General features: G+C 33.9%; 3 protein-coding genes across 4 annotated transcripts; 1 reads left to right on the top strand and 2 right to left on the bottom strand.

Moving 5' to 3' along the window:
* Positions 1-23,183: 23,183 nt before the first annotated feature.
* Positions 23,184-24,961, bottom strand: LOC140451830 (transmembrane protein 199). The gene is made up of 2 exons (XM_072545727.1): positions 24,406-24,961; positions 23,184-23,527 (listed from the first exon to the last, which is right to left on the bottom strand). The coding sequence occupies exons 1-2, from the start codon at positions 24,959-24,961 to the stop codon at positions 23,271-23,273; spliced, it is 813 nt and encodes a 270-aa protein (XP_072401828.1). The 3' UTR covers positions 23,184-23,270.
* A 13-nt stretch (positions 24,962-24,974) lies between these two features.
* On the bottom strand, positions 24,975-26,370 carry Muted (biogenesis of lysosome-related organelles complex 1 subunit 5). Its single transcript, XM_072545729.1, has 4 exons — positions 26,297-26,370; positions 26,164-26,246; positions 25,477-25,662; positions 24,975-25,136 (listed from the first exon to the last, which is right to left on the bottom strand). Exons 1-4 carry the CDS (start codon positions 26,313-26,315, stop codon positions 24,975-24,977), a joined length of 450 nt encoding a protein of 149 aa, XP_072401830.1. The 5' UTR covers positions 26,316-26,370.
* Positions 26,371-30,545: 4,175 nt separating this feature from the next.
* Asap (ArfGAP domain of ASAP) lies at positions 30,546-135,396 on the top strand. Of its 2 annotated transcripts, none has more exons than XM_072546548.1 (15): positions 30,546-30,981; positions 90,565-90,637; positions 106,913-107,316; positions 107,375-107,460; positions 107,518-107,677; positions 107,753-108,026; positions 108,501-108,728; positions 110,338-110,560; positions 110,613-110,793; positions 111,067-111,366; positions 113,850-113,969; positions 114,161-114,215; positions 118,556-118,747; positions 119,668-119,861; positions 124,542-135,396. In XM_072546548.1, the coding sequence occupies exons 1-15, from the start codon at positions 30,844-30,846 to the stop codon at positions 124,848-124,850; spliced, it is 2,937 nt and encodes a 978-aa protein (XP_072402649.1). In that variant the 5' UTR covers positions 30,546-30,843; the 3' UTR covers positions 124,851-135,396. The 2 variants fall into 2 exon arrangements, with proteins under 2 accessions (XP_072402649.1, XP_072402648.1); XM_072546547.1 differs by having other exon boundaries at positions 114,161-114,341.
* The last annotated feature ends 8,783 nt before the right edge of the window (positions 135,397-144,179 follow it).

Genomic DNA, 144,179 nt, shown 5'->3' with positions numbered 1-144,179 from the left:
CTCTAGAAATCAGTAGTGCCGCAAATTTTCCCAACGATTGCAGAGCCTTTTATGGATACTGGAAGAGCAAGATTTTTTTTGAAATATTTATTTTACAAGTTTACACCGTTTTTTATTTATTACTTATTTTATAAATTTTACTGTAGTTGTAATATTGTAGATAACCAGTATTCACTTTTCAATTTAAATAAAAGTTAAGTTCCAAATGTAGCTACGCGCATTTTATTTCGAAAAACCCTCCCCAGACGAATAATTTAAAGAACTATTTATTATTAATTTATCTAAAGTGTTTGTCAGTATTACTACCTAATATTTTATAGAGAAACAATAATTCGATTTGAAAGACCTGATTTAATCGACAGGGTTAAACTTAAAATTTTGTTAATCGAAAACGACGATTTTGTACTTAGCCACTTTTTTAACCAGGCCATCGAAATACACTTTTAACCACATGTTACGTATAAAACGTGTTTTTAATAATGACATATCGGGTCGACATGAATTGAAACTGTAAAAATACAACAGTAACAGTAAAAAGTTTTGAGAGAATTTTATCCAAGAGTAATTTATTGCTAAACTAAAAAAACCTATAATTTGCTAGTTCAATTTAAAAAGAATAAACAAATTTTTCTACGGTACTGGCAGAATTATAACGTCAAATCGATTTTCCCAACCAATGAATCAGTGTTTAAAAGGCAGTTGAGAGTATAAAAGCAATCAGAAGCACCAGAAATAATCAATTGGGAGCCTAAAAATAAAGTGCGTTGTGTTTCAAGAGTAACAACATCATTTATTGTACACGTCTATTGATATTTACCGATCTGTTCCATCGACAAAGGCTATTGAGCGCGTTTATTTTTTATGACCCACTATAATTACTTGAAAAAATCTACTCGCAACTTCCGGTATTGGAGAGCCTGCTGGCTTGGACTAATGCAATCAATTTTTATACGAATTGAGACGGAAATGCTAGTGAATATGTTACTAATCATCTATTGTTTTCAATTATTTCATTTGGAAGAATAAGTAATATTTGAAATACAGTGTGTGTCACGTAAACTGCACAGATCTCGGAAACGCATGGGATTGGATTCAGCTCTGAATATGAATAATTGATTCAGTTTCAAAGGATCTTTACACGGAAGTAGTTGAAATAAAAAGTGAAAAAACGACGAAAGAAAAATGGAAAGACAACAACTCCTAAAGACATGATAAAAAAGTTGGTTGTTTAAACATTTATTGATGGTCTTTGGGATCATGAAATGCAAAGAACACTGCAATTAGCTCCTTACAAGACGCTGGCCTATTTCTTATCCGCTGCACTCAAATATGAATCAATTAGTTGTAATAGGCAGCACCGGTTCGGGGCCAAAACAGGCCATTTTCCCATGTAAATCTCCGTAAGAAATTTGAAGGTCCATTCTGCTCGTTTTTTGATCTTTTTGTGGTAGATGCGCGACGGCTTATCGGATCGTGACGTACGAGGGCTCGTTGGAACGGGGAGGAGGTAACGAATACGTTAACACAAAAAACAAAGATGGCGGCATTGCCAAAAGGACACTAAGCCTGTAACGTCTAAACGGCTCAACGTATAATAACATGCAAGGTATCGATGGAAAGGGGAGGGGCCATCAAATACGTAGACACAGAAACAAAGACAAAGACATTGCCAGAAAGACACTAAGCTTGTAACGTCTAAACGGCTCAACGTTCAACAATGTGCAAGGTATCAATGGAAAGGGGAGGTGATAACGAATATGTAAGGACAAAAAACAACCGCAACGACAATGCCAAAACGGCACTATATCGTTTCTCTGTTGTTATTAGTCAGATTACAACGTGTAACACGTCAAATGAAAGAGGATGGGATATCGAATATGACAACAGTAAAATCAAACATGGCAACATTGCCAAAACGACACTATATCATATCTTCGTTATTATTTGTTCAATTACTACGTTATACACAGGCGTTATACACATTATATACGTTATACACATCAGTTTTCCCTAAAAACTAACACATTTGGTTGCGTCACATTAAGACCAAGAAATTATATTGTCTAAATTACCCTATCCGCCGGAAAGACGCCTCCTCTGCCCCTAAACGCTATCAAACATACACATGGACATATGGATGAAAACCTATCGCCCTTCAAAATAAACTAGCTAATCAAACATATTCCGAGAGCATCAATATTTGATTTTCTTAATTAATTGACAACTCCCCCATGCGGACACTGTGATTTTAATTACCATAGACGACGACACTGAGTTACCCGTCCAATTTCGGACATACGAGTTAATTGTTTGATCGTTCAGGAGTGGATTTAATCTAAGAGCGTCCAAAGACTATATCGATATGACAGAAAATATTAAGATTTCACTGGCATCATTGGACACTTTCATAATGGTTTGAAATAGTACATCAAAATTAGTATGTATGTGCATTAAATAATTTTTGGATGGTAATACTTCCTCTTTTTCGGGTGCATTCCATTACTGGATCACTACTACTCGTCAAATATCGCTTGTATCGCAAATAAGACTTGATGATTTTGTGATCTGCGTAGAAAATTCAGTAAGAACGTATTCGGAAGAAAAGAGATACGTAATGCGCTAGCTCACGTCACCTCATTGGTACAATCTGTGCAATAGATCTACAGAGTACAGAATTTGTAAAGGAACTTTTTAAATGCAAACAATTTTCTAATTCACACTTTTTATAGATACGATTCTGTATGTTTTATGTTGCTATCATCCAGTAGTTTTAGAACATCTATTTCTATTACATTTTATTCTATGTTTACCTTTTGTGCTGGGAATTAGAGGTCCTTCTATTTCTGTTGCAATTCCGTTATGTGCGCCCGGCGCAGTGATAATACTGAATAATATTAATCTTATTTTTAGTTTAATTGTACTAACCGCGGAAATCTTTCGGTATGACGTAACAAGAAGTCGGGAGACTTCTCTTCGATAGCGAATTAGGTGAACCGCAAATTCAAAGTTGTTTACTGAAGGCTGTTGAACGACGCTAGGAATAACCTTTTACTCCGACGTGCATCTATAGTTCACCCTTGAAAACACTATCTTTTTCACTCATTACATAGAGAAAAGACGTTAAAAATAAAAGTAAAAGTAGTATTTAGCCGTTATAGTGACTGCCTGAGTACGCTAGCAGCGGCATCTATACGGTTACATATAGAGCATATAGAGATTGCGATATCTAGACTGCATTTTTATTTCAGTTTGAACTTCCACAAGTATTCCTGATGAGAAAAAATTGAATAACTGGAAACACGTGAGAACTCTTTGTCGACAATTTTCCATCCACTCCTGAATGTACGTCTCTCCCAATTGCTTCCATCTTTCTCTATCTTGCGCCAATCTAATCCACTGTTTGCCTGCCACTGCTCTTGTGTCATCTACCCATCTTTTTTGAGGTCTTCCTATGCTTCTTGTTGTCGTCCTTGGTCTCCATTCTAGAATTCTCCGTGTCCACCTGTTGTCATTATATAGGGCTACCTAGCGCCATTTCATTTTTGTAATTTCTTCCACAATATCCCTGATCTTCGTTCTACGTCTTATCTCGGTGTTTCTAATCTTGTCTTTCAGTGATATTCCAAGCATGTGTGTAGAAAAATGGTGGAATTTGAATTGAAATGAAATAACAAATGAAATACAACTTTAAAATTAATTACCGCCAATCAATATTTATTTATTTACACGATATAATGCAGTGATAACAAATAATAAAATTATTTATTGTACAAAATTAACAGCGTTATGCTAGTTAGTGTGTCCAATAGTAATTTCTGCTCATTAAAATTCGGCAATATTGAAAATTGTCATGTGTAAGTATAAACAAGTTTAAAGCTAATTTAAATTATTTATATTTTAAACGAACTATATTTAATAAAATAAACAGCCAATAATACAAATATTTTTATTAGTATATTAAATTATTTATAATAATTCATCTTTTTCAATGAAAGAAGTCTGCAATAGTAAGTTTATTTGAGCTGTTATTTGATAGTGTGAGATCGGAATTTTTTGTTGTAGGTTTTCGACTATGTAAAAGGGACGTGCGGGAATTATTTGTCCTTTGTCCAAAAGGGTCATCAATTAGGAAGTAGAATTGTTTAAGCGCATTTTCGGAGTATGTTCTTGACGAGTATCAGAGTAGCTTGAGACATACTTGATCAACAACAGATTACAGGCAAATATTAGAAAAATTCAATGAATTTAATGTCCGCATCTTCCCTCTTTTCATTGATTTTAAATTAGTGTATAAATAGCGTAGCAAGAAGTAAATTGTATGTAGCTATCGAATAATTTAACATCCTCGACAAAGTAATAATTTTTGTGAGGTCTATAATGCACTGCAAAGTGCACGTACGTGGCGTATTTTTCACAAACGTTTGAAACGCATACAGGAGTGTTTCAGGGAGATGCTTTGATGAGATTGCTTTTAACATACTCTTAAAGGACAAAGTGGTAGGAGACATCAAATTAGATAACAGGGGAACCATTTTTAATAAATATTCTCAAATTGCAGACTACTCGGATCATTTAGACTTTGTTAATGTTAACTACTTTTTAACTACTTCAAAAACATAGTGCAAATAAATTACGAAAAATCGAAAATGACGACATCAACAGCTAACAACAGACGGGGAAATATTGCAAATAAAGATACACATATTAATTTTTGTCAGTTTAAATCAGTTTAAAACAAATTTAAGACCTTTTTTAACTTTTGTAACATATACAGGGAATCTATTTGTTAGAATTATAATAAAATTTATAAACAAGGTCATTTAGTTAAACTTTTTTTGTCTGTTATCTGTTTTAAGATGTTCAAAACATCATAAGCGTGTCCGAATCATGCACCCACTACTATACGAGGATATATTGATATTAAACTAGCCTTTGATAGATGGCGCTACTTGATACCGAATTGGTTTCGGTGTCGACATTTGCCATTCATGACATGACGTCTGTCAAAATAGATTTAAAAACAATTAGTTTGGTTTTTACAGCCGTCAAAAGCAAGTAAATTTTTTGTTTTCGGAGAAATGGAAAAAGTCGAGTATCGTTCGGTGATTAAGTTCCTCCACAAAAAGGGTAAAACGAATGTGCAAATCAAAGCCGACCTGGACGAAGTTTATGGTGAGGTTGTACTTTCGTTAGCAACAGTAAAAATTTGGAAAGCTGAATTTGTTCGTGGTCGTACGAGTGTTTTTGATGATGAGCGTCCCGGGAGGCCAAATGAAGTCACCACGCCGGAAATGATCAACCAAGTCCATGACATGATTATGGCAGATCGTCGAATTAAGCTCCGCGAGTTAATAGAGGTCCTAAACATTTCCTACGAACGCGTACACAACATCATTCACCATCATTTGGACATGAAAAAGCTGGGTACAGATGGGTGCCGCGTTTGTTGACAATCGATCAAATGCAAAAACGTGTGACCACTTCGGAGACGCTTTTGGCAATGATACGGCGCGATCCAAAGGATTTTTTTCGCCGATTTATCACCGTTGATTAAACCTGGGTGCATTATTACACACGGGAAACCAAAGAACAGTCAAAACAGTGGCGTAAACGCGGCAAAGGGCCGCCTAAGAAGGCAAAGAGTGCACATTCGGTCGGCAAAGTGATGGCGACTGTTTTCTGGGATGCGAAGGGCATCATCCACATCGACTACTTGGAAAAAAGAAAAACAATAAATGGTGAGTATTACGCAGCATTATTGGATCGATTCGATGCCAAATTGCGTCGAAAATGCCCCGGTTTGGAACGCAAAAAAATGCTCTTTCACCAAGACAATGCACCGGCTCACCGATCGGCCGTCGCCATGCCAAAATTACACGAATTGGGCTATGAATTAGTTGAACACCCACCGTATTCCCCAGATCTTGCCACCAGCGATTTTTTTCTGTTTTCAAACCTAAAAAAATGGCTCGGAGGACGCCGTTTCGCAACAAATGATGAAGTCGTCGCTGAAACTTCGGCCTATTTTGAAGAGCTCGAGCAAAAGTACTATTCGGATGGGATAAAAAAAATTGGAACATGGTCTTACTAAGTATATCGAGCTAAAAGGGGACTATGTTGAGAAATAAATCGATTTAATTCCAAAAAACTTGTTTTTTCTATCAAAGGCTAGTTTTATATCAATCCACCATCGTAGAAACGAGAATTCCATTCATGCCATTGGTGTTTGTCGCGAAGCAGTAAATTTGGAAATGAATTTACTTAAATAATTTCTAATACAGTCTAAATTCATTTTAAATCCAAAAATGAAATTGTTACATGCTGGGGGCATTTATGAGAACACTCTGAACAGAATTACTACAGACTTAATACAGTAGCAGATACAATTACTTTAGAAAGGGTACACAAATATTTTCATCATCTTTTGACCAAAATAGGTTAATGGTATTAGTAATAAAATTGAGAACTTTATGAATGTTTTGATCTCATAATATGAACTACCTACCGTTTCTGAAATCAAGTGCATGAAAAGTCATAGACTGCCTTAAATTCAGCCCTAAAAAATTTAGTAATTATTCATCAAAATAGCATTAATTTCTACCTTTTATATTAAGATATGAATACCAAATTTAAAAACATAATTGCATTCTTAAAGTAACATATTAATATATTTAAAACTAACACATTTGAGTTCAAATTATAAATATGAAGGTGTCCGACCTTTTTTTCAAGCAGTGTATATTTATTTTTAAAGATATTTATTTAATGAAAGCTAGGGTTACTCTTATTAAACATTGATTTTCGAGACCGCGCGTTGGATTATTTATTCACAAATCAATTTAGGATACAACTTAGGAAGCCCATAAAATCTCACTTACTTAACATAATAAATATGACCTAATATGTTTAGGTCTGGTCTAGAACATTTTAAATAACTGAAAGTCCAACTAATTCTAAACTTAAACAGGGTGATATCGACAGAAGAAACAAATCAGTGATTCAAACAGTGAAGTAAAAAAGAAAAAACAGATAGAAAAAAAAAAGCAAAATGGAATAAAACATGACAGATATGAGGAAGAAAATGGACAAATTACAAAAAACAAGTATTGATGGTCAAAGAAAACAAATTGCAATACTAAACAGAGAAAATAGAAAGTTACTACTATTTCAGTAGTCGGTCAGATAGCCAAGCGGGCTGGGCGGCCGGTTCTCATTCGCTTCACTGCGAGTGATTTAGAGGATGTGAGTTCGATCCCCAGCTTGGTGCACAGAAAACAAAAAGGCTAACAGTTTAAAATTCTAAATGAATCTGCGGCTTAGACTAGAATATGCTGGTGTCTGATCGGCTTATGGTGGAGCAGTACGGCAAGAGATAAGGGCTTGCGGCTCGGTGATACTCCTCCATAGATCCCTACCGGAAGGGCGTACCGCCTAAATACCGGTGTATATATATATACTACTATTTAAAGGAAAAGAAAAAGAAATTCTCAAACGAAGAAAACACTGAAGAAATAACTGAAACTGAAGGGGAAATGGACACCTTAGAAAATGAACCCATGACCTGAGAGTCAGGCCATGGGTTCTGTAGTCAACACCCCGAGGTATGAGCGGGAACACAAGGTGTATTAATACTCATATGCTTATGAAACGCACCATAAGGGCCTTCACAAATTACTCTTTATCAACTTGTCTTGAGTGATATATCTTTAATCTTTCCTATCAGCCTCTCTTGGCTAACTCTTCTTTCTTCCGACCCCGAATGGCTATTAGGTTTCCGAGGGCAGACGGATCACTATATTTCCTTCTACCTCATACTCTTCGGTGTGGCGAGTCATTCAGTGTGACGAGTCAGTCACCGAGCAATTGCAGGTATAAGCAATCCCCACTTACTGACCAACGGCTTCGGGCGGATGAGTTGGTAAGTGAAAGGGCACCCTTTTGTCCCGAGGTTGTGAAATCGGCCTCAAAGGCGGATGAACCAAAGATTCGATTAACTGCATAAAGATGGGGAAGCACCAGTAGGGCAAACACTCCATTAAATATGCACAGCGATACGCCCTAGTCAATCAATCATGGCAATGCTTAATACTTAAATAAATTCCGAAGTAAGTCCTCCGATCGGGTCTCCGGAAAGGACAGTTTTGTGTTTACCAAAAGATAATAAATTGAAGTGCAGAAAGATTATCAAGTTCTGCACATAGAATGTCAAAACTTTATACAAAGCAGGAAAAATCCACAATGCAGTATCATATGCAATTCAGAATAATATTAGGAGATGAAGAGAATGCATATTGAAATCATTGGAATAGCAGAAATTAGATGGCCAGATTCTGGAGAAATACAAACAGAAGATCACAAGGTATATTACTCGGGAAAAAGTGATGGATCACATGAATATGGAGTTGGAATAATTGTATCACCCAAGGTTGCCAAATGCGTTACTAACTTTACACCAATATCAGAGAGAGTGATGTTACTACAAGTAGAAGACAACCCTATTAATATAAACATCATCCAAGTCTATGCTCCCACTGCAGACAAAGAGGAGGAAGAAGCAATTGAGTTCTATCAGAACATCAACAATATCATACAGAAAATTCCTCGACAGGAAGTTCTCATCATTATGGGCGATTTTAATGCCAAGCTTGGAGCTGGAGATAAGACACAGTACATTGGAGCACATAGACCTGGAGTGAGAAACGAGACAAGAGACCTCCTAAAAAAATTCGCAGAAGACTCAGAACTAGTTGTCACCGACCCATTCTTCCAATTACCATCTCTCAAGCTGAGAGAGAGATGAGAGTCCAAGCCACGCTAAACGAGCAAGTGACTGCAATTAGAGACGAATCGAACGAAGAACAAACGATCAAACATATTACAGAAATAGTTCAAAAAGTAACGGATAAACACTTAAACACAGATAGATTATTGAAGAAAAAATCATGGATGACAGATGAGATCCTGAAACTAATGGACGAGAGAAGAGGCGACCAAAAAGGCGGATAAAAAGCCCTTTTTATTTAAAATTGTATGTGAGACATTTACCATTGCTAAGGGTTGAAGCTGGAAAACTAAAAATATTAATTGAAAGTACAATTAATCTGTCTTTCCGATTTTTTACATTATTGGCGGGAATGAAGATATAAACGTTGAAAACTTTTCTAATTTTGTATAAATATATTCGGAACTTATACATTCAGTTTAAGCATATAATTATTACAAATTCCCACGCGGATTAAATGAGTTGACCATCCACTATAGATTGTCTGCGTATTTTGTAGTATTCCTTGGAGGAATACATCAATTAATCGAGATAAGTGTGAGCCACCAGGCAACGCCGCTTTCACTTTGTTGCTATTTCATAATTTCGGACCTTGAATAAAAGGAGGCAAATGTCACGAAATTCTAAATTGTTTTGCAGTTTGGAATCTTGTGCCAAAATAAACATATGCTATCAAAATAGTTCCCAACAAATATTTTATTTCTGATATTTATGGTATTCCACTAGGGTTAGAAACGCCGTGAGATTAAAATTGTTCCTAAATAATTTTATTCCCTTTTATTGACTTTCATGTTTTTTGCGAGGACTTTAAAAATATTTGAAGAGAAGTCTGTCTTTTGTAATCAGCAAATGTTTTTTCGTTGCAATATCACACTTAATTTTGTATTATTATCCTAACTGTTTTACTACCTATTTTATTTTTTCTATTATAAACGAAGTACAATTTTATTTCATGTCACCAAATGAAGTGTATACTTCGTTTGAAAATTATTGATAGCATTGACAACCCGTTATAGGTTAGCTCCTATTTATATAATATCACTGAAAATTTTATTTTCGTCCCTTAAAATGTGTTTAAATTTATTTTCCATAGATATTTTAGGCTTTAGTAAACTGAATTATAATTTTTGTTTTGTTTTATTATATTTCCAATGCTGCCTTCTTTTAGATTTACACATTTAGTAATAAAATTTTCATATCGAACCTTTTTATGGATAACTGTATTATTCTTTTTGAGTAATGTTTATTATAAACTATATTCATGAATAAATTTCGAAAATATAAATTGTTGAATAGTCACTATAAATTTTATTTTACTAATCTATAAATAGGCCACTGGTACTTAGCGTTATCAAAATTTGCAACATTTTAGTATTCAGTTGAATGTGAATTATGTGCATAAGTCGTTATGATTGCATAAAGTTTTTTATTTTCTCATATTTAGGCGAAATTATTCCACAGCAACTAATACTTTAATGAATATTATTTTGGATAATAAATATAAAAATATAGTAAATGAAATAATTGTGAAATAATATTGACATAACGCATTGAAGCAATTTATACGTGGAAAGCTTATTCGATTCGGTTACAAATTTTGGCTACGAAATTGTCGAAACTAATAATTCATCCAGCTTATAGTTCATGTACTTAGTTCATGTAGTTACTGTATTTACTGTACAAAAACTATAGTTTATTTTTATGAACGAGAGAGTAATTAGCATAATTTTAACTGGTAGCTCCGACCACTCCATGGGCGTGCTCAAGATTAATTGAAAAATTACTTTGAATAATTGTAAAAAATAAATGAATTATTTCAGTGTTATAAAGTGTTATGTGTATGTAAACAAAAGTGACCTCTTTTATCACACACTATATTAGAACTGACTGGCCTACATTAAAAAGGGTTTTAAAAAATTCACATTTTTTTTAATTTTTAAAAATTACAAAAGAGAAAAAGAGTTTTTAAAACCGTCTAAGGTATGTTAAATAGATGAATAAAAATATTAATATAAAACTTACAGCTACTTGTTACAAATCCAAATCAGATTCAGAAGATGAACTTTCAGAACCAAGATTTATAATAACTGGCTCGATCATTTTATCAGTAATATTGTCCAGCTTCCACATTTTTTCCTCTTCTTTAATAGTGTGATTTACTGCCTTTTCCCAGTTTTCAGGTTTTACATTATTTACGGCCTCCAAAAACAACTGTTTAACATCATGAATTTTAAAAGTGGTATTTTTTCTTGAAACTTCACTCTTTATCTGTGCCCATACCAGTTCAATCGGGTTTAATTCACAATGATATGGTGGGGATCTAAGTACTGTCATTCCACGATTTTTGGCAATTTCATCAATTTCGTATTTTTTAAATTTTTCTTTATGAAGGGCACACAACGAATAAAGTTCCTTTCTTCTAGATCCGGGATGGTACGTAATATTTTTTGAACTCAGCCAATTCTGCAAGTCTTTTTTTAACCACTTGGTTGTGGGCAGTCCTTCTATAAGTCTGGAGTGATAACTTGCATTATCCATTACTATTACACAGTTCTTAGGAAGAAGATCTATCATTTGTTCGAACCATTCTTGAAAGACATCAGCGTTCATGTCTTCATGGTAGTCACCGGTACGAGTTGATTCAAAAGTTAATAAACCACCTTCAACAAAACCGTCTGAACTGCCAATGTGTACTATTATCAGCCTGCGTCTCTTTCCTGATGGTGGGTTTAAACCAGTAGATAAGTTATTTACAAAAGCGTGCCTTTGACTTGTAACAGTTTCATCCTGCCAAAATTTATTTGGTGTATGACCCTCGTTGATCCATGTTTCATCAAGATAAAATATTTTTCTTTTTTGGTTTCTCATTTCCTTTATGGTTCTTAGAAAATGTCTTCTCCATATGACGATATCGCTTCTTTCTAATAAAATAGACTTTCTGGGATTCTTTTTCCAGCGGAAGCCTATTTCTTTTAAAAGTTTCCATAACGTACTTCGACTCATTTCTGGGTAATCCTTATCATCTAGAACTGAGACAAGAACTTTATCCAATGTTGGAAATTCTTGTCTAAAGAAGAATTCATGCACTTTCCGTCGAAGTCCTTCTTTAAAATGATATTCTATTTGAAATTTTGGTTTCCCTGGAGCATTACGTGCCATTTGAAAACTACCACATTTCTCTTCTTTAATAACTCTGTAAATCGTAGATTTCCCAACACCAAGTGTACTGCTAATTAACTCAACGGTCTCATCAACACTTTCACATAAACGTTTGTCTGTAAATGATTTAAAACAATTAAATATTAATGTTTTTTCATTAACTGTTAGAGGACCAATTTTTCGGCGTTTACACGGCACTTCCAAATTTTCCATAACACTAGTATACACAATAAACTGCACCTTGCAACTGAAGTACCTACTTTTAGTGAACTGTTAAGAATTTTGAATACGCCACTTGGACCTTCCTATATACAAAATGGAAAAACCCACTATCACATTTTCTGTGGAATTAGTTTAGAAGGTAATTATCTAGTCAATTACTATCGTAGATTCCTGGAATTAAAGAATTAAATGTTTGATTGTTGAAACCCTTACTTCGTGGAATGCACTCATTTCAGATAAAATAAAACGTTTTATTTTATCTAAAGAATTAAACTTTATTTTGCAAATAGGCAAAGAATTAAACTTTATTTTGCAAATAGATAAAATAAAACGTTTTATTTTATCTAAAGAATTAAACTTTATTTTGCAAATAGGTAGGTACTTATTAAACTTTTATTGGTTATATATAACCAATAAAATAAACATCTTACATTTCTTGCAAATTCATTAGTACCTGTTAACCTCCATCACTCCGACACTGGCAACCTTATTTAGGGATTAGTAACCCTCACAACTATTGTATTCTATTCTGCTCCAACCTTTATACCTGGTGGTCATGCTCAATTTAAAATTGTTTTCCTATATACTTCTGTAAACTTGTTGACAAATATCTGTTTTTCATTGAGTCACCCGTATCAACAGTTTAGGGATTTGCATACATAATTTATTGTTTTATTACTCTCTCATACATAAAAATACACTATAATCGAACGATGTCGAGATGTCAATTGCGACGTATTCACATGTCTAGTCGACTTCAAAAAAGCTTTCGACAAAGTACTGCAGAATACAGAATTAGTGACGAAGACGTGAGAATCATTGCCAATCTATACCGATATCAGAAAGCCATAATATGAATAGACCAACAAAAATCGAAAGAAATACCTATAAATCGTGGAGTAAGACAAGGATGTGTGCTTTCTCCTTTACTTTTTAATATGTATTCAGAAGAATTGTTTAAAGAACCATTAGAAGACGTAAATGAAGGCATATTTATTAACGGAGCACTTCTGAATAATCTTAGATACGCAGATGACACAATACTCCTTGCGGACAGCAGAGAAGGACTACAGATCTTGGTTGATCGCATTACCCAATACTGCGAAAGGTATGGAATGGCACTGAATACAAATAAAACAAAAATCATGGTGGTAAGCAAGAACAAGATTGAGGAAGACAGTGTTTATGCTAAAGGAAAACTTTTAGGCAGGGTGCACAGATATCAGTACTTAGGTTGCGAACTAAATGAAGAATGGGATAGAAGTACGGAAATAAAACGGCGTATTGAGATAGCTAGAAGTGCTTTTAATAAGATGAAAGCAATATTATGCAATGGAAAACTCAACATCGAAATTAGAACTAAAGTATTGAGGTGCTAAGTGTTCTCTGTCCTGTTGTATGGAGTTGAGGCCTGGACGATTACAGAGGCGACAGAGAAAAAACTCATTAACTTTGAAATGTGAGACACTGAAGAATCTGAGACAATGGAGTGGGAAAACGTCAATAGAACTTTTCAGAACGGCTGCAGATAGAGTCAAATGGGCCATGATGATCGCCAATGTCCTTAGGGATGGGTGGACTAAAGACGAAGATAATTAATTGCGGAATGTATTATTTTTCGAGTCTCAACAGATTTCCCAAATAAGTCATTTTTATTGTTTTTATCACAAATAAAATTTTGTCTTTATTGATTCGTTTCACAACTGCTTCAATCGATATTCTTATTATTAAGTTATTTTCAAAATTTGCCGATAATAACCCAACACATTTATCCCATCTCACAGTCTGTAGGGTTCATGCCTGGACCCCATAAAGTAATATTCACCGTATATAACATCTTACAAGTTTTAGTCTTAGCTGCAGGTGGAAATATTAATCGAAAAGAAACCCCCTTAGTTTAATTTGCAATGTTGGTAACAATTGTCAGTGATAATACAAACAAATAATAACTTTAGTAACGACAACCCGTTTCTTATATTTAATTATGGTTGTATCATATGATTTATTTTATTTAGACCGTATTTTGGCACCAAGCGTACCCATTACGATTGTTATTATGTAGAGCAGTGTATTGAGGAACCATCTACATATTTGCATTTAATTACAAGCCAAGGTGGATTGGTTGATATGATTTAAGAGTTCCAAAGAAAGGAGGTTACATTTCTTAGTGACTAATTGTTGTTACCTTCTGTATCTTGCAATCCTAAAAGACAATATTATCTAAAACTATATGTGTATATATATGTATATACATATATATACCTATATATATATATATATATATATATATATATATATATATATATATATATATAAATATATATAATGGTGAACGTAGGTTTCTTTTTATTTCTTTCTATTTTTCGCTGCTTTGGTCCATATTCTTCTCAATCTGTTCAGCGTGTGTGATTTACATTTTTGACCATTCTGAGAAACTAATACCTTACGTTTGCGATACTCCCATCCCGAACCGGTTGCAAATTAATGGTACCCTAATAAGTTTGTCATAGTAGTACTTGTGATTGGAAAGAGTTTGCTTGTATATTGACAACGAAAATAGCGAGACACGTTTTAGATATAAATCATGTAATATTTAATTTAATTTTTTCTAGATGTCCGAGTTATTCTAGTCTGCGTTTTTTCACTACGTATGCTATTGGAGGGTTAGCACACAATTGGTACACTTCTACATTAGTTCTTCTTCTCCAGTCTTCCTCTATTACTTTTCCACCAAACATTCTGAGAAGTATCTTTCTTTCCCATGCTTCCAATCTATTCTGTATGGTTTTGTTCATAGTCCATGTCTCGCCAGCGTATAGCATTGTGGGTCTAATTATAGTTTTGTATAGTTACTCTTATTCTTGTATTACGAGATATACCTATCTTTGGCCTTAATTATTTTGTCCATAGCCCTAGAACATATGTTGCTCTTGGTCAGTCTTAGGTTGATTTTAATTTCTTCCTTATGTCTGATCAATAAAGGTACCTAAGCACATATATTCATCCACCTTCTTGAATTCTACAACCGATTCATCCTCTACCTCTAATTTAAAGGAAAGGATAATTACTTGGAATTATCAATATTAACTTTCAGTCCCATTTTAGAGCTTTCCTGAATCAGTCTTTTTGCTATACTTTCCAGTTCTTTTCCATTTCTTGCAATGAGAACCACATCATCAGCGAACGACGCTAAGCATTGGTACTCTTTGTATAAAAGAATACGGACCTATTCATCCCACTAGCCCTTACAATTTTTCTAGATGTATATTGAATAGCAAAATAGACAACGGGTCACCTTGGGAAACATCTTTTTTCACTTCGAATTCTTCGGAAACTCTACCATTGCAGTTCACAGAACTAAAGATTGCCCCTTTATCATTGTGAATTCAATCCCATTGAACATATTGGGAGTATGAAAAACTTACTACGATAACTAGGTTGAACGTAGCGGTTAAAGTGGCGCAGCAGTTTTGGAAACATGGCAAGAAGCATTGAATACCTACTGCTACTCCTGTAATTTGGGAAAAAAGTGTGCGAAAATGTAAAAAGTTAAAAGAAGAATATTGGTTGCGTGAAAATCGCATCGAAGCAATTAACCCAGTCAACATTTACAATCCAAATAATAGAACTTGTAGTTTTCTTCTATTTTTACACTAATAATTGTATATTTCTCTAAATTAGTGTAAAATACGTATTTTTGCTTGTCTTCGACAGTACTTCAAATATTGTGAGAATTTGCTATTAACTTTCTAGATAGTTTAAAAAGTCTTCAAATTAGTCTCAAATTCGAGAAATGTACCTACTGTATTTGGAGTATGAATGATATTCGAAAAATAATTGGGACAAACTGCCCGAAAAAACGCAGAAGATAGAAAAACATAAAAAAGCTCGATAGAGGTTTCTTTCCAGCAGTGTATTGACGATGGCTGGAATAATATTTCCATGTTTCCATTAACGTTTTTTCCTTTTTGCTATGATTATGTTGCGGCACTGGTACGGTTTCTAGAGAACTTTGGAGGAATGAGCGAGCTACTATTGGCGATACCAACTGTTTACGTGAATCGAAAACTGTTAGATAAGTATAAAAAGATCGGTTTTCGAAGTTCTTTTAGAAATCAAGTATATATCTCCTCTGCACATTGACAGCAACTAACAGTCGCCATACTGGATTGGCCTCGTGACGTCAATGGAAATTTTAAAATGACGTCAATGACCTAATAGGAGCCAGACAACCATCTTGTAAGGGGGCATGGCTTACACCTGGCGGTAATCATAAAAGGATAGCTCAAACGCTGCTGTAACCTTCAATTGTGCTTTCATGCATTTTCAAATAGAGTATAGATATGTAACGAATTTTTGATCCCAATATTTATAAAAAAAAAAATATGCAAATTGTGTATAAAAAAAGTAGTTTACTATAAAACACTCCCACATTGCTTAGAAATAACACCGGAGATGTTGTTAGAGGTATTACTATTATCTGCACCTATATTCAGACTGTTATTTCCTCTGCTTCTTACGCTGTTAACTTCCATTTCTTTTCTAAGATCTTTCAGTTGAAACTTGCTTGCTTCGGCTGTTCCACAGTGAGTCTCGGTTTGACTTAACGTCAAATTTGGGCCCCTTAATATTCTCTCTTGCATTGTCTGGTCTTTAATGTTACTCACTATTTTATCAGGGACAAGTGAATCTTCTAGTATTCCAAAATTACATAGGTAGCTTTGCTAACATTTTAATCTCTGTCAGGAACCTGTCAAATTCTTCATCTTCACTTCTGTTAAAGAACTTATATGTATCATACGTTTCGTTTCGAAGTAGCTGCAATACTCTTCAAACGCCTGTATTACTTTATCATACTTTTCCCCCTCACCACCTACAAACTTTAATGTTCTGAGCGTTCTCGCAGGCTAAATTTAAAAAAATTGCAATTTTAGTTTCGACATTTGTGTTACACAGTCCAGTTGCCGTTAGATAGATTGAGAAACTATTCATAATTTTGACTGGTATACTGATCAAAAACGATGCTTTTTGGTGCCTTGACAGACTCCATTTCATAGGCTCTCTACAACTGGATTCTTATTTTTAGATATCTTATAAACCTGACAGCATGTATGTATGTTTACTGGGAACAATGTACATAAAGACAAACACATAAGTTTTAATATTTTATTTTGTGCTCCTTCTCAACATGTATCTTTTAATCACCTAGTCGACCTGTTGACTGACTGATGGCATCCCTCCTTCACTGCTCGTGCTGCCAACCTAAGCTATATCAGACAGGAACCTTCTTCCGAGGTAATTAAGAAAATCTTTCTATTCTACTTTCTTTCCTAGATAGAAGAACCGTAACGCAAAGGTTTTTTTTAAATAATTTTCTCTCTACTTTACTCCTGAAGAATCTACCCAATCCTTATCCTTTAACTTCCACCACTTTCTGATGTCTTACTTGCATTCCATTCCGCCTCACCTTTATCTCGGTATCCACTATCACCGGTGTGTGTTGACTAGGCTACAGATTCACCCTTTATCAGTTTACAGTTGAGAACCTTGTTTAGCTGACTTCTTCTATACAGCACAAAATCTATCTGACTTTCCCTTTCACCGCTACTATAGGTAACGTACTAGTCTTCAGTCTTCATAAAGAACTTATTAATCACACCCAAATCCCATGCCACTACAGTCAATTACACCATTTCTTATTCCCATCTTACAACCTCCATGAACTCTTTTTATTCCCGTTTTGTCTCTATCAATATGTTCATTCAAATCACCTTTTCGTCTACAGGAATATCGAGCATCTCGCAATTAAGGGCATTCCAAAAGTCTTCCTTTTATCCTCACACCCTACCTGTGGGATGTAAACCATATGATGCTGACGTTGATATCGCCTGTATTCAGTTGGACACTGATTATTCTATCACTTCTGGTTATCCTTATCTTGGTTTCCTTCCAATCGTTGTTCAAAATTATGCCCACTCCATTTCTACCATGACTGGATCCATCTCAAAGATCTCTAGATTTATTACTATTACATCGCTATCAATTACGTGTATTAAAAAGAAATAGGGAACTGAAGACAGGCACTCATATGTATTGTTAATTCCTAATTTGTTCCATAGTTGCTTCCTCAATTTTTATTTTTGTTTTTCCTGGCTGTTTCTTACTATAATAACTTTTGTTAATCTGTATTTTAATGGAAATCCATGTTTCAGAGTTTGTATTTGTTGTTCAATAGATTATTATGGAAAAAGTACACCACAGAGTTTAAAATATGTTTATTAAAGTAATTTTTTCGACAATTTTCGACAAACGTTGATATAAAGTGTAACATTGTTTTTAAACAATTATACAATTTTCAAAAAAAAAAAAATAAAATTAATGCAATTAACTCAAGTTCAATTAATCTTTTAACCCCTAAATGAACAATTATGGAGAACAAATATAAAAATAGTATTTTTACTCTTAAATTCCTGGATAGAAGTTTAAGCCCTACAATATCCAAATTTCCGAAAAGCATTATTCTTATTTCATGTTTTTTCTCAGCATAAACTGTAACAACAGTATTTGTTTTATACTCATATACTTACATTGAGTTATACTAGTTCCCATTCCTATCTTCTCCTTGCATTAAAATCATCATTATGAAAAATTCGCCTAATCCTTGGCCTTAATGTCACTCCTTTTTATAGGAAGAAAAAAAAAAAGAGTATAAAAATATTAACCATTAATTTAAAAACTTATCTGTAAGTAAGTATTTCCCTATTTAATAATAAAATTAATAATACATGATGTTTTTCTTCTTTATATATGTATAAAGTATAATAATTGTATAAATTTATAGAAATTCTCATTAAATATTGCTTTTATCAAGCTTTTTTAGATTAATTGTTTAATAAATATGTACAATATTGACAGTGAATATTTAAAATTGATATTTAGCCATACATTACTTATTGGTATGGAAATATTAATAGAAATATTAAGAAAATTTAGTTGAGTTTACGACCTATATGTCAGCTAAAATTCAATTCTACTCATTAGATTAGATTTGATCAGAGGATATTTAATGATATCAGAAGATAATTAATAAGAACGATGTACACAGCAAAAAGGTCTAGTTGATAAGTTGTAAAGTCACTACCCTATCAACCCGTTTATTGTAAAGATATAACAAAATCCCTCGGGCATGTCGATGTTTTGGATTGTTTTATTATCTAATGGTATAAACGTTTCGGTATTTCGATGAACGACTTCAGGTGATAACCTCACTCAATTTTTCTAAAAGCCGAAGGGGTTCATGTAACATCCTGTGAAAGATAGTAAAAATCCGATCCCAAAAATATATTAAACTAATAAGATATATATACAGAGTGATAAACTTTTGTGACAAACTCCGTTATATCTGTTAACCAAAACAACATAAAAAAAAGTTATTTAAAAAAAAAACAAGTTATTTCACTCGAAAGAGTGCCGAGAGAAGTGAAAATTTTTTAAATTGCGTTGAAATTGTATTAATTTGAGATAAATAAAATTAATAATTTTTTGTGAATACTAATTACATGTAGATATTTATTATTCTTAATTATATGTACTATACGTCTCACGTCGTTTCATTTGATATATCATATACTACGATTAGGCTAGTTGTTTATTTTTTACTCAGTCAGAGGCTTTCTTCAAGTTGATAAATCAAAATTTGTCTTATAGTAAATCTATTATCATTCATAGTGACATCTGATATCTCGTATGTAGCTACACGTTCATTAATAACGAAGATACTATGTAGTGCCCTTGTGGTAGTCGCCTCGTTTGTTTTTTCTTAATTACACGCTCCAATCGGACCAATAACAACGGAGATATGATGTAATGCTCTTTTGGCAATGATATCATGTTTGTTTTTTTTTTCTTCTAACGAGACCTCATACCTCATGATCCGTCGAGCCGTTTTCGAGCTGTGCGACTTTGCGACCAATTTGCGTAGCGGTGACGGTCGCAAAAATCTGTTCACTTCAAAAATAGGATGTACTAGTAAGCTTCGCATTTTAAAATAAAAAAAATTAAATTAATATAAAGTTGTTTTACGTTATACACAGTATTTAATCAGTTATAGTCAAATTCCATGTAAATAGTGTCTCATTTAGTGTTACCTGTATACAAATATGAACCTTACAGCTACCTTCTATTTATGTATATAACTTTTTGAAGCTAAGCTTCTATACTGGCGATGTATTATTTTTTTTTCTTTATAGTATAATGCTGAGGTGAGCTTCAGGAACTAGCGCCACAAGATAGCGTCGTCACAGGTAGCGTCATAGAATAGCGGTTTCTTACATTGATTCACTACTCTAGATCAATTAGTTTCTGGACATCATATTTTTACTCTAAGCAGGATTAAATTAAAAACGGCTTAAAAAATAACTAACAAAATATAGACATTAAATGAAAAGTAAAAAATTAAAATAATAACAAAATTTAATCATCTGTTTAAATTATTATATTAATTCTAGTTATAAAATAATATCATATAAATATAATTATTATTTTTAAATATATTATTTAGTTTATAATAATTAAATTTACTATCAAATGATATTTATTTATATTTTACTAATAATATTTGGTCTGAATTTGACAGGTTTGTCATAAATAAACAACTTATGCTATGATAATACGTTAGCAGGTGGCATTAGGGGCGAAGATAATAATTTATTGAATTTTTTTAAAATATAAAAAATAAATAAATAATAAAATTAGTTTATTTAATTTTAAATGCATTATTTATATTTAAAAAAAAAACAGAAAACTTGGTATCTACAATACCACCTACTGTTCCACTTTTTTAATATAACTTGTTATTTTTAAACATCTTATTTAGTTTATGTTATAATTACATTAACTATCAAATGATATTTATTTATATTTTCACAATTTCATATAAATATAATTTCTATAAATACAATGCGAGATTTTTGCAATTATCACTTCGACTATTGTATTAAAGTGCGATAAAAAGAGTTATTAGTTAAACATTTTCATATTTATACAGTCACAGCAGAAGAGTCTACTTGTGTATGCAACAGAAAACTGACAAGCTTAAAAAAGATACACCAACAAAAACTGCTGCTGAATAGAAATTTGATTGAAAATATTATGAATTTTTAAAGAGAATAGTAAAAATAGCAATTTTGTTGATTAATGAACTCTTTTTTTTTGGTATCTCCTATAATTACAGATTTAACGGACTTTGTCATAAAAATTGTTAAACTGTTTGTTCGGGCTGGTAGGCCATTGTTTTCTGAGATTAGTTCTCGATGTTTCGCCAACACTATGGGTTGGCATCTTCCGGAGATGTTACTGCTTCGCTTGTAAGCTGAAACTGACGCCGCGTTGTACTACTGAGGTCATATTTATATTTTCTACTAGTCTCCCCTCCACTGGTTTCGGCGTGAGGCGCGTGCCATCCTTTGTAGCTTTTCTTTTTTCGTGATTTGCGGGAAGGGTGTTTGTGGACTTTAATATCGGCATCCATGTTTTGTTAATTCTTAGCCCTTCTTCTATCCGATTAAAATTATTTGGATGCTTATATATTTCCATATTTGGGATGATATTAAACAGTCCTTGATTTTCTTTGTTGGCTTGAAAATGGTCTTTACATTGGCTTTTTTAACTATTCGTCCAGTTCTGTCTGTTACCCCCGATATATAGTGTGCCAATTCACTGTAGTGAAGTGACTAGTGAGTGTAGTAGTGTCTGGGGGCTCGGGAGACTGAGACCTCGAAAGCCCTGAAGAAGACATTAGAGAGGATGTCGAAAGCTCGACCAAATGATCGACAACAAACGAGTTGATAGAGGGAGTAAGATTTTATCCTCTCACTGTATGAAACTCGGGTATGAAAAGTGCATAAATCTGTATTTGACGAATATAGGTAAATCGGCGAGTGAAAACGTATAAAAAATGGTACCAACACTGATTATACGCAAACTATGAATATCATAAACAGTCTGAAGCCTTTATGATTAACCTAGGGGTGTAATGATAGATCGCCTCCACGTGGTGCACCCTGGGTGACGCTAAATGGTCTATCAATTTTTGGACGCCAAACTAGCCGCTGAGCTCTCCTGGCAACCAGTGCGATAAAGAAAAATTCCTATGATATACATAGGCAATGGACAACAAGATGGATGCCAACAGTAGAATCGGACTATATTAAGATATCCACCCCAACTCAGGGTTTCATCGGATCAAATCTGCCCCGGTCCACTTGGGCAAGGCTTAATCGTATACGTACCGGATATGGTAAATGTGCTGATTCGCTGTTCAGGTGGGGTCGTGCAGAAAATCGTGCCTACCGTGGAAACCTCCAGGACTTTGCGGAATGTTCCCCAGAAGCAATTGAATGGCTATGTAAATTGGACATTAATATTTAGTGTCATTCATTCTATCTTTAGTGTTTAAATAATATATTTAATATATATGTATATATTATTGTATTTGTATATTTATCGTACTGTGAAAGTCCATACGCTAAATAAATAAATAATGATTAACCTAAAGAAGTGGGCATAATGTAGTCTACAAATGAGTTTTAGAAATTTAGCAAAACCGTTTATCGGACAAATGGGCTTTCTTATGGCTACTGCAACCATTTTTTTAATAATTTATTGATACTGGTTATAGACAAAAAATGCTGAAAAGACGCCAGTTGACATCAAAGAGCAAATTTCGATTTTATGAAGATTTTCAAGGCCATTTTGAACGGTTGAATTATGGACCAAATTTGGTTCCAGTTGGGTGATAATTATCTATGGGTACTATTCAAAAATGTGCTATTGAAGTTGGTGCCCTTTGAAATTGATGATCAGTTGTACAACCATACCTGGTACAACTATATTGTGTAAACAGTAAATATTGAATGCTTTGGGTATTTTAAATAAGTATTCTATCAAAACAGCCCAAAACTTCGAATACTAAGCAAGTAATTGTAAAATTAGCGACCCTAATAATAAAATTAATCCAACATTAACAAGTATTTGCATTCATTGTTCAGAAAATCTGTACATTATCACTTAATTATATAATAGTAAAAATTCAATAAATCGATAATTTCTAATCTAATTTAATTCCCTTCTTATTATGTTGTTCCAAGGAATACTCAAATTGTAGATCCTCGTTGAGTTTTTTTGCTAGGAAATAAAGTTCCGCTAAAGCCACCGTCAACGCACAAATGATGCCTAGCAAAAGCCTGAATCCAAAATCTAAACTTCCAATTATGATCTCCACTCCAATAAAACCAAAAGCGAAGCCAGCAGCAACGGACACAATGAACTGGAAAATGGCTACCAAATGACGATTCATTTGCTTCACTAAAAACATAAAATTCAGGTTTATTTTTTGATTAAACATCATATTACAAACTGTTTTTGATTCTATTTGAAAACAAAGAAAACTCATTGACTCATCAGAAACCACAAGTGTAATCAGTAAAAACTATCACCAGTCATCTAAGATAAAATCAAATACTTGGCCAGTAATGAATGTGTTATCCTTAAGTGTATCGTATACTAACAATTTTAAAGCATTTGATGTTCTGTTTCTTGTAGTTATCAGTTTCTTGGTACAGTTCTTCAAAGTATTTCTCTCATTGCTTTGCTTCCATATCCATTGACTATCCTTCACTGCTTCCACAACTTCAAGAAGATCTTTGTAGTACTTATATTATTTAGTATATATGTATATAAATTTTTATTTTGTTCTTTTTGCATCTTCTGAATGATTTTACTGATAACTAGTTGTTTCTTCTATTACATCATATATTATCAATGACTTTCAGATCTGTTATTATGAAATTGTTTTCTATTTTTGTTTCTTCTCCAGATTCTTGGCCACCCCTTAGTGGTTGAATTGTGCAAAAGAGGGACATTTGCAAAACAGCAAATTTTACACACAGTTTTAAAACAAAATATAATGAAGGTGGCATTATATATCATAAATGATTATGTTATAATCACATAGAGACCAAATTATACAATGGATGAGAGATAACAGAGTAGAAAACATCGAATCAATCCACCTTCCAGGAGATGGTGGTGGAAATTGGATTTATAGATCAACTATGGTGAAAAATAAAACACAAATTCTAAAATAAAGTACAAAAAAGTCACTAGGATATTTTTTCATGGTCGATTATACATACAAACAAAAAACAATGACATCTTAATAAAAGGCTATTAAATTTACTTACATTGGTATCCTATAGTGTCTTCAGGATAAATTTTTCTCCTGCTGTCCACATTTTTTGTCATATTGAAGTAGCTCTGGTTTTCTTGCTCAGCTTTTAGTTGTTTACACCTCTTATCCAGTTCTTCATTCCTTGGTATCTCCTCATTTTTAGGTAGAATGATCTCACATCCTTCCAGTATCTCATGCAGATACACTTTCTTATCTGATGTCTGGTTTTCTTGCAAAATATGTGTGTGGAGACAATGTAAATCTTCCAAACTAAGTAATTTTTCTGTACTACTAACATTAGAAGCTTCGGTTAAAGGCCACTCTGTGAAAACATCCTTTTTACTTCTTTTAGAAATAGATTTAATATAAATTTCATCATCCTCATCTATTAAGTGATATGCTTTTGGTGGTGGCTTATCATTTTTCTCTGTTTTGTTTTTATGTAGATTATTTATTCCTATTGACAAGTGATTACAACTATTCAAGTTTTTAATGTAGGATTTTAATTTTTTAGAAGGTTTGATTCTTATTGCTGGGTTTACAATTGGTGCTGTATTAGTCTGAGTCATTTTCAATAACTAGTCAAATGAGCAGCTTCTTTTCTATATCTTCATAAAATTTCTTTAATTCTTCTTCTCTACTTTCAAATTGGCTGTTTATTTCTGAATATTTTGTAGTGATACCACCCATAAATTTATCCCAAACCAGTTTTCTCTGATTCCTCGACTGTTCCAAAGCAGTGCTCTAAAAAGATACATAAATAGAAAACATACAGTAATCAAATAAACAAATTGTTTTGTTACTAGAAATATGTTCTTTCTGCGAACAAAACTGTTTCATGATTCAACAAAATGCCACTTTACAGTACTTTCTGGTGGCTATGTTTTTACATTCTTGATGAAAAAATAAGCAACAAAAGATGTGATTTATTCCTCGTAGTACATCGATTTAATAATAATTGTTTTACAAATGGCAAAAGTTCCAAAATGATTATTCTGGCAATCTTAAAACATAATACATTTTGAGTAAATTAGATACATATTAAAATTGCGAATGTCAATAAGTGAAAAGAAATGTAACATACCTGTTTGTAAGATTCTTCTAACTCTGAAAATTTATCACAAATTCGAAGTGCTTCCTCTAAATTCCCATTAATTTTATCTGTGAGTTTTTCAGCTTGCTTGAGCTTCTCAATCTCCGTGTCTTTTATCTCTGTTATTTCTTCTATCGCCTTAAATAAATTATCTACTTCTTTATCTTTCCGACGTTGCTAAAATTTTTTCGTAATTTAGTATATATAATGGTTAAAAAAAATGTGAATATGGGAAACAAAATATTCGGAATTATTGAATCAAAAAGGATGAAATGAAAGCACTTATTTGAGACTAGGTATTTAGAAAAAGTAAGCTTGAACGATAAGAAAAATTGGGAGAGTGAAGCAAGCCATTTTAGACAAAACGGAAAAAAGTATATACTTATAGAACGTTCATCAGCTTCATTCATCCAATATGGGTAACAATATTGAAAGTCATTTATTCAATTATTTTCTGTTTCTTGCTATATTCTTCCTCACTAATGTTTTGAGGTCAATCTACCCAAGACAATTGTAGAATAGCTTTCATCCATAAAGTAGAATAGCTTTATATCAAAAATGGTATGCAGACTAAATGTAGTAAAATAAAATGAATAATTGTGTGGCTCAGTAAAAAGGAGCATGAGATAAGAAAAAAATATTGTAAATAAAACACCTAACCTCACATTTTTTACTTACTTCAAATGCTTGTAATATCAATGATATTTCTCCATTTAGAAAAGGTCTGTGATCAAATAGTCTATCCCAAATCTTGCCTACATCTACAAATAAAATGAATTAGGAAAAAATAAAAACGTATTTTTAACCGCACCCTTAACTACCTCAGACATGGTAAATACTTGTCACATTTCTGACCTGTTTTTCAACACTGACGTTTAGCACGTGAGTATGACAGCTAGAATAGCACAGGACCGTCTCACATTTAATGTAATAATTAAATATTTCCAACTATATAAAAAGTAATGGTAGGTCGTTTACGAAGGATCTTTATACTGACCCAAACACCCGGTTCTCGAAATTAAGACCCGGGTCTTTATAGACCCGGGTTGAACGTGAGCCACGAAGTACGTCTGTCACATTTCTTAGAATAATTCTAAAGTATCAATTATGATGTGCGAGCAATTGGTATATTTAAAAATTTTATTTTTACTGCTCTTTTTTACTTATATTACCCTTTTATTATTTTATTTTGATTTAATAGCTTTTTACCTAACTAGGTTCGGTGTCAGTAACTTTCCAATATCTATTTATTCGTTGAAAATGGATAACTATATATGAAATATATTATCATCATCATCATTCTCAGCATATTCTACCGATTATGGTGCAGCGTCCCTTACATAGTCATTCTTCATTTCTGCCCACGATTGTCTATAATTCGCTTTTCTGTGCCATGTTGTACCGGCTTGTTTCCTCATGTCATAATCCAATCTTCAATTTAGACGTCTTCTTGGCACCTCCTGGATACCACAGTGTAATTTTAGTAAACCACCTATTGTCAGTTCTTCTCGCTAAATGTCCCGCTCACTGCCATTTTAAAGATTTAATTCTATGGATTACATTAATAACCTTGGTGTTCTGTCTGATCCATTCTATTCTTTTTCGATTTCTCTTTGTTATACCTATTATGCATCGCTCCATTGACCTTTGAGTGACTGAGTTTCTATATTATCTCTTTCTTTAGTGTCCAAGTTGCAGCCGTATGTCATAATTGGTAGTATACATTGATCGAATGCTTGTTTCCTAAGGTGAATTGGCATCTTCGATTTGAATATAAATGCATCTCTACCAAAAGATGCCCAAGCCAGTTTCATTCTTCTGTTGATTTCTGGAAATAAGGAGCCATATTTATGTATTAATTGTCCCAGGTGTACATACTCGTCTACTGTCTCAAGTGGTTCTTCTAGTAGAGCCTATTTTTCGTTTCGTTTGTTGGCGACCATCATCTTCTTCTTCATGTACCATGTCCTTTCAGAACGTTGGTTACCATCATAGCTATCCTAATTTTATTCACTACCACTCTAAATAGCATGCTTGTATCAACACCATACCAATCTCGCAAGTTCTTCAACCATGAGGTTCTTCTTCGTCCTGGACTGCGTTTGCCTGCTATTTTTCCTTGTTATTTTGTAGCAACCTATATTTGGTTATGTACCTCTTTTGTTTTGTACCTCTCATTACATGTCCGAAATACTCCAGCTGTATCGTCTTGATACTTTTTATGATCTCAGTAGTATTGCTAAGACGTTCTAGTATTGTGGAGTTTCAAATCTTCTCCACCCAGGAAACTTTTAAAATTCTTCTATAGCACCACATTTCGAAAGCCTCAAGGCGATTTAGATCGATTTTATTCACAGTCCAGGACTCGACACCATAAAGTAAGACCGAGAACACGTAGCAGCGAAGTAGGTGGATCCTCAATGCCAATTTTAGGTCTCTGTTACATAACACCTTGGACATCCTTCTAAAAGCCACCCTAGCCTGCTCTATCCTAGATCTAATTTCGCCGTGACTTTCTGCGTTACAATTTAATTGCTGTCCAAGGTAAACGATTTTATCAACTTGCTCAAGTTTGGTATTATTTACATATATAGACGGTTTTATATGCTGTTGTTTGCTTATTACGAGTATTTTGGTTTGGTTTTGATTGGTAGCAATCAGAACGATGTCGTCTGCAAATCTTAGATCTTCTTCTTCTTCTTCCTCTTTATAAGCAGTTCTGCTTGTTCACTGGCGGATTAATACCTCTATCTCCACTCCATTATTGCGAGATCGTCCGATACTTCTTCTGCCGATTGGTGTCTTATCTCTTGCTATTTTGACGACACAGCTCTCCTCCATTCTGCTTATGTGGTTATTCAATTTTTTTTATGTCTGGGATTTTCTTCTAATGTCTTCACTTCTCTTTCGATCTCTCAGCGTATTTCCTGTAATTTTTCTCAGTACTCTCATGTCTGCCGTTTCCAGTAGTCTTTGCGTTGTGGCTGTGTCGGGTCTTGTTTCTGAGGCATATGTCATTATTGGTCTTACACTGGCTTTATAAATTCTTGACTTCATCTCAGTGTTAATGTGTTTGTTTCGCCATATAGTGTTATTAAGGCACCCTGCCAGTCTATTTGCTTTTTGTACTTGATCTCTCACTTCTTTGTCAAGGTCTCTTTGTCAATCTACTATTGTTTTAGTTTTCTGAGATGAAATTGTCATATTAAATTCTTTTTCTGTTATGTTAAATCTGTGGACCAGTCTTTGCAGACTATCTTCATCTTAGGCTATCAATATTTCGTCGTCTGCGTAACAGAGTATTTTGATTTCTTTGTTTCCCATTCTGCATCCTTTTCCTTTATTAACGGTTTTGATAATTTCATCCATGATCAAATTTAAGAGCATGAAGAGCTATTTCTATAGGTTCTGTAAGTTGTCCATCTATTCTGACTTCCATTTTGTCGTTTTGTCCATTTAGATGTTTTAGATAGTTTTTATAATATTTAGGGGAACTTCTCTATTATACAGAAGATGGATTACATCTTTGAATCTTACTCTGTCAAACGCTTTCTTTAGATCAATCAGACGCAGAAATGCTGGTCTATTATGCTCTAGTGATTTCTCAGTAATTTGCTTTATAACGAATATTGTATCTGTCCACGATCTTCCACTACTAAAACCCTGTTGTTAATCTGCTAAATTTATTCTCCGATATATTATCACTTGTAAAATTTTAGTTGTAAGTTTTAGCGTAGTATTTAACAATAGTAGTATAGTAATAATAGTAGTAGCGTAGTTTTCTGGCTGTTTTTATCTCCTTTTTTGAGTAGTAGAATTAGTTCGCTCGTTCTCCATTCTTCCGGTATTTTATTGTTTTATAATTTTATTAATTAATGTTGTTAATTGTTCTGTCAGAACTAATTGACAGAACAATTAAATCTTAGATGGCTGAGGTATTCTTCATCAATTGTTATTGATTGATATTGATGGATACCAATGGCCTAAAAAAGGGTTTCTGCATCTCACCAACGCTTTTTCTCTGCATCTTCTTCATATCACCATTTCTTTTTTGAAATATTCAAAGTCGACCTTTCAGAATAGAACTAGAGATATTGCAAGATATTGCTGAAGCCATCAAATCTATAAATAAATTAAAAAACCTCAGGAATAGATTGACATACCAGATGATATCTTAAAACAATGAGGGGAAGACATTGTTGACAAAATGCATGAGCTAAATAAAAAGGTATTGAGAATAGATACGACGTCAAGACATTGGAGTGAAGGAATCATCCTTTCTATCTATAAAATAGAGATGAGGTGATTGTACACACTACAAAGAATCTCCCTGTTGAGTACATCATATAAAGTTTTTACGTAAAGTACGTAGTTTTTATAAAAGTTGTTGACAGCACTCTCAGAGGCTGAGGCTATCAATTTGGTTTCTTTATCAACCCTTAAGAGCACCTTCATCATCTTAAGAGTACCTTCTGATCTAACTTTGTCATTACAACCACTCATTATAAGAGTAAGTTTGTGTTCCTGATAGTATTAAGATTTTTGAGTCCATTCTTTCGGACTTAAAAGGACATCTTGTTTCGCAGACTCCTAATATAGGGATATTGAATCTTTCTATCGCCTTCGCGATAATGCTTTTCTCAATTCTGATTCTTTAATCGATTTATTTTATACATTTTTTGGTTAGTTTTTTACCTAAACATTTGTATTTAGTGTCTGTTACTTTTTAATTTGTTTACCTGTTTGTATTATAATCTATCAAACAACTGTTTTATCAGTTAATTTTCACATTTAAAGCTATATTATATATTGATGATCATAGCTGAATTATAAACTGTGTTTATATTACATCTCCCTGTATACTTTAGCCTTTGAGCCTCCATATATGTTTCAATATGTTATTGTACTTTATTCTATTGTAAGACTATTGATATTTGTGTCCTCAAATCTGTAATATGAGTTGCCTACATTCGAGACCACTGTTTTGTTATTGGGAGCAGAATGACAGGGTAGCCACATTGTAGGTAGTCAAATTTCAGTATTCTATGATTGCAGTCAGTGTTACTTGTGACGGGTAGAAATGCACTAGGTTTTGGGTCATATTTTCTACATTCGCAGAAAGTGTTGGCATTCCTGAGAAATGTAATAAAAGTGATCAACAATCTCGGATTTGCAGAAACAATACAAAATACAATGCAGTTCATCAATAAAAGTTTTATTTTGATCGTATAGGGGCGACGGAATGAGTGCTATTCGATTAGGATTTTAATAAAGTGATGGTGAATGTGAATATAGTGTTGTTGAAGGCTCATAAGAGCTTTTTCGTGTAAAACTGATGCTAATTTGACGTAATTTGTGATGATGCCCACATTGCCCAGCTTTATCACAGTTTCTGATTTTGTTCAAGAGACCCGAGATGATTATAATTCACCCATTACCTCAACATTCGTCTCCAAAATGCATCAATGTAGGAATACCATTACAACATTGGAAGAGGTAAGTAAATTCATAATCAATATATACTTTCCCTTTTGGAAGTAGTTGTACTAGTTTATTTGATCAAAAATCGCATTTTAGTGAACTGACATACTTTTGGCAACATTCCTATTTGTAATTTGTTTACATATATCTGTATTAACATATTTTTAGAATGGGAAATTCACTGGTTTTATCACAGGATATAAGATTACCAACTTCCACGAGGAAGTGATAAAAAAAGGATGAAAATGATATATCCACCTGCAGATATACATTAAAAAATTAATATAAAAACATATATTGCTGTCTTCTGTCTAAAATATTTATATAGTATTTACTTCATAAGTTATATTTTTCATTTCTTTCCAACATCCACCGTCTGGACTTAGTATCTTGGAATATTTTGTAGATAATATGTTGTGGTTGCTGTTATCTTTTACAAAATACTTATCTCCCTTTTTTTAGAAAAGGTTTCACATATTTTAATCATTTTGTCAATAATATTAGAATACCTTCTGTAATACTGTTAAAATTACGTACATCTGCCTGTCATTGACGAATTTTTAAATAAAAACACCTTAAGAAGTGAAAAGTACTTTGGAAAAGCTTCTTAACCCATGAAAAAAAATGAATTAAAAATTAAAAACCAAAACAATTAAAGGGGATGTGATATACTCGTATACATATAATATTCTAATGATAATTTCTAGTTTTTATACCAATGTTCATTGCTTCTGATGAATTTTGGTGAATTTTGTATAATAAAGTTAATTACTTAGAGCTATTTTTTTCCATTTTTTTGCATTTTTTCCAATTTTTTTTGCATTTTTTCATGTTTCCATTCCAATTGTACAATCAACACAATTCTATGTATTCGGCTTTTATATAACAAGGATCGGTGCCCAATAAAAAAGAAACCTATCATTTGCAGTTCGTTTTGCCCATTTTTGATATTTTTAATGAATTTTTTGTTACTCATTAGCATTTACTCCGCAATTATAAAATTCAGCAGGTAAGTTTCTATGCCTTGGTATATTCCAAACCTTATTTGGTAGTGAGAGAGAGAGAGAGCAAGGGAGGGAGTAATAGATAGAATAAAAGAAGGCTTTTCTTAGACGAAAAAAGTTGCACCGTTCATCAAAAAAATATTTAAGCGCTGCCGTTGCTACTGGATTGTTGGTAAAAACAGCGGAAAAGGAGCTTCAAGTTAGCGTCTGCCTCATCGTCGTCCTCTGGATCTGTAAAATCTAGTTCAGGAGAAAAATAAAGCTGTAGGAACAACTAAACTGAAAAAACTGTCGCTATGGAACGTTCAGCTACTGGCGAAAAGGCAAAGTATGTAAAGAAAGCGACAAAGGCCAAAAAAACCAAAGGCAGATAAAAATCGGCCAAGACGAAAAAAGTTCAACCACCTATAACTGCGTCATCTTCAACCGCAGTTCCGACTTCCCTAGAGTAAAGTAAAAGCACTAAACAAAACCAAGAAATCAAATAAAGGCAGTCCTATGGAAAAAAACCAAAGCCAAAGACTGACAAGTCTGCCGTAAGTTCACCAAAAGCTAGAAAATCAGCTGCTCCTAAGAAGAAGTAATAATTGGACTAATATCTTCGAAATATTAAAACAAATCTATGTAGATTTAGAAAACGATGTCTTTATTTACTGTATTTTTAGAGCCCATACAATCCTCAATAAACGCGTGAATGACAACAGACTATTTGCTGCTTAATTTAAAGAAACCAGCCAGCCAATGATATAACTTTCAAAGGAATTAATCATATATGTTTAAAATTAAAGAAGTTTTATTATAAAATTAAAAACTAATTTATGATTTGCCTTGCCATCGGAGTTTTTTTTAATGTTCTATTATTTTTTATTGTAAATTCAACTTTATAGTGTTTTCTATAAAATAAAATTAAGTACCAGTGAAGCCACGCTAAAGACTCCGTGAAAATTCAATCTTTTTTAAAATCTCACACGAAATCTTCACTCTGTATCTTTCAAAGGGCGATAATTACGCTAAACTAATTGTTATAAGCAGCAGAGCAGTTACTTAGGGGGGGGGGGTAGGGTTTATTTTCAATATTTTAAACATAATTTTAAGATTTTTTTTTTGAAAAATTGTTTAATATAAATTAATTTATAACATTAGTATATTATAGTACAACATTTCAAGCGTATTATCTGAAATTGTGGTAAAAAAATATTAAAAATTAAGAAAATGACAGCTAATTTTCCAGGATGAAAAAAAAATTACTTTGCGGTGTTCACCGCAACTTCTAACTGGATCATCTGTTGACAAAAAACCAAAAAGATTTATAATTTAAAATTTATTTAATTTAAATAATTTTTTATTTAATATTTATATAATTTTATATAATTTATATAATTTAAATTATGAGTTTCCGTAGGTCGCATCGTTGAGATATTGTTCATTTTTGAGGTTTTCCAAAATTTAGAAGTAAAAAAATGAATTTTTGTAATTTTCGGATAATTTTTGTTAAATTTGAATAATTTGATGTTGTAAAATTAATTATAACAACAAAATGGACAATATCTCGACGTTGCGACATGGTAATTTATCTATAAAAGAAGTGTCCAACATTTGACTGGAATCGATCATGGAATTTTTGAGATACAGTGACTACCGACTTGAAAAAAATTATTCCGAGAAAAACGCGTTTAAAAAAAAGTTTTTTTTTTATACTCACACTCATAGACAAACTCTGCCTTTTTTTATTGCATCTGCAGCCATTTTATCCGCTCTAGTAATTCGATTGTTATCTGCTGCGAGTGCACAATTATGAGAACTTGACATTGTTCTTATTCCGATTTCTATGTGTTCCACTCAACTCCATCACTCCCTCAACTCACTCACTACTAAATGCCTATAACTCCATCAATTTTGTTTCACAAAAAAAAACAGTCAGAACGAATTTCAAAATGATTCGAAATTTTCTTTTTTCAAATGTTTTACTTACATAATCTGTTTAGGTATAAAATTGACCTAGGGCAGATGTTAAAATATGAAAAAGGTGTTTCTCTAAAAGATATCATAAATGTTTGTTAAAGAACTTACAAGATTGGTTTTATAATCCAATTACATACTTATGTATGAATTAAAATTACTTGTCCTCTTTTGTTTTTGATTTTTTAAGATAATAGAAATTACTGCTTCACTGTGAGATAGTCCTAGATCTATTGTAACATTTTCCTGACTTAGGTTAATGCGATATCTGAAATAAACAATTTAAATAACATTTAAATTATTTGATGAATCACTCGTGAGCCAACTTTTCCGCAGTAGCAAGGTTGTGTGTCGATGTTTACAATACATAGTTATTAAAATTTATTGACAATGAGGTACTGTATCTTTTTTTAGGTTTTTAAACAACAAAAGTGTATCCAAGTTCAGAATAGGCGATTTAAAATATTTTTACATGAGTTATAAGGCAGTTAGCAAAAACTATGCATACTTCGACAACTAACTGTTAATGCCTAAAAATCTTCGTTCAATTTTCACGCAATTCAGTACAGGAAAAGTACAGATATTTGTCTTAAAAACCTACATTACTTAAAACATTTTTGTCAAAGCACTAAACAAAGTATCTATGTACATACAAATATAAATACGTACAGAGAAATAAAATGTTGGCCTAGTTAGGCATGTTATTAAATATGAAATTATAGTAAAACAATGGATCATTATTTTTGAATTTAATGGAAACTATAGTTTCGTCATATATTGTGCAATGTGTTAATATTTTTATAATGTTTTTCTTTGTTAACTTTAAAGCCGTAGATGACACAGATATATATATATATATATATATATATATATATATATATATATATATATATATGTATATATATAAAGGTAGAAGGTATCGGCATAGCTCGCAACAAAGGAAAACAAATAAATATGTGTATAAGATGGAAGGCAACCGTATATACGTATTTCTGAATATTGGTCGTCTTCAGTACGGTGCAACCAAGTTACCTAGAAAAGGAGCATGTTTACTTGGGAGAGGATTACTACAGAAGCAATGCGACCGATTTGTGGCAATAATGTTAGAAGACTATGAGGTTTCCAGAGCAACCACTAACACTAGCCGATACCTAGCTATGAACTTTGAAGAGTCATTAGCCATGGATATGTCTAAAATGTTATTTATTGGAATTCTTTTATTTACAGTTATGCTAGAAGTGTAAGCCTATGAAGTTCTAGCGATGGTTCACATATTTCAGCTTGTATGCTATTTATCGGAGTTGTTCCTTATGCTCCAAGTATAGGGAGGTGTTATGTAATGTATCCAAAGGTTTTAACGTTGTTGTGCTGGCAGATGCATAAGCAACACATCCTTAATCAATTTTGGAACGAATTAAGGATCTGTGTAACATGAGTAGTAGTGTTTTACCATCGGCACCCCAAGTTTTGTGAGCTAAGTACTTTAACAAGCTACTGCAATTTCGACATGAAAGAACTAACTGCTGGATTTGACTTTTCCAATTTAACTGTTGATCAAGTATCACTTCTAAAAATTTTATGTCGTTTGTATAGGAAACATTTTGGTTTTCAAGCATTAGGTTCGGTTTATCCTCAATATGTCTTTTCGAAAATATTATACATTTTGTTTTATTTAGCAAAACCTGAAACCGGTACTTAGGGACCAATGTACCAGTTAATTTAAGTGTTCTTGTAATATTGACGCCATACGATTAAGGTTCTTGCCTTTGATGTAAATAATTAGGTCATCAGCATACAGTCTTGCCTGAACAGATTCCGTTTTGTTATTCTCTACGATAGGATATAGCACCATTCGCTTGAACTTGAAATGTTCTTTGAGTTAAAAAAAACTGTTTATGTAGCCCAAAATATCTCCTAGATATTCCAATTTTTTTAGAATATTTAATATATGGTGCTTCCATACTGTATCAAATGCTTTAGTTATGTCAAAATAAACTGCCATACTTTTGTGGTTATTTTAAAAAACTTCTTGAATAGCGTTTTTTAGATCTAACAAATATTTAGAAACATATTGGATCAAACAATATTTGGAAAAAAAGAAATAATTGCAAGAGATAAGCTTAGAGTTTTTAATGCAATAATTCCATCGATTACGTATGTGACTAAAGCATGGACACTACAGAAAAAAGACGAGACAAATAAATTATCTTGAAGGATTTCTGGAAGATACCAAAATGGATAGATAAATAAATAAAGAAATTAGACAACAAATTAATCAAAAGTGAAAAAAAAAAAGACTATTCTGACGACGTAAGAGACTTCTATTTTTGTATATATTGTGAAATGATTGTGGAAAGTGTGAAATTGCCTCTACTCCTTTGGTCAGTACGAATTTACTGTCTCGAAGTTCACATCGGGAGTTTGCACGTGTGGTGGATTTGGTATTCCATTTTTAACAAAGGTATCGTTGGCGCGGGATAACTGACAGTGGTTTTCCGTGATGTGTAATATTCTACAACGAAGGGTGGTGAGTTGTGCTTCCTCGAGTATCTATGGTTTTTATATCATTCGGGATTTACCAGTTGTGTCTTTCCAATAGCAGACAGTATTAGTAGCTGTCAATGAACAATTCTTAAGGAAATAATCATCTGCATTTATACTTATTTTTGCTTCTTCGATAAAAACCAAGCTTCATTAGGCAAAATATATACATATTTAATAAACAGAGAAAATTTATGGTAATATCCAAACCTAAAAGTTTAAATTTCACATGCAAACATTAATAATTTTACTATAGCGTAAGATAACAGAACAATATCCACGTAAACAAATGTTTCATTCGAATATTTATTATAAGCATCGATAAAACAATAGCGATAAGATATATTGAAAGTATTGTGTAATTTTAAAAGTTATATTTGATGTCTGTCTATTAAATTTACCGAAAAATTGTTAGCATGACTTTTGTTTAATATTTCTGAATATGGTAAGGCGCACTGTCTAAAATAATTACGCTGGGCTCACTTAATCGAGGGAGAAATTTTTTACGCAACCATTTTACAAACATTTCCGTTTTCATATTGACATGATAATGACTGTTTTCTTTATGTAAACGACAATATTAAATCAGCATCTCCATAAACCCGGTCTTCCAATACGCTTGATAAATTTTACGTTGATATCTTGCCATATTCTCTTGGTTGCTCGCTTAGAAAATATCCATGTTTCCTCAAAATATTATATAAAAGTTGTCCCTTCTTCTTTAAATTTGGTATATTTCCTGAGAAACTCAATTCTCTTGTATACAAGAGAACTTTTCTGTTACCCCTTTTTTAAATTTGAAACTTATGCTATGTAGGACTTTCCATAAACTTTTTTTGCCAATCTTATTAAGTTTTTCTTTTAATTGAAACAAAATTTTATTTAAGTAAAGTTATTATAATCAATTGGCGTTACAGCCCTTCGTGAGCCTTGTCCTGCCTCAAAACATTATTTCATCCTTTCTTGTTAAATATCTGTCTTCTCCATCCTCTTACTCCAATATCCCTTAAATCTTCCTGCACATCGTCCAGATATCTGAGTTTAGGTCGTCCTCTTCTTTCATCCGTCCCCATAACATAGCCCACCCATTGTATGCGATTTATTTTGATTGTTTTCATGATATCTGCAAGAGCAAAAACTCTATAGAATTCGAAATTATATCGTCTTCTCCACAGACCCTGTTCGTTAACTCCGCCATGCTCCTGAATACTTTTCTTTCAAAGATTCCTAGTAACTCTTCGTCTCGAGTCGTAATTGCCTATGTTTCCGATCGCTAATTGGTTACTGGGCGTGTTATTGTTGTATAAAGTTTGCATTTTGTTGCTCTTGACATACTTCTCGCTCTTAGTTGAGGGCCTATGTCAAAATAACAGCAGTTAGCGACGCATATTCTTTTTCTTACTTCTTTGTATGTTGTTTTTGCAGTCCACCAGGAACCCTATAGTATATAATATAGTACATGAATGAACTTTTTTTCGAATCTATTGTTACCGGATATCGTCTACATGAATGGGTTTTTCCCTGTTGACGTTTTAGGTGCTTCTGTAATAGTTTCACTCTTTCGTTGTTTTAAAAGTCTAAATAGTTACTTCTCCGGTCATATCTGAACACTTATAAACTATACTCCGAACAGTTCTTGTAAAATGTTCATGTACAGAGATACTAAAGTTTTTATTGACACGGTTAAATGACACTTTAATTTCACAGGAGTAAAATTAACGTTTGTGACATTTTTACTACACAAGTTCACTTATTAATATCGCTTTTGATTATAGAACTAACAATTCTGCAAACACAAGCTGTTAATCTTAACTAAAATGATTCACAATCTGCAAAACACATTCTGTCACTTGGAAATTTTAATCCTTTCTAAGAAAGTTGAGGGCTTATGAATTGACCCTCTTCTTTTTGGAAATTGCAAATATTTTGTACTTGTAGAGATTACGTACATGTATCAATTGTTGATTAAAATGACTACAAAATTAAAGATAGATAATCAATAATTTTCAAATGTACTATAGTTGAATTCTTCCACCGTTTCTGTAGTTTCATGTTGCACCTTTAAGTTAGTTTGTTGTATTATTCATATAACCGGCATATATTTTAGTTTTGTGAGTGTTAATCAGAAGTCCAATAGCAAGTTATTGTATAATATTAATTCCCTCGGTATCAGTGAGTTTCAGGAATCCAGTGAAAGTTATCAGGACCTGTTTATCAGGCCTAATTAACCTGTAATAGTCAAAATAGTGCTCATTCTTTATAAATCAACTAGTAGATTGAATAGTGATATATAGATACACGTAAAATCGAAAACTAGGTTGCTATGTATCGTAAAAACCGGCAGCGGCATTGGAGACCTGAAGAAAGTTGTAAAAGTTTTACATAAAGATTCATTTTAGCACAGCAAACATACTTAAACACATTAATACTTGTCTCACTATATTTAAATATAAATTTCTTTCTTTTTATTAGATATTAAAGACACTGCACACAAATATCGAATGTCACAAAGGTATATAATATATTAGCTGTAGTACTTATGTGACAGAAGGTGGTACCAAAGTACCTTCACGTACTTCGTTGAAATATGTAGTCTTCATATTCACACATTTCTTTCTTAAGGGTTTTTTCTAATTATTTCTTAATTGCAGTATCTTTAATAGTACTAAGTACTTTTACGTACTTTGTTTAAGTTACTAATATATATATATATATATATATATATATATATATATATATATATATATATATATATATATATATATATGTCATATTCACATATTTCTTCTTTGAGGGTTTTTTATTATTTTATAATTACACTCCTTTTACAATCATACCTTTACAACAATCCTTAAATATACTATAATTTTCATAAACCATATTTTTACGATGGAATTAATTTCTATAAAATAATTCAATCCCAAAAAATATGAAATAAAACGTCGCTAAAATTATGGAATTCAACAGTTCACGGTGCCAGATTTCTTTTGTAAGAGTGATCCATCCTCTTGCGATAATAGGGTTCATTTTGAACTGTTTAAAGTTGCTTGTACCAACAGTTTTTCATCGAAGCCTTATGTAGATTTTTGTACACATTGAAATATACTTACTGTGTTTCAGTATTCAGTGAGAACACTCACACTTTACTAACGAACTGCTTCCCGCGTCGATTGTAAAAAAGAATGGATCAAACGTCGCCACATTTAAAGTGTTCTACAATATATGTTACAGCGACTCTATATTGGTATTTTCCAAGGATTTGGTTGGGCCTTCTGTAGTTTTTTTGTAAGGCCCATTCGTGACTTCTTCTTCTGCTAGTGCCTATCCTCTATGGATGTTGGCTACCACAATGGCCCATCGTATTTTATTATCAGCTGTTCTGAATAGGTCTATGGTGGTCATACCTGTCCACTTTCTCAAATTCTTAAGCCAGGATATTCGGCGGAGTCCTGGTCCTCTATTTCCTTCTATTTTCCCTTCTAATATCAATAATAGGATTCTGTATTTATTTTCGTTTCTCACTATATGTCCGAAGTATGCTAACTTTCTTTCTTTAATGGATTTCAAGACTTCAGGTTCTTTTTGTAAACGTTGCGTTACTGCGCCGTTATTTATATGATGTACATATGATATTCTGAGCACCACATCTCGAAAGACTGCAACCGTCTGCAAGACGCATCAGTGAGTGTCCATGCCTCTGCTCCATACATAAGAACAGAAAATACAACAATTAAGGATTTTGAGTCGGAGATGTAAGTTCAAGGTTAAATTGCAGAGAACTTTCTTCATCTGTTGGAAGGCACTCCTTGCTTTTTCGATCCTACATTTAATCTCGTATGAGTGATCCCAGCTGTCTGTGATGTTGCATCCTAGGTATGTTATTTTTTCTGTTCTATCCAATACCTCATTGTCTGCCATAAACTTTGCATCTGTATCTTGGTTTTTGCTTATGATCATAATTTTCGTCTTCTTATTATTAAGTTTCATTCCATATTTTCTACCGATGTTAACTACTTGATCTATCAGTCTTTGTAATCCTTCATCACTATCCGCAACAAGGACATTGTCGTCTGCATATCTTAGATTATTTATTACTTCACCGTTAACAATCACGCCATCAGTCGTTTCTCCCAAAGCTTCTCGAAATAGATGTTCAGAGTACGCATTAAACAGCAAAGGCGAGAGTATGCAACCTTGTCGTACTCCTCTTTGTATTGGGACTTCATCGGATAATTGATTGTCTACTCGAATCTTGGCTACTTGTTTCCTATAGAGATTTGCTATTATTCTTATATGCTTGTCATCGATATTTGCGATTCGCAAAGTTTCAATATGCCTCTCATGCTGTACTTTGTCAAATGCCTTTTCGAAGTCAATTCAACAGGCAAAGACATCTGTATTAACATCTCTTGCTCGTTGTATCAATACTTATGCTACGTATGCTAAAAAGTGCTTCTCTTGTGCCAAGACCGCTACGAAATCCAAATTGTACATTAGCAATACCCTCCTCCAATTTCTTGTATATGCGAGCATGGATGATGTTTAAGAATATTTTGAGTGAGTGGTTCATGAGGCTAATGATTCGGTATTCTTTACATTTCTTAGTATTTGCTTTTTTTGGCAGTGGTATAAATATGGCCATGTACCAATCTTTTGGTAAAGTTCCTGTTTCATACGGTTAAATAATTCTGTCATAATGTAAAGTTGATGATCTTCTATCAATTTCAATACCTCAGCATATATTCCATCAGGTCCTGGCGCTTTGTTGTTGTTTAGACGACTTATAGCAGATCTTGATACTTGGGTCACGTTATGAGACATAATAAATATAGAGTACTACAACTGATCGTCCAAGGGAAAATAGACAGCAGAAGGGGTCCAGGGAGAAGAAGACACTCGTGGCTCCAAAACTTGCGGCAATGGTTCGGATTGTCATCTGCTGAACTATTCAGATCTGCCGCAAACAAAGTCAGAATAGCCATGTTGATTGCCAACGTTCGGAACGGACAAGGCACATGAAGAAGAAGATAGCAGATCTTACTTCTGATTTTGTTATTGTTGGTCCACTCTCGACGTTGTCATATACTTCAATATGTTGGTTGTCACTGAACAGTTCTGCTATATATTCCTGCCATCTGTCCAGTTTTTCTTGAGTATTGAATAGTATGTTTTCATCTTTATCAAACAGTGCAGTGGGCATTGTTGTTATATATATATATATATATATATATACCTGCCATTTCTTTGATCTTCCTGTGCATATTGAATATATCATGTTTTTTCTGTAGGATCTCTATTTCTAAGCATTTCTCTAACAGCCAGGATTCTTTTGCTAATTTTATTCCTTTAAGTACCTTTTTGTGGTGTTCCTTACACTTTTCTGCGTCTTTATTCTTAAAATCTCTTCTTTGCTCCATAAGCTCTAAAATCTGATGCGTCATCCACGGTTGTTTTATTTGTCTTTCCTGTTTGATGTTGTTTATTGTTGTTGTTACTAATGCATCTTTGATCTCGTTCCACATTGTATCTACATCTTTCCTATTATGTGTTGCAATGTCGTTAAATTCTGTGTTTATTTCTTCTTGCATTTGTTGTTTTACGTGACTAGTTCTTCAATTTTCTCCTGATTTGACTTGTTTAAATGATAACGGTTGCATTGCCCTTGTCATATCAATATTTAATAATTTTAAGATCCATAAGAAGGACATGGAAAGAAACAACAGTACCATATGTAAAAGGCTTATCAGAAAAATGAAAAAGAATAGGAAATAGATTAAATTTTTAAATTAATTTTTGTAATTACTTTTATAACGGGACAATTCGACAACGTTCCATATTTCTTATCATAGTATTATCACTATTTTAAATTATAACGCGTGTGTGTTATATATACTATTCCCTAATTTGCAAATGACCCAATTTGTTTTGTAGGTCAATGATTATTTACATTTTTTAGGCCCGCCACTGGTAACTGTGTACATCTGCTGTTCATTGTTAGTGATTCAATAGCTTCCCGGTTTTTTAACTATTTATTTCCAGTCCTCTGGTTCTACAATAAGTGGTCAAATTATAGAGGTACCTGGTTAAACAGGAGCTGTTTCTTTGGAATATGTTCAAAAATAAATTATAGAATAAATTATACGGTTATTCATATTTTATTAATATATATATATATATATATATATATATATATATATATATATATATATATATATATATATGTAATATTCTATAAATTTTAACAATGCCGAAAAAAAAGATGAGTGGCCATATTATAACATTCAAATTTTTTAATATTTGCTTTATTCTAAGCTATCTCTCCGAAATGTGTGATACAAAACATTCAAATGCTTTAATATTTGCTTTACTCTAAACTATCTCTCCCAAATGTATGATACAAATTAAATACATAAATATATTTTACGCATGACTGACTAAATTAACAATAACCGTGGTAAAATGATACTTTTATCGCCCACTGTAGATTCTATTCGAAAACAAGGATAACTGTTTGCATTAAAAATGGAAATCATTTCTCCGGATGACAATTTCACGGCAGTGGCTCTACCGGAAACAGTCCCTCTACGTCTCTGTTTTAGGCACTAATAATGAGAGGCAAGAAATCAGCCGACCGCTGAATTTCGCGGAATACCGTATGGGTTTTTGAACGTACCTATCTTATCAACAAGAATCTATACACCTGGTTCTATAAAAAAGTTGTGGTTTTTCGTAAAAAGATTCTTTTGGTTAGGCTAGCTATTTCCTGTCGAATTGTTCGATCTCAAACGAATTTATTTGGTCCTCAACATAATAAAACAAGAAAATTAGTGTTTTAAAAACGATAAACTAGCGATAAAAAAAAATATTCAAAACACAGTACTTATTTTCGTGTGGGAAGATCCTGTGATGATATATCGCTGTTCTATTTTAAGCGAAAGAGTGGTTTTGTCCTTTAAAATAAATTTTAAATTATCGAAAACTGATTGAGGTGATATAAAAACCTCTACCATTATTCTATATATCGTAAGGATCGTATATGGCAGCTGACGCGCAATTGCTACCTTCTTATCTGAATTTTCACTTGACTTTAATATGACTACCCTGGCAAACCTCAAATACAATACATCATAAAATGCAAATGAGCAAAACTTAAGGAATTAATCAATAACTGAACGCCTCAGTGGTTTAGGACATTTCCTTCCAATTTAATAATAAATATTTTTCGGGTACTAGCGTCATATAAACTATAATTAGTAAAATAAATATATAATTACATTCCTAAATGCATAAGTTTTCTTCCGATAAGGAGACATCATCATCATCAGTTTCTTCATTCTTCCTCTGCTGTGACACATCTTATGGCTTTTTGCTAATTTCGAGATGGAATTTTTGATATGTAGTCAGATAATAGTTGACGAATATCTTGAAGTTTAAATGTTGCATTATTTCTCGCGAAATATCCCTTCGTTTGAGCCCAGATTAGTTCTATGGGATTAAGTTTTAGGATGTTATATTGGATTTTATCTCACGTGCAATACAATTTGTGCTATCAATCATTTTCAAATGTACTATAGAGAGACTAGCTCGAATAGCAAGAGATATTTTAAGACCAACAAGCACTAGATGCTTTAAAAGGACTTAAGTTATGAATTTTTCAAAAGATAGCTGATTTTAGCTATTTTTTCGACTTTTTTATACGAAAAATGCACCGATAAGGTTTTATGATGAAAATTGTTTGTTTTTTGATTCTCTACAAAAGTTCCATTGACAGTATTCCGATCTAATTACTACTACATTAGGATTTTTCACTCTAAAGGAGAAAAAAACACGATTTTTTTAGATCCTTCCATTTTGGTTTTTTATATTCCACGAACCACAATTCTGTTGTCGAAACCAACAGATTTGTTTAACTTTATGTCGATTGGAAATTTTAATCCCTTTTAAGAATCTTAGGGGCTTGTTAATGATTGTTCTGTCAATAATTTTCAAATGTAGTATAATGAACTTCAACCAAACAAAGATGGTCTTCTCAAACAGTTAAAGCAGTTGCCAAAGCTAATTTTGCTTTATGTCTCATGTCAAATATTATTTTCTTATATCAAATTATAAGAGTAACATTTACCCTTACTAATAGGATTCTATAAATATTCACTGAAAGTCGGTCTTATTGATTTTTACTATTTTTGAGATAGATACGGTATAATCTCAAACTAGTTTTTATATTTATACACGGACATGTTAAGATCGGTGAACTACGGCCTCAAAATTAACGATCCGGAAATGAGAACAGAAATTAAAATCTGTTTACCCCGCTGAGATGACGACGCAAAAGATCCATGTTGACACATAATTTTACATATTTTGCTGAAGCGGGTGACGTATTTGAAAATTCTGATCAAGTTTTCAGAGCTCTGCAATTTGTGAGTGTCGTTAAAATTTAGTTCTCGAAGTAATTTCAACAACTGCAGTCGATGTTTTATTCAAACGTTAAAAGGGTATTCTTTTTATAGCTGAATACTTTGCTCCAGTTGTTGAAAATGGGATTAACAAAGAAAACTCGAGAAAATGTAGTAAATTCTACTCATCTGGGTGTTTTTAAAAATATATGAAACATGTGTTTAACATATCTATCACAATCTTCTTATATGACAATATTATAGGCTATTGATTATGTTGCCTAAAAGGAACTACAACGTTCATCATCATCATCATTTGGCTGTACAACTCTATGTGAGTCTTGGTCGCGTTTACTATTTTTCTCGATTGTTGTCGGTCCTGAGCAGCTATTTCCCATTGCTGTATTCCCATTTTGCGTAGATCACTGGCTACTGCCTCCTTCTATCTCTTTCTTGGGTGACCAACTGACCTTCTGCCATCGGGCCTTTTCCAGAATGTGGCGTTCAGGAGTCTTTCGTCACTCGATCTAAGTACGTGGCCCGCCCATCTTATTCGGTTTGCTTTAATGTAGCGTACTATGTTTTCATCTCCATATACTGTCTGGAGTTCATCATTGTGTCTTCTTCTCCATTCTCCTATTGTCTCTTCTCTGCAAGGCTCATAGATAGTCCGCAGTATCTTTCTTTCCAGTACCAGTAATTTTGTCGTTTCCCGCTGGTTCAGAGTCCATTTCTCTCTTCCATACGTTATTGTGGGACGAATTATTATCTTTTACACTCTTATTTTTGCTGGTATTGAGAGTATTTTTGATTTAAGTACGGTCATTAATCAGTAATGTGCCTTGTTTCCTGCAATGATCGTGCCTTTTCATATTTATTTTCAGATGTTATGATCGCTCCCAGGTACTTGAATTCTTTGACGGCTTCAAAGTTGTATTCATTGATTGTTACGTTTTGTCTAACCCTTGGTCTTGGGTTCTTCGTAACCACCATGTACTTGGTCTTGTCCTCGTTGACCTTCAGACCAACTTCCTTGGCTCCGTTTTCGAATAGGGTGAAAACTTCTTTTGCATCTCTGGTGGATTGTGCAATTGTGTCCACGTCATCCGCAAACGCCAATAGTATTTTTGATCCTTGGGCGGCAACTACAACGTTGAAAGGATTTTGTTATTTTATATGGACCCTATGTATAACAAACGGTGGAGTGCTTCCATTTAAAGGGGTGCGTTTTTGAAAAAGGCATGAATTTGTCCTTATGCACTAGGGTGCATTTGGGTGAATTTTATGCACTTTTCATACATATACATACATTATAGAACAAAGTTCTATAACTTTGGCGAAAAAATAGGAAAAATGGAAAACTATTTCGGATACTGTAAATCCTAGACTTCTACCATACGCTAGTTTGAGAAGAAGGATAGAAGTTTTTATTTTTCTGTAAAGCAATGCCCATACCTATACCCCTGCGGAAAAAGGTTGGGACAAAAAAGGAAAATCACGTGTTGTCTTTTTTTTGCTTCAGAATCCGATTCAGAATCAGAATCTTCTTCCTGCTGTTGCCCACAAATGTAGCATCGAAATAATTTTTAAACTGTTGTCCTTTGACTAGTGTTAGTTTTTGTGTAAGTGTATTTAATGTGTATAGCATTCATTGACGTGCTGGATAGCCAACATTTTTGACGAAATGTCCCTGAAGATGCTCTGAGAGCGAAAGTACTTGAGCAAGATTTACTAAAAAACTGTGCTCGATATCTGACTTTTATTGGAAAATAAAAGATTACACAAAGTTTACCACGGCATAACAGAGGAAGAAAAATGATGGAAACTTGATGTGATAAAAGAAAGACTAGAAGCAATGATCTTCTTCTTCTTAGAAGAAGAAGAAATTAGGAATTCTGCTTGTTGATTGGCGGATTAATACCTCTATGGAAGTTTCTCACTCCATCTTTTGCGCGGTCGTCTCCGACTTCATGAATTCTTGACTTCATCTCAGTGTTAATATGTCTGTTTCGCCATATAGTGTTATTAAGGCATCCTGCCAGTCTATTTGCTTTTTGTACTTGATCTCTCACTTCTTTTCATTCCATTACTTTTCGTTCCATTACTTGTTCAATTGTTTGACAAGAGGCGTAACCCCTTCCCATTGGCATAATGCAATAATAACCATAATGCACAAAAAAGGTGACATTTCAGACCTAAAGAACTACATACCTATTAGTTTGCTCTCCCATACATACAAAATATTCATGAAGATAATAACAAAACGGCTTGTGAACAAACTGGATAGTTATCAACCTTGTGAACAGGCTGGGTTCCGCTCCAGATACGGAACAAATGATCATCTACAAGTAATAAAAACGCTAATAGAAAAGTGTACAGAGTATAACAAGCCTATCTTTCTTATATTCGTAGATTATGAAAAGGCGTTTGATACTATAGATCATCATAAAATGCTTCGAGCATTGGCTGACTGCCGCATTGACTACCGGTATATCGCCTTGATTAAAAGTATTTACGAAACTGGTACAGCTTGTGTCCGCCTTCATGAAGATACCAAGAAGTTTCGAATAGAACGTGGAATTAGACAGGGTGATACTATCTCCCCTAAATTGTTTACAGCTGTTCTTGAATATATGTTCAAGCAAATGGAACGAGAGGATAATATGGGAATTAATATAAATGGGGAAGATCTGAACCACCTAAGATTTGCCGATGACATCGTTTTAATATCTGATAGAGTTGATAAAGCTACAAAAATGCTACACACGCTCTATAAAGTGTCAAAAACAATTGGTCTTAAAATTAACACCTCAAAGACAAAATTTATGACCAACCTTGTAGTCAGCGGTAAAATTCTGATTGAGAGCCATAGCATCGACCAAGTAATAGCTTACAAATATCTAGGGCATGAGATTCGCTTAGGCCGAGATAATCAGACAACTGAAATACAAAGAAGGATAGGTCTCACATGGGCTGCCTTTGGTAGATTGAATAAAATTTTCAAGTCTATTATCCCAGTTTGTTTAAAAAGAAAGGTTTTTAACCAGTGCGTTTTACCGGTTCTTACATATGGTGCAGAAACACTGACTCTGATAAAAAGAACAATAGATAAAATAAGAGTTACACAACGCGCTATGGAAAGATCAATATTAGTTATTACCATCAGAGATAAAGTACCAAACTTAGAAATAAGAAGAAGAACAGGAGTCACAGATGCAGTTGAAAAAATTGCCATGGCTAAATGGGCCGGACATGTTGCCAGATTAACGGATGATAGATGGACCAGAAAGATTCTAGAATGGCGACCAAGGCAAGAGGCATATCGAAGCAGAGGACGATCACCGACTAGATTGACGGATGATATTGTTACCATAAATATGAGTCATAAAACTGTAAACATATTATTTCTAATTCTATTCTATTTTAGTAGGTCCCACGTTGGGCGCCAATGTGTAACGATAAGAATTCCAAAGAGAATTGAAGTACTATTGTAAAAATAATACCTCAATCAACCATGGGAGCTTATCGTCTATACCTTGCCTAGCTCAGTATCTCAAGGGTCAGTTCGTCTTGTCTTAAACTAGGGATTGAACCTGAGTTCTTAGTTGATAGCAAATAAGACAAATTTTAACCAAACATATTTATTAAAAAGAATAAAAAAACAATAATTAACCCTGCCAAAGCTTAACAGTAAATAAGTGCTACTTATTGCTTCTATGGGCTGCTTGTGTGTTCTAGCTGTTAGGTCCTCCAATTAAAAGTTGTGGTTTCTGGGAAGCTGCAGTCACATGTGGTTGTATGTCCTGATTAGGTTGTTAAATCCAATAAAGTTGTCAATATTGTTAAGTCCAATAAAGCCACTAAGGTTGTCGATATGCCAATAAACTAAAATATAAGGAACAGCTTCAATTAGAGACACATCAAAAAGAAAGGTTTAACTTCCTTGCCATCTGACAAAATTACAATTAAACAAATAGCAGATGACAAGGATAAAATGAAATATAATTATTACTACTTAGTTAAAAATGTGCTTTCGAAAGAAAGTAAGGTTACAAATATTGGAAATGCTGTCAGAATTATATAATAAATATCACAATGAAAGTACTTACCCCAAGAGAATTTGTAGACCATAAAATGAGTATTATAATAATTTTTGCCTTCTTTTATAAATTTCAAAAAGAGGCAAAAAATAATCCCACCACCTTACAAAAGTTGTTTTGACAGAAAGTGGGAGACTAAATGAAGTTAGCACAGATGTCATAGGATGTTGCTATAGATATCATGAAACTAGCTTGTCTGTCAACACGGAACAGAATAGTATGTCGGACAAAAAGAGAGAGGGCGAATATTTATTCTACGGGACAGAAAGAGAGAGAAAATAAAGACAGAGGAAGAAAAGAAAAACAGAGGGCGCCAACTACTTTTTAAATAAAAAATAGTAAAAATTAAACTGAAGATAAAGAAATTAATAAATTAATAAAGAAATTAAAATGAAATAATTATTTAAATATAAATTAATAGAGATGTGACGTTTATAACGTTACACTATTTCTGCTGATGTTAGTGCTCTTACATCCAAGATTTGAGAGAGCTCTACCTCTATATTCGACAGAATATAGTCTATCATAGATCTTTGTCCTCTACTATTTTCAAAAGTGTATTTGTATTGTTCTGTGTGAGGGAAAAATGTATTATTAATACGTATCTCGTTTATGCTGCAGAGGTCCGTCAGAAAGCCTCCGTTGTCATTTCTGATATTTTCATTATGTCGCTGTTTTATTCCTGGAACTAAATAATTGCCAACATGGGCGTTAAAATCACCCATAATGATTATATATTCATCATTTGGAGTCTCGTTTATTACAGTCTGAATTTGTTCGTAGAAGTTTCCTCTTGTGGTGGTATCTGTTGTTCTCTGGTCCATAGACTACTATCACGTTCAGAGGTTTGACATAAAGTTTATCTTTTACACTTACTATTTTTTCCGAGGTATATTTACATTCTTGTACTTGGTGTAAAAAAATTTTGTCTACTCCTTCTTTGGCTATGGTTTCTTTCTCAACCCCGCTGTAAATCAATAGTCATCTAGCATTTACATTTACGTATGTAGTACGTAAATGTATGTGCTTATTGAATAAAAAAATATGGGTAAAAGATCCCCCTCATTTTTTTACATATCGTGTATATAAATGACGATAGTGAGTATACGAATACGAGAATATAACGTCTCCTCGTAAGAGGATGAACGCAGCTTGAACAAATCTGCGAACGTTGTTACCAAATATATTTCAAGCCGCAATAACGTATAAGGTTGTCGCTCATGTTAGACAACGGTTACACGCTCCGTAAGAATTCAATTTCGTCCTTGTAATGTCACATCACCTCGTTTCAATAATAAAATTCCCATATGATGTTGCCATTCTCATGGGACGTTACTCTCAGTATACAAAAATATAGGAAAAAAGTTCCCCTAAATAGAACTGCACAATAAGATCTATTTGCAGTGACCTAGAGCAGATGCGCCAATTAAGGGCCGGGCTTGATTGTACATTTTTACAAATTTTTTCCTTATTTTTCGCGATTCGGCGATAATTATCTTATATAATTATCCTCTTTAAAAACACCATACAATAATTATTTTCTATAGCATGGACACGTTTCTGTCTTACATCTCTTACAAGATTTTATCGATCCACTTTTGGTTCAGGATATTCGACTCATCGAAATTTATGGGTAATTGAAGCTCCTTTTACGATTACCTTAGAGTATAAGTGAATAATAAATATTCTCTACCTCGCCTTGGTCTAAATTGACCTAGATAATGTTAAATTTTAGGGGGAGATCTTCAAGTCTCGTTAAAGAATGCAAATGAGAATTGCTGTATCGCTATTGTTATGCGATTCAGAATTAGAATCCGATTTTTGCAAGGGCATAAGGGAATAAGCGGTATTAGCACATATAGTGGATGATCAAATTCTTGGAGTCATCCACCAAAATGGAATATTTTGTTTAAAAATGTTTTCAGGTAGACTACAAAATATATAAATGATGGATTCGATTCGTTACTTGATGAAGTATACAAGTGATATATTTTTACTATGCGTCTACACTAATAATCTAGCTGAATAAGTTGAGGAGAGGAGAGCTCTTTGTCTCAAGTTGGTTATTCAGAATTGTGTCTGTATTTTTTAATTTATTAATTTCCATCGATTTACAAGTCACACCAGAAACTGTAAAACCAAACCTAGAATGGGATGATCTCTCCACACAAAAAGGATCTTCAAGTGAAAACAGCTTCAGCTTCTTCGGGAGCGTATACCTTGTATATATATATATATATATATATATATATATATATATATATATATATATATATATATATATATATAAAGTCTACTTTACAAAAGTACGGACCTGTTTGGTTTCGCTTTGCAATCTGGCCCTGAATCAATGTTGGACCACCTGTTTCATTACACAGAACACAAGCCACGAGCACCTTGAATTTGGTGCCTGTTAGTTGAATTTTGTGCTAATCTCTTTTTAAAACAAGACGTTAGAGCTCTAGTATGAGATTGTGAGAATATTATGGTAAGTAATTGTGGAATAAAATTGAATATAATGGCCAATTTGTAGGTAGTAAAATATAACAAAAGTATCATTAAGTCAGTGATCACTTTTTTACTAAGAGCGTGTAACGATGTCGTTAAATTAAAAGATTTGTTTATAATTAAACATTCTTTGTGTTTAGTTTCAACTCGTGAGAACAATACGGATATGGAAAAAAAAGATATATATGATTCCAAAAGTTGCTACCGACTGGAGTGATGAGGAAGAAAAATTTTAACGAACCGAATAAGATGAAAGGATGGAAAAGAAGAACAAATAAAAAGACGAGAACAATATATACTGAATCTTAAATAACAATGTGGCATAAAGAGACGAGAACAATATATACTGAATCTAAAATAACAATGTGGCAAAATGGTGGTAAATAGAAAACGTATTGAAAAAACCGCAAGTGAAGATCATGTAAAAGATGGATGGAGAGGTTGAAGACTTCAAAACATTGAAACTTGCAAACACAAAGCACGATATGAAGAACCTGAAGAAAGTTAGTAAAACAAGCAATGGAGTAACTATTCCTTAATATGTGAGTGTGGTAGGCGCAATATTTCGTAAATTTAAAATTACAATACGTATGCAAAATAACGTTAACTAACATTAAAATACTCGAAGGAAAAAAGAAAAAGAGATACGCCAAGCAGTGTATTTATACGATAAAATGTATCTTTTACCAAATACATTAATAAACTGTCATTATTTATTTGGCAATAGAAAATGGCAATTCCAGCTGACCTTAATGACTATTTTGGTTCCTCCCATAACGCCGACGAAGAATCTTGGGAAACAAATCTGCGGACACCTACCAAAACTGTATATCATTTGCAGGATATGTGGGTTTTACTATTACATAACTCATTTATAATATTGTATTCGTCTTTAATTCACGTATATAGTAATACTTTCAAATGTTATTGCAAAGGACTGGGATCGGCTAATATTTATTTAAAGAAAGGTATGTTGAAAGGTTACAGAGTTTTAAAAGGTAGTAAAATCTGGGTGACAAAAACAGTTGACACATTGTTTTTCGTTTGTCATCATAAATGTTTACAACGTTATGCACATTATATTTAAATAAACAATTATTGGCAACTGTTACAAATTTTCAATTATAGCGTACACAAAGTATGTGGAAATTGAAAAATATTGACATGCAAATTTAGACACAACGTACTCTCCATACAAAAGTTCATTTTTCTAATAAATATTTTTTTGTGTTAATAAATTCGATGGGGAATAGCCAAAATACAAGAAAAGTTTATTAGCCAAATCGGAAATGATTTACATGGCGGACAAACTTGTTAACAAGATAATAAAACAAAAAGTATCCAATAAACGAATCTGTGGTATAACCTTGTGTAGAAGTGTACAGAACTTACAATCTTCTTCTTCTTCTTCCTGGACCTCGTTTTCCAAATATTTTGCAGGATCGATTGAAGGAGAGTATATCTGGATTCATTTCGCATAATATGTCCGAAGAACTGTAACGTTCGAGATTTGATGTTGGTCAGTACCTCTCCCTTCTTATTCATTCTTCTGAGGAGCTCCTCATTTGTGACTCTGACACCATAAAAAAGGACAGAGAAGACGTAGCATCGCAGCATTCTTACTTTTGTATCAAGAGAGAGGTTGTGACTCTTGAAGAAGGCCCCCATTTGATTGAAGGTGGATCTAGCTTTTCCGATGCGTGCTCTAATCTCCTGGTTGTTGGTCCATTCTTCATTTATTATGGTGCCGAGGTAGTTGTAGTGCGTCATTCTTTCTACAGGGGATTGGTTGACGTAGAGTTGACCTTCTGTTATCCTTTTCTTGCTAATTATCATAAGCTTTGTCTTCTTAACGTTTATATTGAGTCCATATTGTTGACTGTGATACGTGATTTTGTTCATAAGAACTTGTAGGTCTTCTAAGTTGTCTGCAAATACAATGATGTCATTTGCATATCTGATGTTGTTTAGCCGGCAACCATTTAGTAGAATACCTTTTTCAGTTTCGTGCAAAGCTTCGATAAATATTCTTTCAGAGTACAGATTGAAAATTAGAGGAGACAAAATACAGCCTTGCCCCACTCCACGCAACTCTGAGATTTGCTGTCTGATTGCAGTAAAGATTTCTAATTATTGTCAGATCTTGGTTGTTAATTCCTGCTTCTTTTAGTATTTGCATCATCTTGGCGTGCTGTACTAGATCAAACGCTTTCACGGAATCAACCAGACATGCGTATACGTCGCAGTTGAAGTATCTGCATCTCTGGAATGAATAAGACTTGTACTGAGAACAAAGCCTAGAAAGTATAGATACTAGAAAGTACCAACAGCATTTGTGAACCCGAACTGGTTGGGGGAAATTTGACTTTCACACAGATTATAATGAATTACTTATATTTAAAGCTTACATAAACACGAAACTTCAAATGAAAATGACACGCTGGTAATAAATTTTGCATTACAACAAAATATGAAAATCAGGAGTACACATTGTGACATTTCCAAAATTCTAAATTATTAGAATTATTATTTTCTAAGTTATTACGTAAATTAAAAAGAAATGTGTCGTGTAGAGAAAAAAAATTAACTTTCAAATGATGTGGCACTCATTGAACACTTGCTATTTATAAAAAAACTGGGGGTTGATGCGGGGTAGTAGAGGATTACATTTGAAGGCAAGAATTTTGCATGAAAAGTCGTCCCCATTCCAATACAAAGTGACGTGTTTTCTTAAATCATGAAGGAACTCTTGGTTTCTGAGTTTCTGGAGGGGGGGGGGGCGGTCAAATTTTCGTTGAAACACACTGTATACTGTATAAACACAATATTTAACTCAAACATGCTACCAAGAGTTTCAGAACCTCTTTATCACTGATTTTTTTCGATTATTAGTTAGCACTCAATTGCCCCCAGAAAATTTTATTATGTTTATTATTTATGTAGTAATTTAATTAGAAATAAATAAATTTTGGAGCATTGTGACCGAAATCCCGCCTATAGAAGGATTAAAAAATGTATATAGCACTAATTCTTCTGCAAAAGCAGTCTGTGCAAGGTCAGGGGAAGACCATTCATCATCTTAATATTAAAAAAGTCAAAACAGGTTGAACACTTGGTACAATAAAGAAAATTAATTATGAGGGAATACTTTTGGATGCGCAATCCACCTGAAGACATTTTAATTTTCTTTAAAATGATGTCAACGTAACTTTCTTTAAAAATAGCAGATTGGATTATCTGAAATCAACTTTTAAAACAACAACACATACATAAATTCTATTTCTGTTGGTCATAATTGACGAAACACCGAAGTCGTAAACCGCTTTTATTATTTCGGTTTCATATTCATAAATTTCACGGTAATGATTTTTGCATTTTAAAGCTTGTAAAAAAACACTTCATGTGCTTATCTGCTCATATTCGAATAACAATTCCATCGGTACATAAAAATTATTTTTGAAATTGACGAGGACAACCACAACGATTAGAGAATCAGTTGCATAATTAGCAAATGCGACAAGTAAAGATTGCATTCTTAGTCTTCTATTATCTTTGTGATGTGACTGTTTTTCTTTTATTTTGTCCAAAAGTTGTTGTAACATTGGCATCATACTCGCCACTCCTTGTTTTCCTCCAGGTAGTAGACCAAGGTTTGCCAAAATACAGCCGTCCTAACTTTTGATGCCAAAGCATTTTTTTGTGTACTTTGGTGGTGAGTTAATTGTTCTCACTGTTTGAAAACTTACCGGTTTATTGTTCATTTTTTGAAAAGTTCTCCGTTTCAAGAGTAATTTTTATAAAAAAAGAGGTTCTAAAAGGTGGTCACAAACAACCAAATAATGAAATAGTACAGTTTTTTCATCAGTGTCGGCAACAGCGGCACGCATATTTGCCGATCCCACAACGTACGGCATAGGAAAATAAATACGAACCTCAAATTGGTCATAATTAAAAAGAATATTTTAATTGAGTTTTATTCTTTCGCTACTTAGTTAGTATCAACAAAAATTCTTATTCTGTATATATCTTGGGGTGCTTAATATGTTCCTGTTATTGTCATAGTGTGGCGCTGTCAGTACTGTAGGTAGGCATCAGAGACTAGGGATTTCTCTGCTCCTTTTTTAATAAACTAAGGATGTCAAAATTAAAAAATATCCTAGTCCTCTTCAATTTTGCTAACCAGACGAAATTGTTTTTTTTAGGAACCAAGGGGGTTGGTTTCACTTATTTTCTAACTTAAAAAAACACTTATATAGTTTTCCCGTGAACTCCAGTGGTTAAGATACCTATATTTTCCCAAATTCGATATTTTTCGGTATAACAAAATGGTCAAACTAAAAAAAACAGTATTACACATTACACATGATAAGTCTCGAGTTAGTATCAGACAGTTTGTTAAACAATGAACATGGCATTCCCTTCAAATTGCTCAGTTTATCAAAAAATCTCATATTTGAAAAAAATCCAACCCATATCACTGAATTCTAGGTAAAACACTGTATAACTAAAAGATTTTAAACAAATGCTCTAGAAAGCTAGAAACGACTTACTGTGGTATAGCCAAATTGTATTTGGCGCCAAATCATTATATCTCCATGGTATATTTATCGCCAATCCCAGGGCCGTATTTACTTGCCCATTCTGTACCTAGTGGGATCGCCAAATATGCCAGCGGCACCCCAACACACTGAGTATTTTTTGATTCCTAATTCTCCAGTTAAAATAATCTGAAAATCTCATTTGAGAGACCAAATTGTAGACATTTCGACCTTATCTGAGGCAGTAGCAGTTTCGGATGTCCACTACTACTCCAGAGAAGTGAGAAGTTTTTATCAGGGTTTTGAAATAATCCTTTGAAGCAATGCCTACTTCAGTTATCTCAGCCACGGCTTGCACGATCTTTATAAATTTTTGTTTTGTAAAGGTTTGCTGATACGGCCGATCTTATGGTAATATTTACAATGTTATTATATTTTCCATTTTTCTGGAAATGTAATGAACTTGGTTATTTTAAATATATCCACACTGTATGTGTTTTTCTTTTAAAAATTCTTAAAAAATACTGAATATTTTTCGTGTAATCCCTATACCTATATGCCATAATTTCGAAAATTGCAGATTGCATTTGCAGAAAAACTAAATTACTTAACTAAAGACCAATCTTTAGATGTTTGTGCCATAGAAGACCATTCAAATTTGAGTACTAGATAAATATCCAGATAAATGAATGAGATTCTTCGCAAAAATTGGTAATGAGATTTTACATGATAATATAGTATGACTCCAAGATAGAAAATGATGGAGAAATGTAATTAAGGAAGTCGACCTGCATAGCGAAAAGGCAAAGACAATGGTGACATTGATAGCATCCATGAGGGTGCTTACAAAGAGCCAGAAGTTCTCTTAGCCCCAAATAAGATCACGTGAGTTATAAAAAAATTTACGAAGGACAATTTTTAGAACAAGAGAAATAGAAAAAACAGAATGATGATGTATAGGGAAAATTATTTACTTAGTATTACATAAAAAATATTCAATCTTTTTTAAAAGAATTTCAGAAAAAAGAAAATTATATACCGGATAATACGTTTGAAATAACAAAGTTCATTATATTTTCAAAAACACGGAAAATAAGACAACAATGTAAATACTGCAATAAGAGCAGCCTTTATTACAAAACGGTTCAAACCAAAATTTATGTAAATCTTGCAAACTGTTTCTGAGAAAATTCAATTTGTTCGTTTTTACTCGTTATCATTAAATAGGTGTATATGAAATAACATTTAAAATTCTTTTAGTCCTTTAAAATATAAACGCATCAAAATACCTTGAAAAAAAATGTTCCCCAAAATACCAACATTTTTTTTAATATTATCATTGATATTATTAGGAATAGGTCATGCACATTTAATAGAATAAAAATTTTAAGTATCTATTTGCTTTTCGCATGTCATAATGATACGATCTCTTATCACGACCCCATTTGGTTCAAATTTCAAGATTATTCATCAGCCTCATTAAAAGTAATTATAATTTCACCCCAAAATACAGCATTAAACACTTAAACAAATTAATAAATAACATAAAAACACTTAATTATATACTAATGTCAGATTGTTGTCGTTTAAAGTTTTAAATTAGTTTCTGATTATACAACCTTTTAAAAGAAAAGACTTTTGTTTGGGGTCAAACGATTGTTTGTTTGCAAAAATATTTGCATAAAAAACTAGTATTATAAGTTGTTATCGTATGAGTTGGACTGTTGGTAGAAATTTTTATCGATTATATCGAAGGTAATATTCATAAAAACGATTTATTTAAAATCCACGATGACTGCCAAGGAGGTTTATTGCGTCCTCATTCACATCATCCTCCTATCGCTTTCTCGGTCTCCCAATAGGTCTCCTGCATTCTTTCAGAGTCCTCTTCCTAGGGCTCGTGAGACTAAGTCCTCGGAAGCTCTGAAGAAGACACCAAAAAGGATGTCGAAAGCTCGGCGCAATGATAATCTACGCGGTTCAACCCGAAAGACTGTTGAATTTAATATTAATTCTTGTAATAGTATTAATCTTAACTCTAGGTTTAATTGTACTAACCGCCGAAATCTGATGGAACATTTTATACTTTTAATCTTTTAATACCACCATTAGTAAAAATTAAGTTACTATTAAATGACACGTGAGAAATCGATGGAATATATGACTCAGGAGCAAATGTGTCATTGATCAATGCAAAACTATTACAGATAAAAGACCAAAAAAAGATGACCTTCACCTGATTATCATTTTTTAATTGGGTTAGATTGAATTAAGAGTTCTAGATTAAATCAAAACGAATATCTAAGTACCACACAATACAACAACCCTAAATAAATTGAGAATACATCAATTATAGATGTCAATATTGCTGAGTTTCCAAGCGACATATATTCAAATGCCTCAAAAGAAAAAAATAATGAGGTATACAAATATGAAGTAAATTTTAATGAGAGTATAAATACAGACAATTTTGAAATAAGAATTAATCATTTAGATTTAAATCAACAATCAGATATTGAGGAATTGATTAATAAATATAAATCAGTATAAGAATCATATAGTCCATTTGCTGCACCAGTAACTCTGCATACAAAAAAGGAGAAGACAGAAAAACAACACTGCATAGATTTTAGACAAGATTTTTTTGCAATATTTAATAAAATTCTTATCCCACAGTCACACACTTTTCCATTGATTGATAACTTGATGGTAAAAACTAGAAATTGTAAATACTTTTCCGCTTTAGACATAAATTCAGCATTCTGGTCAATACCAGCAAGAATACAAGATAAGGAAAAAATGGCATTTGTAACACTAGAGGGCCATTTTCAATAGACTTGCCTCTCATTTGGTTTGAAGACGGCTCAGGCAACATTTCAAAGGATTTTAAATAGCCATTTAAGAAAATATAATCTTTCAGACTTTACAGTTAATTATATAGATGACATCCTAATTTTTTCCAAAAGTTTTTGTTGGAACTTCATTTAATCATTTATTTTATTTTGCTTTATTATGCCCCTAAAAATTATATGCGAGACACTTATGGTTTTCCAGGAAAGATTTCGCCAAAATGACCATTACCGATAATAATATTGTTGCCGTTGGCACATTTCAGTCCAACACAAAACAGACCGGTTTGTAAAATGATATGTTTCATATACATCAAAGAGGCGTGGTCTCCACCCTTATATTCGACTTACTCATTAAATCTCGACCAATATGGTTCAAACAATACAGTTTCCGGGATTCAAGTTTCGAGTCTCGTTCAGTTTTCTAACATTTAAATAATAATACTTCCTCAGTCCCAATATATTAAAATACCGTGCGGTGATTTAAATTCAAGTTATTAGGAGTTAATGTAGATTAACTCTTACTGTGCCTGATAATAGCCAAAATAGCTTTAAGTGTAGTATTTGAATAAAGCCAGTTAGGACAAAAGTGGTGTGTTCTTTTGTGAATGTCATATAAAAGCTGTCCTTTTCTTCTACCAAAGACGGAGAAAAGGTTTGGAGCGCAAAACCACAGCACAGCATATCCTTTTAGATTTCACTTCTGGAAAAGTAGCATAATATAAGCTATTTAATGTGATGGAATGATATCTATGTTTGACTAAGTCTGTAGGGCTTGCTCAAGTGAACAAAACTGCTATCTTAACTAAATTTGCCAAAAAATCCTGAGGATCCGGAGATCCGAAGATCCGAATATTGTAAAATTCATTAAAATAGGATGGAGCGTTGGATGGGACATATGGAAAAATGGAAGAAGGCGAAATACGAAACAAAATAAGCCAACAAGAACAAGTAGGAAAAAGAACAAGAGAAAGACCTTTAGCTGCCTTACTTCTTGTTCTCTCTATATGTTTACTTGTGAACTCAGAACTTTTTTTTATTAAACTTAAATTGGCGCAACCGCCGGCGCCGTTCAAACGATTCAACAGAATTTCATGTTTGGTAAAAGGTTTAAACAAATTCCATAATTTGTATTTCTTTCAGTTCATTAAATAGTCAATCGATTTGTCTACTTCTCTAACCCCATTTTAATTCTCGTCGAATTTCAAATTCGTTTGTATGTGAGATTTTAATGAAATTCGTTCCTGAATTCTAAAAATACCTCCATTTCGTGTGTTTCGAGCATAATCAACCTATCTATTTGTCTATAAAATCGATTTTACAAAAATAATATCGAATTACCGAGTCTAATGGACTACGGAATGTTACAATCAGAGAATTCATGTGTTATTGGTAATAGCCATGAGCATTATATAATACAATATGTGCAGAAAATATATAGAAATTATTGGTAATATTAGCGCAGGTCAACAAAATCATTATTTGTAACAGCTTTTTAAATAAATGCGTCTAAATAATATTAATTATTTTATTTATTTTAATTTTTTGGGCAGTGATATAGTATCTGGTAATAGTTTTATGCTTTACATCTTTCACAATATGATATGGGTTATATTTTACATTGGAAAAAATTGGATATCGTCTTCTTCTTACCTCAAGCCAGACACCAAAAGTCTCTGGAACTACGAAAGTGTATTGTGCTATCTTCAGACGAAAAAAACATTCTTTTGCAAAAATTATTCGTTATTCACCAAAATTATCTCCTTTAGCGACGATACATTCATTCCAACACTTTCCTAATTTTTCGATGCCGCCCTTGTAAATCAATTTATTTTTGACTTCAAAATGTGCTTCAATTTCGGTGATTTCTGCTTCATCTAAGCGATATCTCTTGCTACGGAGCATTTTTTAGATAGATAAAAAAAGGTGGTAATCGCTGGGGGCCAGATCTGGACTATACGGTGGGTGCGGAAGCAATTCAAAGCCCAGTTCGTATATTTTTGCCATCGTTTTCATTAACTTGTGTCACGATGCATTGTCTAGATGAAACAACTATGTTATCTTCAACAAATGAGATATTTCCTTTACGGTTTCAATCAATTAAACGCTCCAGTGACATACCGACGCAAAAACTCCGACTTAATCCGATTAAATATGTCCAGAGCCTCATCAATTCGTTGTTGTTTTTGCTCTGGTATGAAAACATGCAGCACCCATTTGGAAAACAGCTATCTCATACCCAAATTTTCGTATATGATACTGAAAACGCCATTCTTTGATAACTTTAAAGTTTCAACTATCTCTGGCAACTTCACTTTGCGGTTTTCCTCAGTAATTTTCAGCGTTTTTCGGTGTAGATAAGACCGCGTTTGATGGTTATAGTCGATTAAAGCAGGGTCCCTGTCAACACTTTTTGAGCGATTGCTGAGTTAGGGCAGTATTTTTCCCATCAAATAATAGTGATAAATCAACACAGGAAATTATTTTGAATCCTTTGTTTATAATCACAAAAGTACCATTACTTCAAGCACATCATGCGCATAATTCATTTGAGTCGTCATCTCATGGTTCGGCTCTGGACTTTAGATATTCTCGGAAATTATATATCAAAAACACAAGTGCTACATTAATATTATTTTATTGTTTAAAAGTAAAAACCTTTTGAATACAACTTTTTTTATTTTTGTCTATTTGCACACCAAAAAATATAACCATTAAGTAATTGTTTATTGTTCGTAAACAAAGTAGGAATCGTATTTTTATAAAAATTAAACACAATACCAGTGCCACGAACCTATGTATATGCATTATTAAAATAAAAACTGATAAGATAAATTTTTATCACTGGCTTGCCACTAGCTATATATAATTTTAGATTTTTCAACTTTGTACATATTTACTTGAAGTTATTTGAAGAATTTAAATGTCGTGTTGGCAAAATATAAATGTTTATCAAAAAGGAAGAAAAGCGATCATAATTTATCAGTATTGAAATTTGGTATATTTCTGTAAGAGGCTTTTATTAAACAAAATTAACTTTGCTCATAATTATCATACCAAGGCATACAAAGCCTACATAGAAACAATAGCAAATATATACAGACAAGAAGAAGCTTGTCTGTAAAAGGTAAAAGGTAAAAATTTATGAAAACACTCCAGAATTTCCCACCACCAGTATCACCAAAGGTCTTCACTGCAACTCTAGAAAATAAATTTTGCAAAATGAACTGCCAGAACAAAAGAATATCCATTGATGGAGAATACCTCAGTCATCTAAAATTTTCGGACAACATCGTTCTGATTGCTAATAATGCTGCAGAACTACAAGAACTTTTAAGCGTCCTAAATGCAGCTAGTAATGAAAATGGCCTAAAAATGAACTTGACAAAAACAAAAACCATGTACAACGAGCTAGTGGATGTTCAAGTTGTAATAATAAACAACGCTGCTCTTGAGACAGTAGACGAGTATGTATACCTGGGACGTTAATACATAAATCTAACTTCTTACTCCCAGAAATCAACAGAAGAATGAAACTCGCTTGGGCATCTTTTGGTAGAAATGCAGTAATATCCAAATGGAAGGTGTCACTCCACCCGAAGAAAAAGCATTCGATCTATATCTGTCGATATAGATTTGTATACGCTTCTGCTGTTACCGCTGTGTTGTACTGTGAAGATACTTCATTCCTGTAAGTGTAAATAATATCAAAAAATATTCACTGCAATTCTTCCCCTGAAAATAAAATTGTTCTGGCTTTCATCTATACGGAAATGAAGACGTTAACTATGGGAAGTTTTAAAATTGTCACTATATATGTTTATGTCTTCTTTTTAGCGAATTATATACGGTTAAAATGTATTTTATACAGTATCTTTATTTATGTCCAAATTTAAATTTCGTTTCAAGTGGGAAATTCAAATTATTCAGAGATAATAGATAATCCTTAAGGTAAATGTATCTAAACAAAAATAAAAACAGATTGTAAAATAAATAATTAAGTTGTTGACTGCGTAAACGTGGTAAACGCCGGACTTCCGGTGTTAACGTCGGTTAATCGTTATAACCTGACTTTATTGTTCATCATTAAATTTCTTACTGGCATTTGCAGACTGTTCGGTTTTAAAAACCTGAATTGTCTTAGATTTTTAAAAATTTTCGTTTCAGTCAAAACAAAATCGGAATAATCATCTAACCTTTCAGTAGACTCAGTTTAATTTTGTGTATGAGTAGTCGCATACGGTCTACTATCCCCGTCATAAAAATAGTCCTCTGGATACATTTTCTTTAAATTTCAATAAAATAATATATTGTTTGTAGTTTTTTTTAACATTATTTATTATTATTGACATATTTTTTTTATTTACGTAGCACAAAAAATAGTCCACAATTTTTGTAATAGTTTGATTTATTCTCTTTTTTACTAAACAAATTACAGTTCATTTAAAATTACAACATACCATCTCAGTCTTCAAGAACTATCTTAAAAAAAAATAAAACATTATTTCACTAAGACTTATCATAAAAAAATATAAGAGATGGCAAAAAACATAATAAAATTAAGCCGGAATATTGTTATAGTCATTGCAAATTGGATTTACATGTTCCAAACAAAGATTATCATCATCATCATTATTTCTTTCTTTCTTATCTTTCTCTCTTTCGTCGTCAATGTCCTCGAGTTGGATTTCTGATTCGTGGAGCCCTGTCTCACCTCTTGTATTTACCCTTTCCTCGAAGTTTTCTGCCCATCTTTCTAGAATCTGGTCCTGATCACCAATGATCTCCCCTGCTCTATTTCTGACGATTAATAATCTAGGTTTGAAGCCTTTCCTGTTCTGGTTAATTCTCTTGTAGAACTTTCGCGGTTCTGCTTGTGCCTTATAGTTCTCTATTCCTTCTTTTTTTTTAAGTATTCCTCTGTTTGTCTCGTTCTTCGCCCTTGGAGTCTTCTATATGCCTGATTTTTTCTTTGCGATGCTTGTGCGCATTCCTCATCTTACCAGTCTGACCTTAATTTTTTACGTTTTTGCTTTCCGATAACTTCAGTTGCCACTTCTTCCAATATGGCTCTACACTGCCTCCAATATTTGTTAATATCTTCAACTTTCGAGACTTTCCTCGAACCTCTTAGCTATCTCAGGGTTCTTCAACGCTTCTACTTTAAACCTTTCCTCGTTAACTCCTTTTCCTTTCTTTGCATTGGAGATTCTAGCTCTTAGTTTAGCTTGTAGTAGGTAATGGTCCGTGTCTATGTTCGCCCCGCGTCTTGCACGTACGTCTATCACGTCGCTGAAGTGTCTTGCGTCAACCACCACGTGGCCGATTTGGTTTACTGTATTCCCATCTGGACTTCTCCTGACTTTATATATATATATATATATATATATATATATATATATATCTTTGTGCCTGAAGCATGTGCTGGCAATCACCATGTTCATTGAGGAGGCTAAGTGTATTAGTCGAGTTCCGTTGTTGTTTGACTCTTCATGTAAACTGTGAATTCCAATGGTTGGAATGTATTCCCACAAAACAAATAAATTTTTTTAATTTATGTTGTAAGAACAAATAAAATACTTCTGTAATACGCCATTTTGAAGCATTGTTTTAAAAGATAATTTTTTTAAGATTTTATTTCAATTGCCTATTTTTAATGCTAAGAAAAAAATCGAAAAAACCGCTTTTTATAATTAAAAGACGAAAGCGAAATCTTTCCAGTAAACATATATGTTTTCTTGCTATAGGTATTAACGGAAAAACTCATCCTGAGAAAAATTTCCCTGGCCTATAAGTCGATAGATACGCGAAGGGTCTCTATGGCTACGCATTTCGCTCTTCACGGTTATTAGTAAGTAGGAAAAATGTAGAATTCGTGAATGTGTAGGATGATATGATCCACAGTCAGAGATATCGACCGGAAGGAATTTAATAAGTAATAGATAAGAGATTAGCGACAGGTCACTTCTTGTGACGTAAGTTCGCTACCCTCACTTATTAATAAATAGTAAAAACAACAATCTGGGATTGGGTAAGATGATTAGATCCACTGCCATGGATAGGTGTGTTAAAATGAAGGAAAGTTTAAAGAAAAATTACGAGTTTTTAATTCGAAGGATAAATAATAACATAGAAGTAGTATGTAGAAGGAATCGCAACTAGTCGAAGGGTCCCGAACTCAATGTGGGAACTACTGAATTTGTGGAAATGTCCTGGATAATAGGGCATTCACCTGCTGCCCTCTTCTATGGATTAGCGGGAGGCGTTTTTCTTACCTTGTCTTCTGTTGTACTGTCTTAATATTGTCACGTGATGTGCGTTAATACGTCGAGTCCTCGCTGTGGATCAAGTCCTCTGCGAGACGTACGGCGATAGTGTGTTATGGACTCCGCTGTTGTCCTGCCGTCCTTTGGTGGGAGTTTTTGCAGTAGGTAATATAATTACGTCCAGGATAGATCGTCCAGGTCATATGATACGAAATCAAATTGATTACATCTTGATAAACAAAAGATTCAGCAACTATATAAAAAGAGTGGCCGCTTACCCTGGTGCGGACATTTCGTCTGACCACAACCCCCTAATCGCGAATATAAGGTTTCGATTGGCAAAGGTTAAAAAGCCATCTAATAAAAAATACATAAACACTAGAGAATTAATGAGAGATGAAGAGCTTAGATCTACATACAGTAAGCACATCAACAAAAACTTGAGAAACATACAAGGAAATTGCATAGAGGAAACCTGCGAGAAAATAAAAATAGCTATAGTCGAGGCTGACGAAGTAGTCGCAAGTAAAATAAAAAGAAATCACAAAAACGAGTGGATGACGGAAGAGATACTTGATCTAATGGAGCAACGCAGACAATATAAAATACATCAGAATCAACAGGAATACAATGGAAATACAACGTACGATAAGTGCAAGAATTAAAAACGCAAAGGAAAGCTGGTTGAAAGAACGTTGTGAAGAATTGGAATCACTACAAGAAAAGGGAGACAGCTTTGGACTACATAAAAAGGTCAAAGAAATCTCGAGTATATACAAGAAACACCATGAGACTCGCCTGAAGAATGATCAAGGAAACTACGTTCATACCCAGGAAGAACTAGCTAAAATCTGGGCAAACTATGCTTCGTCCCTCTTTGCGGATATTAGACCGAATCTTCTTCTTTAGGTACCGTCTCCTATAAGGAGGTTGGTAATCATCACAGCTATTTTCACTTTTGAGATTGCAGCTCTGAACAAGTCGACGGAACTGCAATTATACCACTTTCTCAGATTGTTGAGCCAGGAGATGCGTCTTCTCCCAATACTTCGTTTTTCCCTGTATTTTTCTGTTGGCAGACCGAATCTGCCAACTACTAACTTGCCCACGGAAAATTTATCCGGCCCTCCCATTATTCGCGCCGAGGTGGAGTACGCTATAAAAGTAGCAAAACTAGGTAAGGCCCCTGGACCGGATGGAATTACTACGGATGCCATAAAAATGTTGGAAGATGATAACTTCGACATGCTGGTAACAATTTTCGATGCCATATATAACACCGGCCACATTCCAACGAATTGGCTTTATTCAACCTTTATAATGATCTCTAAATCACAAAGAGCGACAAAATGCAAAGACCGCAGACTGATAAGTTTAATGAGCCATATGCTTAAGGTGTTTCTTCGCATCCTTCACACAAGAATGTTCAGAAAGCTGGAAAATCTAAGCGGTGAGACACAATTTGGTTTCAAGAGCGGACTTGGCTTGAAGATAAATGCTGGAAAAACTAAATGCGTGGCAATAAGAAAAAACGCACTTTTAAGAATACAACTGCAAGTAGATCATGCTCCAATCGATCAAGTGAAAACATTTAAATACTTGGGAATGATGATGAATGACAAATGGGATCCCCAACAAGAAATAAAATACCGTACCGAACAAGCAAGACAAGCTTTTATCAAATTTAAACCGCTATTATCCTTCAATCTCCGCTATAGGATGGTTAAATGCTATGTATGGTCCATATTGTTATACGGCATGGAAACATGGACGTTAAGAGTACCTTACATTAATAGGTTTGAGGCCTTCGAAATGTGGACGTTGCGAAGAATGTTCCGCATACCATGGACAGATAGGGTGAGAAACGAGGAAGTCTTAAGAAAGGCAAATATTGAGAGAAAACTACTCAATTTGATCAAGGTACGAAAAATTGGATACCTCGGCCATATTCTGAGAGGAAAAAAAATACACAATCCCTCAATTAATCATCCAGGGAAAGATTGAAGGCAAGAGTGGAGTAGGTCGCACACAAATGTAGTGGCTACGGAACATAAAGAACTGCACAGGCATAAATAATACTGGCGATCTTTTGTATGCTACAAAAGACAGACGTATGGCCTTAAGATAATTCGCCAACGCACTATAGGTGCACGGCACTATAAGAAGAAGAATATAATTACTTCTATTTATTAATCAATTATGTCTTAACCTATGAGTTTCTCCAGAATTCTATTTGGAAGGTGTGCCAGCTCTTTGAATATGTAATATGTCCTATCCCACATGAACTGTATCCTGTACAGGATTTTTATTAGTCTTGTTTCGTTTTTAAATGATAGTTTGTTTCTTCTTCCAATTAATACTCCAAGTATGCTTTGTTTTTCGTGTTTAGTACGTGGGGTATGAATTTAAATATTTTGCTTCGTTTGTTCACCCCATTTAGTTGTCAAAGATTTTGTTTGTGTTATTTGGAGACTTGTTTTTCTTTTTAAACGTTAATACTTGGGATTTTTCTGGATTTCCTGCAATTTTCTACTGTATACACCAGTTTTCTTACTCGTTTGTGTGTTTTGTAGATATATAACAGATATAACTAGTTGTATGCTGCTGATTACTATTGACATGTTCTCAATATATAAATTAAGAGGGGTTTCCTTGTATGTTTGAAGCATCCGCTGTGTAAATATTGTATATTATCGGTAACAACACAGCCCTGCTTTATGTTTTTGGTATTCAGACTCTTGATGCCCAAACTGCATCCTGAATTTCCTATGTGCAAGGTGGCATGAGGCTATTAGTTTTGTCATCAATTTCATTTGTCCGTCTTATATTAATCAATCAGCAGCCTGTAAGCAATCTTACAGACTGCCAGTACTAGCGGCTTCTGCAGATAGCAATATTTCAACTAAACCTGTGAGGCCTTTTCTATCATTATAATATATATACAAGGTATACGCTCATATTATAAATATAATATATAGTATATATAAATAGTATATAAACTGTTTTTGATTAGTTTTTTGTGATTAAAATTTTTTCCGAAAGTCATAACCAATCAACTACTCAGAAAAGCGAACATTCCGCAAATCTCGAATTATAATTGAAATTTCTGGATTTATAGTGTTGCATAAAATTAGTGAAACACTATTTTCAGGATCTATAACTGTTTTAAGACACATTCTACGCCAATAATTCAAATAATTTTAATAAGCTTATACAGTTAAGTGCTTTTGAGATTGGTATTGGAGATTTCGAATGTTATTGTTATTTTTTAGACAGTATATGTGCAATCAAAATAGAACTTGGAATGAGCAATTTTGTAATAAAACAAAATTTTATTTTCAGAAGATTAAGAAAAGACGAAAACTATTAATAATAATAATGGGTTGCTCGAATAACAGCTTGCCTATGATTAGGCATAGACATAATAGATTGTTTCTTTTAATATGTTACCACACTCCTCCTATACCGCAATAACGAGCTGTGGTATTATAAAAAGGCAAAAATTATAGATCGTAATTTATTTTTTAGTTCATCCTATAAATGCTCGATCGGTTATAAGTCCAAAATGGCCACTCCATAACCTCAAACTCGACTTCTGCAAGGTAATCTCAACAATTCTAGTACTATATGGCTTTGCATTATCATAAAAGTAAGTTTTTTACAATATAATCGATGGATACCACATCAACATACCGAATGGCTGTTAATATTCTCATGCCCCGACCACAGACAGACCTAGTGATACAATCAAGGTCCGCTCCTGCTATCGAAATGCCACATCGGATCATGCATGGACGGGAACCATATAAACCGTAAGTTTGTAAGTTGTAAATCATCATCATACAGCTCGTTATAAGCCAAAGCCTTCTTCAGAACAATCTTCCATTTGCCCCTGTCTCTGGCAACTCTTCTCCATGCTTTAACTCCGGATGGATTTTAGATCATCCTCTATGTTATCTTGATACCTAAAGTTTTGGTCTTCCTCTGGCTCGTCTTCCCACTGGTCCTCTTCGGTTGAAATTTTTTCTAATCGTTGCATCTTCATCTCGCCTAATTACATGTTCTATCCATCGAAGGCGTGCTAATTTAATACATTTTACAACGTCAGGTTCCCCAAAACTTCTGTGAGTGTAAGTTCCGTTAGTTGAACACGATGAAGCGAGACACTCTTCAATAATGTGGTCAATGGCTTGGTTTTCCCCACAGTCACGTTGAGGAGTCGACCGCTGTCTCCATTTATGTAACAAGTATGCACAATAAGGACCCAAGTATTTTTAAATGAACATATTATCTTCCATACAGTAATACAATTTTGATTGAAACCAAACTTTAGCAATTAAATGAACGGTTGATTTCAGATGACCTCAAAGGAAAAATCTAAAGTATTGAAACCTGGAGATCCAGCTGGCCGTTCTATTGCACCTCTCCGATCAATCCACCATGCAGGACAACGTTCATTCAAAAACTCTCGAACCTGAATATTATAATGAGGCGATGCATTATCTTCTTGAAGCATTATCTGATCGGTTTTTGTTATCTGTAGAAGGGAAAGTCAGGTGGGAATGTCACTTGGGAGTCTTCCAGCCTGTCTGGTTTTTTGTTGTTTTCCGTCTCTTAGTCGATTTGGTTGTTGATCTGTGACTAGATAAACATTGGTGCCTGTTGCATGCTGCATTGGCTCTGATTTTATATTAATAAATGATGACTCGAGGATTTGTTACAAGACCTAAGAATTGCTACAGAAATCTCAAATTGAAGTTATAATTATGCATATGCTGGATCAAAACGTTTGAATGGTAGTTCTATGGTTCAACCAGATGCAGCAACTCCCAAATGTCATTTTGAAAAAATGGAAAAATAAACCACATGAGAATATTCCGGCTTCTGAATTTGTTTAGCTAAAATATCTTTAAAAGATACTCGAATATATTTGCGTAGCACTTAAGTATAATCTGTATCTTTATTATTTAAAATTTCATCGTGTGCTCCACACGGTAATTGTAAATAGAAGGCCTAAAATCAAGCCAAAAAGTTCATGGACTTACCGTTTCGTAATACACTGTATAAATTAGGCACACACGGTCTTGCGTCGTCATTAAAACAATCTTAAGTGTAATTACCAAAAATATTCTGTCACGCCTGAGAAATTCTTTAAACTATCAGAAAACAATAGAATTTTAGGCCAGTCTTGAAGGTTCGTATACGTAGTAAGTTTTATTCGATTTCTTCACTCTGCCAGTGGCGGATCCAATGGGAGGGTCACGGGGGTCATGTCATAACCAATGAAGCCATCCATGAAGAAGTCTGAAGAAGTTTAAAAGAGGTAAAATTCGCAAAATAAAAGGTCCGTATTCTTCCATCCCAACTATCGAACAATGACCAAGGAAAAGAGTTTTACAAAAGAGCAAAGTTTTATGTCGGAATAGGAACATGAATGCCTAAATCCTGGAATAAAGGAGATGAGATAGAAGCTTGTTGAATTGATTAATAAAAGAAATTTTAATATTTTGAATAGCTAAATAGACGCATAACTAAGGCTAAAATAATTATTCTTATAATAGTCAACTTCCAGAGCAGAAACCGGCGTCAATATAAAATTTTAAAATAAATTTAAAAATATATTTATACACATTTTTTGGCGACACTAACAAATGACTGAAAAATAACAGTATATATAATTTCGTTTTATGCTAATGAATCAAAGTGTTGAATGGGTGCAAAACTAGTCGATATACAATAAGTCACAGATGTTTTGCATAAATAAACAAACTTTTGGGAAATTGTATTAGTTGGAGAGTCGGTTGTTAATTATATGATAAAATATGCTGTTTTTTGTATTATTATTACTTGTGTTTTGAATATAGAATATGTTTTGCGTACAATGTAACACAACCTTGGAAATATTTGTTTCTTTGTAGGTCAACTTAGAAGATTCAATTTTTTGGCAACAATCAATATTTATTTCGTGGTTATTTGGAGTCAATATGAAATGTTTGGGTGTTTTCAGAGTTTATTATTTATGGTTAAAATAATTAGACGCCATAGATTTGAGATGTGATTGTTTTTTAATAGATGAGCATTTTTAACCCGTTTTTAACGAATAATAATATGCAATGAATTGAATGTTAATATTATTCAGGTTTATGCACCAACCGCAGATCACCAGATATAGACCAAAAATTTTAAATACAAAGTTACACAATTTTATTGAAAAGCGTATAAAATCCTTTAAAATGAGAGTTTGCAGAGTTCTTTTTGTTAATTTTTTGCTCAATTATTGCTAAAACAGCTATAAAAGTCGATTTTTTGAAAATCAATAATAACTTTCGTAAAAGGGCATTAAAAACTTTAATTTTGCGTGACAATAGGGACAATATCACATGTATTTAGCTATAAAAATTTCAAGAAGTTTCCCTCGACAGTTCTGTATCTGTAGAGTAGGGAGGGCGAGTTAAGTTTCACAGCACTTAGGCCACAATTAACCCATTGTGCATCCTCCCAGAGAGCTGTCACCCTTAGCTCATTGTCCATCCTGCCATTTCTAGGAAGTCACCAGGAGACATCTCTCTTATGTGAGAGGTATCTCGTACTCTCGTACATCTCGTACTCTCGTATTAACGATAATTCTGGGCATTCACATAGGACATGCTCTACAGTTACGTCTTCTCGTTCACACTTCCCACATAGAGGTGTGCCTGCTAGCCCCAGTGTGTATAGGTGTTTGCTTAGTTGACCATGACCAGTTTAAAAACCAACTGTCAAACGTAGGTTTTTCCTGGTCATTCCCAAGTACTTCTTTTATGTTGACTCTTCAAGATTACTTAGTGTTACCCTGGCAAGTTTACATCCTTTCCCTTCTTCCCATCTTTTTACGGTGTGCGTATGGGAGTGACATTTGACAATTTCCGCGATTGTTGTAGTTGACCAACCAAAAAGATCCCCAGGTCCTAAGAGTCTTAGGCCTGCCGCCTTCCTAGATAATTGGTCAGCAATGCGGTTGCCTTTATTCCTATTGTGTCCTTTAACCCACCTCAGGATGATGGTATTACCATCCGAAGCTTGAGTTAGTGACTCGTGACACTCCATTACTAAACCTGATGTGACACGTGGTCTATTCAAGGTTAGTAGCGCTTGTCTGCTATCTGTGCAGATCATTATAGTTTTCCCTGCTATACCTTTTTGGGTTATCTTTTTTGCGGCTATGGAGATACCAGTCAGTTCTGTCTGAACTACGCTGGCATTTTTGCCCATACCCCACTTTATTCTTAGGTTCACTGATCTGGAGTATATCCCGCATCCTGAGCCTTCTTTCATTTTGGAGCCATCGGTGTATATGCAATAGGCATTTGCCACATTTGTCTCCATATACTGTCTTGTTTCAATTTTGTAGGGTTTGTTAAAGACAAACTTTGGTTCAATTGAGTCGCAGCCTGCTTGTAGCAGTGGTAACGCATGCAGCTCTCCCCGCCAGAAACGAGTTCTCAATTGTCCCATTCCTACATCAAGGTTTGCACTAGCTGAGCGCAGTTACATGATTGTCACTAGCGCCACCTCTTTGACATATATATCTAGAGGCGTGATGCCAATGATCAACTCCATTGCAGCAGTTGGTGTTGTTTTCATGGCACCTGTTATATTTATGCAAGCCATCCGCTGAATATGGTTTAGTTTGTTAATCGCTGTTGCCTGTAGCACTTTTGGTACCCAAGCAATAGCTCCGTAAGTTAGCATTTGCCTAATGATAGCGGCGTAGGCCCAGGCGATCACCATGGGCGTGGGGCCCCAGCTGCGTCCGACCGTTCGTCGACACTGCTCATAGGCAATATATGCTCTTTTAGCTCTACCATCTAAGTGTGAGTTCCATGTTAAGAATCCTTGGGGTATTAAACCCGTGATTCTTCTTTTCCTGGTAAAGTCCCTCGACAGTTATTGCAAAACTAAAGTTGAAATCGTAGGCTTCCACGGCCAGAGTCAGAATTATAGTTTATTCGTCTTCCGGGTTTGGACCGTGTCATTTTCACCTCTGGCTGCGTTAAGTAGTTGAGTTACTGTGACCAAATGCCCATCTTGGTAGTTAGTATTCGCCTCTGGTTGCGTTGAGTAACTGAGTTACCGTTGCTAACTACCCATCTTCCTGTCTTTTGTTTTCTTTTCTTTTTTTGTTCTCCTGAAGAAGCTACATACAATTGTAGCGAAACGTCGAGATGAACCCACTTTTGGGTCACTCACAAGTGACACGGTCCAAACCCCGAATATAAAACTAAAGTTGTTTATCCCAGAAAGCTTTTATCTATGCGTAAACTATTAGGTCTACATAAATTCTGAAAGCACCAAATTGAAGAGAAAGGCTTACTTTTTCAAATTGAATCATTTAATGATTCATAAATTATATTGTTAAAAATTGTAAAATAGGTTTTCTTGATTAAAAATTTCAATTTTTCTTATGATTTTACCCAAAGGTAAAGGGACACTTCGGCATAGGGTACATTTTGAAAGGGCAAATAGACGTTAATTCCAAAATTTCATCAGAATTGATGCGTGTTGATGAAAATCGGAAAGTTATACATTTTTACCATGATACTTTGGACTAAAAAGAATTAAGGTGATAAATGCAAAGCCCAAGACTAAACCTAACATGGGTCTACTAAAAGAGGTACAGATCAAATATAAAACCACTATAGCTCAAATAACTACTTCAAATAAAAATATAACAAAATGAGAACAAATCAAAAACATTCTGATCAATATTATAAGGGAAGAAAGCACGATCAAACGCGAGGAAGCAAGAGAGCAACACAACAAGAAATCGTTGAAATAAACTATTATAAAGGAATCGCACTAGAATTCGAACAAGCAGAGACTCCACCTAACAAATTTTACAATTTGTGTTTTTTTACAATAGATATTGTTCTGAAGGCTGTTTTCTTATGGAATTTCAATATTATTTACTATCTTTAATGAAAATTAATCACAATTGTAGTTGAAAATATGTTTATTTTAACGTTTCGATTTTCATATGTTTATTTTCAATATGTTTATTTTCAAAACATTGGTGATTGTATTTAAAAATTAAATTGTCTTCTGAATAATCCTGAGGCAGTTATTTACAAATTGATCTTCAAGAACAAGTATTATTACTTGTTTGTAATTTTATGGGTGTGGTATCCTGTGCAACAGACTACCTGGGGTTAACAAAAATTTTCAAGCAACAGTTCATATGCAGCAATAAATCATTTCAGTCATACAATAAGTGGGTATTAAACGTCTTTTATAATATCAAATGATTTATAGTTTTTTAACTCACAAAACTTAGTGTGTCAATTTTTTACAGAATAATCCTTGGTTTTTTAGGTCAGTATTAAAAAAATAACAGAAAAATAAGGTTTTACTGTTTCTTGTCTAGAAAATGTGAATGTTTTTTTGTACAGTGTTTAGAAGTGATAAAAAATAAATAAGTCAATAAAAGTTGGTAAATATATTTGATGCATCTATTCCATTTGTACAAAGTCGCCTTATAAATAGAAGAATAATTTGGGGAAGTATCGTTGAACAAGTTGACTACTTCACTAAGACCTTCAATCGTCGTAGCCACACTTTTGAAGCTAATTGTTTAACATTAAGAGCGTAGGCGCAAAATTTCGGGCCAATGCTTTTTAAATGCATTAATTTTTTTCGAATCCTCAAAAAACTAATAAGTATTTTTGAAAAATTTAAACGCAGAATGAAAGAATACATTATTACTGAGGGCCGAAAGTCCCTGAAAACTTCTGTAATGTTTATTTTATTAAGTTACAGGGGTGAAAAAAAAAGAGAAAATTTAGTGTGATTTTTAATTTCAAATATCTCATTAAAAAAACTTTTTGTTTATTCTAAGGGACTTTCGGCCCTCGGTAATAATGTAATCTTTCATTCTGCGTTTAAATTTTTCAAAAATATCTATTAGTTTTTTCAGGATTCGAAAAAAATGATTGCATTTAAAAAACATTGGCCCGAAATTTTGCGCCTACGTTCTTAAAGCCACCTTTATATTCCGATTCTGGCCCCCACAAGCGTCGCTATACAAAATCAGATGGTCTATTAAGCATGAAGCTATCTCTTGAGCTCCTCGGGATGCGACATTTTCAGGCCAGACATACATGTGTCCTGTTTCTGTGACTTCATCATGGATGCCCAAATTATATGTCCACAGTTGTCTCTTATAATAAACTACACCTGTACTTAACTCAGGAGTAGGAAACGGTTTCTGAAGACAAAGACTAAAACTAATATTTTTTGATGTAATTCTTTTGCTTTAATTATATTTTGCTTTCTGTTTTCTTTAACTGCTTCTGCTTTTCTTTGGTGTAATTCCAATTCAACTTTTGCATCCTGTTTACGCTGTTCTGAAGTATCAGATGATTTTATTTCGGTGTTAAGACTGTCACACTTTTGACAAGTATCTTTATGTGGTGCATGAAAATGCAAATTAAACTTAAACAGCGAGAGGGGTTTTCTTAAGTCTTCTGTGCATTTTTTTTCATACTCTCGATACATGATCGACATGTTCAAAGTTGATGAAAGATATTTCCTTTTTATGTTATCTCGTCGAGAGTAATGGGATTCGTATGCTGGGAACAGTTTGTAGCATTTGTAAATTCCTTGAAATCCCCTCGTATATGTATTAAATTGAAATCCCCTCATATATGCATTATAATAACGAAGAATTTTTTCCATGTTTCTTAGTTCGTATCTTTTAAATTAAAATACCCCAAAATATATTTCAATTCTTTCTTAGGTCGGCTCGAGTTAATATAAACCATCTTAGAGTTGTTTATTTATTTCGCAGCTGCGTATGTTCCTCGATATTTCTTTGTTCAAACCGTCCGATTCTGCGTTTCAAATGAATATTCCAGTTTATATGTTTTGTTTATGCTAAGTTAAGCGAATTAATTTAAAAGAATATTCGATCACTTTCGTTGGAGCCGCGAAGAGTGGTCGTCCTCAGCGTTATGTCCAAATTCACGTCGAATTTCTAAAATTTTCTGTTTTTGCCCCTTTACATAGAAAATATGTAGCAGTGTGAAGTTAATGGTTCAGTTAAATTTTCAAGTGAGGATTGGAAGAATAGTCGTTTTCATCCTCGTTTTGTTTCTCCCTGGTTGTCACCCCACGCTTTTTGGCAGTATGGAGATAAATTTGTTCGTGTGTTCGTTGCACAGAGAGTGAAGCCCATGTCTACCCCCAGTTATAGTTCCAGAAATTTTAGTGCAATTTTTTGGTGAATTAAGGTAACTTTTTTGTGTTTAAATTTAAAGTAAAGAGACATTTTTTTTTAAATAATATTTTGCTTTCTTTAAAACTTAAAAATTGTAATATTTAACTAACACTAATTTTTTTAACTAACCCTTTTTTGAGTTTCATTTGAAAAAGATATGTTTTTCATTTTTAATAATTATTTCGATAGTTACAACTAGCTGTTGTAATAGTTATAATTAGGTACCTCGAAGTGGCGTTCTTTTTAAATTACTAGAGGTGTTTCCTGTTTCCTATCTGTGTTTTGTTTTGTTTGTCTTAAGAGATTCATGTTAGTACCCCTGTGTTCCATTTTTTTGTAGTTGCCCCAATCCAAACCCCTTGTCATTTACTTATCCACGACCCCAGCTCTCCTAACAAACCCTGAGTGCCGTTCACACAAGTAGCGTTTATTTTGCTTGCCCTATCTCCACCCCCATAGTTTCTGTCCCCAATCTTTTTACAAAAATCCCTTACAAAAATACCCCATGTGCTAGACACAATATTTCGTTACAAATTTGGCGCCCAACGTGGGGCGCCAATGAAGCCACGTAAATACTGCTTGTCTTCAATATTGGTTTTATTATGGGTTGGCTGTTTGTCCCCTGCATCTTGAAGAGGTGTCCCATGTTCTTGTTTTCGTGCTAAAGTCAATGAAATTTTTCCATCTGTAATGGAAACTGTGTCTTTAAAAAAGTTCTTGCATACCACTTGGTCACCACCATTTTCATCCGGTAAAATATATACACGAGTTTTAGACCTACGTGAATTTTGATTTTGGGTACAAGTTCTCTTTTTGTCTTCTACTTTTATTTGTTATTTTTAAAGATGCTTTGCTTTCGTTCGTTAGAATTTTTCATACGACACTTCATTTTGCACGAACATGGTCCAACTACGAGTTCTTTAGCATTTTTACGTTTTCCTTCTTCCGTGACATATTATTCTCCTTGGCTATCTTCCTTTTATACCTTGCATGATTCTCAAGATTTCTTACTCTCTTTCTGGAATGTTGGTGCGATTTGCCTTCTGGTTCATCATTATCTTGATTCGTAGTGTTCGACAACCCATTTATTGAGTTTTTTTCACTCTAATTATCATTATTCTCGTCTAGAATAATAAAAAATATATTATAAATAAGTTTGCGGCAAAACAGCCTAAGCCACATTTGTTTATAAATGGGTATTTAAGGATTTCTTGCTTGTTTTATATTTAAATATTAATAATATTGTAACTGTCTTACCTGAAGACTCGATATTTGAAGAACTGGGATTATAGCTATCTATTCGCTGAAATCGGACCCGAAAGGCTCCGATGCGTCACTGCTCATGTTTACATCCGCTATGTTTTTGTTGGTTAGGCAGTTTTGCCGCAAGCTTTCTATGACATTTTGTTAGTGCGAAAACCAATTTATAGATGGGGACACCATACCAGTAAAAATTAAGTTTAGGCTGATTCTGCACATGAGTTTTACCGAAATTATAAATCCAGCAAAAGAAATTTTTGGGGTTAGGCACCTTTGCCTCTGAGCCACTCATATATTATCATGATACGAATATAAATCATTTTCACGGTGACACTAAACACGATTGTTCCAAAATATCTGTTTACTAAAGTTGTGGCTGTCTACGTTTAGATTTTTGTACTGCACGTAGTTGACAGAGTTCTTTTTGCATACCAAAATGTATTTTCGTTTTTTGTTCAAACGGTTGAATTTAGAAAAAAAAAATTTATTAGACTTTTTGTACACCCTGTAGATGTGGAAGCTGGATAATGTAGCAAAAAGATAATTGTATAGTCAAGCTAGAGAAAAAAGATTTCTTTAAAGAGAGCATTACAAAAACTTGATAGACATATAATTGGAGACTAGAACTAATATCTACTCAATGAATGAGAAACAAGAAAATACGAAACAAAAAGACAGAAAATACAAAACAGCATAAACCTAAACAGAATACATGAAAATCTACTAAATAATCAAAGACAGGCCAAATAACTCAAAACCAAATTTACAATCTAAAACTCAAGCTTTAACGACCTTGAATCAAGGTCGTTGAGGTCCTATATAAAAGTGTATAATATTTAGGTATATTTACGTATACAGTTATGTTAAGAGCTACTTTTTGTTAGCGACTACTATTTTTTGTTGCGTCTATAGCCAAATTAGACACCTAATACAACAAACGAAATCTACATAAACAAATAATTTAAGTAGAGTTTGTTTAACTACTAGTCGCCATATGTTGGACATATTAATAATACGATAATGGAATTAGGAAGTAAATTCAACCAATTTTTAACTGTTATTGCAAGCGGAGCCTCGTTTCTGGGCCACATACTCCAACCATGTATCAACTAGCACGTATGATATGTATATAAAATAGCTGTTTTCATATTAACTATAGGAATAATATTTGTTTGAGTTAAATATTCTGTATTATTTTCACCGAAGATTGTTCAATTTCCAGCAGTAATAATATCAGTCCATTCAATTTATTTATTTATTAAACGGAAAGATACTTTTTGACGTTAAATTTAAATTACAACAATAGAATATATATATATATATATATATATATATATATATATATATATATGTCGCAAACTATGATGACGAGCAAGTTAATTGTTGTGCTTAAATGCAGACAATGATACTCCAGTAAAACCTACACCCTCATAACTGAATTCATTGACAATTTAGAAATACGTGTCCCGGGACTAATAAAACCATATAGTATAGATCAAAGGGCGGTTTCGTGGCGGATTCAGGTCCATGAGATTTTACAACTGTCCGAATTTTTGGCAGGAATTTGTTAATGCTCATAACTAATAAAATTATATCCTTTTTTCAAATCATATTTTGCTTAACGTAGGTGTAAAAAAAATTTAGTATCATATTAATGAAGGCTACAGTACAAGGCAAAACGAACTTTTTGTAATATTAATATTGTTACGATAAATATACTGGCCTAACTTTTATGACTAATTATTCTGTTTTATTGTAGAAATTTCGGTGGAAGTCTAGATTCAAATTATGGTGAATTCTCCAACTTGATGTTCTCGACTATTCCAGTATATCAGGATTTCGTATATAAATACAACATTTTTATATGGAGAGTTAGTTAATACTCAAGACCCGCGCTCGCGAATTTGTACGTACGGATATAATAAATTATTGTCAGATAAGTTAATATAAATAAAGAAATAAATTAAATCCGTAAGTGTTATAAATATTGAACCTTTTAATAAATTCACAACAAATGGTGTCAGAGTGAGATCGAACATAAATTAGACATAATAATAATACAAGTGAATATAAAATAAATTGTGAAAATGGCTACGATTTATGAGCTGACAGTGACTAATTTAAGAAGACATCTTGAAGACAGAGAATTAGCTTCCACCGGAAAAAAGGCTGAGTTAGTCCAACGACTAAAGAACGCTTTGCTAGAAGAAGGTCTAGATCCAGAGACTTATATATTTGAAGACGCTGTCATCTCGTCGATTTCGAAATTGGAGAACAAAGTTTCTGACGATATTTCGAAAGTTTCTTCTGATGTAGCCAAAGTTTCTGGTGATGTAGCCAAAGTTTCTGGTGATGTAGCCAAAGTTTCTGGTGATGTAGCCAAAGTTTCCGGCGACATCGCATCATTGGAGAACAAAGTATCCGGCGACATCGCTTCTTTAGAAAGCAAAGTTTCTAATGAGATTTCTTCTCTGGAAAGCAAAGTTTCTGCTAACATCTCTAAAGTCACTTCAGAGATATCTGCTCTTGACGATAGAGTGTCTTCGTTAAAAAACCAAGTTGCTGCCGATATGTTGGCCTTCGAAGAAAAGATATGGAAAGAGATGGAAAGGAAGATGGAGGAAACAGGGACAGCAGAGAGAGAGGTAACAATCCGATTACAGTGGAGATAAAAGAAGACGAGACAAAATGTAAGTTGGAGATACGGCCGAAATTTGAAGGAAGTGGAGGTTCTATTCATGTTAAAGTCCCAACTTTCGACGGAAAATCATCATGGAACAACTACATGAAACAGTTTGAATCAGCTGCAAGAGCAAATGGATGGTCTGAAAAAGAAAAGGCTGTAAACCTGACTATCGCTCTTCGAGGAGATGCCTTAGATGTGCTGCAGACCATAGCCGTAGAGGAGACCGATGATTTCGAACAACTCAAGAAGAGGCTAAATATGCGATATGGCCACGAACATTTGGAGCATGTATATCAGTCACAGCTTAAAAATCGTAGACAGAAGAAAGATGAGGCTCTTCAAGAATACGAGGTAGATATTGCCAGATTAGTACGATACGCTTATCCAACAGCTCCCGAAGACATGATGGAAAAATTGGCCGTTCAAACGTTTATTGATGGTCTTCGTGATCATGAAATGCAGAGAACACTGCGATTAGCTCGTCACAAGACGCTGGTTGATGTCTTATCCGCCGCCCTCGAATACGAGTCAGCTACTCAGGCCTCTGGCGGGTACAGTAAAGTTAGGACTGTAAAAGAGGAAGGAGATGAAGATAAACTTGACCAGCTCGTTAATATGATGAAAATTATTACATGCAAGAAAACGAAGACTATAAAATCAAGAAACTCACCATCAGGAAAACCAGAACGAGTCGGCTTTAGGGGAGCAGCTTCAACCCGGAACTTTTCCAAAGATCCTCTTATACTAATAGCTTCTGTGAAATGTCGTGAGGATAGCGTATATGTAGATGGAGAGATAAATGGTAAAAAGCATACGTTGTTGGTGGATACCGGAGCGACCAGAACCATTATACGCCCGACAGTTATAAACAGCCGTAAGAAACTGTTACCAACGAGGTTGCGACTTCGGACCGCTACAGGTGAAAATGCCAACATTCATGGAGAAATCCAGGTACAATTGGGAATTGGGGCAGAAAAATTTGTCCATACTGTAATAGTTGCTGACATCGAAGAGGATGTTATATTAGGAATGGACGTAATGAATATGCATGGATTCCAATTGGATTTTAAGAATAAGGTAATCAAAGTTGGCAACGAGGAAGTATTTCTCCATCCACATAATGACAACACTGTGCAAGCAGCCATTACAGAAGATACAGTCGTGCCTGCGAGAAGCGAAACGATCATAGTAGCGCGGCTACAGGGAATTGTGGACGAAGGGAGACCTGTTATGATGGAGCCTTGGAACCACGACGATGAGGTTGGCCGTGGAATCATAATTGGAAAGGAATTGGTGACTTCGGCTAAAGAAATTCCTGTGAGACTTATCAATGTCAACGACTACCCAGTGACCATAAAGAAAGAGACAAAAGTAGGAACTTGTGTACCTGTGACATCCATAATCCGTCAGGCGACAACATCTGATAATTCCAACGACAAATTCGACCAAATGGTTGCAGTTGCAGGACAGTCTCTAAATCAGATGGAGAAAAGGAAATTAAGGGAATTTCTGCGGCAGTATCGTGATATTTTCGTACCGAAAGGAGGAAAGACGGGAAGAACTACCGTTGTTAAGCATAAAATTGATACTGGTAATGCTAAGCCAATTCGTCAAACAGCTCGACGATTACCACAAGCGAAGAGAGAGGAAGCTGAAACGATTGTTCAGGAAATGAAGAAAGACGGGGTGATAGAACCTTCTACGAGCCCATGGGTCTCTCCGGTGGTCCTGGTTAAGAAGAAAGACGGAACGACGAGGTTCTGTGTGGATTACCGTTTGCTGAACAACGTTACCAAGAAAGATAGTTATCCTCTGCCTCGGATCGATGACACATTGGACACATTGGCTGGAAGTAAATTGTTTTCTACTTTAGATTTGAAGTCTGGATACTGGCAGGTAGAAATGGACCCAGACGATAAAGAAAAGACAGCCTTCACCACAGGATCTGGATTGTGGCAATTCAACGTTATGCCATTTGGACTCTGTAATGCTCCTGCGACATTTGAGAGGCTTATGGAAAATGTGTTGAGAGGGTTATCTTGGAAAACATGCCTGGTTTATTTGGATGACATAATCGTCTTGGGGGAGACATTCGAAGAACATCTGAAGAATTTAGAAAACGTTTTTAATCGACTTAAAGCTGCCCAATTGATGTTAAACCCCAAGAAGTGCCAGCTATTTCAAGGTAAAGTCAATTATCTGGGTCATATAGTCAGTAAAGAAGGAGTGGCCGTGGATAAGGGAAAAATCGATTCCATTAAGGAATGGCCAAAACCAACTGACAAACATCAAGTGAGAAGTTTTCTTGGACTATGTACTTACTACCGGAGGTTTATTAAGAAATTTGCAGATATCGCTAAGCCATTAACGCGACTTACGGAGGAAGCAAGAGATTACCGCTGGGATACAGACTGCCAAAATGCCTTTGAGACCTTGAAAAAGCATTTAATAACAGCACCAATTTTAGGGTATCCACTGCCAGAAGGAGAGTTCATCTTAGATACAGATGCAAGTAATGTGGGAATTGGAGGAGTGCTGTCTCAGATTCAAGGAGGACAGGAACGAGTCCTCGGATATTTTAGTAAAGTTCTTTCAAAACCTGAGCGGAATTATTGCGTCACGAGAAGAGAACTTCTGGCAGTAGTGAAATCAGTAGAGCACTTCTATCAATACCTCTATGGAAGGAAGTTTTTAATCCGAACCGACCATGCCGCCCTTAAGTGGTTGATGCAGTTTAAGAATCCAGAGGGTCAGATAGCCAGGTGGATCGAACGACTCCAAGAATACGATTTTAAGATTGAGCACCGAGCCGGAGTTAGCCACAGAAACGCTGATTCTCTTTCCAGACGGCCATGCCCAGCAGAGTGTCCCCACTGCAACAAAACGGAATCCAAGGAAGCAGCAGTGCTAAGAACGACGATTGTCAACGACGACTGGACGCCTACTAAGATAAGGGAAGAACAAGAGAGAGATCCAGTTATAGAGAAAATCCGAAAATGGAAAGAGGAAAACCGTCGACCACCTTGGCAGGAAATATCAAACCTATGCTCAGTAGTTAAGACGTATTGGGCCCAGTGGGACTCATTTATCATCGAAGATGGCTTGCTCAAACGAGTCCTGGAAAATGATGACGGTTCAGAGAAAAGAAGACAGTTGGTGATTCCAAAGAGCAGAATAGCCGAAGTACTTCGTCAGTTACACGACAGTCCATCGGGAGGGCATTTTGGTGTAAGGAAAACCCTTCAGCGAATTCGGGAACGGTTTTATTGGATGAACAGTTCCGACGACGTGAAAGACTGGTGTAAGAAATGTACTATTTGTGCTACGAGTAACGGGCCTCACCGGAAAAGGAGAGCTCCTATGAGACAATATAATGTTGGAAGCCCGTTTGAAAGAATAGCTTTGGACATTGCAGGGCCATTTCCAGAAAGTGAAAATGGGGGCAAGTACATGTTGGTAGTAATGGATTACTTCACTAAGTGGGTCGAGATTTACGCACTTCCAGACCAGAAGGCCGCCACCGTTGCAGATAAGTTGATCCAAGAATATATCAGCCGATTTGGAGTGCCTTTGGAGATCCATAGTGACCAAGGCAGGAACTTCGAAAGTGATCTATTCCAAGGAATATGTGATAGACTAGGCATGAAGAAAACAAGAACTACCGCGTATCATCCGCAATCGGATGGTATGGTAGAACGGATGAATAGGACAGTTGGCAAATATTTGACAAAGATGGTGTCCGATCATCAGCGAGACTGGGACCAATACCTTCCCTTCTTCACAATGGCCTACAGATCTGCTGTTAACGAATCAACAGGCCAGACACCAGCGAAAGTCCTATTCGGACGCGAAATGCGACTACCTTGTGATCTAGAGTTTGGGTGTCGACCTGGAGAAGATGTAGCAGGTGAAGATTATGTGATCGAATTACGAAGAAGAATGGACGATGTACATGAGTTGGTCCGTTCCCACCTTCAGATCGCTAGCGACCGAATGAAGAAACGGTACGATACACAAGCCGAAAAGGGTTGCTTTAAGAAGAACGACAAAGTATGGCTGTATAATCCCAAGAAGCGAAAAGGTTGTTCTCCCAAATTGCAGCAGTTTTGGGAAGGTCCATACCTCATTATGGAGAAGATCAACGATGTCATCTACCGAATAAGCAAGATTCCGAAGGGAAAGCCGATGATAGTACACCATAACCGGCTGGCGTCTTTCGAAGGTGACCACGACGTAGATGAAGAAGTGGAAGTAAACCAAGTCCACGATGTGTCTGACCTCACGTTTGAGGAATTCATGGGTGCCTATGGAGGTACCGGTAAAGCGAGACATGGTGTTACCACTGAAGAAAAGCAAGATCTACTCGCGCTCCCCGATGACTACTCGTTGGCCCTCTCCATCCCGGCCAGTATCAAAGACGCACCAGGGTTGGCATCCGTCTTTCGAAGGAAGTTTGGTCGAGTTGCAGAACTTCAATGCCAGGTGCCAGCTCCCGGTAAAACCTTGAAACTCCAAGATGCATCACGTTACCTTTTCTACCTGGTAACAAAAGACACTGCCCGTGACCAACCTACCTACCGAGATGTATGGGAAGCCTTACTTCAATTGAGAGAGCACGTACTAGAGTCCGACGTGCAAAAGTTAGCCATGCCAAAGTTGGAGTGCCGCCAATTAGATTGGAGGGTTATCCGAAATATGGTGGAGGAGATCTTTAAAGACACCGAAGTCCAGGTGTTAGTCTGTTGCAATCCGCATAGTTACTGGTGCGGAGAGAAAACCGTCCCTTGTCATTTTTATACAACTGGAAGTTGTAAAAGAGGGTCCAGTTGCCGATACCAGCATACAGTTCCGGTTCCAGTCCCGACAAGGTTCCAGGAGGAACCATCTTTTAAGAGGGGGGCAATGTTACGATAAATATACTGGCCTAACTTTTATGACTAATTATTCTGTTTTATTGTAGAAATTTCGGTGGAAGTCTAGATTCAAATTATGGTGAATTCTCCAACTTGATGTTCTCGACTATTCCAGTATATCAGGATTTCGTATATAAATACAACATTTTTATATGGAGAGTTAGTTAATACTCAAGACCCGCGCTCGCGAATTTGTACGTACGGATATAATAAATTATTGTCAGATAAGTTAATATAAATAAAGAAATAAATTAAATCCGTAAGTGTTATAAATATTGAACCTTTTAATAAATTCACAACAATATCTACAAAAAAAAATTCTGCGTGTCTCGTAAATCTCAGTGTTCATTATTGTTTCTTTATTTAAACTCAGTACTTTATTTTAAACTGTACTGTAATTTTTCCATAACAGTTTTTTCCGAATCTCTCATTTCAACGGAAATATTGAACTGAGAAATTGCCCGCTGTATAGATTTTCTGAAGTACGAATAAAGGTCATAAATAATTGAGATGGAGAAAAAAGACGTGCCGAAGCAGTATTCTAATATGCAACTTCCATTTCCTTGAGCGGTTTAAAACGTATAAAATGTCTCTTCGGTTATTAAGGTTGTAGACAAATAACTTTTTTATATGGTTTATTTTTAACGTTTGCTCAAATCTCGGCGTGACAGCTGATGATATAACCTTTTAACAAGTCTTAATGCTTTAACAACAAATTAAATAGCGACGACCTCAACGGAAAGTCATACTTTGCATACAGGCTAAGGTTATTAAAAGATGGAAAGACAGTAGCGCTCTTTACAGGGGCGGGGCAATAGGTGTTTCCTATTACTACGTAAATTGAGACAAATTAATTGACAGGCTTACAACTCTGACTCTCTAATGCCGTTCCTCCTAATTAAGTATTGGGCTCTGGTATTGTTTCTTAGCCAATAATGAAAGAAAGCTGATTGAAAATTGTTCCTTTTGAAGAAACGAACAAAATGGCGTTTGGTTAACTTTTATCCGATTGTTAGAACCGGAGTTACAACAATTTCGTGAAAAACAATTGCAAAACATGCTTGCTATGGGCTTTTCCAATTGTAACTCGGCTTGTATACGTGCAGTTAACTTTCAAAACCCCCTCATTTTAATGGTAATTGTTTCAGCCTTAAAAAAACTACCAAAATTACTTTATACTTAGTAGTAAAAAAGTTATAACAATAAATAGTTCACTAAACGGTTGCGAACTAAATTGTTTATAAGAAGTTTAAAAAAATTAACTATACGTTTGGAAAATTTGGCTAATGGAAGTAATAAACCGACTCAAAACGTACATTTTCATCATCATCAGCCGTTTTGAGTCCACTGCTGGACATAGGCCTCCCGTAAATAATTCCAATGTATTCTATCTTGAGCACCCTGAATCCAGTTGGAGGACGTCCTCGATTACGATAAGCATTGTGTCTAGGTCTCCATTCAAGAATTTTCTTCGTCCACCTTCCATCTTTTAATCTGGTAACATACCCCGCCCAGTTCCATTTCAATGTTGTAATCTTTTGAACTGCGTCAGTAACACCAGTTTTTCTCTTAATTATTGTATTTGATACTCTGTCTCTGAGGAATATATTCAGTATTGACCTCTCCATCTCTCTCTGTGCCACTTGTATTTTATTAATTACTTTTCTGGTTAGGGTCAATGTTTCTGCTCCATACGTTAGAACTGGGAGTACACATTGATCAAAAACCTTCCTTTTCAAGCACATGGCAATATCTGATCTAAAGATTTCTCTCAGTTTTCCGTAAGCCGCCCATGCCAGTCCTATTCTCCTGTTTAGCTCCGTTGTTTGATTATCTCTTCCTAATTTAATCTCGTGGCCCAGATATTTAGATACACCTGTTCAATTTGCGTGCCGTTAGTTGAGATGTTTTTCGCCAGTACTAGGTTGGTCATATATTGTGTTTTGGAGAAATTAATTTTAAGTCCAACTCGTGTACACGAGCTCTGAAGGTCTTGAAGAAGCTGGCAGGCATGGTCGACTCGGTCTGCAAAAAGGACTATGTCGTCTGCAAATCTCAAGTTGTTCAGAAATTCTCCATTTATGTTGACTCCAATATTCTCCCAATTATTGTTTCTCATAGCACTCTGCAACAAAGCGTGTGAATAGCTTAGGAGAGATGGTATCTCCTTGGCTAATACCCTCTCGAAGGGAAATGTATTTGTGTTGCCATAATACATTCTAACTGCAGCTGTTGCGCTATTATATATATTCCGAAGAAGAGTTGTGTACCTATGATCAATACTGTACTCTGTAAGAGCTTTTAACATGGAGCTATGCCGGACTGAGTCAAATGCTTTCTCAAACTCTACAAATATTAATATCAATGGCTTGTTATATTCTGTAACTTTCTCTATTAAGGATTTTATTACTTGTAGGTGGTCATTCGTTCCAAAGCTACTCCTAAATCCGGCCTGCTTTAATATTTGGTGAAAATCCAGCTTAGGTTCCAGTCTGTTAGTAATTATTCTCATAAAGAGCTTATACAAATGAGATAACAAGCTGATAGGTCTGTAGTTTCCAATTTCTGTTACATCTCCTTTTTTGTGCAATATTATCATAATGGCACTATTCCATTTTTCTGGTGTAACTTTTTCAAAGAGGCAGGCATTATAAAGGGTTTTTGAAGCTTTTATGATGCATTCGCCTCCTAATGCCTTTCACTTACAATGCCATCTTCTCCAGGTGATTTGCTATTATTCATACCTTTCAATGCTGATTCGATTTCCTCTTCGGTTATATCTGCAAGTTCCTCTGATCCTTGATTTTGTATGGCTGAGATTTCCACCTCTGGAATGAGAGCATCTCGACGATATAATGTTCTATAGTACTCTTCGATAATTTTCATAATTTCTTGTTGTTCATATACAGCATGTCCTTGTCTGGTTCCGAGACAAAGTTGCAGTTTTCATAACTAGTTTCTTTTTCCGAGGGTAGGTAGTTAACCCTCCGCTCAACCCTCCTCTTTTATCCGGGCTTGGGACCGGCTGCAGTAAGGTAATTTCCGAGCTACTCAATCCACCCATTCCTCACCCTAACCCAGGCAGAGTTAATAGACCAACTATTCACGCTGAGACAACTTCTAGAAAAGGGATGGGAGTATAACAGACCCATACACAATCTTTTCATAGACTTTCGACAGGCATATGACAGCGTATAAAGAAGCCAAGTATGGAATGCCATGGCGGAGTTCTCAATACCAAAGAAACTCATTCGGATGGCCAAAGTCTGTATGGAGGTTGGAATATCTAAAGTACGTGTCTGGCAGCTTTGAAATCAACAGTGGACTCAAACAGGGTGATTGCGCTATCTCCACTACTTTTTAAACCTTGTATTAGAGAAAGCCATAAGGTCGGCCGAAATAAAAACAAAATTGCTAAAGGTCCCAAGCTATTACTCGCATATGCAGATGACATAGATCTCGTTGGAGACTCCATCCTATCCACGAAAGACATCTTTAACAAGGTGGAAGGAGCAAGTGAATTAGGGCTGAAGATTAATGAAGAGAAGACGAAATATATGTGTATAAATAGAACGACACGAAGAGGCAGAATAGGACAAAATGTGACGGTCAACACCTTCAATTTCGAAAGAGTACAACGCTTTAAGTATCTGGGGGCCGTAATCACAGCTGACAACGATGTTACTGAAGAAATAAAAGACAGAATACAATCTGCAAACCGCTGTCTATTCGCACTGGATAACCTCATAAAATCAAAAAATCTTACAAGAAGTTCAAAGATCAAAATCTATAAATCCATCGTCAGACCTGTAATAACATACGGATGCGAAACATGGAGCATGACCAAAGCAAACGAAGAAAAGCTCAGACGCTTTGAACGAAAAATACTTAGAAAAATTTTCGGACCTCACCATGACATCACCACAAACCAGTATAAGATCAGAACCAATATCGAATTAAAAGCACTCTACAATGACGCCGATATTGTCCAAGAAATTAAATCACAGCGACTAAGATGGGCAGGCCATGTGCACAGACTGTATAACGAGAGACTTGTAAAACTGGTATGGGAAGAGATTCCCACAGACAAAAGACCACTCGGACGTCCCAGAATGCGATGGAGAGATAACATCCAAGCAGATCTCCGAAAAATGAACATTCCATTTAACCCTAGGTTGATGGAAGACCGAACAAATTGAAAAAAAGTTGTACAGTCAGCCAAGACCCACCCAGGGTTGTAGCGCTACGTGATGATGATGATGATGTCCTTGTCTATTTTTTAGCTTATAAATGTTCCTGGTTCCTGTCTTCAACTTTCGTTTTAGAACTTTAAGTCTTTTATTTTGTTCTATGGTATTAGTTGTTTCTTTGGTGTTAAAATCCCTTATGTCTTTTCTAACAGTCACGGTCAGCTCGCAGCGAAAAAAAAATACATACAATATTTACGCGCGCCCGTATTCGCTACGAGCTGACCGTGCGCCTCAGAGCGTGTTATTAGAGGAGAGGTTCATCTATCAACTCATCTTTGGATTAGTAATTCCGAAGAAACTTTATAATGGTCGACGCTTATCTATTCATATTTTATCCGAAAAAATAAATCCATAAATATAAACAAAACGTACATGTTATTGGAAAGACAATCGTTGACCGGTCTATAACGTATGATAGATTAAGATACCTCCAAGAAGAAAGTAACACGTTTTTTCATTGAAATTGTGTTGAGTCACATCTTCCCACCTTCCAAGAAACTCATTAAATCAACTTTTAGCCACCTATGGCTATGCAATTTTTGTTCTATAACAAAAATGAAAACGACATTTATTTACATTTATTTAAAATGTAGACTTGCACGTTTAGATCTAATACTAGAAAAATTAGTAAAGTGTTATCTTACTGTATTAATAGAGATTTTGCAAATATCAAGACAAGTACGCTGGTGATGGTGTTGTGTTCGAAGGTGAACTAAATTAAGTGATTAAATTTGTTTTTACAATAAAATTATTGTCGGACCAATATCTATAACGCTAGGAAATCGAACATAAATCAAGAGGTTATTGAAATAGTAGCTGATGTTTCGAAATCAAAATATAACTTTATAAATTAACTCAAGCCTATTTTCAGTGATATCAATTAGATATTTCTCTATCAGATTGCCAAATTTCAAATGTATAAAATATGCAACTACTTTCTCGACTTGTACTATCATTTGTACGTTTTTAGTGATTATGTGTACGCTTATATATCCTATAAACAAATGTTTTTATACAGATTTAGACTACAAATCGTCCCATTTCAATGATATTGATCTCGCTCGTTTGTTGCAGACGTTGGACTACGACCGAGATGGGCTGACTAAAATGAAAAAGGCCATAAAGGCCATACACACCTCAGGAAACTGTAAGTAAATACTTTTTATTTAGTTGGGGTTCATTTTAACGGTCCGTACATACCATTGCTCCCGCTACGCTCTCGATATCGATATTAGTCGGGGTGAAATGTTCAAATGGAAAACTTTTTTTCACATATTTTTGACATATCCCCACATAAATAGAAATATGGAGTCCCAGGAATTTGAAAAGGCGATTAAAAAACAATGATGTTTTTTATGAAAAGCATATTTCACCCATATTTTTTCTGTAATAATAACTTGGTTTTTGTGATTTCTGTTGAAATAAAGTCTCTTATAGTGCGTAAGGCCTCGTTAATCCAGAGAGGCAAAAACAAGCCCCTTTGCAGATTATCGAGGCATCCGGATTATATATTGCCATATTTAATGGTAATAAAACATGTTTAACCTTAGTTTCTTTAATCGATTTTTAAATTACAGTATAAATAAAAAAATGCAAATATTCAAAATTACAACCATGTGTTTTGCGCACTCAAAAGCCGACAAAGAAACATAACTTCGAGGCTATGAAATTCTTTTTCTTCAGTCCATTTTAAAGCTGTGTTGAAAGTTCCTACTACCTCTGAAATACCAACTTTTTCGGAGGCGAGAACTTCAACGGTATTGTCCTCATCGTCCTCACATATAGCCTCTCGCACAATCTCCTCATCAGTTAACACTTCATATCTTTGTATCTCACTTTTAGCACCACCAGCTGTCCATTCTTGAGCTTCTGCCTCACTTATTTGAGGATCATTGGGTCCCCTCAACCTAATAAAAATCTGGGCTAAGGAAACATCATCTTCTGGTTAATCATTATCAGTGAAAAAATTCAGAGTGCATGATTTGTTAATAAGAGATGCCTTAACATCGGACCAGCAATTAGCCAAAAGAAAACAGTGTCCTTCTAAAATATCGATTTTAAGGTGTCGATGAGGTTGTCAGACCATAATGCAAGACAGTTAATCAAAAGTAATTTAAGAGACTAAAGATGGCGACGGACATCGGGAACAAATTCCGTTTTAAACTATTCAAGAAACAAGTCTTTCGTAACCCAAGCTATTTTTGTACACGATAACAAATAGGAAGACGTGTTAATTTAAATGCCCGTAGGTTTTTTATTTTTCGACAACAAGCAATTGAAGTTTATGGGTTCCAGCCGCATTTGCACAAGGCATGAATGTCATTATCATCTTCGTCATTTTCCTTCCGGAAGCCGACTTAAAGTATTATCGGGCAATAATCGCCAGTACAAACCAGATTCGTCAGCATTGTATACTTGTGTAATAAAATAGGATTGAAGCTAAGGGATGGCTTAGCACTGTCACCACTGAAATATCCCCTGTGGTTAAGGAGATTTAGCTGTCCGAGCGAATTTGAGGCATACTGGTCCACTAGTTCGAATAGGTCGTGATTTCGCCCTCGCGAATTTACAAGAGGGTAGGAAGACAAACAGGATAGGGGCTGAAGGGTACTCCGATGCAGGCCCTGTAAAGAGTCAGAGGCTATAGGCTTGCGTTAGAAGCCAGGAAGATGTACAAAGCAAAAAATGTGTTCCCTTCTTGTCTCTATCTAACGGTAAAATAAAACAAGCCACTTTCAACTTACTGTATAATTAACAAATCGTAATTTTACAACTACTACACAAAACGTACAATGAGCTATTAGTGGTTATTATTGTTTGCGAAGGGAGACGAGAAGAGATTTTACTAAGGGAATTTAAAAGGCGGACAACCTACTATTAATTGTTCCCAAAATGGTTAGTAAACATTGTTCGTTACCTTAGCGTACTTAGGCACTAGCTAATGAATACGCGTTGTAGTCCAAACTGGAACTCTGGAATAGTCTGGATGAACGATGGAATTCACTGTACGTTATGGCGGTACTGAGCGAGACGAAAAATTCGTATTTTCGAATCTCTACCTTCCGTCGCACACGAATCTCACGATAATTGAGCTAACGCTTGCCGCGCTGACTGCCGACTGCCGAGGTACCACTGGCACCGGACGCGCCAGCATTATCCTCTGGCTCAGGTGCCCGAACGCTACTCCTCGTTTGACCAACTTCTATTTATTTTTATCTCTTGCCAACTCGTACCTTAGATTCTTTTGTCACGTCCGAAGTGGAGATTTGTTTCTACGTTTTCGCTGATTATGCCATCTATTCCATGTGTTAAACTGGATCACGCCATGTAAAACTTCTTAGTCAGCTCAATTCTTATCACTTGTTTAACAATTCGTACCCTGTATTATTTTCCAACGAAGGTCTATGTTTTTAAACGTGATTTTTTTCCTTTAAACAACCGTGGCGACCTGATATTTGAGACTCGTGTAATACACTTAAACTAGGTCGAGTTTTCAATCTTTGTTTAATGTAAAATGTATACATTAACTATGTTAGTAACTAGCTATGAATTATTTGTTCTTTATTCAATTTGGAATATATAATAATTACTTAAATAATTATTACTCTTTTCTAGGCTAACTACCCCTTATTTTTTCCTTCTTTATTTCCTTGCTATGTTTACATTACACTTGTTCCGCTGTTAATTTTTTTCTCTAATAACTGTCTGTAACTCTAGTTGGAACGGTCCGATAGCGGATTCATCATTGGATAGTTTTTCACCGGCCATTTTTAAACGTCTTATTCCATGGCGTTTTTTAAATTTATCTAACCATCCCGGGCTTGCATTAAACTCTATATTGGAGTTTGTATTCTGGCGATGAAAAACACGAGCTTTCTTACAAATCATATCACCACTTACAGGATCATATAATCGTCTTTGTTGCAAAAACCACGTAAACAAAGCATCTTCTAAAACGGGATTTTCCGATTTCTTAAGTGCTTTTCGTACACCGGACCACGTTCTGTTGGCTTTGTCATAATTTTAAGTAGTTATAATACATGAAAAAAATAAAGTCAATGCCATTAATAAATTACTGCAAAAAAAGGGTTTTTTGCAATTATCTCGGTCAATTGATTATGTATTTTAATATAGAAACTCACAAATTAAAGAACTTGTTCAGATAACTTATTTTTCAACCAAAAAATTTATTTAAAAATCGTTTATAAAAGGTATATAATTAATTTAATTATATACCTTTTATAAAGGATTAAAAAAAAAATTTCTGATACATTGGTATACAGCTAGCTACAGGAACTTAGTTTCCTTATGGATATTTTTCAACCATTTTTCACTAAAATGGATAAACAACGTTTTATAGACAAACAAATATTTTTTATTCTTTGTTTAAAAAACAAAAAAAAAACAAAGCAAAATCAGCTGTACGTCTATACGGCTTCAAAGATTTGTGATCAGCTATCCCTTATGAACCTTTTAAGAACCGATACATTGATTTTTACTTGAAATTGATGATTTTTTCACAGGTAGACTGGGATAATAAGGGATACTTTTTAAAATAGTTAAAAAACATCAATATAATAAAAAAATATTGTTCGCCAAACGTAAACATCTCTAAATTCAATCCTGTCCTTATATATAGCGTCTAATTCAAAAAGTGCATTGACATCTTTCAATTACTGAACGATAAAACGATATAAATCTAAAATAAAACCAGAACTAGCCTTTCTGGTAGGTTACAACAATGCAGTTTTATTGAAACGCAATCATCGATGCTGAACGCACTACTATAGACTGTTTATATTGTAATCGTCTCGCCAAAATCAGCGATCAAACGCTGGCTGGTCGATGATTATAAATAGGCGAGTACTATTTTCCAGTTTATTGTCGACGCTACATACCGAGAATGATTTCAATAATATCAAAATATCTATAGAATATACTTTAAACAAAGTTATAGCACGTCTGACAGCATGGCAGCCCGATTACATATTCCAAAGGAGAATAACTAGGATATATCTTACAGGGTGATCCTATATTCTAGAAGTAATTAAAATTGCAATATTCCGCAGCAAGTAGATATTTTGTATTTTCTGACGTATCTCCCATTTTAACCTTAAATATATATATATATATATATATATATATATATATATATATATATATATATATATATAAGAAATACTGGATATTAGTGACTATCGATATAAACAAACAACACAGTTTATTAGGGTTGTTAATGAAACACTTTTTACTTTTTGTCTAGCTTTCGAAATGGTTTTATTCCTTTTTCAAGACACTGTAATAAGAAAAATATGTGTGTTATAAATATTTACATATTTTTCTTATTACAGTGTCTTGAAAAAGGAATAAAACCATTCCGAAAGCTAGACAAAAACTCAAAAGAGTGTTTCATTAACATCCCGGCCAATTTTCTGTGTTGTTTGTATATTTATACACACACAAGAAATACTGGATATTATTGACTGTCGATATAAACAAACAACAGTTTATTAGGGCTGCAGTCAGAAAGTTTGGCCGGGATGTTACAGAAACACTATTTTGACTTTTGGTCTAGCTTTCGGAATTGTTTTACTGCTTCTTCAAGACACTGTAATTAGAAGAATGTGTAAATATTTACAATATATCACAAATTGTTTGTGCAATTTACTAATCGTTGAGATTATTTATATAAAGCTATGACACTCAACATTAATAACACACATATAAAATATAACATATAAAATAATGAACAAAATACATTTTAAAATTTAGTTAATGATAGTAAAACTTCGTTTGTGACATCTTTTTATGGTGAGTTTTAACTGATCCATAGATCACTTTCACCAAACACTTAATTACACATTAGAAGTTGAAAAAAATCGTCAAATCAATTTTCTGGACATGACTTTACATAGAGAAAATAGTACTATAACTACTTCAAGGTACCCCATAAAAAACCTCGTTGTAGAGATATCTGAATTTCAACTCCCATCATCCCTTGTTTCAAAAGAAATATGTAGTTATCTGCCTCGCAGACAGAGCTATCAGATTATTCGATCCTATCAAGAGACCTCATGCAATAAAAAAGCAAAAACAGCACTATCACCTAATTCATACCCACACTTCCTTATCTGTCACTAAAACACTTTTAAATTGCGCCTGCATACATTTTACAATAACAAGAGTAACAACAAAACTAACATGGTAAAGAAAATCTATATGTCTCTCCCCTATATAAAAGGTTTATCGCAAAAGCATATTAATTTAATTTAATGTTAAAACAACTGATTCATTAAATGATAAACCAATATGAACAAAAAACCTATTAAATTTTAAAATACATTTTACATGTAGTGACTTAGTGAGTTTTTCCTATGCTTTTATTATTATTTTAATTGTGATATTTAATTGTATACTCGTTAGCAACCAACTTTTAAATGCTTGGTAAGTCAAAATTTTCTCATTTTAAACCTTATTATGTCTTTTGATAAAATGTTTTTTGTCAATATTATTTCTTGAAAAAGGCGTGGATATCCTGTCGAAACGTCGAAAAAACCTAATAAAAATGCTATCTTTCACTCCACTTTTATAACTTCAAGAGATATACATGTAGAGATTGCAATTACTGGATCCAGTATCCAGCAATCCAGCTGGATCCAGCGTTTTTTTATATGCTGGGTATAAAATTTTTGGTTTAATGATTGAATCCGACACCATTGGTATCACAACCGACGGCGCGTCCATTATGGTGAAAGTTGGCAAGCTCATGCCTTGCTATCAACAACTGTGCTATGCACATGGAATTAATTTGGCTGTAGTAGACGTGCTGTATAAAAAGAAACCTCAAAGAGAAGTAGAACAAGCAGGAATAGACGCCACTGATGAATATGAAGACGAAAATGAAGATATGGAGACAGAGATGAATGAAGGATTGGCAGTAACAATCGAACCAACATCGGCGAGTCTTGTTGAGTTGATTCCCCCGTTACAGCGATCCACTCACGAAAAGTTGTTAAAACGTTCTAAAAATCACCTACCAAAGACGACATGTTCTTGCAAAAATATGTCAAGGAAGAGAAAGGCAAGGAATTAAGTTTGATTCTTGACTGCCGCACCAGGTGGAACAGTTTGCTCAGTATGCTGGAACGTTTCGACAGCCTAAAAGTTTGCATCGATAAAGCATTGATAAACATTGATTCTGCGATAAAATTCTCTGCTGGCGAGTGGTCAATAATCAATGAGTTGATCTTCTTCAACCGGTGAAACTGGCTGTAGAAACTCTTTACAGAAGAGAGTCCACTTTGATAACGGCCGACACAACCTTGAAATTTGTCTTAGACAAACTAAATAGCCAGGACTCTAGCCCTAGTGCCGAGCTATCGGAACCACTACAAAATCCAAAAAACTATGACGAAGGGCTAAACAATCGTGGTTATTTCCCCATGCCGAAAAAAAAATGCAATGCGACAAGAGATGAAAAATTTGTTAAGTGGTATAAATAAACAAGTGATTGTGGAAACAGTGCAAGAGGACAAAATGGAAGTAGAAGATATGCTATAGTGTATTTTTATGTATGAGAGAGTAATAAAACAATAAATTATGTATGCAAATCCCTAAACTGTTGATACGGGTGACTCAATGAAAAACAGATATTTGTCAACAAGTTTACAGAAGTATATAGGAAAACAATTTTAAATTGAGTATGACCACCAGGTATAAAGGTTGGAGCAGAATAGAATACAATAGTTGTGAGAGTTACTAATCCCTAAATAAGGTTGCCAGTGTCGGAGTGATGGAGGTTAACAGGTACTAATGAATTTGCAAGAAATGTAAGATGTTTATTTTATTGGTTATATATAACCAATAAAAGTTTAATAAGTACCTACCTATTTGCAAAATAAAGTTTAATTCTTTAGATAAAATAAAACGTTTTATTTTATCTGAAATGAGTGCATTCCACGAAGTAAGGGTTTCAACAATCAAACATTTAATTCTTTAATTCCAGGAATCTACGACAGTAATTGACTAGATAATTACCTTCTAAACTTATTCCACAGAAAATGTGATAGTGGGTTTTTCCATTTTGTAGGAAGGTCCAAGTGGCGTATTCAAAATTCCTAACAGTTCACTAAAAGTAGGTACTTCAGTTGCAAGGTGCAGTTTATTGTGTATACTAGTGTTATGGAAAATTTGGAAGTGCCGTGTAAACGCCGAAAAATTGGTCCTTTAACAGTTAATGAAAAAACATTAATATTTAATTGTTTTAAATCATTTACAGACAAACGTTTATGTGAAAGTGTTGATGAGACCGTTGAGTTAGTTAGCAGTACACTTGGTGTTGGGAAATCTACGATTTACAGAGTTATTAAAGAAGAGAAATGTGGTAGTTTTCAAATGCCACGTAATGCTCCAGGGAAACCAAAATTTCAAATAGAATATCATTTTAAAGAAGGACTTCGACGGAAAGTGCATGAATTCTTCTTTAGACAAGAATTTCCAACATTGGATAAAGTTCTTGTCTCAGTTCGAGATGATAAGGATTACCCAGAAAGGAGTCAAAGTACGTTATGGAAACTTTTAAAAGAAATAGGCTTCCGCTGGAAAAAGAATCCCAGAAAGTCTATTTTATTAGAAAGAAGCGATATTGTCATATGGAGAAGACATTTTCTAAGAACCATAAAGGAAATGAGAAACCAAAAAAGAAAAATATTTTATCTTGATGAAACATGGATCAACGAGGGTCATACACCAAATAAATTTTGGCAGGATGAAACTGTTACAAGTCAAAGGCACGCTTTTGTAAATAACTTATCTACTGGTTTAAACCCACCATCAGGAAAGGGACGCAGGCTGATAATAGTACACATTGGCAGTTCAGACGGTTTTGTTGAAGGTGGTTTATTAACTTTTGAATCAACTCGTACCGGTGACTACCATGAAGACATGAACGCTGATGTCTTTCAAGAATGGTTCGAACAAATGATAGATCTTCTTCCTAAGAACTGTGTAATAGTAATGGATAATGCAAGTTATCACTCCAGACTTATAGAAGGACTGCCCACAACCAAGTGGTTAAAAAAAGACTTGCAGAATTGGCTGAGTTCAAAAAATATTACGTACCATCCCGGATCTATAAGAAAGGAACTTTATTCGTTGTGTGCCCTTCATAAACAAAAATTTAAAAAATACGAAATTGATGAAATTGTCAAAAATCGTGGAATGACAGTACTTAGATCCCCACCATATCATTGTGAATTAAACCCGATTGAACTGGTATGGGCACAGATAAAGAGTGAAGTTTCAAGAAAAAAGACCACTTTTAAAATTCATGATGTTAAACAGTTGTTTTTGGAGGCCGTAAATTATGTAAAACCTAAAAACTGGGAAAAGGCAGTAAATCACACTATTAAAGAAGAGGAAAAAATGTGGAAGCTGGACAATATTACTGATAAAATGATCGAGCCAGTTATTATAAATCTTGGTTCTGAAAGTTCATCTTCTGAATCTGATTTGGATTTGTAACAAGTAGCTGTAAGTTTTATATTAATATTTTTATTCATCTATTTAACATACCTTAGACGGTTTTAAAAACTCTTTTTCTCTTTTGTAATTTTTAAAAATTAAAAAAAATGTGAATTTTTTAAAACCCTTTTTAATGTTGGCCAGTCAGTTCTAATATAGTGTGTGATAAAAGAGGTCACTTTTGTTTACATACACATAACACTTTATAACACTGAAATAATTCATTTATTTTTTACAATTATTCAAAGTAATTTTTCAATTAATCTTGAGCACGCCCATGGAGTGGTCGGAGGTACCAGTTAAAATTATGCTAATTACTCTCTCGTTCATAAAAATAAACTATAGCTAATCCGGAGCCCGTGAATTTTACTTTAGAACAAGAACTTGAGATTGAACTGAAACGAGAGAGAGAAAACTTTTATAACAAAAAAAACTGGTTCTACAAAAAGATTACGAAAAGATTTTGAAAAAGGAAATGACCGTTTATAAGACCGAAGGAGTGAAAGGCGATCATTTATCCACGGTTTATGACTATTCGATGACCTTAAAACCGACCAGTGTAGAGGCCGAAAGGTCTTTCTTCGCAACCGGCTAAATGTGCAGATCTGTGCGAAGTAGGTTGGGCGATAAGACGATAGGGGTCTCACTTCCAAAAAACTAAATAATTCATGTTTCTATTGTTTAGAAATTTAGAATACAGACTGATTTTTATCATGATATCCAAAAAAGAACTCGTCCTCAGTAAGCCTAATATTACTTAACTTGTATCAGCTCAAAATTGCCATCAATAAAATTTGCTTCAAATGAACTACTCTTAAACAGATAAGTTCGTTTGGATAAAATTTTATTCGTGACAATTCTCAGCCGACACAAGCAAAGCCCTATGTTTCACTTCCACGCCTTACTGAGTACGAGTTTTTTTTTTAAATCTTATGATAATTGTTAGCCATTTTAAGTTAAAGAGAGGTAAGATTGATTGCGAATTGCCAGTGATTATACGTCCTTATTTGATTATATACACCTAAAATAATTTTTATTTTGAGTTTTTATTTTATTAGTTTGTATTAAAAAGGTTAAGTAATAAATGAACAAAAAAAAAACATTAAAATCGTGTTTTTATTTTGATTCCACATTTTGCTGGATTCGCGCTGGATCCAGCTGGATTGCAATCCCTATATACATGTATGAATGAAAAGGTTAATAATCTTATAATAATTTTATTTATTTATTATTTTTTAGTCCGGATCTGTACTACGCAACAAGTGAACTGAAAAATCGTGATTAATGATTTCCAACTTCCGCTGGAATAATTCATATAAATAATTAAATCGATTCTAAAAAGGCTGTAATTCATAATGAGAATGAGATTTTTGTAAAACCAGTGCTATAGAATGTTGGAATTGAGAAAAGAAAATGAATTAAAAGAGTAAAAACGATTTTCATAGTTCGTTATACTTCCGATTCATGATTGAAATACAATAAAAATGTTATAAGAACATATATTTTCAAAAAAGTTTCATTTTACTTTCCTATTTAATCCCTTTTTACCATTCTACGTGAAAAAACACCTTAACAAGAGCAACATGTGGGTCATTTTATAGTGTCGAAGTATCTGAATTTATTATTAATATCCAGATTTAGCCATACGGCTCACACTCCCTCTAAGGGGAAAATTCACTCATCCCAGATACCTACGGTATCAAAAGGATTGAGCTCTGGTGGGACTCTTTCCATGTTATCGAGTCCTAGGTGACTTGGTACATCGGTGTATCTCCCAAAAATTTTCGAACGCATCTGGACGTCGAAAGTAGCACAGCTTTCTGCATGATCTTATATAGATGTTCATTTAGACCCAGCTTTCTTATGTTTTCTAGAAGGTTCTTCGGGATGACTCCAGTGGTAGAAAGAATAATAGGTATCGTCTGGGTACTTTCCATTCTCCATTGTCTCCTTATTTGTATTTCCAGATCTCTGTACTTGGCGATCTTTTCGTTGTACTTAACACGCAGATTATTGTTGTTAGGTATCGCCACATCGATTAGTGTTGTTTGTCTTGTAAGTTTATTAACTAGCACGAGATCTGGTCTGTTATGTGCTACAGTTTGGTCTGTGAGCACAGTGCGATCCCAGTATAGCTTGTAGTTGTCATTCTCAAGCATACTCTCAGGAACGTATTGATAATATGGGAGATGGTTTGTTTGTAGAAGTCCCAGTTTAAAAGCTATCTCTTGATGGAGGATCTTTCCTACTGAGTCATGCCGTTCCTTATAGTCAGTTGCAGCAAATGCCTGGCAGCCCCCGGTAAGATGTTGGATGGTTTCTTGGGCTTGACATCCATATCGGCATTTGTCGTTTTGGACCTGAGGGTCTTTGACGATATATTTCAGGTAATTTTTTGTTGGTATAACCTGATCCTGAATGGCCAGTAGTGAACCTTCTGTTTCAGGGAACATCTTTCCTGATGTCAGCCAATAGTTCGACGCTATATTGTCGACATGGTCTTGACTGACCTCATGGGGATGTCGCCCGTGCAGAGGTTTACCCTTCCAGGTGCGCATTTTTTCGTCCTTAGTAAGATGGTTTATGCGCATTTCTGGTTCCCTCAGTTTGATCGGTGTTGTATCATCTACTGCGCAAATCGCGCGATGTAGAGTAGATGTCTCAGCCTGCACCTGAAAATAAGTTCTTAAATTAGTAATTTGTTTTTCTAGTTGCTCACTTATATCCATAAGTCCTCGTCCTCCTAAATACCGCGGTAATGTCGTTCTTTCTACTGCACTTCTACTATTCCACTATTAATATTATTATTATTATTATTATTATATATATATATATATATATATATAAATATATATATATATATATATATATATATATATATATATATATATATATATACAGATTGAACGAATTTAAAACGGAACATACGAAATCAATGTATTTCGGCTCAACTCCGCTCTAGGTGGTTGGCCAACAAAAGGTTGTCAAATAATTATATTATAAAAATCGAAATTCTGAATTCATTCAAGAACAAATCAAAACTCCACCCAAATAGGTTGCCTAGAATCACTGAAAAAACTAGACTACACAAGCAGTTATTATGCTGTCAAACCACTTATCGCTTCCTTATAGTCCAAGAGATAGAGCCGAAATTTTGAACTGATCAGTAATATGACATTTCTCTATTGGAATATATTCATTGTAACTGGGTTAAGACTTTGCCTTACAGGCGGACCCCCTCGTGGTACAGGGGGTGGCTATACAGGGATGAAGTTGTCATTTTTTTCGGAAAAATTAACGATCGATGATATGGCTGAAAATTTGCCCAGAGTAAGATCTTGGTATAACTAGACGAAATCCCAAAGGGCGGACGCGAGAGTGGATACATAAGGGATGGCGGACAGGGGTGAAGTTGCAATTTTTTGGGGAAAAATTAACGATAAGTAATATGTCCGCCATTTTCATGGTGATAATGTTTTTTTTTTCAAACTAAAGTCATATTTACTTTACAAATCACATTTTTTTCTTAAATATAAATATTTTACGAATTAATTTTTAATTGAATAAATGTTTGATATTTGATATTTTATTAAATCAAAGTAATTTTACTTATTTTTTATTACAATAAAAAGGTTTTTAAATTTATATTGCATAAATAATGGTTGTTCAGATATAAGAAAAATTTGATTTATTATTACATTAATAATCAAATACAAAATATATTATTTCTATTTATCAATAGGTAAAATTCAATTTGTAGAATTCCTTTAACATTTTACAAATAATTATTAATAAAAATCCATTTAATAGTGGAATTATCAATTTTTTAAGTTTTGAAATTTACTTTGTAGATATTTTCAATATTTTTTTTAACTTTTAAATTGATTGAATTTTTTTTTTTCATTAGTTAATTATAATTTTACAAATTCTGTTTGGACATTAATTTTGCATCATTATTATTTTAAAATATTAAAATAATAATGATGCGCGTTCCATTTAGACCAGTAATTCTAGACGCATGCGCTAAATGTAATAAGTATCAAGATGCTTTTATCCAACTTGGTGAAACTGACTTCGATTGTAATGAAGTTTTTGAAACCTTAGAAACTTTCATATGTCACTTATATGGAACAGGACTGACGAGAACAATTCCAAAAAGAAATGTAAACGATGTCAGATTTTCACTATTTAACCGGCAGTATAAGTTGCATGATGTAAACGAGCCTTTAAAAAAAAAACTAAAAAATTTCGATGCTTCAAGCTTACCACCATGTCAAGATGAATTACACCAACATCTAGTGCGAGCCCATTATATTTCAAATATTTGGACAAATGCTCATAAAAAAGTACCAATAGAATTGATTGTTGAAGAACATGGTTGGGAGTTTTAAGATGAAACATATAAATTCAAATGGTTTAGTGGACCTCAGATGCCAGAATCAGTTCGAGAAGTAGTGATTGAAAATGAAGCAGATAATGAATGTGATATTATTGAAAGTGACGAAGATGATGAATGTGATGACATCAATGAGAGTGAGAAAAATGACGAAATTTTTAAAGTTTTTCTAATTTTTTTTTTCTTATCGGAAAAATCGTTTGAAAATTTTTGGAAAAAAATCATGGTATAACTGACAGAAAATCGAAAGGATCCTACAAATTGGATTTTACCTCAAAAAATTACGGAAATTTTTTTGGAAAATTTTGAGGAAAACTCTACTTGACGCTTTTCAGAATAGTAACAGAAGTGAGCATACAAATTTTCAAATCAATCGGTATAAAAATATCATAATAAAATCAGTTTGAAAATTGTTACCGAGACCTAAAATGCGCAGGCAAGTGGTACATTTGACCCTGTTTTATGGCTCTCTGTACCAACCCAGCTGTCCGCTCTTTTAGATTTAGAGTTTTTAGGGGCTAAATAATGAGCCATAAAAATGGCGGACATATTACTTATCGTTAATTTTTCCCCAAAAAATTGCAATTTCACCCCTGTCCGCCACCCCTTATGTATCCACTCTCGCGTCCTTTGGGATTTCGTCTAGTTATACTTAGATCTTACACTGGGCAAATTTTCAGCCATATTATCGATCGTTAATTTTTCCGAAAAAAATTATAACTTCATCCCTGTATAGCCACCCCCTGTACCACGAGGGGCGTCCGCCTGTAAGGCAAAGTCTTAACCCAGTTACAATGAATATATTCCAATAGAGAAATGTCATATTACTGATCATTCCAAAATCTCGGCTCTATCTCTCCGACTATTAGGCAAGCTCCTCTTTCCTTTAAAGGAGGCAGATAGTTGAACGATATTTTATACAATGTCTATCACTGGGTATGGATTTATTTTTGTCCAAGTTTTATATTGGTCCACTATTTCAAATGCAGTTCAAACAGACATATATTAAATTGTATGTTCCGTTTTAAATTCGTTCAATCTGTATATATATATATATATATATATATATATATATATATATATATATATATATATATATATATATATATATATATATATTATAATATGTTATTTAATTTTGCATGTATAGTTGTTATTGAATATTTTATTTTATTTCTCTATAGATTATTTTTAGTAATGTACTGGCACTCTAATATTATTATTTATTAGATTTGATCGTGCGGAGTGATACGTATACGTATGTAGTCCTTTGGTGTTATTACCCTAATGAATTACGTCGTTATTGTTATTAATATTTTTATTTAGATGGATATGTAAACTCTCCTTGAATGCTCAATGATATGTTTATTTTTCTGCACGTAACATTCAAGTGCAATTTAGTTAAGTGAACACAAGCGTCCACTTAAAACATTTCGTGGGGAAAATTTTTTGACAAAACACCCAAAAATTTGGCAGAACACAGAGCCCTAATAAGCGTTACAGTTAAATTAACTAATAGATATAGATTTATGTTTATAATAATTTAGTTTTTTTCATAGTCAAAAGGAAAATTGCAAAGTTAGTAATAACGCAGGAAAAATGATAATATTAAAAACAAAAGGGAATATCATCATAAGTGGCTCGACAATCCATTGTGGATCTTGGCCTGCTCACAAAGAAGTCGCCACTGCTGTTGATTCCTTGCATTTTCCCTCCATCTTCTGACTCATAGAATCTGTAGATCTTATTCCACATCATCAATCCATCTCCTTCGTGGTTGTCCTCTACTTTTGTGCCCTCTGAAAGACCTCAAAAATACCAAGAAGTCTTTCATCATTTTGAGATAAGGTCCACGTTTCAGCCCCATATATCAAAACCGGACTTACTAAGGTCTTGTATATCCTCCTCAGTCCCAGGAAATTTTTTGTTTTTTAATTTCCTATATTTCGGTGTGTTATCAAGATATGAAAAAAAATAATTTTTTTTTATGGCATCCATCTTTAAAATCCAATGTCTCCTATGGGCGACATTGGGTTTCAAGATAATCAAAAATTCTCAAAAGCAATTTGTGTTTTATGAGTAACATAGCCATGATTTTTTATGAATCCATCGAAAATAAATACACAACATTAGTCATATCATTTATTAAGTAATAAAATATGATAAAAAATAACTGGTAGATAATGCACTGGTGTCAGTTCATTCACAACCTTTATGCTGTTTTGGTTTTCCTGGAGGCAGAGGAACACCTGACATGTATAAGATAGATTCTGGCTGAGTTGACGCACTGGCCATAGTTCGTTGTACAGCTTGAAGCAGTTTCTGTTTTCTTGGATGCAGAGGAATACCTGACATGTAGACCACCTGATTCTGGCTGAGTTGGCTGAACATCCTGGCATTCGGCATCTATTCTTCTTGGCTGAGGTTGAGATTTCTGGTAAATTCAAAGTATTCTTTTTACGGAGAAAGTCTGGAGGGTGAGATACCCTGGGTTGCTTCCGAGGAGGGGGCAAGGACCACTCATAATCTGGATCACTATCCTCCGAGCTCTGCTGATGACCATGGGCTAGGAAATATGCATACTCTTCTTTAAAACTGAAGAGATCCATAATATCTTTTCTGTGGGTCCCTAAAAGTCGCTGATCTCGTCGGTATTCGATCCATGATGCTGAAATTGCGAAGTCAAACATGCATGATAACTCTGACTGTCCATTTCCTAGATCGTGCAGAAGTCCTGTAATAACTTATCATTCGATCTAAGAAGTCAATGCCCCCCATATCGGCATTGTAAACCTTAACTATCAGAGGCCTGTTGAAATGTTCCATGAACCTCTCTTCTATTTTACACCATCTTACATAAGTGTTCAATCATTGAATGAGAATTTTATGCTAAGTAAAAAAAAGAAAAAATACTTACAGAAACTTGAACATGGAATTGGCCGGTCGGGACAGTCCGTCATTTTTGCTTCTCCTTCATAGTCGTCAAATGCAAATGAATGAACTAAAAACTCACTCTAGCAGGTGATGCTACGTATTGGCTTTCCAGTGAACTACTTTTCAAGGCTACCAACCTAAACTGACATCCCAGAAAAAATTCCTAAACAAAGCAAGCAAGGAGGATATATTGAGCTTTACTGCACGTTTTATATTTTTATTTTTTAAATGTTTCTGGAGACCGTGAACAGTACTGTTTACTATTGCTATTCGTTTTTTTATTTCGTCGCTTGTCGTGTTTGTTGCGTTTACTAGCGATCCAAGATATGTGAATTTGAATTTGACTTGCTGACTAATACTGATATCGAGAGCGTAGCGAGACAAATGGCGTGTTCCAAGCTTACAGTCCTTGCTGGACTTCATCGTAGTTGTCAAGGCTACGTTTCAGTAGTTCTTCTGAACCTTTGGATGTATAGTTTGACTTACTTTATTCTTTTTATTTTTATCATCTTGTAAGTTTTCTTTATTTTAAATCTTTTGTATAATTATTATAGTAATGTTTATTTTTAGGCCATGTAGACAATGAGTCTTACCTAGTAAAGGCCTTAGAAAAGATCGGCCAAAATGCTATGTCCAAGGAGCACGAGGAAATCATCGGCAACGCTTTTCTAAAATTTGCAGTCGTCACCCAAGAACTATCGGCTTTAATGAAAACCCTTATGCAGAACCTAAACAATATAGTGATGTTTCCCCTAGATAGCCTACTGAAAGGGGACCTAAGAGGAGTGAAAGGTGACCTAAAAAGACCATTCGATAAGGCCTGGAAGGACTACGAAAACAAGTACGCGAAGATCGAGAAGGAGAAGAAACAGCAAGCTAAAGATGCGGGGTTGATTAGGTCGGAAGTTACTGCTCCGGAAATCGCAGATGAAATGGAGAAGGAAAGGAGATTATTCCAATTACAAATGTGTGAAGTAAGTAGATCTAAGTCTAGGTGTGTGGCGGAAATTAAAAATTTCTTCTTTTTTACAGTACCTAATTAAATATAATGAAATTAAAACAAAAAAGGGTATAGATCTTCTTCAAAGTCTGGTGGAATATTACCATGCTCAAACTAAGTAAGAAAACATTCTTTGTTGTAACAATTATTATGAAAGTAATATATTTGTTTTTAGTTATTTTCAAGATGGACTGAAGACAATAGAACATTTCGGTAATTACGTAGCGGATTTAAGCATTAGGTTACAAAAAATTAGACAAGCTCAAGATGAGGAAAAGAGAAAACTATGTGAACTAAGAAATTTAATAAAATCAACCCCTAGTATTGAAAAAGAGGTAAATTTAGCTCCGAACGTCACAAATTTACAGTAGTTCACACAAGAATGCGTTGAATTATCCAAACTTTTTTAGGTTGGTCCTCAAGTAGATAAAGGCGCAGCAGGGTACTCTTTGCACCAGCTTCAAGGAGATAAACACCACGGGGTTACCAGAACAGGCCATTTACTTAAAAAATCAGAAGGAAAAATGAGGCGGGTGTGGCAAAAACGAAAGTGTAGGGTACAAGCCGAAGGATATTTAGAAATATGTCACGCAGACGAAAGTAAACCACCGACTAGGGTGAATCTACTTACTTGTCAAATCAAATTGGTCCCTGATGATAAAAGAGGTTTCGATTTGATATCATGTAAGTGTTTGTTTTATATAATTTTTTTTTAAATTTTATCTCTTCTGTAAGCAGGGAATTAAAAATTCTCTGCTCTTAACGGAGTCGGTTTGTCCAATTAATTTAGTGATAATTTTATGCTTTTTCATTCCAAAATATTCTGTTCACAGATGTGTTAATCTAACTGTCTCCTATCCAGTCTCTTTTACTCCCTCCATGGATCTTTTCATTTCTGCAACATACAATATTTGTTCTTTGTTGGTATCTCCCTTAATTTCATCATTTTTGTATCTGTAATGTATTTCTTCCGTGTCTTAAGTATCTATTTCATAACATAGTTGTGCTATATCGACAAGGTAAAAACTTCGTTGGGAAAAATATTCCAATGAGATTTTTTCACAATCGCGTCCGTGAGGTGCCCAAAATAAGGATTAAGATGTTGTTATATAAGTCAGTTATGAACTTGTAGGTATTTAGTATTATTCTCTTTTTTAGATAATAGAACGTACCACTTTCAAGCAGAAGATGAAACTGACCAGAGAGCGTGGATGTCAGTATTAGTCAACTGTAAAGAGATGGCACTAATGAAAGCTTTCGACGATAGTAGTAAGACTGGTAGTGATAAAGTTAATCATAGTTTTATGGAGCTTCAACAAGCAATCATAAAGTATATACAAAAAATACCCGGAAACGATAGGTGTTGTGATTGTAACTCTCAAAATGGTAAGTATAAAGAAATAAATAGATACTACAGTCTTTAAAAATTAAAAGATCACATAATATCTTTAAATAGGTACTTTTTTAACTCATGTTAAAATTTAGCAAAGTGTTAAACATTATGGAGAACACCAGTGCAGTTGCCTTTTACTACAACCAAAGGTTTTATGCGAATTCCGTTAATCGTTTATAGGTGTAAGTTGGTTCAATGTACTGTACTTGTCATCAAAAGTGTCACTTCATATCGTAGATACAGTACTGGTCGAAATACACTACCTTGTAGTTGACTACTAATATTTTTAGTTTCAATTGCTGACAGGAGCCTTTGATGTAGTTTTACCGTCAGGTACTCACATTTACTGCTGTATGTATATCCTAACTTTCTATTTTTATGAGAATAGCCCTGATTCCTTTGGAATAAATGTTTTTCTTTGTTCTAGTTGGTATCACATCTCATTATAGTACGAAACCCTTTGTATATTTCTTGTTAGTAAGTTCACTTATATGGGCCTGCGTAGCGCAAGCGGTAGGATGCTTGACTCGCAAGCCGGTGGTCCGGGGTTCGAATCCCACCGCCGGCAAGAACATCTAGACATTTTAAAAATGTCTATAGGCCCCAGGTCGACTCAGCCTGAATAAAAATGAGTACCTTGGGTAAAACCAGGGGTAATAATAGACGGTTGAAGCGTAGCACTGGCCATGTTACCTTCCTTGTATACCGTAGGCCCTAGATATAGCAGACTACCCTGCTATACTCCCAAAGCCGCGACAGCGGTATAAAACGGGAGACTATTATTATATAAGTTCACTTATTGTTGATGGAACTGCCAATCAAGTTTTCAATTTTCTGATTTTAAATAGAATAACCATCATGTATTTTATTGTCTATATCAAGTTAACTAACATATAGTCTTGTACGATATTAAAACCTGGTAACAATTATAATATTAATTTTTAAAGTACAAATAATACCTACGCCGCTGTCTAGAAGTATCTGGTAACTCTACTTTTGTTTTTAACATTGCTGCCAACTTGCTAGGATTATATCCTCGCTGTAGATTTTCTAGCAGAATGCTACCTTTTATTGACATTTGTTTGTTTTGTTATGACATCTTTAAAAAAAAAGAAGGTATTGCACTCGGGGGAGTGAAGACAGAAGTGAAAACTTCTTAACTTGCGTTTAAATTATAAGTATTAATTTATTTGTTTTTTCTATCTTAATATATTCCTTCTATCCTCATCCATAGTGCCCTATGATATCTCGTATGTAACTCTACATTCATTAATAACAAATATGTTGTGTAGTGCCTTTTTGGTAGTCGCCTTGTTTGTTTTTTCTTTCTTAATATATCTTAATACAATACAATTACTGCATCACACTCTCCAATCGGACCAATAACAACGGAGATATGATGTGATGCCGTTTTGGCAATGCCGCCATGTTTGTTTTTCCGTCATTGTACTAGTTACCCTCTTTCCTTTCCAACTAGATCTCATACATCACGATCCGTGAACCGTTCTCGAGCTGTGCGACTTTGCGTAGTGGTGACAGTCGCAAAAATCTGCAAAAAGTGCACAAGGAAGTTTTCACTTCAAAAATATTCTTTTTTTTTAGATGCAACGTGGCTATCAACGAATTTTGGAATCATAGTGTGTATTGAGTGTTCAGGTATTCACAGGGATTTAGGAGTTCATATAAGCAGAATACAATCATTAACTTTAGATAATGTTGGTACTAGTCAGTTAGTCCTTGCCAGATTTATGACAAATAATATTTTTAATGATATTATGGAAGCCCAGCTATCACCCAATGAGAAGTTAGTCAAGTCAAGTTCAATGTAAGTTATTTACGCATGAAACAACCTTGACCTAACTTATGATATGTTTCAGGGAAGAAAGGCTTAATTTTATTAGAGCAAAGTATGATGAGAAGAGATTCGCTTTGAGAACTTGCGAAACTGAAAGGGAGAAAATGTTCGAGTTAGAAGAAGCCGTAAATAGAGGTGACTTACAACTGCTGCTGCAGATCTTCGCAGAAAATGTAGATTTCGCAACTCCTTTGCCCTCATCGGTAAGGAAAGCTTTATTTTAGTTATTCTTAAAACACAACAATCCATGAAAGTGATGCAAAAATTACAATTCTGTAATATATAGTAAAATTTAATTCTTTTTATGTCTATAACGTCTTTCTTCGGTGTCCAAGCTTCTATTTCATACAATACCACCGAAAAGGTGTAGCATTCTAGTAGTCTTGTCTATAAAGTGGTTAGAATTTGGTTATTTGTGCTGAATTTATTATACTGCTACAATTAAAATATACTAACTTTTATTATACTTTTTTTAGAAAATTGGCGAAACGGCTCTACACAGAGCGATACTGAACGAGTCAGGCCGAACTCTTCATATCGTAGATTTTCTAATTCAGAACATGTCGTGTTCAGCCATAGATAAACCCACTAGTCCCATAGCTGTTCCAGAAATGAGTGGTTCCAACACAGCTTTGCATCTCTGTGCATTATACGATAAAGTTGAGTGCATGAAACTTTTGTTAAGGAGCGGAGCCGATGCTAGTCTACGGAATTCTCAGAATAAAACTGCGATGGATATAGCTCAACAGTTGGGAAACAATACTTGTCACGAGCTGGTAAGACCCTTATACATCAACGTTACTTATACACTTATCTTAATATGTATTTCCATCATAATCTTATATACTAAAACGCTAAGCCCTTTTCTTGTCCACCACTTTACTCAAAAACCATATTAGATAATTAAAATATTTTTTCGTAATATTATTAGTTTTACGTATGAGATTGTCAAGATATACTTTTGGTACAAAAATTCACTTCCGGTTTTGAGATGACCAGAAGTTAAAATTTACTTTAAGTTTTAGACCCCACAATGTATATATGGATCGAAAGGTCTCGTCGAGACGAATCTAAATATGTACTTCCGGTTGCGATCCGACACCGGAAGTGACCCGAAACGCGCATAAAACGTCAAGATAGAGCAAATCTGACACCGGATTCGTGATCAGCATGCAAAATTAACTGCTAAATGATATCCATGTCGACATTTGATGAACTAAAAATTGCATTCCGGTTTTGAGGTCGACTTCCATAATCACTTGCTTTTTTACTTGCATTATTATTGATGAATGTTATGTATATTCTTGCTTATATTGTTTGTATTGATCTCTTAATTTTTCTCGCAAAATAAAAATTTCATTTAAAAAACTCGATGTCGAGTTGGTCCGCTAGTTTATTATATATTTATTACATCAATTTTCTCAAGATGCTTCTGAAAGTGTTTCCTTGTGCCATTTCTAATATCTAGTATATTTAATAAGAATATAGGTCAATTCAGTTGGTTTTTTGACTCGACACAACTGTATAGACGTGTTTGACAGTTGGAATGTGTCTTCTTCTTCTTCTTGATGTGCTTATCCGTTACGAATGTTGGCGATCATCATGGCAATCTTTATCTTATCTGCAGCAACGCGGAAAAGCTGCACAGATGTTGTATTGAACCAGAATCTGAGGTTATTTAACCAAGATGTTCTTCTTCTTCCTGGACCTCGTTTTCCAAATATTTTTCCTTGCAGGATGGCTTGAAGGAGAGCATATCTGGATTCATTTCCCATAATATGTCCGAAGAACATCTCGGTTCTTATTCATTCTTCTGAGGATCTCCTCATTTGTGACTCTGTCAGTCCACGGGATCTTAAGCATTCTCCGATATAGCCACATCTCAAATGCTTCCAGTTTTCTGCACATATCTTCGTTCAAGGTCCACGATTCAACACCATAAAAAAGGACAGAGAAAACGTAGCATCGCAGCATTTTTACTTTTATATCAAGAGAGAGGTTGTGACTCTTGAAGAAGGCCCCCATCCGATTGAAGGTGGATCTAGCTTTTCCGATGCGTGTGCTCATACAGTTTTAATTATTACAATTTGTTAACCTGTATGAGGGCAATTATTAATGAAAAAATGTCTATTTTTACTTTAAAAGTTCAAACAAAAAAAGTTACCTGGGTTTCACTAATATTTCTGGGGTTAGGAACTGGACTTACAAAGATTTCTGGGAGGGTGAAACTGGAGTTAGATTCACCGCCTCACCAAACTGCGAAAATTGAGGCTAAAAGTTGGACACTGGACGCAAAATTTGAAGCTCTGCTTCTTAAAAAACTGGAACCATGTGGGTATTTTTTAAATTTGTTGGAAACGCCGCAAATCTCTTAGATACAAATTTCTTAGGTGAGAGATGACATAAAACAAAAACAGTGATTACTCTTATCTGAACTGACACATTACATTGAGTATAAATCACTTTTTTTCAACAAATTTGCCGGTTTTTTCCGACTAAATACACCGCGTGTTCTCTTTTCAAAGATTCTCCCAAACCTGACTTCCTTCTACCTCGATCTTTGTACCCGTCTTCTACCGTTTTCCTTCAACGCCTACCAGTCTTCGCAACGGGCCAACCAAAAATTCTTTTCAAAGGCGCTTGACCTTGAATCATTGCTTGCTTTTAAAATTGTAGAACTAAGACGTAATATATAGTTAAGGAATTTATTATGCTACAATGCCCCTTCTTAAAAGAGAAAACTCGGATAATCTTATCCAGTTTTTGATAAAGAAAAAACAACAAAAACAAAATCAAAAGATGACCTCTTAAGTGAGTCGAGACTTCTTAATAATATATTTTAGAATCATCCAAGACGAACCGAATTGTTCCTCTTGGATGATTCTTCTTCTTTCTGCATGTTATAGTCATTAGGCTATAGATGATTTTTTCCAGGATTTTTCCAATTGTTTCTAGTAGTGATATTGGTCTGTAGCTTTCCGGTCTTCTTCCATTTTTCCTTGGTTTTAGTAGTGGAATTATCTTGGCGTGTTTCCAGTTACGGAAGCGATTTGGAAGGGGCCGGGATTGTGACCCTTTTATACAGTTGTGACGAAAAAAGGCTTATTTTTAACTAACTTGATTGGCCTAATAAAGCAACATTTTGATTTAAAATACTTTATAAAGTACTTTATAGTGTTTTATTTCCATTAAATCTAGTAGATAACAATTTTTCTGTTTTGCCATCCTTCTGTATCTAAATGTCTCTGTAATTTTTTAGTTACAAAACGCTGCTAATCGATTGAAAAATTATTTTGATAATATTAATATCGATTGGAACTTGCTACATGATGATGGATCCACGGATTTCTCTGACGATGAAACTATCATCGAAGACAGAGTAAGTAAAATCTGGTTTTTCTAGAATTAGATCGGTTTTCCGGACTTACAGGCCATGATTTATAATTATTTGTACCTGATGTTTCGTAAGAGGAAGAAATAATACCAAACCAGGACCTATAAACCCGGAAAACATTGCATTATTACAAAACCCTCATCGCTCCTTGTGCTATCTTTGTGTTTTTTTTTCAGAACGGATCTCCAACTCCTGAGAAGAAGAATCGTTCAAGGCCGCCGAGTTATACAGGTGGGGACTCTCCTATTATTTTACGTTCTCGCTCATCAACTTGCGATAGTTTACAACTAGGATCTAGTTTTAATCTTATTAACAGACAAATGCCTCATCCCTCTTCCACACAGTCAAAAAAACCAGGTAAAACATTGAGTGGCTTGAATGTTTTCGTAAAAACTTCTACAAACTTAAATAAATTGTTTACAAAGTTCGAAATATGTATATAAAGCATCCATAAAATAACTTCAAACTAAAACTCCGAATTTTTCTTATGTTGAAAACCATTAGTGTGCAGCTATCTATGTACTGCAATTTTTTTTAATATTAGGTAGCTGTGTGGTCTTTATTTATCCTTTAATTACGATTTTTTTCTTCTTCTCAGTTTCCTAATTGTGTAGTGCTGACTTAAGCCTTTTAGACCCATAACTGGACTTAGCACTTTTCTCTCTCAGGTCGAATTTTGCTTCATCTAGCAATGATTTTCTTTATATTTTGACTAAAGTGTTGTGAAGTTCTGATAATTCTCAGTTTCGTTTTTGTTTTGTCACCCTGTATGTACTATTTGACCCCTTTCCAATGTTTTAAATAACGATTTATTCTTTTATATCCAAATTGGTACACTTTTCTCTATCAGGTCCATTTTTTCTACATCTAGAAATGCTTTTCTTTAAATTTTAACAAAATGTTGTCAAGTTCTGATACTTCTCAGTTTGGTTTTTGTTTACTTACCGTATAGCAATGATTTTCATTACAATTTTTATTGGCGTTAAGCTACTGTTCTAATGTTTTATGAAACTGGGAGATTTTTGATTTAAGTATGTTTACTTTCTAGTAAACATACCACTGACTCAAAGTTCCATTTGAAAACTATTTTTTCTTGATGATTTTTGTGAGTATTATTATAGTTGTGTTAAACTATATGGAGTTAGTGTTGAAGAGCCTTTCTACAAGAAGGTAAGGGACGGGGCATTTTGTTTTTATCATGTTGGTGGTGGCTTCTTTGGGATAAGTAGTTAGAATATTACATACTTGCTTATTAGCAACATTTTCATTAATTCGTTCAAACCATTTCTCATCGTATTTAGAATGGCTGCTAAGGTAATTTTTTTCGTTTAAATCGATGGTGATTGCTTTTGCGAACAATATCTACAGACTTCCAAGTGCATAGATAGAGGAAGGGCTCGAACAGAAAATATAAAAATAGACAATCAACTCAGGAAAATGACTGAACAATATTGTTGATAAAAATTAACCAAGTAGGTACTAATGAATCCACAGAAGAGGTAATCAACACGAAAGTTTCAAAAAAAGGAACTAATAACAATAATAGGTTCGACAGTACCAAACAATTAATTGATTGATTGAAAAGATTGAGAAAAGAAGTGCCAAAACAACTCAGAACAGCTGCAAGTGTAATAATGAATGTATAATAATAACCTTAAACTGTATCACTTCATAATTCCCTACATTCGCTACAATTTCGACAATACGGCAACAGTGCTAAAATGTCAACGTCCAAATTTAATAAAAATTTACTCACTTTTGCCAGTCTAGAAGGAAAACCAATGCCCTGCAAAGAAAATACTGGAACTAAAAACAGTTTTTAAAGTAAATGATATTTGTATGATTAATTTGGCAACACTGTGCTCACTTACAATCATCTGACTGGCAGCTGTCACGTGGTATATATTTACAGTCCATCTAATTTACTTACCGTTGCACGTCATTATCATTGACAGAGATCGAAGTTGACATAGTTGCCAAAGTATAAAAAAATCCTGAATCCATTTTAAATCAAATAGGTCACATAATTATTGCAAAAGTGGATTATACAACCAAACAAATTAATGTTTAATGTAAATAAATAGAAACAAAACAAGAGTTAAAAAATAATCTTGTTAAAAACAATTTGAGCCGCTTGTATGCGTCGTATAAAGATGTAAAATGGAATACTTAAACAAAAACAACACTTTTTTTCATTACTTATTAACATTAGTCAACACCGCAACTGTCAAATAAGTGTTACCAATTTATTCCAAAATATCACCGTCGTTCGATTACAGTTACAGTGTGTTCCGAACAAATGTTCTTCATAAAATCGCTTTATAATGCATTTATACAAATTAAATGAAAAATATTATTGTGTATTTCTTTAAGTTAATATTAATAGAAATCTTTAAATATTATTTCTACGCGTCTATAATAAAATATGTCTAGTGGCTGTAATGGCAGTGTACTCGGCAGAGTGATTCTAAAAAAGAACACACCTACCGCCTAAATATTTTGTGTTGGTATCATGTGACCTCACGGGCGATGACGCGGATGACGTGCAACGGTATGTAAATTAGATGAAGTATATGTTGGTTTGAATCGAACATAAAAATTTACCAATATTGTCGTTAAATTTTATAAGTGAAGAGGGTGTTGTAAGAAGAAGGATATGGTATTTTCCTACTTGAGTTATTAATTAATTATATAACAAATTAAGTTGCCTCATACATATAACTTTAATATAAAATTTTAAGTGTGATGCATGCCCTTCTACTTTTATAAGCTGTCAAGGATATAATTATATTTTCTATTTCAGTTGTATCAAAATATTATTTAATAGATTTTCGATTGTTGATAATTAATAGATATTTTTGTATTCTTGACAATTAATAAATTTTTGCATGCTTAATCTTGCATACTGTTTATCTAATATTGTTATTTTTACTTATATACTTATAGCAACTTTGTAATACGCTTTTCCCATAGTCGACACACCGGGTCTGCTCTGAAAATGCATACCTTATACAGTGCGTTTATAAAATCCATTCCCCTCAATAATTTTTTAACTATAAAACCGCGTATACTGCTTTTATTATATCTGAGTGACTACTAAGTATGAACTACTCCCAATAGTCTGGCAGTGTCGAGTTTTTATGGAAATCACTGGAACAAGCCTTTCGAATTTCACACATTTTGACAGAATTAACTTTTTTTTTATTGACATCTGTCAAAAATATGACAATCATTCGCAATAGTGTACAAGTCAATGTAATTTCTAATTTCTCATATTTCGATAGAATTCATTTCTTTTTTTGTTGACGTCATCGACATTTTTATTGAATAATAATATATGGCAAACCTCCTGCTTATATTTGAACGAAGGATCCTGAGAAGAATATTCGGTGGTATCTGTGAAAATGGTGTTTGGAGAAGGAGGTACAACTACGAGATATATCACAGATATAAACATATATTTGGTGGTAAAGGACGTAGTATCCCTTATAAAAATAGGAAGACTAAGATGGGCAGGACATCTGGCAAGATCACGGCGGAACAACCCTCCTAGAAGAATCCTTATGTCACATCCTGTGGGAAGTAGAAGTAGGGGTAGGCCAAAACTCAGATGGAGGGATGGTGTAGATGAGGATGGTAGAAAAATAGGCGCAGCAAACTGGCAACAGTTGGCAATGGATAGAACTGACTGGCGTAATAGACTTGGGAAGGTCGAGGCTCTTTTATAGGGCTGTAGCACCAATTGTGATGAATATATGGCAAGTGATAAATCATCAGAAAACTCTTGTATCACTTAATATGTTCAGATATTTAGATGATTATGTCGCAAAGTTTCAAAATGGCGACCATTCCATAATGAATGGCGACAGTGTAAAATCTTAAACTGCTACCCTCAATAGTGTGGCAGTTTTCATCTTTTATGAAAATCATTGATAGAATTTCCCACATACTGATTAAATTAATTTTCTGCTACCATTGAATATGGCATCGGAGGTATTTATTACCATATAATCCTATTTAAAATGGTTTCCGTCCTCCATTTTGAACAATTAATTCACTAAAACAGTCTGAATCTATACCAGATTCTGTTTTAATATGTTGGTGAGGCTCTGCTGGAGCTTTTAAGAAAGTTTCTTAAGCTTTTTATGTAGGACACCTTTAGTTCAGTTATATTTTTCACAATGTCTCAAGAATCCACAGTTCCACTGCATCTTTAAAGGTTTTTACAAGGATTACAAGACTACCTAGACACTTGTATGCCTAATCTCTTGGTTGCCTTAATGACATTCTTGCATGAAAGCACTGATTAATGAAAAACTTCAGCCTGGAGTACAGTCTACAAGGAAACAACTCGTGGTTTTTACAGCACGGTGGATCTATATCTTCTATACCATGGATCCATCATACCATTATGATTTTTTTCCAAATATTTGCTCTTCCTCTCATTGAAATTTATTAAAGAAGTTTCAAAGTCATGGCTCTAGTCATCAAAAAATAACAATTTAAGTAGCATGCATCACTGTAATGTTAGTGAAACATTCTTGGTTTCTATTTTTCATGATTTTTAATAGCTATGGCCCATTTGAAGAAACGGACAGCACCTCTGCCTCCTCCTAACTGTTCCATTCAGTACGGAACGCTACCAAGTAGCCACAGTAGGACACCTTCTGATCCCATCGCTGCTGGCTACCACACCCTAAGTCATACCCACAAGCGATCACCAAGTAGTGATAGCAGTTCCGGTAGATCTGTGATACCCATAGGTAAGTTCATGCTGAAATACTTAACAGAGCCAAACAAAAATTATAATTTTAATTTTTAATCTAAACAAACAACATATTCTTCAATATTAACAAAACTCACCTTTATCCTACTTGCTAATAGTTTCAGTATTTAACCTCAAACATCTCTGAGTTTACCACAATAGGGATGTTGACTATTTTTGGCAAAATATGTTCAATATTATTTTTTAATACAACTTTATAGTTTAAAAATTATGTATTTTATATTTCGTTTAAAATTTCGCGCCAAAACACGCATACTTCTCGTGTGACCGCAATGACATCACAAGTGTTGTACGGTACATTATTGTACAAGTACTACAAGTGAAACTCCTGAAGTTATTTATTTGTTTCCACGTTCAAAAATAATGGGAAGATATTGTTGTTCAAACATTAATTACTATTAATTTAATTAAAAATATTTGCGGCCATTTTTTGACTGGCAACCTATTATTATCAATGTATTCTCTTAATTTTAAATGTATGTAACAATGTGAGTTTGATAACTAACTAACGTCAGTATCACTCTGTTTTCATGAAGTAAAAACTTCATTATTTAATTACTACTATATATTTAATTGGCAAACGTGCGAGAGAAAGTAAAAGATGAGATAAAGCTTCTTCCTACCTATAAGTTAAAATACAGGTGCAAAATTATCCTCTTGAGGATCCAAAAAAAAATAAAAATGGTCGTTGGTATATTATGTAACTATAATTGCCAGCTAGACACTGGGTTGCAGTTCATTTCAGTCTTCACAAGTCTGCCTGATGAAACGTAAATCTGGAAATACGTGTAAAAGAATAGTGAGACTCGAATTGAATAAGAATGCAACCGTTTATATATTCACTTTGCTTTATTTCAAATGCTGTTTACATCTTTTCAATTTTATTTTTTATTCTAGGAACCAAACTAGTCATGACAGATAAGAATTCTGATAAATTCGGCGTACGAAGGCCACAGAACCCTCCTCCGCCTGCGCCCAATCCCTCTTCCAGTAGACTCTCCAACGGTAGGTCTACTGAGAGTATATCGTCGATGGTTTCAGATGTCGATGTTTCTGGAATGATCCATAATCCCGTGCCACCACCTAGAAGGGTAAGTAATCATTTCTGTTAAATATTGTCTTGAGTTAACAGAATTGATACATGTTGTAATAAAAGAATAATTGGAAATAATGCATATTAGAACAATATGAACATCTAACACGACAGTCCAGATTTTAATAAACCTATTCCATTTTATGCATTTGTTCCATGTTTTTTTGTCTTCATGGTTTATTCTAGGTGATTTTTTGCTTATATATTATTTGAAGACCGAAAAGCTCAATGTAATTTTTGTCTCTGAGAGTTTGAAGAGTTCCGGTATTGGGGAAAGTGTATCACTGTTGAGATGTCCACAGCATTCAGCCATTACTGCTCTGGTGGATGGTGAATCGTGCCACGTTCTTGCCATTACTTCCTGCAGTCGCTCTTGATAATGCCGTTTTTCACTATTTACAATCCCATGTGAACCCTTGATAATGACATTCCCCACTATTCACAACCCGGTGCATAGGAATTGTAAATGGTAAGCCAGGAGAAAACAGAACTTGTTAAGGACAAGTTCTATCAGCAATCAGGAATATCTATACTAAAAACCACTTCACCCCTCATTATTGCCTGTAAGTTGGGAAAAATTGGATCAAAAATAAGGATAGATGTGGATCTGAACCACCAATAAATAGGAATAAAACACTATCTGTGAATAACTAGAGTCGAACTCCACAGTCACAAACGGGTTAGTTCGGAATTAGAAAGTCAGATGTCAAGAGTCAGTCAGTATGCTGTAGATGTCCACCGCCACAAGTATCTGAAGCACACCAGCAAGGCGTGGTTTGAATTGCAATTTGCAATAATTGTTCCTCCAAAATTAAGTGAATCATTAATTGGATACAATAAAGTTAATGAGATATTAATATACATATTTGAAATTGCCATGATCTACAGCTGTTTTACTTATTACTTAGGTATACGCTCAGATCTCAGTTACACAAGATGGAGATGTCGACAGATTCTATGTACATCTAGAAGAACACATTAACTGCATTGTAAATCAAGATTTAGTCGTCACCTTGGGAGATTTTAATGCCAAAGTATGAAAATCTGATAAAAGTACTGCGAACGATAATGGAAATTTTAGACTGGGACAAAGTCACGAAAAGGGAGACTGTCTTTTAGATTTCTGCATGCAATACAATTTAACCATTATCAATACTCTCTGTAAACACCATCCACGAAGAATATACACAATGCGCAGCTCAGATGGTCGAGTTACTAATCAAATTTTTTTTTTATTTTAATTAGACCAAAATGATAGTGGATATGCAACACAACAATGATCCACATATACCCAAAATTGAATCATTGATCACAAACACAGGGACACTCCAGGAGGAGATAAAACTCCCATGGCCAAAATATGGGAAGACACGAATATTTCAAAAACTCTAAAAATGAGATAGATGAACTCTTTAATATTTTTTCTGCTGACATATGGTTGCGAATTTTGGACACTAAGGCAATCAAAGTGGAGAACGATAGACGGATAGGATAGACCAAGTTTCTGTATATCTAGTATCTAGTTCTTTCAACTTTGTGTTTCCTTTTCTTATTACCCAAAACGATCTTTTTATTTAGTTTCCTGTATCTCTCAATTCAAGTTATATTTGTCAAAAGTTTAAAAATCTACCACTTACGTAATATTTTAAAAAAATACCATATTAACTGAAATAATATCCTAAACAATGCTTATGTTGAAATACACCCGTAGTGAAATTAAAACGAGTTTCTTTTAAAAACCTAAAGATATGTGTCATATTTTTCACCCTTCATTACAGTTTTATCACTCACCTCCATCAAATTCTAATTTTAAATTATCATCTTTTTTGTATCTTGTGCCTGTATGGTTTGCAGAAACGCAAGTGTCATGTGGAAAGTCTTACTGAAGATAATGATGTTTCTAGTCTGGTAAAATGCTTTTTGTATCACTGGGGTTTAACACCTTTATTAATTTTCTAGCTTTGTGTGTGTTTTTTTGATTGTTCTATCCTTTTTCCTTACTAATATAACTAAAGGAATGATACTTTTTTCTTTTTTTTTTGTTTCCATTTTGTTACCGCTCTCTTCTAAAGATAGCAAACTTATTTTTTTATCACAATAGAACCATTTTTTATATATATTTAAATGTATAAAAACTATACCCTCAATATAAAATTAAATGCAAAATTATGACTACAAGAAGTCTTCTAAAGTAAACAGTCAACAGAATGAATTTAAAAAATATAACGAAATATAAATAAATAAATAAAATTTTTCCTCCCAAAACTTCTTTTTGATTCTGCTTAATTTGCAAAGTGCATGTTCAGTCTTCGGTAGCTTCTAAGCAGTTGAACAGCTGCCATTCTATCAATATCATTCTATTTTTGTTTTTAATGTTTTCTTCCAATGTTTTTCCTTCTTTCCTCAGCATATAAAGTTTTGCTGGTGATAAAAATGCACACACAATTTCTTTCATAAAAATGTTCTCCCTTTGCTTACATTTTTTCTTTCTATACAAAGTGTTGGCTATTTTAATATCTGCTTCTTCTATTATTTCATTTGTTCTACTTGTGGCCTTGTTTCTGCAGTGTACGCCATAATGATCTGAGCCAAAGCATATCTTAAAGTAGAGAGAAAGAAGTTTTGAGAGTATTTCATTGTTATCCTATGTTGACTTATTTAGTATCGAATCTATTTCATTACATTTTCTATTCCTATATTCATTTTTAAACTTGATGTTCGTTAATGAAATAATATAAATTTAAACATTGGACACAAACTATACAAATAAATGCTACAGTTAAATGGCATCTAACTGAAGGAGACTAGATATCTTCAGAGTAATTTAAGAGCGTTTTTAATAATTTTATATTAAGGGTATGGATTTCATCACTTTAAATACAGTTTATTTGTCATTCAACAAGATTTCAGTGTCGTATGCATTTCAAAATATAGCGTTACTTTCAGTTTTTTGCAGATCAATCTTTAGTTTCAGCTTTAGCGATTTTTTAAGTTTAAAATGTACTTCTCTTTAAACAACTTTATTCAAATCTTATGTTTAATTATAGTTTTAGTTTTGACAAGCTTTTAATGTTAGCTCAGTTGTATGTACAACTATTACCTGATAATTCCTTGATAGTTGCTCCTGCAAAGTCACTAAAGTGATTTCCAATGTAATAATACTTCGGCTCGTTCGATTTTTATTAGTAATTAGACATAAAATATATTCAAAAATGGAATCGCTCTCTCATGTGCTTACTACAACCTTATCCTGCATTTATCCACTTAATTATTTGTTGTTACTAATATCTCAAGTTTATTAAACCATTTTGTTCTTCGACCTGGACGTCTTCTTCTGAATATTTTTCCCCGGTACAAATTCTACTTTTCCACATGTCTAACTTTGTCAAACGCCTTCAAGAAATCTACAAATCATAAAAAATATCTTCATTCTGCCCTTACTCTTTGTATTTTACTTCTTATTTACTGTTTACTATTTCTTATTTCTCAAATTGTCTTCGTTCTTCCATAAGATCGAATAGTTCATTAGTCATTCACTTTTATTTTTTGGTTGGGCGGTTTTCTTTTTAAACACCTACTTTATTTTCTTCCTGTTCTCATGCACTTGTTCTGTCAAGTTTCCCCCATTTATTCTTTGAATTTTTTTTGTACTTTGTTACTAATCTTAACCATTAATTTTTGTCACAGAAATTCTAAACCGTCTATCATTTAATTATAATACCCATTCCAGAATTCTCTAAACCCTATTCAGCTTTTACAGGTCTAGTGGATGGGTACCATATGTATTTGAAATCACTTAGGAGTTTTCAAAATATAAATATATTATATTAGGAATATAAATATTCCTAACATCGCTCTAAATGGTTTGATTAAGCTTGGGTATACAGTTTAGACATCTTTTCTCGTTAGAGGTCGCTAAATGCATACTTTGGTAATTACTTTTTTTATAATGGCCATATAGCAAGTCTTTCTGATGATGGGTAGACCTTGAAACACATGTAACAGAATGAGAAGTGACACGGATTAAATCCAAATGCAACCGTCTATAAATATTTATCTTCAAAAAGTGTTTGCCGTCTGTCATCTAGTCCCTCGCCATCATCGAAGATATGGTTGACCTTTTTTAAGTTTTATGCCACAGTCCAGTAAGGAAGATGTTCTGTGCTGATTTTCTGAATCTATAATATCCTATCCTCTCCTCTCTAAGACCTCTCAGGGCTCCTGTAATTCTAAGGCAAGACTTTGCACGTTTCTTAATTTGAGAAATGAACTTTTTTCTTCACTTTTGGCCACCATATCACTGATGCATACAAACCAACATACATTATTGTTGGTTTGTCTGGTTTTAAACCCACATTTTTCCATGAGTGCGTCTAGGTATCATTAAAGCAGTGACCTTCCCTTGGTTATCCGTTCTATCGGCTTATTTCAAGTAAGCCTCGTGAGTCTGGTGTTACCCCAAAAACTTCAGTCACCAGATTTAGATTTGTTCTATTCAATACCTAATCACTCTAAATTCCTAGTTATGTAAGAAATAGGTAGTAAAAAGTACGAACTATATAACAAGTTACTAAAGAGATTTACATTGGGATTCTACGATCAAATCATTTCATTTTCATTTTTATTAGTTTTAATACCGAATATTTTTGTATGTAATAACATAGTGATTAATTTCTAGGCATCTGATTCTCCACCGCATAGAATTTCATCTAGTCCAATATCAACCAGTTCCTTGTGCTCGCCGAGGTCTATTCCCAGCGGGAGACTGTCGTACGCTTCAAATGGCAACACTGGACTCCGAAGATGCAAAGCTTTGTACGACTGCGCAGCTGATAATGATGACGAACTGTCATTCCAGGAAGGGGAAATAATTATAGTCATCAATGAGCACACAGACGATGATAACTGGATGGAAGGAATGGTGGAAAATGAACCAGATAGAACAGGAATGTTTCCTATCAGCTTCGTACACATGCTGCCCGATTAATATATAATCAGTGTAATAATGTATTAAATATATTCTTGATGTAAATGGTCTATAGCGAGGAGAATATCCTATATTCTGATAAATGGATCGTCTTTTTGAAAAGTTTTCCCCAGAATGTTGAAAAGGGAAAATTGATTGGATACGCGATGTGCGAAGACACCAAGCGACGTTGCCAGACCAACTTACCTCGCAACAAGCGTTGTTTAATACACATCAACTTGACGTTTCCAAAATAAGACAGAAGTTGACATTCAGTTCTCACAAGACATCCAATTGTCAGAGCTTTTTCAGCTGTATTTTATTCGTAGTCATGTAGAATTTGGCTGACTTGTGCCAAATAATGAATTACAGGGCGATTATTTTACGATTTATTTATTAATCAGCTTCGTATTCAACACGTCTGTTGCTAAATATTTATTTAACTGGCGATTGAGATATGTAAATGTAAACAGTTTATTAAGTACTTTCTTTTCTGCCAAAAGTCTAATATTTAAGGCGAATCTACCAATTATTACGTTTATTTTGATGATTATATTTCTACTTAGGAAATTTTGAGAAAGATTTCCAAAGTGGAAATTCAAACTTCGAAATCAACGTATCTTTAATTGAAATTGTGATTAATTCCCATCAAATATGGTAGATAACATTGTTGATGCCACAGAGTCTTATATATTTTGATGTTTCCTATATAAATTTGATATTTATCTACAATTTGTGGATTTTATATCAAATTTGAAACTTTCTAAGAATGTACCCCCAATTACACCGCAATTTATCTTCCTGTTTAGTTCTGACTCTTATTTAATATCATGGAAGTGTATCTTCCTCCAATAATATATAGAATACTTATTACTGGAAGTAAATATGTGTAAACAACATATTTCTTTGCTTAATAACAAATAATAACAGTTTTTTCCTTATTTTCACGTGTAAAGGAAAATGATACCAAATTAAATGTATGGATTTTCTCTGCAGATTATGGTTCCTATACCTATATTATTTCTGCGCAATTTTTAATGCTATGTTGCAAATTTTGCAATATTAGAAACCTGATTTTCAAACATTCCACAATGTACATAATGTCTATTTTGCGTTTGAAATAATCGCCCTGTAGAGTAATTTGTAAGTAGAGCATATTGTGAGCTGTGATTAATGTTAGAATAATTTCCGAACTAATGATGTCTTAAATCGTATTCTAAGTATAAAAATATTTCAGCAAAGTGTATTTGTAAAGAAGGGAAAGGGAGAACAAATTGTCAGCGAGTTTTGAAATTTTTAGTTAGTATAGCAACACTCAAAGTTCGCTTGGCTTCTTGTTTTTAATCTTTTTTGTCTGCATTTGGAAACGTCCAAAGTCATTTCCGCCCATCATAGATTATATATTTCCTTTATATTATTGTCCTAATGTAGTTCGGCTGTCCTTTAAATTACCTGTGGTACACAATACGCATCCAAAGTTTCAAAACCTATTGAAGAATCAGTGTTTATCAGTATTAACTCAAAATAAAAGTGCTAAACATTTGGTATTTTCAACACGGCAGTTATTTTTGATTAATTAACAGAACGATTTATTTGCACAGTATTATTATAGCTGAATCATTTATTTTAAGATTTTTTACAATATTGATGAGTTTATTTAAACATTTTTCCTAAACCACTTAAATTCAGCTTATTTCCTTATTTTATTGCTATCTTCTATAGCAGTTTTTGTAACTCAGTTTTTTATTATATTTTGAAATTTTAATTTTAAATATTTTATTTTAAATTTTAAAATAAAATATTTAAAAATGGTGTTGTCAGTATTTTTCTGCGCTTCTGGAACTGCTTTATTTAAAAGAGATTCCTCTGCATGATTTAGATCACTTATCAAAATTCTTCACAAATGTTTCAGGTCTTTTATGCTATTTAGATTCGATGGTAGGTCATTTAGACAGTTCTGTAGTCTCTTTTCTTGTTTTACCAGTACATTTTCGTCATTTTAAGCACCAGAAATTTACACAATCCTGTTTGTAGTCTTCTTTCTTGTTGGACCAATATATTTTCTTCATGTTAAGCTGCTGGGGCTACTTTTGTAAAGATCTGTTTTATTTAGATCACTTGGTCATATTTTCCTCAATTGTTTAATATCTTGTATGTTATTTAAGCTCGATACTAGGGCATTTGGACAATCCTGTAGTCTTCTTTCTTGTTGTGCCAGTATATTTTCTTCATGTTAAGCTGCTGGGGCTACTTTTTTAAAGATCTGTTTTATATAGATCACTTGGTCATGTATTCCTCAATCGTTTAATATCTTGTATCTTATTTAAGCTCGATACTAGGGCATTTGGACAATCCTGTAGTCTTGTTTCTTCTTGGACAAGTACATTTTCTTCATTTGAAGCCCCTGGAACTACGTTTTTAAAAAGAGTTTCCTCTAATTTAGATTATTAAATGGCTGATCTGTAACAATTCAATTCTGTCAAATTGTATGAATAATCTGAGATACCGCACAGAAACAGTATTATTGAAGAAATTTTGTAGAGACTTTGGTGCATATTGTTTATCACAACCTTTGTGCTAGCGTGTCTTCATTAAATTATAGCAACATTATAAAAAAGAAATAGAAGAATGTTATATCGATGTCTGGAATATGAATGTACCCTAAATACTTATGAATTTTTAATATTAAAAGTACGCATTTTAAATTTTAAAAAAATGTGTAAGCAGTTTACCAATGATACCAAGAATTATGTAAATGTATTTAATTTTTAATTTTATTTGTATATAATTGTATATTTCTTTCAGTGTAATTTATTTAATGTGTAGTGGAGAAGTAAAAACGATTTCAAAAAGGTCTTGAAATTATTTTAAAACTGTAAATTGTGATTTAGAAGGTCTTTTACATCTGCTTTATGTTGTGCTGATTGTGGAGTTAAAATCTGCTCCTCTGCTCCTGATTTCCTCTCAATATATCCCTACGTATGTTTTGTAATCTTGTAAGCAGGCGTACTATACCAGAAATTTTAAATTGAGGTAATAATCATATTTCTATTGCAATATAATGATTTAAATGTTTAGGATTACAATATCGTTAGATATAGAGATAATATTTAGAGATTTTAAATTGTATAAAAGAAAAACTTAACTTTAGAATCAGCACACAGAAAGACTATTTCTGGTCATTGTATTGTGGTACAAGTCGAACCTGTAAGGAAGGTTTGGGAATGCAGGTCAGGCTAAACTCAATATGATAGAAAAACAGACATTTTTGAGTGTGATTTTTGAATATTTTCCACTATATCCTGATTAATATATTGATTACCATACGCCATACATTTCAGATGCGGGGTGTCCTACAGAGTTACAGAGACAGCGGAGTTAATTCACCCTGTGAATGTTAATTTTCTTTAGCATACATTTAGTCTGCCATAATTATGTGTTGTAATTAATTTTATATGATGTACATATTGATTTTCTAAATTATTGAGTCTGAAATCTATACTTTTTTCTAAATCGTTGTCAACCCTCGTACAGGGTAGGGTGTAGCACCTTTTAATTTTTCTTGATAGTTTCATTGTGACAGCAGGTGTGTGTAATTGTATATTTTTGTAGAAATTCATTTCGTGTGTTTATGCTATAGAAAAACCAAAGAAATCTATACATGTATAAATAGAGATATTTGCCAGTGTACATACTGTTTTTTATTCTATGAGCTATTTTTGAAAATAGTTAGAAATCATTGAATATTTTTTTAACATCCCTTGTTTCATTTTTGAATTCTATTGTGAAGAGGTCAATTTTAAATCAAGTTATTTTGACAGTTAACATTGTCCAAATTAAGGAATGACGATTGTAGGCGTAGATTTTTATAGAACAAAGTGATATTTAAGCGTGTATCTAAAAGAATATTGTTTTTGGTCTTATTAAAGACATTTGAGGTTATGTCCATGTCTATAACGTGACCATTTACGTATAAAAGGCACCTTCGGTGTCGATTTTAAGCACTAGAGTATACAAAACAATCATAAATTGTTATAATTGACTTAAAATGAAGATACTTAATAGGTGAATATTGTTCAGTAAAATTTTGAGCCAGAAATTGGCGCCAAAATTCTTGTTTTTGTTTGTAAAATCCAGATTTCATTTCAAAGTTTAAGCAGGATATGTGTCATTTTTTAGCATTCTAGACGGTAATAGTACCTTAATCTACTTTTTTGCGATCTATTATTTTCATAAGGATAATTAAGGAATTCCATGGAAGAACCAAGTTTTTGTTAATAAAAAATGTATTCTGTGGTTGATCTCTTAGTGTAAGTTCAGTAAGACTGTTTTTTAGCTTCCCTATTCATAGGGATGTTCACGTAACTTTTTAAACTGCTGCAACAGTAAGTTTCCACTAAGGTGATTACCAAAGTGACATTTGACAATTGTACGAGTGACAACTGTCAACGCTAAATAGTTAAGACGTATACAAAGATTTAACGAAAAGTTTGTAAGTCAACACAGAAGTATACAAATTAACACAATCTATTAGAAATTGGGTATAAAATACTTTAACGTTACAAATTGTTTTCTTTGTACTAGGTGGCTTGAGTACTAGGCTTGAAATATGTAAGTGATCTCAACAGAAATGAACGCTTCCCAAAAGACAGTTCTGTTAGTTTGGAAAATATATCGATAGCAGAATGGACTTGATTAACTATTAAATTTAATGAGAATAAGCCAAAATTTTAATTTAAAACGCATTTTCAATTAAAATATTTATTCCCATTCAATATAATAGATAATATATCAATAGTACAAGAAAAAAAGTCTCAGAACCATATTTATAAGGATTGGAAGGAGCCATTACTTAGTTACTAAATTTAATGACACACGTTACGTAAAAATACTCAACGTTTTTTGTCAAACGTCAAATGTCACATATGTCATGTTTTATGCCAAATGTCAAATATAAATTAATTTAGATTAAAAAATGGCGAATTACTGCGTTGATTAGAGGATAATAGTTGAACTATGACAGTCAGTAATGTAGATTGCTTCGGCGTAATGTGTGACGTCAACATATATCTTTCTCATTCTTACTTATCCAAAAGGTACTTCTCTCTCTAATACATTGATTTCCCTATTCTGGTAGTGACCCAATACGTAGGCAGGTAATACAAGTATGGGAAAGTAGACATTTTCGATTACTTTAAAGCTATTATCACTTGAAAAATAAACTGTCAGGACTGTGGCATTTTGAAAATTGAATGTGGAAAAGAAGGAAAATGCGAAAATATAATGATTTTCCCTTGTATCGGAAGTAAAAAGACCTAGACGCATTTTGAATGTACGCGCGTTGAAGAATGCTTACAGACAATAGCGAGATGAGCGAAGAAGGTCTGGTCAGCCTTGGAGAAGGTCATTTGACTAGATGGAACAAGATCTGGTGCCCAAGCCTGTCCGTTTTGTATTTGAATCCTCCCGAATACTATTTAACAAACCCATAAATAAATATTTACCATATCTTCTATTGTTCATACCTCACCAGCGAAATCAAATTTTCTAGCAGCTTTCCATAAATTTTTTAAGCACTTTTGGTAGCACCATCATCATGAATGGTGTTACAACACCATTTATATAGATATATTTCCAACATATTAAGATATATTTTCTTCAAATTAAACTCTTTACTGGACGTTTAGGCTTCCATATTGGTAATGGTTTTCAAAAAACGTATGTCGAAGTCGATACATGAAGTAAAAAGTGTATTTTCTTTATGTTTATGATTTTCAAACGGTTGTTGGAGGCCCACCAGGCAGATTATCTGATTTTTTCTTTATTTCATCATTGATAATAATTATCTCAATGGGAAGATTGGTTTTCGGTGGTTTTGTTGTAGTTTTAATCAATGTAATAGTATCAATGGAACATTGTAAATTAATTTTAACACTTTTTTTAATATGAAAAGTACCTATGTCTAGCAACATACTATACACTGTCCCAACTCTTTTGAATACGTATATTGTTTTGTAAAGAAATTTTTATCGGTTTTATATCAAGTAGATTATCTAATAAATTGTGCGAGATTTCATGTTTTTAAATATCTCAATTATAATTTGATTTGAAAGTGACCTCTGAGAGAATATTTTATAGAAATTATAGTTACTTGAACATGTTGTAGTAGTGCAGGTGGTTGTTTTAAAACGTGATCCTGTTTCTGGAAATTATCGGCTGTTCTTAACCCCAACTGACGCGACGGTTGGATATTATTAAAATATCGTGTTATTTTTACACCTACTTATTTATTTGATAAGTACCTAATTAATTCTAGTAAGTGAATTTAGGAAATCTTTTGTGACTAGTAGTTTTCACTAATATACCAAAGCTTGATATTTTCTTAACCATGTGAATTTTCGGATTTTTTGTATTGGCATTTAAAGTTAAAATTAAACTACACAGATGTTAACAGTTAAGCTGTACTAACAGGAGCCAAATAAACGTTTTTATCATTAAATCTATTTTATTTACTTGCTAAATGGGTGGGTGTTTGAGAATCCCTAGTAACAACCATGGCACACAAATGGATTAGCTCTCATTTTAAAAATAATCACTTATGTGCTCAATTCTGGATGGATAATAAAAATTTAACTCAAATTGTACAATTATAGTTATAATTAATGGATTTCTGTATGTTGATCACTTCTTCATCGCCTATAGGTGCAGCAGTATTCTATTCTTCTTGACCTGTATTATGGTATTTTGTTTCTATTACTTCCACTTTGCCAAACTATGTCAGTTGTTTGATGTCATCCATCTTTCATGCCTTCAGTTTTATTGGTTTTACTAATTCAGTACATTTCTTTAGTATATTTTTCAGATATATCTTAAGGATTATTGAGGGAGAGACAAGACTCTTGTATGAGACTTTATTTATTCCTAACATTCGTATTATATGCACGTGTAATGCGTTTGCTTTATTTTGGTGGCTTCCACAATAATAACTACACTTTGAAATGATTATTTAATGCCCTATTATTTCTAGATTGGTTAAGGCTACAATGCGTAAAGTTGTTTGCAAAGTCGAAATACATGGCGAACATTTTTAATAAATCATCTCAAATGTTGGCATATGCAGATGATGTTGGCCTAGTTGCCCGCACAACACACAAGCTAGAAGAAATGTATACCACCTTGTCAAACGCCTCAAAAAATATGGGCCTGCAAGTAAATGAGGAGAAAACTAAGATAATGGCATCAACACCACACAATAAAAGCCAGAAACATCGGCCACCAATTCACGGTTGATAACTCTACCTTTGAAGTGGTGGACTAATTCACATACTTAGGCTCCCTGATCACCAAGGAGAACGTCATGACGGAAGAAATCAAGCGAAGAATAATCCTAGCAAAAAAATGCTATTTTGGACTGAGTAGACATATGGGAAGCAGAAACTTAAGCCAAAAAACAAAAATAACCATATACAAAACCCTTATATAACCAGTGTTGACATATGGTTCGGAGACATGTACCATTTCCAAGGCAGATGAAAATCTCCTGCTTATATTCGAACGAAAGATCCTGAGAAGAATATTCGGTGGCATCTGTGAAAATGGTGTTTGGAGAAGGAGGTACAACTACGAGATATATCACAGATATAAACATATATTTGGTGGTAAAGACGTAGTATCCTTTATAAAAATAGGAAGACTAAGATGGGAAGGACATCTGGCAAGATCACAGCAGAACAACCCTCCTAGAAGAATTCTTATGTCACAACCTGTGGGAAGTAGGAGTAGGCCAAAACTCAAATGGAGGGATGGTGTAGATGAGGATTGTAGACAAATAAACGCAGCAAACTGCCAACAGTTGGCAATGGATAGAAATGACTGGCGTAATAGACTTGGTAAGGTCGGGGCTCTTTTATAGAGCTGTAGCACCAATGATGATGATTATTTCTCTCAACATTTTTCAAACTTCTCTAGTCCCAGAAACACTTTCTTGATGGTTCTTTACTCCCTGCTTTCTGTACATGACCTTAAATTGCTCTTGATTGATTTCAGTAACCAAGTCTGGTTTTCCATACAGAAGCTACAGTTCCTAATTTCTCTTGGTGCTTGATGCTCGAAAATCCAAGTGCTTTCACTTGGTTGCTTGACATGAGGATGAATTGGGTTTTTTGTCTGAAAACTCTCAATCCTGCCTCACGGGCATTGCGTTCCAGAGCTCTATAGAACTCTTACAAATATAGTATTGATCTTGCAAATTTTCTTATGCATAAGCTAAGTTACTAACAGAGTTCCACCCGGGTTATCTGGTAAACTTATGATTCATGCAAGAGCCGATTTGAATATCTCAGTACATAGTACATCTCCTTTCCTTAAACTCGTTGTTATTTCTATATGTCACTTCGACACTACTGACTTAATTTTAATTTCTAACTTAATTTTCTAATTAAGTTTTGATCAGTTGATTGCTTCCTTATCACTTTCTGGAGTTCTGGATATTCTGAAGTTCCTGTAGCTGGCTGTATACCATGTATCACAAACAATTTATTAAAATTCTTTATAAAAGGTATATAATTAAAAAACCCAATCGGGCTATATCAAAACAACAAAACGTTCTCGGAATCCATATTTCATCATCAGTGTCTAGTCATCACTTTTTCTCAGGACCAGCAACTTCATGTAGACTCTTACGTTGCCATGTTATCAAATCCACTGGTAATTCTAACATCTTAACATATAAGATCTAATAATGGAAAATAAATTGAAACCAATAACTTTTAACGGGTTTTTACCCAGATATTTAGTGGCTCAATACATGGACACCTAGACACTGATGATGGAATATGGATTCCGAAAACGTTTTGTTGTTTTGATATAGCCCGATTGGGTTTTTTTAATTATATACCTTTTATAAAGGATTTTAATAAATTTATATAAATACGTTACCTATTGTATATCCTGCTCCCTGTTTTGTTTCTTGTTGTGACCCCTATAAGTCTGACTTTCTTCATAACATTTACATTTTCTCCATACTTTTTTATGCTTTCCTTGTGTTTATTTTATTTTCTTCAATTTGGTTTCTGTGTTTTGTACTGTTATAAATGTTCTCAAACTGTTTTATTGTGAACTGGTTTTATTAAGACCAGTATTTAATTAATATTAAGTGAGTAGTGGGGATGTCCCAACTGACGCATATTTTTGACGTCTCGGCTTCTATATTGGAAGTTGAAATACCGATTTGAAAGCGGAAAGGTCAAATAAAGACTTGTTTTGTTAATTTTTTTGCTTGGCTTAGCCGGGTGGAATATTCCAGATCTTATATTTGTGCAATTTGAGTACCTTATAGAAGCCCACCAAACAGATAAACTGGTTTTACGAATTCGACTTCATTTGCTAAATATCTCAATAGGAAATTATAGCTTTGGTGGATCTTTTGCAAGGAAAATTTTGTTGCTCATTAGGTATTTCAATTTTGTTACCGATAATCTTGTGAATACTTTAAAGAATATGCTCAGCCATGTTATTCCCCTTGCATCTCTTTTAAGTATGCTCTAGTTGAAAAAGTTGTGAAAAATTCAGGAAAAAATCTACGTTACCGATCTCGAATTTTTCAAGCTGTTATTCCCAATATCTCGGAAATTTGTATGAGTACGAGAAGAATGAAAAGGAGTAAAATTGTTTGCAATTAAATTTACCATAAGAATTGCTAGTACAATTAGTAAAGAAGAGTAAAGATAACTATAAAAATTTACTAACAAGTTATTTTTTGACAGATACAGACTTTCACTGTATTCTATTTATAGAGTTTTGTTAAATTGTACCTATTTTCATAATTATTTTCAAGCATGTCTATCTAAAAACGTAACCTAGGCGAGCGGTTTATCCTTATTAGCAGAGCATAAACAAATTAATTTTTTTGCAGTTCTACCGCACAGAAGCTTTTTTATTCGATTTTATATTTTTTTCCGAAACGCTTCGAGTAACAGTAAAGTAAAAAACAATTTCCCGAAACGCTTCGAGTAAATTTTTTTTGGGCGTTAAGGCGTAAAGTTATTTGTTAATAAAAATCTCCGGTCCACTTGGAAAAATAAATGTGAACTTGAAAAAATATATAGAATTGAATAAAAAAGGTTTGGTGTAGTAGAAATGCAAAAAAAATAGTCCGCTCACCCATACTGATGACTTTTAATTCATGAATACATGGTGGTAAGAAATAATACCACTGTAGCTAAGGTAAAAATACTAAGGAAAATTGGAATTTTAACAACTGTCAAGTAATTAATTTTTGTTAAATCATCTGGGGAATAAAACTTACAATCCGCTACTGCTAAAATCTTTTTGAAGGTGTATTAGGACCATAGGATTATTTTTGAAACAGAGCAAGTATAGTAACTACCATGTTTGTTGACTTTGGGAGGGTTAAATATTGTTTGTTTTTCAGTACAGTCCACAAACATGCTACTGACTAAATATGGCTTTTGATGTACGTAATTTTCTGTATTTATAGTCAGTTTATTGTAGATATTGTCAAGTATTGAAACAATTTTATTAAATACTCAATAAATTTGATTTTTCAGTTACTTGTTTTATTTTTTTTTTCCACATAGTACACCCTGACTTTTTTTCACGACCTTCTTTAAGTTCTCCATTTTTTCTTCAACCAAATATGGTTCTTTGGACGAAGAAAAACTTATCAGAAGTGTCAGTGCAAAGTTGCATGTCAAAAAGTAGACTACCAAGCTGCAGAATACAGACAGTAAAAAGAACGTCACATAGTAGGAAAGACGTTTCAAATAGGATTGGACTGGACATAGTAAAGCATGCATATCATAGGTTGTTGGCTCGAATCCCGCATAAGGAAGACTTTTTTTATTTAATAATTGTTATTAATTTGAAAAATAATTTGGATTCTTCTTCTTAGAGTGACGTCTCCCTACGGAGGTTGGCAATCATAATGGCTATTTTTATTTTTGAATTTGCTGCTCTAAACAAATTAATCGATCTGCATTGATACCAATCACGTAGATTCTTCAACCATGAATTCTACCTTCGGCCAACAGATCTTCTTCCTTGAATCTTTCCCTGTATTATGAGTCTCAAAATTTCATATTTTGGTCTCCCCATCACGTGGCCTAGGTATTCCAGTTTTCTGGTTTGGATAGTGGTGATTAGTTCTGTTTCTTTACCAACCCTCTCCAGTACTTCTTTATTTGTAATTCTATCAGTCCATGAATTTTTAATTCTCTGCAGTATAACCAGAGTTCGAAAGCCTCTATTCTTTTTAAATTGCATTTTTCTAATGTCAAAGTCTCAGCTCCATATAATAATATTGAAAATATATAACAGAGAATGGTACGTAGTCTGATCTCCAAATTTAGATTTTTGCACGTTAGGAGTGGCTTCATTCGTATAAATGCTGATCTGGCAATCTCTATTCGCCTGTTTATTTCTGCAGCATGATCATTGGTTTCATTAATCAAAGTTCCCAAACACTGATATTTTTCTACTTGTTCTATCACGTTACCATTGATTGTCAACAAGTGATGTATATTTTGCGGTCTTTTTGTAATTAGTATGTAAATACTTCGTTTTTTTAGCGTTTATAGTAATTCCCATCTCAGCACTAATCATACTTAAGCTTTTGATAAGATGTTGTAGATCTTCTATACTCGTTGCCATGATCACAGTGTTGTCTGCATATCGTAAGTTGTTAATTAATTTTCCGTTAACGGTAACTCCCGTTTTGATATTATTGAGCGTGTTTTGGAAAATTTCTTCAGAATATAAGTTAAACAAAAGTGGCGATAAAACACATCCCTGTCTCACTCCTCTACAGATCTTCATTTCTTCTGAGTGTTGCCCATCAATTTGAACTATGGTACTTTGGTTCCAATAAATTCTCAATAAAATGTTTGCAGATTTGAAGATTTTACTGTCAATGCACTTGTTCATAAGTAATGATATTAGTTTTTCATGTCTTACTTTATCGAAAGCTTTTTCGTAGTCAACAAAGCACAAGTGTAGATCAACGTTTACATCTCGACATCGCTGAATCAATATGTTGATGGCAAATAGTCCTTCTCGAGTACCCATTCCATTTCGGAACCCGAACTGCGTCTCGCTAATATCCTCCTCTAGCCTTTCGTATATTCTTTTATGTATTACTTTCAGCAGTACTTTTAAAGTATGACTCATGAGGCTCAGTGTTCGATAATCAGAGCACTCTTTTGCTGCTTGTTTTTTAGGGATGGTTATAAATGCTGACTTCAGCCACTCTTGTGGTATTATTCTCGTATCGTACACCGTGTTGAATAAATCTGCCAATACTTCCAAGTTATTCTCTTCCACTAGTTTTAACAGTTCTACTGGCATTTCATCTAATCCAGCTGCCTTATCGCCTTTAGAGTTTTTGATAGCATATTTGATTTCGTCTATCGTGATCTTCTGTCTCTCTAAAGGATTTAATTCTTGTATTTTCTGCATTTCACCTCTTTTGGATTAAAAATGGCTAATTATGGACAGTGACGCCATCTTGCAGATTAGAGCTTTTTACAAACTGCTTTTTTATGTCCAGTATGGTCATTCTTGTTCTTTTCTTCGATTTTTGCGTCCCTGCCCATATTTGATTTTCCGAAAATCAAATTTGTTGTCGTGTCCATAGAAATGAGTCACAACTGTCTATTTGATTCTATTTCGTATTCGGATAACAGAAATGTGAAGATATAGTTCGGTTTGCTTTTACTGCTAACATCTTCTATATTTCTTTTACACTTTTGCCAAGCATACGTTGTTTAGTTCTGATAGCCCAGCGTGCATTAAACTTAATTAAACTACATTAACCCCAGACAAAAGTTATTTATACAACTACAATTATACAAAGGACCAAACATATAACAGTAGTATTTATTATACTAGATTCTTATCACTTCTGATCTTAATAAAATTTATGACATAGTTTTTATTGCATATTGCAAATATTTTGTGAGGCCGGCAACACTGTGTCGGTCAACGAAAATTGTCGGTCTTCCTTGCGTTACCAACTTGTTACAGTTTTCTTCTTTGCTTGCTACAGTTTTCTTCTTTGCTAGTTTGGCATCTAGAATTGTACAATTCTCATGCGTTTCTGTTATCCTGATACGAAACTTTGTAGATAGGATAGAAGTTGATGTTGAATGAAAAAGTGGTGAAAATGTGTGGTAATCGTGTAAATATAGTAGTAGTACATTGCACTAATAAAATTTATACCTCAAAAATATATTTTAGTCTTCTTTCTTCTTTCCAACGTTCCCCTTCCACACCGCATACTTTGTGGGATCTCATCCTCTTCAGGTAACTGATTGATTATCTATGCTGTTAAGATCCTGGACGTCTGTTTCTGTTTTTTATTTTTCTGGTAGTTATCAGTGGGCAAATCTGAAACAAACACATTATATAGTATCTGTCAATAGTATCTATCTATAGAACTGCTTGCATCCTGGACATCTTTTTGTCAGCTGAAACCTGAAAAGTTCTATTAGTCAAATGTATCGCATATGTTACCTAAGTTATCAGGCAGCCTAGCTCTTTTTATCTTGCAGATTAGGGTTTTTTTCTAACTGTGTTTTATGTCCAGTATGGTCATTCCTGTTCTTTTCTTCGATTTTTGCGTCCCTGGCCAGTCTTGCTAGTTGTAGTCCACAATATCTTCCTTTTCAAAAACTGAATCTTCTATAAATCTTCTTCTTTCTACATATTTGTATTGTGTTCTGTAGATGATCCTTTAAAATATATTATAAGTGATTCCAGTAGTGATATTGGCCTCTAACTTTCTGGCCTTCTTCCGTCACTCTTTGGTTTTAGTAGAGGAATAATTTTGCATGCTTCCAGTTGTTCGAAAAAATGCGTATTCTAGGCAAAATCTGTATATGCAGAATAGTTGCACTATTATTTTCTTTGGTAGTTCATTGAGTGCAATATTGAAGATATCTTACATTTCTGGTGCTCTATTTTTTTATTCTTATTCTTCTTATTTTTGCCACTTCTGGTGGACTTGGTTGTCTCCTTCCTCTACTATGAATTCGTTCCTGTTCTTTATCCTTTCGTAGTTGTTGCTTACCATTTCTACGGTTTGTCCGTCTTAAATGTGTGTTCTGTAGATTTTCTTGATATTGCGCCCACTTTTGCTTGGGTTTCCAAGTTTATGTCTTCGTTGTCGATTGTTTGTGGCATTTTTTGTTTCACTCTTATCTTGGATTTTAGTAATTTCTGTACTTTGCTGCTGTTATCTGACTTGTCCTTGTTTCTTTTAATAGTTCATCTCCGTAGATTTTGTATTCGATCCTTGTTGTCCTTTGGTATGCTCTTCTAGTTCGTTTTGTTTCTTTTATGATTTCTTTTAGTTCTTCTGGAATTATAATACCTCTGTTGTTCGTATTTTCTTCTGGGATGTTATTTTCCATTGCAATTTGAATTCTTCTTGTAAGTTTTTTATTTGAATTCTCTTTTTATCTCAATTTCCTTAAGCTGTCTTCTGTAGCTTCTTTCCATTTCCATTTTTCGACTGGGTCCACTGTGGGTAGGTCTTCTAAAGTAGGTAGTTGAAATCTCCTGTTATTAGGACTACAGTTTCTGCGAATCCCATCATCTCTTCGATTTCTTCTAGAGCTAGTCCATTTTGGCAACTTTCCTTAGAAAAAATATTAGTGTTTCCGATATATATATATATATATATATATATATATATATATATATATATATATATATATATATATATATATATATATATATATATATATATATTCGAATACTATCTGATTCCATTCGAAGGTATTTTTTATGTAAATTGCAACTCCTCTGTGTTGTGGCGTATCTCTTCATCCTAAGGCATCGTAGTTTGTTATCGTTAGCATGTTCGTCATGTAAAATGTTTCTGATATACATTTTATATCCAGATTGGGTCGGGATAGGTAGGCCAAATTTACATGGAAGGATGGTGTAGATGCTAGAACAATACGTGCATAAAACTGGTACCGGTTGAAAATGGATTGGAGAAATACGACCTTAAAAGCTATAAACAACAAACTTTAATAATAAAAAATGAATATTCTAATATATTGAAATGAAATTAAAATAACAGTCTCATTATTAGCTAGCAAAATTTGTTTCTAAATAATAATAATAGCCGTAGCTGATATAAAGACATAACAGTTTTGGAATATTCATATTTTCCATAATCACTTCATTTTAAATCCCAAAATAGAACAGTCATTTGCCTCAAATTAACTCATTTGCTACTTTGAAAAACAAAGTGATAAGTCAGAGAATTCAAAGTCCCTTATGTATTAGATATTTTGAATATTAAAGATAAGAAAAGTTCAAAATTTATTATTTACCTAAATGTTAACGTAAACAGTAGAATCTGGAAATTATCGACTTTTCTAATGAATGCGATGATTCACATACAGTAATCACTAATTTGCGAATATTTTAGATTATGGATGAAACATTTGACTATTTATTATAATGGGAAAATGAAAACTTAGGTATTACCGTACCGGGTAACCAAGAAAACTATCCATACTCATAATCATCGTCGTCGATATCTTCATTTGTAGATGTCTTTCATAGTCTATCCGTACAGACACAGGAGAATCCGATGATAAAAAAATCAAACGTGTGGTCCGACAGGGATGTATTCTATCACTCTTGCTGTTTAACATATTTTTCACTGTATATGTTTTATTATGTGTTCTTGCATTATTTCTTAGTAATTTCCTGTGTATACATAATGGTCTCATCATGAGGAACAGCGAAAGATATGTTGCTGCAATTAATTCTACAAGGAAAATTAGAAGGAAAACGAGAACCAGGAAGGCGAAGGATTTCCTGGCTGAGAAATCTACGTATAAGGTTTAACACAACAACCAACGTTCTTCTTTACGTGCCATCTCCGCGACGGAGGTTGGCAATCATCATGGCTATTCTGATCTTAGATCATCCATTTGACACAACAACCACAAATGGCTATATATATGGTGGCTATAATACCGTTGTTACACTTAAAATAGTTGATTTTGGTATAAAAGTAACTCGTGGAGTCATCTATGAGAATATTTGTAACTTATAGAGTCATCTATGAAGCAAAAGCTGTAGTTTTTATATTGTAGGTAGATAGGGACCTAACCATTTGAAAAATGAATATAACTCATTTTTAACATTGATTAAAAACTACTATAGAGTGTATATTTGTAGCTTTTAATCAAAGTTTTTGTAAGATTGTGGCTTGTAGCGTTGTTGCTCTAAGGTCTTCAAATATATGTTACCTGTCTTTTACTTTGGGTTTTTCGTTCATCAAGATTAAATTCTTTCACATTTATTAATCCCTCCAGACCTTTAGAAGACCAAATGCGAGTCTACTAAAGACAACGTTTTTATTTATAATACTAATTATCTAACAAAGAAGAGAATTTAGAATATTTCAAATATAAATACATATATATATTACAAGTTATCCCTTTCTAATTAAGATTTTAGGGACGTTTTTTACTTCAACAAGAACAAAATTTAACTGGAAAGTTTTCGGTGGCCCACGCTGTATATGAAATTTATACAGATTTTTTAATATTGTACAACCAAATATGACGACAGTTGAAACGCGGTTGAATTTTTAATTATATTTTAATCGGACAGGAAACTCATTTTATTTTACTGCATTTGGCTCTATGGTATTGGACTATTAACTTTAAATATGACGGCCTTGCTTTCTCTTAGTAATTAACAAACAAGATACAGTGTGCACAAAAAGTAAAGTGAGTAAATTATCGTTCCTTGAATCAGGAAAACTAGCAAATGCATGCCACGAAATGAAAGGTTTAGGGTTGCAGATATTGGGTTTGAGTGAAGTTAGATGGCCAGGTTCAGGTAAAGTTAAAACCATGAACAAAACTTTCTATTACTCGGGTAATAATGATCCGGTTCAAACTTATGCCCCTACGGCCGATAAACCCATAGAAGAGCTAGAAGCGTGGTATGCTGACGTAGAAAAACTTATAAAGATGACCAAAAAACGAGACCTAACATTTATCTTAGGTGACTTTAATGCTAAGTTAGGTAGAGGAAAAGTTTCTGGATTGATTGGAGACTTCGGACTTGGAACAAGGAACGACAGGGGAGAGAGAATGACAGAATTCTGCCAACAACACAACATGGTAGCGACAAATACATGGTTTAAATTACACCCTCGCAGATTGTACACTTGGACTTCACCACAACACAATGAAAACAGAGTAATCCGTAACCAAATAGATTACATATTGGTCAACAAAAGATATCACAATGCAATCATCAGTGCAAAAACATATCCTGGAACTGACATCAATTCCGATCATAATCCTGTTGTTGCAAAAGTTCGCGCAAGATGGAAACTAATAAAGAAACAAAAACCTCAACACCAACTATCAGACATCCAATTATTGAAAAACGACACCATATATCAGACAGTAAATAAAGAATTAAACAAAAATTTAGGAAATATCGACCACAATAGAATTAGCGAGTACGATGACATAAACGTTCTGTGGAAAACTATTAAAGAACAAATGAACAATGTAACGGAAAAACATCTAAAAGTAACACCTAGAAATAACAAACAGGAATGGATGACAGAAGAGATTTTACAATTAATGAACAAACGAAGAGAATCCAAAGGAAAAAATGACAAGGACGGAGAATACAAAAGACTAAATAGAATAATTCGAAAAAAAATAACCGAAGCAAAAGAGAAATGGCTGGAAACAAAATGCGCGGAAATAGAAGAACTACAACAAAGGCACGATTTTTTTAATTTACATAAAAAGGTAAAAGAGTTTACATCGACTACCAAGAGAACGACTTTTCACACCATGCTGAACACGGATGGCAAACTGCTAGAATCAACGGAAGACAAACTGAAAGAATGGGAAAACTATATTAAAATTCTTTTTCACGACATACGAGAAGAACCAAGATTGGAAAATAACAACGAAGGGCCAACAATTCTGAAATCTGAAATCATAAATGCAATTAATCATCTTAAAACAAATAAAAGCCCAGGTCCAGACGGAATATACCCAGAAACGTTAAAATTAATCAGCGAAGAAAATATCGAAATATTTGTCCTTTTATTCAATCGCATTTATGATACAGGTAAAATACCCCAAGATTGGCTGGAGTCAATATTCATCCCACTACCAAAAAAGCCAAACCCACAACACTGCAATGAGTTCCGTCTGATAAGCCTTATGAGTCATGCAGTAAAAGTCCTACTAAAAATCGTACATAATCGTATCTATAGAAAGTGCGAAACAATCATCGGAGACGATCAGTTTGGATTCAGAGCCGGCATGGGAACGAGAGAAGCCCTGTTCAGTTTACTAGTTCTCGCCCAAAAATGCTACGACCAACAGAAAGATATATTTATATGCTTTATAGACTTCGAAAAAGCATTTGATAGAGTAAGACACGACCTACTATTAGAACGTTTGCAAGAAGTCGGTTTAGATGGAAAAGACATCAAATTCTTAAAAAACTTGTACTGGAACCAAAACGCCAGAGTTAGGATCGAAGGTTCCACATCCGCAGAAGTAGAAATTAGGAGGGGAGTTAGACAAGGATGTGTTCTATCGCCTCTGCTGTTTAATCTTTACTCCGAGTTTCTATTTAAAGAAGCATTGGAGGATTCCAAGGATGGAGTCAAGGTGAATGGCGTAAATATCAACAGTATCAGATACGCCGATGATACAGTGTTAATTGCGGATTCCGACGTAGGTCTACAACGACTCATCGACAAGACCAACTCGACCTGTGAGCAATTTGGTATGAAAATAAACATTAAAAAAACCAAAGTGATGTCAATCCGAAAAAATCAAAACGTACCTCAACCTTGCACAATAAATGGGCACATTTTAGAACAGGTCAATAGATTTAAGTACCTGGGATGTTGGATCGATAGCAGCCTAAATCCTGATCTAGAAATAAGATCGAGAATAGAACAGGCCAGAAAATCTTTCGAAAAAATAAAAAAACTGCTTTGTGATTCTCGAATAAAACTCGAAATTCGACTACGTTTATCAAAATGCTAAGTCTGGTCGACTCTTCTATATGCAGTTGAAACGTGGACCCTAAAAACATCAACCGTAAATAAATTGGAGGCATTTGAAATGTGGATCTACCGGAGAATGCTCAAAATTTCATGGACATCGCATACCTCAAACGAAGAAGTGCTGCATAGAATAGGTAAGGAAAGAGAACTTTTTAACACAGTAAAAGTTAGAAAAACATCATACCTAGGCCACATACTGAGAAATAATAAGTACCAATATGCCCAACTTATAGTGAAAGGAA

The sequence above is a fragment of the Diabrotica undecimpunctata genome, chromosome 10 (genome assembly GCF_040954645.1).
Source record: "Diabrotica undecimpunctata isolate CICGRU chromosome 10, icDiaUnde3, whole genome shotgun sequence".
NCBI classification, from domain to species: Eukaryota; Metazoa; Arthropoda; class Insecta; order Coleoptera; family Chrysomelidae; genus Diabrotica; species Diabrotica undecimpunctata.
The sequence above is the reverse complement of the archived record's forward strand: the minus strand, read 5'-3'. Positions and strand labels throughout refer to the sequence as shown.

What these genes read in the sequence shown, in the direction of transcription:
- LOC140451830 (XM_072545727.1), bottom strand. Translation starts at nt 24,961, where the DNA reads ATGACTCAGACTAATACAGCACCAATTGTAAACCCAGCAATAAGAATC. An exon ending in AGACACTATAGGATACCAAT is followed by an intron (nt 23,528 to 24,405) that starts GTAAGTAAATTT and finishes TTATGTTTTTAG; the next exon opens with TGAAGCAAATGAATCGTCAT.
- Muted (XM_072545729.1), bottom strand. An exon ending in TGATATTACAAGCATTTGAA is followed by an intron (nt 25,663 to 26,163) that starts GTAAGTAAAAAA and finishes AAAAAATTTTAG; the next exon opens with CAACGTCGGAAAGATAAAGA. An exon ending in TAGAAGAATCTTACAAACAG is followed by an intron (nt 25,137 to 25,476) that starts GTATGTTACATT and finishes GTATCTTTTTAG; the next exon opens with AGCACTGCTTTGGAACAGTC.
- Asap (XM_072546547.1), top strand. Translation starts at nt 30,844, where the DNA reads ATGATGCCCACATTGCCCAGCTTTATCACAGTTTCTGATTTTGTTCAA. An exon ending in TATTACCATGCTCAAACTAA is followed by an intron (nt 107,461 to 107,517) that starts GTAAGAAAACAT and finishes ATTTGTTTTTAG; the next exon opens with TTATTTTCAAGATGGACTGA. An exon ending in CAACTCCTTTGCCCTCATCG is followed by an intron (nt 110,794 to 111,066) that starts GTAAGGAAAGCT and finishes TACTTTTTTTAG; the next exon opens with AAAATTGGCGAAACGGCTCT.